Source organism: Embiotoca jacksoni, unplaced genomic scaffold (assembly GCF_022577435.1).
Source record: "Embiotoca jacksoni isolate LCO1_2020_lvr unplaced genomic scaffold, fEmbJac1.0.p SCAF_10, whole genome shotgun sequence".
Taxonomy (NCBI): domain Eukaryota; kingdom Metazoa; phylum Chordata; class Actinopteri; family Embiotocidae; genus Embiotoca; species Embiotoca jacksoni.
In genome coordinates this window covers 19,071,533-19,215,711 of record NW_027185230.1, presented here as the reverse complement: position 1 = coordinate 19,215,711, position 144,179 = coordinate 19,071,533, and the positions used below count along the sequence as shown (strand labels likewise).

The 144,179-nt window shown below is 36.3% G+C and overlaps 1 protein-coding gene across 2 annotated transcripts; it reads right to left on the bottom strand.

Annotated features, from left to right (window-relative positions):
- Positions 1-67,480: 67,480 nt before the first annotated feature.
- Positions 67,481-139,105, bottom strand: LOC138211937 (mediator of RNA polymerase II transcription subunit 13-like). 2 transcript variants are annotated; one of them, XM_069172141.1, is made up of 31 exons: positions 138,550-139,105; positions 122,860-123,097; positions 95,226-95,310; positions 92,401-92,484; positions 83,963-84,108; positions 82,833-83,039; positions 81,796-81,960; positions 81,227-81,383; positions 81,019-81,123; positions 80,102-80,758; positions 79,590-79,803; positions 78,639-78,717; positions 78,433-78,554; positions 78,106-78,202; positions 77,714-77,931; positions 76,239-76,417; positions 75,004-75,932; positions 74,518-74,697; positions 74,190-74,419; positions 73,848-74,046; positions 73,493-73,766; positions 73,134-73,386; positions 72,862-73,050; positions 72,515-72,738; positions 72,255-72,397; positions 71,734-71,892; positions 71,322-71,486; positions 70,855-71,018; positions 69,782-69,946; positions 69,508-69,617; positions 67,481-69,285 (listed from the first exon to the last, which is right to left on the bottom strand). In XM_069172141.1, exons 1-31 carry the CDS (start codon positions 138,619-138,621, stop codon positions 69,153-69,155), a joined length of 6,342 nt encoding a protein of 2,113 aa, XP_069028242.1. In that variant the 5' UTR covers positions 138,622-139,105; the 3' UTR covers positions 67,481-69,152. The 2 variants fall into 2 exon arrangements, with proteins under 2 accessions (XP_069028242.1, XP_069028251.1); XM_069172150.1 differs by having other exon boundaries at positions 77,714-77,928.
- Positions 139,106-144,179: the final 5,074 nt, after the last annotated feature.

Here is a 144,179-nt window from a genome sequence, read left to right as displayed (position 1 = left end):
TCATACTATAGCATGTCGTCTAAAATATTACAAAAAAAAAAGTCATACTATAACATGTCGTCTAAAATATTACCCAAAAAAAGTCATACTATAACATGTCGTCCAAAATATGATAAAAACGTCATACTATAGCATGTCGTCTAAAATATGATAAAAAAGTCATACTATAGCATGTCGTCCAAAATATGATAAAATAAAGTCACACTATAGCATGTCGTCCAAAATATGATAAAAAAAAGTCATACTATAGCATGTCGTCTAAAATATTACCAAAAAAAAAGTCATACTATAACATGTCGTCTAAAATATTACAAAAAAAGTCACACTATAGCATGTCGTCTAAAATACGATAAAAAAAATGTCACACTATAGCATTTTTTTTATTTCACTTTATTAATCCCCGAGGGGAAATTTCTTCGCTACAGCAGAGGGACTCTCAGGGGGGAGCTGCTGCAACAGGCCGCCACTAGCGTGGCGCCAGGTAACCTGACCTGAGGTGCATGTTTTTGGATGATGGGAGGAAGCTGGAGAACCCGGAGAGAACCCACGCAAGCACAGGGAGAACATGCAAACTCCACACAGAAAGGCCCAGGACGGGATTCTAACCCGGAACCTTTTTGCCGTGAGGCGACAATGCTAACCACTGCACCACCGTGCTGCCCTTTTTTTTTTTTAAATGTTGACTATAAGCTCAAAGTGTAGTCTCACATGTCTTTTTTTTTTTTTTATTTTTTTTATTTTATTTCACTTTATTAATCCCCGAGGGGATATGTCGTCTATAATGATAAAAAAAAAAGTCACACTATAGCATGTCGTCTATAATATGATAAAAAAAAAGTCACACTATAGCATTTCGTCTAAAATATTACCAAAAAAATGTCATACTATAGCATGTCGTCCAAAATATTACCCAAAAAAAGTCATACTGTAACATGTCTAAAATATCATTAAAAAAAAAGTCATACTATAGCATGTCGTCTAAAATATTACCAAAAAAAGTCATACTATAACATGTCGTCCAAAATATGATAAAAACGTCATACTATAGCATGTCGTCTAAAATATGATAAAAAAGTCATACTATAGCATGTCGTCTAAAATATTACCAAAAAAAGTCATACTATAGCATGTCGTCTAAAATATGATAAAAACGTCATACTATAGCATGTCGTCCAAAATATGATAAAATAAAGTCACACTATAGCATGTCGTCCAAAATATGATAAAAAAAAGTCACACTATAGCATGTCGTCTACTTGATAAAAAAGTCACACTATAGCATGTCGTCTAAAATATTACCAAAAAAAAGTCATACTATAGCATGTCGTCCAAAATATGATAAAAAAAAGTCATACTGTGACATGTCTAAAATATGTTAAAAAAAAAAAGTCAGACTATAGCATGTCGTCTAAAATATTACCAAAAAAAAGTCACACTATAGCATGTCGTCTAAAATATTACAAAAAAAAAGTCACTATAGCATGTCGTCCAAAATATGATAAAAACGTCATACTATAGCATGTCGTCCAAAATATGATAAAAAAAAGTCATACTATAGCATGTCGTCTAAAATATTACCCAAAAAAAGTCATACTATAACATGTCGTCTAAAATATGATAAAAACGTCATACTATAGCATGTCGTCTAAAATATGATAAAAAAGTCATACTATAGCATGTCGTCCAAAATATGATAAAATAAAGTCACACTATAGCATGTCGTCCAAAATATGATAAAAAAAAGTCATACTATAGCATGTCGTCCAAAATATGATAAAAAAAAAAGTCACACTATAGCATGTCGTCTAAAATATTAACAAAAAAAAGTCATACTATAGCATGTCGTCCAAAATATGATAAAAAAAAAAGTCATACTGTAACATGTCGTCTAAAATATTGCCCAAAAAAAGTCATACTATAACATGTCGTCCAAAATATGATAAAATAAAGTCACACTATAGCATGTCGTCCAAAATATGATAAAAAAAAGTCATACTATAGCATGTCGTCTAAAATATGATAAAAAAGTCATACGATAACATGTCGTCCAAAATATGATAAAATAAAGTCACACTATAGCATGTCGTCCAAAATATGATAAAAAAAAGTCATACTATAGCATGTCGTCCAAAATATGATAAAAAAAAAAAGTCATGCTGTAGCATGTCGTCTAAAATATGATAAAACAAAGTCACACTATAGCATGTCGTCTACATGATAAAAAAGTCACACTATAGCATGTCGTCTAAAATATTAACAAAAAAAAGTCATACTATAGCATGTCGTCCAAAATATGATAAAAAAAAAAGTCATACTGTAACATGTCTAAAATATGTTAAAAAAAAAAGTCATACTATAGCATGTCGTCTAAAATATTACCAAAAAAAAGTCATACTATAACATGTCGTCTAAAATATTACCAAAAAAAAGTCATACTATAACATGTCGTCTAAAATATTACCAAAAAAAAGTCACTATAGCATGTCGTCCAAAATATGATAAAAACGTCATACTATAGCATGTCGTCCAAAATATGATAAAAAAAAAAAGTCATACTATAGCATGTCGTCTAAAATATTACCCAAAAAAAGTCATACTATAACATGTCGTCTAAAATATGATAAAAAAAAAGTCATACTATAGCATGTCGTCTAAAATATGATAAAAAAGTCATACTATAGCATGTCGTCTAAAATATTACCAAAAAAAGTCATACTATAACATGTCGTCTAAAATATTTCCCAAAAAAAGTCATACTATAACATGTCGTCTAAAATATTTCCCAAAAAAAGTCATACTATAACATGTCGTCCAAAATATGATAAAAACGTCATACTATAGCATGTCATCTAAAATATGATAAAAAAAGTCATACTATAGCATGTCGTCCAAAATATGATAAAAAAAAGTCATACTATAGCATGTCGTCCAAAATATGATAAAAAAAAAAAGTCATACTATAGCATGTCGTCTAAAATATGATAAAAAAAAGTCACACTATAGCATGTCGTCTACATGATAAAAAAGTCACACTATAGCATGTCGTCTAAAATATTGCCCAAAAAAAGTCATACTATAACATGTCGTCCAAAATATGATAAAATAAAGTCACACTATAGCATGTCGTCCAAAATATGATAAAAAAAAGTCATACTATAGCATGTCGTCTAAAATATGATAAAAAAGTCATACGATAACATGTCGTCCAAAATATGATAAAATAAAGTCACACTATAGCATGTCGTCCAAAATATGATAAAAAAAGTCATACTATAGCATGTCGTCCAAAATATGATAAAAAAAAAAAGTCATGCTGTAGCATGTCGTCTAAAATATGATAAAACAAAGTCACACTATAGCATGTCGTCTACATGATAAAAAAGTCACACTATAGCATGTCGTCTAAAATATTAACAAAAAAAAGTCATACTATAGCATGTCGTCCAAAATATGATAAAAAAAAAAGTCATACTGTAACATGTCTAAAATATGTTAAAAAAAAAAGTCATACTATAGCATGTCGTCTAAAATATTACCAAAAAAAAGTCATACTATAACATGTCGTCTAAAATATTACCAAAAAAAAGTCATACTATAACATGTCGTCTAAAATATTACCAAAAAAAAGTCACTATAGCATGTCGTCCAAAATATGATAAAAACGTCATACTATAGCATGTCGTCCAAAATATGATAAAAAAAAAAAGTCATACTATAGCATGTCGTCTAAAATATTACCCAAAAAAAGTCATACTATAACATGTCGTCTAAAATATGATAAAAAAAAAGTCATACTATAGCATGTCGTCTAAAATATGATAAAAAAGTCATACTATAGCATGTCGTCTAAAATATTACCAAAAAAAGTCATACTATAACATGTCGTCTAAAATATTTCCCAAAAAAAGTCATACTATAACATGTCGTCTAAAATATTTCCCAAAAAAAGTCATACTATAACATGTCGTCCAAAATATGATAAAAACGTCATACTATAGCATGTCATCTAAAATATGATAAAAAAAGTCATACTATAGCATGTCGTCCAAAATATGATAAAAAAAAGTCATACTATAGCATGTCGTCCAAAATATGATAAAAAAAAAAAGTCATACTATAGCATGTCGTCTAAAATATGATAAAAAAAAGTCACACTATAGCATGTCGTCTACATGATAAAAAAGTCACACTATAGCATGTCGTCTAAAATATTAACAAAAAAAAGTCATACTATAGCATGTCGTCCAAAATATGATAAAAAAAAGTCATACTGTAACATGTCTAAAATATGTTAAAAAAAAAAGTCATACTATAGCATGTCGTCTAAAATATAATAAAAAAAAAAGTCATACTATAGCATGTCGTCCAAAATATGATAAAAAAAAAGTCATACTATAGCATGTCGTCTAAAATATGATAAAAAAAAGTCACACTATAGCATGTCGTCTACATGATGAAAAAGTCACACTATAGCATGTCGTCTAAAATATTAACAAAAAAAAGTCATACTATAGCATGTCGTCCAAAATATGATAAAAAAAAGTCACTATAGCATGTCGTCCAAAATATGATAAAAACGTCATACTATAGCATGTCGTCCAAAATATGATTAAAAAAAAAGTCATACTATAGCATGTCGACTAAAATATGATAAAAAAAAGTCATACTATAGCATGTCGTCTAAAATATCATTAAAAAAAAAGTCATACTATAGCATGTCGTCTAAAATATGATAAAAAAAAAAGTCATACCATAGCATGTCGTCTACATGATAAAAAAGTCATACTATAGCATGTCGTCCAAAATATGATAAAAAAAGTCATACTATAGCATGTCGTCCAAAATATGATAAAAAAGTCATACTATAGCATGTCGTCCAAAATATGATAAAAAAGTCATACTATAGCATGTCGTCCAAAATATGATAAAAAAAAGTCACACTATAGCATGTCGTCCAAAATATGATAAAAAAAAGTCATACTATAGCATGTCGTCCAAAATATGATAAAAAAAAAAGTCACACTATAGCATGTCGTCTAAAATATTAACAAAAAAAAGTCATACTATAGCATGTCGTCCAAAATATGATAAAAAAAAAAGTCATACTGTAACATGTCGTCTAAAATATTGCCCAAAAAAAGTCATACTATAACATGTCGTCCAAAATATGATAAAATAAAGTCACACTATAGCATGTCGTCCAAAATATGATAAAAAAAAGTCATACTATAGCATGTCGTCTAAAATATGATAAAAAAGTCATACGATAACATGTCGTCCAAAATATGATAAAATAAAGTCACACTATAGCATGTCGTCCAAAATATGATAAAAAAAGTCATACTATAGCATGTCGTCCAAAATATGATAAAAAAAAAAAGTCATGCTGTAGCATGTCGTCTAAAATATGATAAAACAAAGTCACACTATAGCATGTCGTCTACATGATAAAAAAGTCACACTATAGCATGTCGTCTAAAATATTAACAAAAAAAAGTCATACTATAGCATGTCGTCCAAAATATGATAAAAAAAAAAGTCATACTGTAACATGTCTAAAATATGTTAAAAAAAAAAGTCATACTATAGCATGTCGTCTAAAATATTACCAAAAAAAAGTCATACTATAACATGTCGTCTAAAATATTACCAAAAAAAAGTCATACTATAACATGTCGTCTAAAATATTACCAAAAAAAAGTCACTATAGCATGTCGTCCAAAATATGATAAAAACGTCATACTATAGCATGTCGTCCAAAATATGATAAAAAAAAAAAGTCATACTATAGCATGTCGTCTAAAATATTACCCAAAAAAAGTCATACTATAACATGTCGTCTAAAATATGATAAAAAAAAAGTCATACTATAGCATGTCGTCTAAAATATGATAAAAAAGTCATACTATAGCATGTCGTCTAAAATATTACCAAAAAAAGTCATACTATAACATGTCGTCTAAAATATTTCCCAAAAAAAGTCATACTATAACATGTCGTCTAAAATATTTCCCAAAAAAAGTCATACTATAACATGTCGTCCAAAATATGATAAAAACGTCATACTATAGCATGTCATCTAAAATATGATAAAAAAAGTCATACTATAGCATGTCGTCCAAAATATGATAAAAAAAAGTCATACTATAGCATGTCGTCCAAAATATGATAAAAAAAAAAAGTCATACTATAGCATGTCGTCTAAAATATGATAAAAAAAAGTCACACTATAGCATGTCGTCTACATGATAAAAAAGTCACACTATAGCATGTCGTCTAAAATATTAACAAAAAAAAGTCATACTATAGCATGTCGTCCAAAATATGATAAAAAAAAGTCATACTGTAACATGTCTAAAATATGTTAAAAAAAAAAGTCATACTATAGCATGTCGTCTAAAATATAATAAAAAAAAAAGTCATACTATAGCATGTCGTCCAAAATATGATAAAAAAAAAGTCATACTATAGCATGTCGTCTAAAATATGATAAAAAAAAGTCACACTATAGCATGTCGTCTACATGATGAAAAAGTCACACTATAGCATGTCGTCTAAAATATTAACAAAAAAAAGTCATACTATAGCATGTCGTCCAAAATATGATAAAAAAAAGTCACTATAGCATGTCGTCCAAAATATGATAAAAACGTCATACTATAGCATGTCGTCCAAAATATGATTAAAAAAAAAGTCATACTATAGCATGTCGACTAAAATATGATAAAAAAAAGTCATACTATAGCATGTCGTCTAAAATATCATTAAAAAAAAAGTCATACTATAGCATGTCGTCTAAAATATGATAAAAAAAAAAGTCATACCATAGCATGTCGTCTACATGATAAAAAAGTCATACTATAGCATGTCGTCCAAAATATGATAAAAAAAGTCATACTATAGCATGTCGTCCAAAATATGATAAAAAAGTCATACTATAGCATGTCGTCCAAAATATGATAAAAAAGTCATACTATAGCATGTCGTCTAAAATATGATAAAAAAAAAAAAAAAGTCATACTATAGCATGTCTAAAATATGATAAAAAAAAGTCATACTATAGCATGTCGTCTAAAATATCATAAAAAAAAAAAGTCATACTATAGCATGTCGTCTAAAATATGATAAAAAAAAAGTCATACCATAGCATGTCGTCTACATGATAAAAAAGTCATACTATAGCATGTCGTCCAAAATATGATAAAAAAGTCATACTATAGCATGTCGTCCAAAATATGATAAAAAAGTCATACTATAGCATGTCGTCTAAAATATGATAAAAAAAAAAGTCACACTATAGTATGTTGTCTAAAATATTACCAAGAAAAAGTCATACTATAGCATGTCGTCTAAAATATGATAAAAAAAAAGTCATGCTATAGCATGTCGTCTAAAATATGATAAAAAAGTCATACTATAGCATGTCGTCTAAAATATTACAAAAAAAAAAGTCATACTATAACATGTCGTCTAAAATATTACCCAAAAAAAGTCATACTATAACATGTCGTCTAAAATATTACCAAAAAAAAGTCACACAATAGCATGTCGTCTAAAATATTACCAAAAAAAAGTCATACTATAGCATGTCGTCCAAAATATGATAAAAAAAAGTCATACTATAGCATGTCGTCCAAAATATGATAAAAAAAAGTCATACTATAGCATGTCGTCCAAAATATGATAAAAAAAAAGTCATACTATAGCATGTCGTCTAAAATATTACCCCAAAAAAGTCATACTATAACATGTCGTCTAAAATATGATAAAAAAGTCATACTATAGCATGTCGTCTAAAATATGATAAAAAAAGTCATACTATAGCATGTCGTCTAAAATATGATAAAAAAAAAGTCATACTATAGCATGTCGTCTAAAATATTACCCAAAAAAAGTCATACTGTAACATGTCGTTCAAAATATGATAAAAACGTCATACTATAGCATGTCGTCTAAAATATGATAAAAAAGTCATACTATAGCATGTCGTCTAAAATATTACCCCAAAAAAGTCACACTATGACATGTCGTCTAAAATATTACAAAAAAAGTCACACTATAGCATGTCGTCTAAAATACGATAAAAAAAAGTCATACTATAGCATGTCGTCCAAAATATGATAAAAAAAAAGTCATACTATAGCATGTCGTCTAAAATATTACCCCAAAAAAGTCACACTATAGCATGTCGTCTAAAATATGATAAAAAAGTCATACTATAGCATGTCGTCTAAAATATTACCAAAAAAAAGTCATACTATAGCATGTCGTCTAAAATATGATAAAAAAAAGTCATACTATAGCATGTCGTTCAAAAATATGATAAAAAAAAGTCATACTATAGCATGTCGTCTAAAATATTACCCAAAAAAAGTCATACTATAACATGTCGTCTAAAATATTTCCAAGAAAAAGTCATACTATAGCATGTCGTCTAAAATATGATAAAAAAAAAGTCATACTATAGCATGTCGTCTAAAATATTACCAAAAAAAAAGTCATACTATAGCATGTCGTCTAAAATATTACCCAAAAAAAGTCATACTATAACATGTCGTCTAAAATATTACCAAAAAAAAGTCATACTATAGCATGTCGTCCAAAATATGATAAAAAAGTCATACTATAGCATGTCGTCTAAAATATGATTAAAAAAAAGTCATACTATAGCATGTCGTCTAAAATATTACCCCAAAAAAGTCACACTATAGCATGTCGTCTAAAATATTACCAAAAAAAAGTCATACTATAACATGTCGTCTAAAATACGTTAAAAAAAAGTCACACTATAGCATTTTTTTTATTTCACTTTATTAATCCCCGAGGGGAAATTTCTTCGCTACAGCAGGGGGACTCTCAGGGGGGAGCTGCTGCAACAGGCTGCCACTAGCGTGGCGCCAGGTAACCTGACCTGAGGTGCATGTTTTTGGATGATGGGAGGAAGCTGGAGAACCCGGAGAGAACCCACGCAAGCACAGGGAGAACATGCAAACTCCACACAGAAAGGCCCAGGACCGGATTCGAACCCGGAACCTTTTTGCCGTGACGCGGCAATGCTAACCACTGCACCACCGTGCTGCCCTTTTTTTTTTTTTAAATGTTGACTATAAGCTCAAAGTGTAGTCTCACATGTCTTTTTTTTTTTTTTTTTTTTTTTTTTTTATTTCACTTTATTAATCATTTTATAATGATAAAAAAAAAAGTCACACTATAGCATGTCGTCTATAATATGATAAAAAAAAAAGTCACACTATAGCATGTCGTCTAAAATATTACCAAGAAAAAGTCATACTATAGCATGTCGTCCAAAATATGATAATAAGAAAGTCATACTGTAACATGTCTAAAATATGATAAAAAAAATGTCACACTATAGCATTTTGTCCAAAATATGATAAAAAAAAAAGTCATACTGTAACATGTCATCCAAAATATGATAAAAAAGTCATACTATAGCATGTCGTCTAAAATATGATAAAAAAGTCATACTATAGCATGTCGTCCAAAATATGATAAAAAAGTCATACTATAGCATGTCGTCTAAAATATAATAAAAAAAAGTCATACTATAGCATGTCGTCCAAAATATGATAAGAAAAATCATACTATAGCATGTCGTCCAAAATATGATAAAAAAGTCATACTATAGCATGTCATCCAAAATATGATAAAAAAGTCATACTATAGCATGTCGTCCAAAATATGATAAAAAAGTCATACTATAGCATGTCTTCCAAAATATGATAAAAAAAGTTATACTATAGCATGTCGTCTAAAATATGATAAAAAAGTCATACTATAGCATGTCGTCCAAAATATGATAAAAAAGTCATACTATAGCATGTCTTCCAAAATATGATAAAAAAAGTCATACTATAGCATGTCGTCTACATGATAAAAAAAGTCATACTATAGCATGTCGTCTAAAATATGATTAAAAAAAAGTCATACTATAGCATGTCGTCCAAAATATGATAAAAAAAGTCATACTATAGCATGTCGTCTAAAATATGATAAAAAAGTCATACTATAGCATGTCGTCCAAAATATGATAAAAAAGTCATACTATAGCATGTCGTCCAAAATATGATTAAAAAAAAGTCATACTATAAAATGTCGTCTAAAATATTACAAAAAAAGTCACACTATAGCATGTCGTCTATAATATGATAAAAAAAAAAGTCACACTATAGCATGTCGTCTAAAATATTACCAAGAAAAAGTCATACTATAGCATGTCGTCCAAAATATGATAATAAGAAAGTCATACTGTAACATGTCTAAAATATGATAAAAAAAAATGTCACACTATAGCATTTTGTCCAAAATATGATAAAAAAAAAAAGTCATACTGTAACATGTCGTCCAAAATATGATTAAAAAAAAGTCAAACTATAACATGTCGTCCAAAATATGATAAAAAAGTCATACTATAGCATGTCGTCTAAAATATGATAAAAAAGTCATACTATAGCATGTCGTCTAAAATATGATGAAAAAGTCATACTATAGCATGTCTAAAATATGATAAAAAAAAAAAAGTCATACTATAGCATGTCGTCTAAAATATGATAAAAAAAAAAAAAGTCATACTATAGCATGTCGTCTAAAATATTACCAAGAAAAAGTCACACTATAGCATGTCGTCCAAAATATGATAATAAGAAAGTCATACTGTAACATGTCTAAAATATGATAAAAAAAAAAAAAAAGTCATACTATAGCATGTCGTCTAAAATATGATAAAAAAAAAAGTCATACTATAGCATGTCTAAAATATGATAAAAAAAAAAAAAAGTCATACTATAGCATGTCTAAAATATGATAAAAAAAAAAGTCACACTACAGCATGGTCGTCCAAAATATGTTAAAAAAAAAAGTCATACTATAGCATGTCGTCTAAAATATTACAAAAAATGTCACACTATAGCATGTCGTCTAAAATATGATTAAAAAAAAAAGTCATACTATAACATGTCGTCTAAAATATGATAAAAAAAAGTCATACTATAGCATGTCGTCTAAAATATGATAAAAAAATGTCATACTATAACATTTCGTCTAAAATATGATAAAAAAAAAGTCATACTATAGCATGTCGTCTAAAATATGATAAAAAATAGTCACACTATAGCATGTCGTCTATAATATTACCAAGAAAAAGTCATACTATAGCATGTCGTCTAAAATATGGTTAAAAAAAGTCATAATATAGCATGTCTAAAATATTATAAATAAAAAAAAAAAAGTCATACTATAGCATGTCTAAAATATGATAAAAAAAAAAAAAAATGTCATACTATAGCATGTCTAAAATATGATAAAAAAAAGTCACACGACAGCATGGTCGTCCAAAATATGTTAAAAAAAAAAGTCATACTATAGCATGTCGTCTAAAATATGATAAAAAAAAAGTCATACTATAGCATGTTGTCTAAAATATGATAAAAAAGTCATACTATAGCATGTCGTCCAAAATATGATAAAAAAGTCATACTATAGCATGTCGTCTAAAATATGGTGAAAAAGTCATACGATAGCATGTCTAAAATATGATAAAAAAAAAAAAAAAAAGTCATACTATAGCATGTCGTCTAAAATATGATGAAAAAGTCATACTATAGCATGTCTAAAATATTATAAAAAAAAAAAAAAAAAGTCATACTATAGCATGTCTAAAATATGATAAAAAAAAGTCACACTACGGCATGGTCGTCCAAAATATGTTAAAAAAAAAAGGCATGCTATAGCATGTCGTCTAAAATATGATTTAAAAAAAAGTCATACTATAGCATGTCGTCTAAAATATTACAAAAAATGTCACACTATAGCATGTCGTCTATAATATGATTAAAAAAAAAAGTCATACTATAACATGTCGTCTAAAATATGATAAAAAAAAGTCATACTATAACATGTCGTCTATAATATGATAAAAAAAATAGTCACACTATAGTATGTCGTCTAAAATATGATAAAAAAAATAGTCACACTATAGCATGTCGTCTATAATATGATTAAAAAAAAAGTCATACTATAGCATGTCGTCTAAAATATGATAAAAAAAATGTCACACTATAGCATGTCGTCTATAATATGATAAAAAAAATAGTCACACTATAGTATGTCGTCTAAAATATTACCAAGAAAAAGTCATACTATAGCATGTCGTCTAAAATATGATTAAAAAAAAAAAAAAAAAAAAGTCATACTATAGCATGTCGTCTAAAATATGATAAAAAAAAAAGTCATACTATAGCATGTCGTCTAAAATATGATTAAAAAAAAGTCATACTATAGCATGTCTAAAATATGATAAAAAAAAATAGTCATACTATAGCATGTTGTCTAAAATATGATAAGAAAAGAAGTCATACTATAACATGTCGTCTATAATATTACAAAAAATGTCACACTATAGCATGTCGTCTATAATATGATAAAAAAAAAAGTCACACTATAGTATGTCGTCTAAAATATTACCAAGAAAAAGTCATACTATAGCATGTCGTCCAAAATATGATTAAAAAAAGTCATACTGTAACATGTCTAAAATACGATAAAAAAAAGTCATACGATAGCATGTCGTCCAAAATATGATAAAAAAGTCATACTATAGCATGTCGTCTAAAATATAATAAAAAAAAGTCATACTATAGCATGTCGTCCAAAATATGATAAAAAAAATCATACTATAGCATGTCGTCCAAAATATGATAAAAAAGTCATACTATAGCATGTCATCCAAAATATGATAAAAAAGTCATACTATAGCATGTCGTCCAAAATATGATAAAAAAGTCATACTATAGCATGTCTTCCAAAATATGATAAAAAAAAGTTATACTATAGCATGTCGTCTAAAATATGATTTAAAAAAAAGTCATACTATAGCATGTCGTCTACATGATAAAAAAAGTCATACTATAGCATGTCGTCTAAAATATGATTAAAAAAAAGTCATACTATAGCATGTCGTCCAAAATATGATAAAAAAGTCATACTATAGCATGTCATCTAAAATATGATAAAAAAGTCATACTATAGCATGTCGTCCAAAATATGATAAAAAAGTCAAACTATAGCATGTCGTCTAAAATATGATTTAAAAAAAAGTCATACTATAGCATGTCGTCTACATGATAAAAAAAAGTCATACTATAGCATGTCGTCCAAAATATGATAAAAAAGTCATACTATAGCATGTCGTCTAAAATATGATAAAAAAGTCATACTATAGCATGTCGTCCAAAATATGATAAAAAAGTCAAACTATAGCATGTCGTCTAAAATATGATTTAAAAAAAAGTCATACTATAGCATGTCGTCTACATGATAAAAAAAGTCATACTATAGCATGTCGTCTAAAATATTACCAAGAAAAAGTCATACTATAGCATGTCGTCCAAAATATGATAATAAGAAAGTCATACTGTAACATGTCTATAATATGATAAAAAAAAAAAAGTCATACTATAGCATGTCGTCCAAAATATGATAAAAAAGTCATACTATAGCATGTCGTCTAAAATATGGTGAAAAAGTCATACGATAGCATGTCTAAAATATGATAAAAAAAAAAAAAAAAGTCATACTATAGCATGTCGTCTAAAATATGATGAAAAAGTCATACTATAGCATGTCTAAAATATTATAAAAAAAAAAAAAAAAAGTCATACTATAGCATGTCTAAAATATGATAAAAAAAAGTCACACTACAGCATGGTCGTCCAAAATATGTTAAAAAAAAAAGGCATGCTATAGCATGTCGTCTAAAATATGATTTAAAAAAAAGTCATACTATAGCATGTCGTCTAAAATATTACAAAAAATGTCACACTATAGCATGTCGTCTATAATATGATTAAAAAAAAAAGTCATACTATAACATGTCGTCTAAAATATGATAAAAAAAAGTCATACTATAACATGTCGTCTATAATATGATAAAAAAAATAGTCACACTATAGTATGTCGTCTAAAATATGATAAAAAAAATAGTCACACTATAGCATGTCGTCTATAATATGATTAAAAAAAAAGTCATACTATAGCATGTCGTCTAAAATATGATAAAAAAAATGTCACACTATAGCATGTCGTCTATAATATGATAAAAAAAATAGTCACACTATAGTATGTCGTCTAAAATATTACCAAGAAAAAGTCATACTATAGCATGTCGTCTAAAATATGATTAAAAAAAAGTCATACTATAGCATGTCTAAAATATGATAAAAAAAAAAAGTCATACTATAGCATGTTGTCTAAAATATGATAAAAAAAGAAGTCATACTATAACATGTCGTCTATAATATTACAAAAAATGTCACACTATAGCATGTCGTCTATAATATGATAAAAAAAAAGTCACACTATAGTATGTCGTCTAAAATATTACCAAGAAAAAGTCATACTATACCATGTCGTCCAAAATATGATTAAAAAAAGTCATACTGTAACATGTCTAAAATACGATAAAAAAAAGTCATACGATAGCATGTCGTCCAAAATATGATAAAAAAGTCATACTATAGCATGTCGTCTAAAATATAATAAAAAAAAGTCATACTATAGCATGTCGTCCAAAATATGATAAAAAAAATCATACTATAGCATGTCGTCCAAAATATGATAAAAAAGTCATACTATAGCATGTCATCCAAAATATGATAAAAAAGTCATACTATAGCATGTCGTCCAAAATATGATAAAAAAGTCATACTATAGCATGTCTTCCAAAATATGATAAAAAAAAGTTATACTATAGCATGTCGTCTAAAATATGATTTAAAAAAAAGTCATACTATAGCATGTCGTCTACATGATAAAAAAAGTCATACTATAGCATGTCGTCTAAAATATGATTAAAAAAAAGTCATACTATAGCATGTCGTCCAAAATATGATAAAAAAGTCATACTATAGCATGTCATCTAAAATATGATAAAAAAGTCATACTATAGCATGTCGTCCAAAATATGATAAAAAAGTCAAACTATAGCATGTCGTCTAAAATATGATTTAAAAAAAAGTCATACTATAGCATGTCGTCTACATGATAAAAAAAGTCATACTATAGCATGTCGTCCAAAATATGATAAAAAAGTCATACTATAGCATGTCGTCTAAAATATGATAAAAAAGTCATACTATAGCATGTCGTCCAAAATATGATAAAAAAGTCAAACTATAGCATGTCGTCTAAAATATGATTTAAAAAAAAGTCATACTATAGCATGTCGTCTACATGATAAAAAAAGTCATACTATAGCATGTCGTCTAAAATATTACCAAGAAAAAGTCATACTGTAACATGTCTAAAATATGATAAAAAAAATGTCACACTATAGCATTTTGTCCAAAATATGATAAAAAAAAAGTCATACTGTAACATGTCTAAAATATGATAAAAAAAAAAAAAGTCATACTATAGCATGTCGTCCAAAATATGATAAAAAAGTCATACTATAGCATGTCGTCCAAAATATGATAAAAAAGTCATACTATAGCATGTCGTCTAAAATATGATGAAAAAGTCATACTATAGCATGTCTAAAATATGATAAAAAAAAAAAAAGTCATACTATAGCATGTCGTCTAAAATATTACAAAAAATGTCACACTATAGCATGTCGTCTAAAATATGATAAAAAAAAGTCATACTATAGCATGTCGTCTAAAATATGATAAAAAAATGTCATACTATAACATTTCGTCTAAAATATGATAAAAAAAAAGTCATACTATAGCATGTTGTCTAAAATATGATAAAAATAGTCACACTATAGCATGTCGTCTATAATATTACCAAGAAAAAGTCATACTATAGCATGTCGTCCAAAATATGGTTAAAAAAAGTCAAACTGTAACATGTCTAAAATATGATTAAAAAAAAAGTCATACTATAGCATGTCGTCTAAAATATGGTTAAAAAAAGTCATAATATAGCATGTCTAAAATATTATAAAAAAAAAAAAAAAAGTCATACTATAGCATGTCTAAAATATGATAAAAAAAAAAAAAAAAAGTCATACTATAGCATGTCTAAAATATGATAAAAAAAAGTCACACGACAGCATGGTCGTCCAAAATATGTTAAAAAAAAAAGTCATACTATAGCATGTCGTCTAAAATATGATAAAAAAAAAGTCATACTATAGCATGTTGTCTAAAATATGATAAAAAAGTCATACTATAACATGTCGTCTATAATATGATAAAAAAAAAAAGTCATACTATAGCATGTCGTCCAAAATATGATAAAAAAGTCATACTATAGCATGTCGTCTAAAATATGGTGAAAAAGTCATACGATAGCATGTCTAAAATATGATAAAAAAAAAAAAAAAAGTCATACTATAGCATGTCGTCTAAAATATGATGAAAAAGTCATACTATAGCATGTCTAAAATATTATAAAAAAAAAAAAAATAAGTCATACTATAGCATGTCTAAAATATGATAAAAAAAAGTCACACTACAGCATGGTCGTCCAAAATATGTTAAAAAAAAAAGGCATGCTATAGCATGTCGTCTAAAATATGATTTAAAAAAAAGTCATACTATAGCATGTCGTCTAAAATATTACAAAAAATGTCACACTATAGCATGTCGTCTATAATATGATTAAAAAAAAAGTCATACTATAACATGTCGTCTAAAATATGATAAAAAAAAGTCATACTATAACATGTCGTCTATAATATGATAAAAAAAATAGTCACACTATAGTATGTCGTCTAAAATATGATAAAAAAAATAGTCACACTATAGCATGTCGTCTATAATATGATAAAAAAAATGTCACACTATAGCATGTCGTCTATAATATGATAAAAAAAATAGTCACACTATAGTATGTCGTCTAAAATATTACCAAGAAAAAGTCATACTATAGCATGTCGTCTAAAATATGATTAAAAAAAAAAAAAAAAAAAAGTCATACTATAGCATGTCGTCTAAAATATGATAAAAAAAAAAGTCATACTATAGCATGTCGTCTAAAATATGATTAAAAAAAAGTCATACTATAGCATGTCTAAAATATGATAAAAAAAAAAAGTCATACTATAACATGTCGTCTAAAATATTACAAAAAATGTCACACTATAGCATGTCGTCTATAATATGATAAAAAAAAAAGTCACACTATAGTATGTCGTCTAAAATATTACCAAGAAAAAGTCATACTATAGCATGTCGTCCAAAATATGATTAAAAAAAGTCATACTGTAACATGTCTAAAATACGATAAAAAAAAGTCATACGATAGCATGTCGTCCAAAATATGATAAAAAAGTCATACTATAGCATGTCGTCTAAAATATAATAAAAAAAAGTCATACTATAGCATGTCGTCCAAAATATGATAAAAAAAATCATACTATAGCATGTCGTCCAAAATATGATAAAAAAGTCATACTATAGCATGTCATCCAAAATATGATAAAAAAGTCATACTATAGCATGTCGTCCAAAATATGATAAAAAAGTCATACTATAGCATGTCTTCCAAAATATGATAAAAAAAAGTTATACTATAGCATGTCGTCTAAAATATGATTTAAAAAAAAGTCATACTATAGCATGTCGTCTACATGATAAAAAAAGTCATACTATAGCATGTCGTCTAAAATATGATTAAAAAAAAGTCATACTATAGCATGTCGTCCAAAATATGATAAAAAAGTCATACTATAGCATGTCGTCTAAAATATGATAAAAAAGTCATACTATAGCATGTCGTCCAAAATATGATAAAAAAGTCAAACTATAGCATGTCGTCTAAAATATGATTTAAAAAAAAGTCATACTATAGCATGTCGTCTACATGATAAAAAAAGTCATACTATAGCATGTCGTCTAAAATATTACCAAGAAAAAGTCATACTATAGCATGTCGTCCAAAATATGATAATAAGAAAGTCATACTGTAACATGTCTAAAATATGATAAAAAAAATGTCACACTATAGCATTTTGTCCAAAATATGATAAAAAAAAAGTCATACTGTAACATGTCTAAAATATGATAAAAAAAAAAAAAAGTCATACTATAGCATGTCGTCCAAAATATGATAAAAAAGTCATACTATAGCATGTCGTCCAAAATATGATAAAAAAGTCATACTATAGCATGTCGTCTAAAATATGATGAAAAAGTCATACTATAGCATGTCTAAAATATGATAAAAAAAAAAAAGTCATACTATAGCATGTCGTCTAAAATATGATAAAAAAAAAAAAAGTCATACTATAGCATGTCGTCTAAAATATTACCAAGAAAAAGTCATACTATAGCATGTCGTCCAAAATATGATAATAAGAAAGTCATACTGTAACATGTCTAAAATATGATAAAAAAAAAAAAAAGTCATACTATAGCATGTCGTCTAAAATATGATTAAAAAAAAAGTCATACTATAACATGTCGTCCAAAATATGATAAAAAAAAATCATACTATAGCGTGTGGTCTAAAATATGATTAAAAAAAAGTCATACTATAGCATGTCGTCCAAAATATGAAAAAAAAAAGTCATACTATAGCATGTCGTCTAAAATATTACCAAGAAAAAGTCATACTATAGCATGTCGTCCAAAATATGATAATAAGAAAGTCATACTGTAACATGTCTAAAATATGATAAAAAAAAAAAAAAAAGTCATACTATAGCATGTCGTCTAAAATATGATTAAAAAAAAGTCATACTATAGCATGTCTAAAATATGATAAAAAAAAAAGTCACACTACAGCATGGTCGTCCAAAATATGTTAAAAAAAAAAGTCATACTATAGCATGTCGTCTAAAATATGATTTAAAAAAAAGTCATACTATAGCATGTCGTCTAAAATATTACAAAAAATGTCACACTATAGCATGTCGTCTATAATATGATTAAAAAAAAAAGTCATACTATAACATGTCGTCTAAAATATGATAAAAAAAAAAGTCATACTATAGCATGTCGTCTAAAATATTACAAAAAATGTCACACTATAGCATGTCGTCTAAAATATGATTAAAAAAAAAAGTCATACTATAGCATGTCGTCTAAAATATTACAAAAAATGTCACACTATAGCATGTCGTCTAAAATATGATTAAAAAAAAAAGTCATACTATAACATGTCGTCTAAAATATTATAAAAAAAAGTCATACTATAACATTTCGTCTAAAATATGATAAAAAAAAAGTCATACTATAGCATGTCGTCCAAAATATGGTTAAAAAAAGTCATACTATAGCATGTCGTCCAAAATATGGTTAAAAAAAGTCAAACTGTGACATGTCTAAAATATGATTAAAAAAAAAGTCATACTATAGCATGTCGTCTAAAATATGATAAAAAAATGTCATACTATAACATTTCGTCTAAAATATGATAAAAAAAAAGTCATACTATAGCATGTCGTCTAAAATATGATAAAAAAAAAGTCATACTATAGCATGTCGTCCAAAATATGGTTAAAAAAAGTCAAACTGTGACATGTCTAAAATATGATTAAAAAAAAAGTCATACTATAGCATGTCGTCTAAAATATGGTTAAAAAAAGTCATACTATAGCATGTCTAAAATATGATAAAAAAAAAAAAAAAAGTCATACTATAGCATGTCTAAAATATGATAAAAAAAGTCACACGACAGCATGGTCGTCCAAAATATGTTAAAAAAAAAAAGTCATACTATAGCATGTCTAAAATATGATAAAAAAAAAGTCATACTATAGCATGTTGTCTAAAATATGATTAAAAAAAAAGTCATACTATAACATGTCGTCTATAATATGATAAAAAAAAAAAGTCATACTATAGCATGTCGTCCAAAATATGATAAAAAAGTCATACTATAGCATGTCGTCTAAAATATGGTGAAAAAGTCATACGATAGCATGTCTAAAATATGATAAAAAAAAAAAAAGTCATACTATAGTATGTCGTCTAAAATATTACCAAGAAAAAGTCATACTATAGCATGTCGTCTAAAATATGATAAAAAAAAAAAAGTCATACTATAGCATGTCGTCTAAAATATGATAAAAAAGTCATACTATAGCATGTCGTCTAAAATATGATAAAAAAAAAGTCATACTATAACATGTCGTCTACATGATAAAAAAGTCATACTATAGCATGTCGTCTACATGATAAAAAAGTCATACTATAGCATGTCGTCTAAAATATGATAAAAAAGTCATACTATAGCATGTCGTCTAAAATATGATAAAAAAAAGTCATACTATAACATGTCGTCCAAAATATGATAAAAAAAAATCATACTATAGCGTGTGGTCTAAAATATGATAAAAAAAAAAGTCATACTATAGCATGTCGTCTAAAATATGATAAAAAAAGTCATACTATAGCATGTCGTCTAAAATATGATTAAAAAAAGTCATACTATAGCATGTTGTCTAAAATATGATAAAAAAAAAAAGTCATACTATAGCATGTCGTCTAAAATATGATAAAAAACTCATACTATAACATGTCGTCCAAAATAAGATAAAAAAAAAAAGTCATACTATAGCATGTCGTCCAAAATATGAAAAAAAAAAGTCATACTATAACATGTCGTCTAAAATATGATAAAAAAAAGTCATACTATAGCATGTCGTCTAAAATATGATTAAAAAAAAGTCATACTATAGCATGTCTAAAATATGATAAAAAAAAAAAAAGTCATACTATAGCATGTCTAAAATATGATAAAAAATAAAAAGTCATACTATAGCATGTCGTCTAAAATATGATAAAAAAGTCATACTATAACATGTCGTCCAAAATATGATAAAAAAAAAAAGTCATACTATAGCGTGTGGTCTAAAATATGATAAAAAAAAAAAGTCATACTATAACATGTCGTCTAAAATATTACAAAAAATGTCACACTATAGCATGTCGTCTATAATATGATAAAAAAAAAAGTCACACTATAGTATGTCGTCTAAAATATTACCAAGAAAAAGTCATACTATAGCATGTCGTCCAAAATATGATTAAAAAAAGTCAGACTGTAACATGTCTAAAATACGATAAAAAAAAGTCATACGATAGCATGTCTTCCAAAATATGATAAAAAAAAAAGTCATACTATAGCATGTCGTCTAAAATATGATAAAAAAAAAAGTCATACTATAACATGTCGTCTACATGATAAAAAAGTCATACTATAGCATGTCGTCTACATGATAAAAAAGTCATACTATAGCATGTCGTCTAAAATATGATAAAAAAAAGTCATACTATAGCATGTCGTCTAAAATATGATAAAAAAGTCATACTATAACATGTCGTCCAAAATATGATAAAAAAAAAGTCATACTATAGCGTGTGGTCTAAAATATGATAAAAAAAAGTCATACTATAGCATGTCGTCCAAAATATGAAAAAAAAAAAGTCATACTATAACATGTCGTCTAAAATATTACAAAAAATGTCACACTATAGCATGTCGTCTATAATATGATAAAAAAAAAAAAGTCACACTATAGTATGTCGTCTAAAATATTACCAAGAAAAAGTCATACAATAGCATGTCGTCTAAAATATGATAAAAAAAAAAAAGTCATACTATAGCATGTCTAAAATATGATAAAAAAGTCACACGACAGCATGGTCGTCCAAAATATGTTAAAAAAAAAGTCATACTATAGCATGTCGTCTAAAATATGATAAAAAAAAAAGTCATACTATAGCATGTCGTCTAAAATATGATTAAAAAAAAGTCATACTATAGCATGTCTAAAATATGATTAAAAAAAAAGTCATACTATAGCATGTTGTCTAAAATATGATTAAAAAAAAAGTCATACTATAACATGTCGTCTATAATATGATAAAAAAAAAAAGTCATACTATAGCATGTCGTCCAAAATATGATAAAAAAGTCATACTATAGCATGTCGTCTAAAATATGGTGAAAAAGTCATACGATAGCATGTCTAAAATATGATAAAAAAAAAAAAAAAGTCATACTATAGTATGTCGTCTAAAATATTACCAAGAAAAAGTCATACTATAGCATGTCGTCTAAAATATGATAAAAAAAAAAAAGTCATACTATAGCATGTCGTCTAAAATATGATAAAAAAAAGTCATACTATAACATGTCGTCTAAAATATGATAAAAAAAAAGTCATACTATAACATGTCGTCTACATGATAAAAAAGTCATACTATAGCATGTCGTCTACATGATAAAAAAGTCATACTATAGCATGTCGTCTAAAATATGATTAAAAAAAAAAAGTCATATTATAGCATGTCTAAAATATGATAAAAAAGTCATACTATAGCATGTCGTCTAAAATATGATAAAAAAAAGTCATACTATAACATGTCGTCCAAAATATGATAAAAAAAAATCATACTATAGCGTGTGGTCTAAAATATGATAAAAAAAAAAGTCATACTATAGCATGTCGTCTAAAATATGATAAAAAAAGTCATACTATAGCATGTCGTCTAAAATATGATTAAAAAAAGTCATACTATAGCATGTTGTCTAAAATATGATAAAAAAAAAAGTCATACTATAACATGTCGTCTATAATATGATACAAAAAAAAAAGTCATACTATAGCATGTCGTCTAAAATATGATAAAAAACTCATACTATAACATGTCGTCCAAAATAAGATAAAAAAAAAAAAGTCATACTATAGCATGTCGTCCAAAATATGAAAAAAAAAAAGTCATACTATAACATGTCGTCTAAAATATGATAAAAAAAAGTCATACTATAGCATGTCGTCTAAAATATGATTAAAAAAAAGTCATACTATAGCATGTCTAAAATATGATAAAAAAAAAAAAGTCATACTATAGCATGTCGTCTAAAATATGATAAAAAAGTCATACTATAACATGTCGTCCAAAATATGATAAAAAAAAAAAGTCATACTATAGCGTGTGGTCTAAAATATGATAAAAAAAAAAAAAGTCATACTATAACATGTCGTCTAAAATATTACAAAAAATGTCACACTATAGCATGTCGTCTATAATATGATAAAAAAAAAAGTCACACTATAGTATGTCGTCTAAAATATTACCAAGAAAAAGTCATACTATAGCATGTCGTCCAAAATATGATTAAAAAAAGTCAGACTGTAACATGTCTAAAATACGATAAAAAAAAGTCATACGATAGCATGTCTTCCAAAATATGATAAAAAAAAAAGTCATACTATAACATGTCGTCTACATGATAAAAAAGTCATACTATAGCATGTCGTCTACATGATAAAAAAGTCATACTATAGCATGTCGTCTAAAATATGATAAAAAAAAGTCATACTATAGCATGTCGTCTAAAATATGATAAAAAAGTCATACTATAACATGTCGTCCAAAATATGATAAAAAAAAAGTCATACTATAGCGTGTGGTCTAAAATATGATAAAAAAAAAAGTCATACTATAGCATGTCGTCCAAAATATGAAAAAAAAAAGTCATACTATAGCATGTCGTCTAAAATATGATAAAAAAGTCATACTATAACATGTCGTCCAAAATATGATAAAAAAAAAAAGTCATACTATAGCGTGTGGTCTAAAATATGATAAAAAAAAAAAAAGTCATACTATAACATGTCGTCTAAAATATTACAAAAAATGTCACACTATAGCATGTCGTCTATAATATGATAAAAAAAAAAGTCACACTATAGTATGTCGTCTAAAATATTACCAAGAAAAAGTCATACTATAGCATGTCGTCCAAAATATGATTAAAAAAAGTCAGACTGTAACATGTCTAAAATACGATAAAAAAAAGTCATACGATAGCATGTCTTCCAAAATATGATAAAAAAAAAAGTCATACTATAACATGTCGTCTACATGATAAAAAAGTCATACTATAGCATGTCGTCTACATGATAAAAAAGTCATACTATAGCATGTCGTCTAAAATATGATAAAAAAAAGTCATACTATAGCATGTCGTCTAAAATATGATAAAAAAGTCATACTATAACATGTCGTCCAAAATATGATAAAAAAAAAGTCATACTATAGCGTGTGGTCTAAAATATGATAAAAAAAAAAGTCATACTATAGCATGTCGTCCAAAATATGAAAAAAAAAAGTCATACTATAACATGTCGTCTAAAATATTACAAAAAATGTCACACTATAGCATGTCGTCTATAATATGATAAAAAAAAAAAAAAGTCACACTATAGTATGTCGTCTAAAATATTACCAAGAAAAAGTCATACAATAGCATGTCGTCTAAAATATGATAAAAAAAAAAAGTCATACTATAGCATGTCTAAAATATGATAAAAAAGTCACACGACAGCATGGTCGTCCAAAATATGTTAAAAAAAAAGTCATACTATAGCATGTCGTCTAAAATATGATAAAAAAAAAAGTCATACTATAGCATGTCGTCTAAAATATGATTAAAAAAAAGTCATACTATAGCATGTCTAAAATATGATTAAAAAAAAAGTCATACTATAGCATGTTGTCTAAAATATGATTAAAAAAAAGTCACACTATAGCATGTCGTCTATAATATGATAAAAAAAAAAGTCATACTATAACATGTCTAAAATATGATAAAAAAAAAAAGTCACACTATAGCATGTCGTCTAAAATATGATAATAAAAAAAAAGTCACACTATAGCATGTCGTCTAAATTATGATAAAAAAGTCATACTATAACATGTCGTCCAAAATATGATAAAAAAAAAAGTCATACTATAGCGTGTGGTCTAAAATATGATAAAAAAGTCATAATATAGCATGTCGTCTAAAATATGATAAAAAAAGTCATACTATAACATGTCGTCCAAAATATGATAAAAAAAAAAAGTCATACTATAGCGTGTGGTCTAAAATATGATAAAAAAAAAAAAGTCATACTATAACATGTCGTCTAAAATATTACAAAAAATGTCACACTATAGCATGTCGTCTATAATATGATAAAAAAAAAAGTCACACTATAGTATGTCGTCTAAAATATTACCAAGAAAAAGTCATACTATAGCATGTCGTCCAAAATATGATTAAAAAAAGTCAGACTGTAACATGTCTAAAATACGATAAAAAAAAGTCATACGATAGCATGTCTTCCAAAATATGATAAAAAAAAAAGTCATACTATAGCATGTCGTCTAAAATATGATAAAAAAAAAAAGTCATACTATAACATGTCGTCTAAAATATGATAAAAAAAAGTCATACTATAGCATGTCGTCTAAAATATGATTAAAAAAAAGTCATACTATAGCGTGTCTAAAATATGATAAAAAAAAAAAAAAGTCATACTATAGCATGTCTAAAATATGATAAAAAAAAAAAAAGTCATACTATAGCATGTCGTCTAAAATATGATAAAAAAGTCATACTATAACATGTCGTCCAAAATATGATAAAAAAAAAAAAAGTCATACTATAGCGTGTGGTCTAAAATATGATAAAAAAAAAAAAGTCATACTATAACATGTCGTCTAAAATATTACAAAAAATGTCACACTATAGCATGTCGTCTATAATATGATAAAAAAAAAAGTCACACTATAGTATGTCGTCTAAAATATTACCAAGAAAAAGTCATACTATAGCATGTCGTCCAAAATATGATTAAAAAAAGTCAGACTGTAACATGTCTAAAATACGATAAAAAAAAGTCATACGATAGCATGTCTTCCAAAATATGATAAAAAAAAAAGTCATACTATAACATGTCGTCTACATGATAAAAAAGTCATACTATAGCATGTCGTCTACATGATAAAAAAGTCATACTATAGCATGTCGTCTAAAATATGATAAAAAAAAGTCATACTATAGCATGTCGTCTAAAATATGATAAAAAAGTCATACTATAACATGTCGTCCAAAATATGATAAAAAAAAAGTCATACTATAGCGTGTGGTCTAAAATATGATAAAAAAAAGTCATACTATAGCATGTCGTCCAAAATATGAAAAAAAAAAGTCATACTATAACATGTCGTCTAAAATATTACAAAAAATGTCACACTATAGCATGTCGTCTATAATATGATAAAAAAAAAAAAAGTCACACTATAGTATGTCGTCTAAAATATTACCAAGAAAAAGTCATACAATAGCATGTCGTCTAAAATATGATAAAAAAAAAAAGTCATACTATAGCATGTCGTCTAAAATATGATTAAAAAAAAGTCATACTATAGCATGTCTAAAATATGATTAAAAAAAAAGTCATACTATAGCATGTTGTCTAAAATATGATTAAAAAAAAAAGTCACACTATAGCATGTTGTCTATAATATGATAAAAAAAAAAGTCATACTATAACATGTCTAAAATATGATAAAAAAAAAAAGTCACACTATAGCATGTCGTCTAAAATATGATAATAAAAAAAAAGTCACTATAGCATGTCGTCTAAAATATGATAAAAAAGTCATACTATAACATGTCGTCCAAAATATGATAAAAAAAAAAGTCATACTATAGCGTGTGGTCTAAAATATGATAAAAAAAAGTCATAATATAGCATGTCGTCTAAAATATGATAAAAAAGTCATACTATAACATGTCGTCCAAAATATGATAAAAAAAAAAAGTCATACTATAGCGTGTGGTCTAAAATATGATAAAAAAAAAAAAGTCATACTATAACATGTCGTCTAAAATATTACAAAAAATGTCACACTATAGCATGTCGTCTATAATATGATAAAAAAAAAAGTCACACTATAGTATGTCGTCTAAAATATTACCAAGAAAAAGTCATACTATAGCATGTCGTCCAAAATATGATTACAAAAAGTCAGACTGTAACATGTCTAAAATACGATAAAAAAAAGTCATACGATAGCATGTCTTCCAAAATATGATAAAAAAAAAAGTCATACTATAGCATGTCGTCTAAAATATGATAAAAAAAAAAGTCATACTATAACATGTCGTCTACATGATAAAAAAGTCATACTATAGCATGTCGTCTACATGATAAAAAAGTCATACTATAGCATGTCGTCTAAAATATGATAAAAAAAAGTCATACTATAGCATGTCGTCTAAAATATGATAAAAAAGTCATACTATAACATGTCGTCCAAAATATGATAAAAAAAAAAGTCATACTATAGCGTGTGGTCTTAAATATGATTAGAAAAAAGTCATACTATAGCATGTCGTCCAAAATATGAAAAAAAAAAGTCATACTATAACATGTCGTCTAAAATATTACAAAAAATGTCACACTATAGCATGTCGTCTATAATATGATAAAAAAAAAAAAGTCACACTATAGTATGTCGTCTAAAATATTACCAAGAAAAAGTCATACAATAGCATGTCGTCTAAAATATGATTAAAAAAAAAAGTCATACTATAGCATGTCGTCTGAAATATGATTAAAAAAAAAAAAAAAGTCATACTATAGCATGTCTAAAATATGATAAAAAAAAAAAAAAAGTCATACTATAGCATGTCTAAAATATGATAAAAAAGTCACACGACAGCATGGTCGTCCAAAATATGTTAAAAAAAAAGTCATACTATAGCATGTCGTCTAAAATATGATAAAAAAAAAAAGTCATACTATAACATGTCGTCTAAAATATGATTAAAAAAAAGTCATACTATAGCATGTCTAAAATATGATAAAAAAAAAAGTCATACTATAGCATGTTGTCTAAAATATGATTAAAAAAAAAGTCACACTATAGCATGTCGTCTATAATATGATAAAAAAAAAGTCATACTATAACATGTCTAAAATATGATAAAAAAAAAAAGTCACACTATAGCATGTCGTCTAAAATATGATAATAAAAAAAAAGTCACTATAGCATGTCGTCTAAAATATGATAAAAAAGTCATACTATAACATGTCGTCCAAAATATGATAAAAAAAAAAGTCATACTATAGCGTGTGGTCTAAAATATGATAAAAAAAAAAAGTCATACTATAACATGTCGTCTAAAATATTACAAAAAATGTCACACTATAGCATGTCGTCTATAATATGATAAAAAAAAAAGTCATACTATAGCATGTCGTCTACATGATAAAAAAAAGTCATACTATAGCATGTCGTCTAAAATATGATAAAAAAAAGTCATACTATAGCATGTCGTCTAAAATATGATAAAAAAAAAGTCATACTATAACATGTCGTCTAAAATATTACAAAAAATGTCACACTATAGCATGTCGTCTAAAATATGATAAAAAAAATGTCACACTATAGCATGTCGTCTATAATATGATAAAAAAAATAGTCACACTATAGTATGTCGTCTAAAATATTTCCAAGAAAAAGTCATACTATAGCATGTCGTCCAAAATATGGTTAAAAAAAGTCATACTATAGCATGTCTAAAATATGATGATAAAAAAAAAAAGTCATACTATAGCATGTCGTCTAAAATATGATAAAAAAGTCATACTATAACATGTCGTCCAAAATATGATAAAAAAAAAAAGTCATACTATAGCGTGTGGTCTAAAATATGATAAAAAAAAAAAAGTCATACTATAACATGTCGTCTAAAATATTACAAAAAATGTCACACTATAGCATGTCGTCTATAATATGATAAAAAAAAAAGTCACACTATAGTATGTCGTCTAAAATATTACCAAGAAAAAGTCATACTATAGCATGTCGTCCAAAATATGATTAAAAAAAGTCAGACTGTAACATGTCTAAAATACGATAAAAAAAAGTCATACGATAGCATGTCTTCCAAAATATGATAAAAAAAAAAGTCATACTATAGCATGTCGTCTAAAATATGATAAAAAAAAAAGTCATACTATAACATGTCGTCTACATGATAAAAAAGTCATACTATAGCATGTCGTCTACATGATAAAAAAGTCATACTATAGCATGTCGTCTAAAATATGATAAAAAAAAGTCATACTATAGCATGTCGTCTAAAATATGATAAAAAAAGTCATACTATAACATGTCGTCCAAAATATGATAAAAAAAAAGTCATACTATAGCGTGTGGTCTAAAATATGATAAAAAAAAGTCATACTATAGCATGTCGTCCAAAATATGAAAAAAAAAAGTCATACTATAACATGTCGTCTAAAATATTACAAAAAATGTCACACTATAGCATGTCGTCTATAATATGATAAAAAAAAAAAAAGTCACACTATAGTATGTCGTCTAAAATATTACCAAGAAAAAGTCATACAATAGCATGTCGTCTAAAATATGATAAAAAAAAAAAAAGTCATACTATAGCATGTCTAAAATATGATAAAAAAGTCACACGACAGCATGGTCGTCCAAAATATGTTAAAAAAAAAGTCATACTATAGCATGTCGTCTAAAATATGATAAAAAAAAAAAGTCATACTATAGCATGTCGTCTAAAATATGATTAAAAAAAAGTCATACTATAGCATGTCTAAAATATGATTAAAAAAAAAGTCATACTATAGCATGTTGTCTAAAATATGATTAAAAAAAAAGTCACACTATAGCATGTCGTCTATAATATGATAAAAAAAAAAAGTCATACTATAACATGTCTAAAATATGATAAAAAAAAAAAGTCACACTATAGCATGTCGTCTAAAATATGATAATAAAAAAAAAGTCACACTATAGCATGTCGTCTAAAATATGATAAAAAAGTCATACTATAACATGTCGTCCAAAATATGATAAAAAAAAAAGTCATACTATAGCGTGTGGTCTAAAATATGATAAAAAAGTCATAATATAGCATGTCGTCTAAAATATGATAAAAAAGTCATACTATAACATGTCGTCCAAAATATGATAAAAAAAAAAAAAGTCATACTATAGCGTGTGGTCTAAAATATGATAAAAAAAAAAAAGTCATACTATAACATGTCGTCTAAAATATTACAAAAAATGTCACACTATAGCATGTCGTCTATAATATGATAAAAAAAAAAGTCACACTATAGTATGTCGTCTAAAATATTACCAAGAAAAAGTCATACTATAGCATGTCGTCCAAAATATGATTAAAAAAAGTCAGACTGTAACATGTCTAAAATACGATAAAAAAAAAGTCATACGATAGCATGTCTTCCAAAATATGATAAAAAAAAAAGTCATACTATAGCATGTCGTCTAAAATATGATTAAAAAAAAAGTCATACTATAACATGTCGTCTACATGATAAAAAAGTCATACTATAGCATGTCGTCTACATGATAAAAAAGTCATACTATAGCATGTCGTCTAAAATATGATAAAAAAAAGTCATACTATAGCATGTCGTCTAAAATATGATAAAAAAGTCATACTATAACATGTCGTCCAAAATATGATAAAAAAAAAGTCATACTATAGCGTGTGGTCTTAAATATGATAAAAAAAAAGTCATACTATAGCATGTCGTCCAAAATATGAAAAAAAAAAGTCATACTATAACATGTCGTCTAAAATATTACAAAAAATGTCACACTATAGCATGTCGTCTATAATATGATAAAAAAAAAAAAAGTCACACTATAGTATGTCGTCTAAAATATTACCAAGAAAAAGTCATACAATAGCATGTCGTCTAAAATATGATAAAAAAAAAAAAGTCATACTATAGCATGTCTAAAATATGATAAAAAAAAAAAAAGTCATACTATAGCATGTCTAAAATATGATAAAAAAGTCACACGACAGCATGGTCGTCCAAAATATGTTAAAAAAAAAGTCATACTATAGCATGTCGTCTAAAATATGATAAAAAAAAAAAGTCATACTATAACATGTCGTCTAAAATATGATTAAAAAAAAAAAAAAAGTCATACTATAGCATGTCGTCCAAAATATGAATAAAAAAAGTCATACTATAACATGTCGTCTAAAATATTACAAAAAATGTCACACTATAGCATGTCGTCTATAATATGATAAAAAAAAAAAAAGTCACACTATAGTATGTCGTCTAAAATATTACCAAGAAAAAGTCATACTATAGCATGTCGTCTAAAATATGATAAAAAAAAAACAAAGTCATACTATAGCATGTCGTCTGAAATATGATTAAAAAAAAAAAAAAAGTCATACTATAGCATGTCTAAAATATGATAAAAAAAAAAAAAGTCATACTATAGCATGTCGTCTAAAATATGATAAAAAAAAGTCATACTATAGCATGTCGTCTAAAATATGATTAAAAAAAAGTCATACTATAGCATGTCTAAAATATGATAAAAAAAAAAAAAGTCATACTATAGCATGTTGTCTAAAATATGATAAAAAAAGAAGTCATACTATAACATGTCGTCTATAATATGATAAAAAAAAAGTCATACTATAGCATGTCGTCTAAAATATGATAAAAAAAAGTCATACTATAGCATGTCGTCTAAAATATGATAAAAAAAAAGTCATACTATAACATGTCGTCTAAAATATTACAAAAAATGTCACACTATAGCATGTCGTCTAAAATATGATAAAAAAAATGTCACACTATAGCATGTCGTCTATAATATGATAAAAAAAATAGTCACACTATAGTATGTCGTCTAAAATATTACCAAGAAAAAGTCATACTATAGCATGTCGTCCAAAATATGGTTAAAAAAAGTCATACTATAGCATGTCTAAAATATGATAAAAAAAAAAAAGTCATACTATAGCATGTCGTCTAAAATATGATAAAAAAGTCATACTATAACATGTCGTCCAAAATATGATAAAAAAAAAAAGTCATACTATAGCGTGTGGTCTAAAATATGATAAAAAAAAAAAAGTCATACTATAACATGTCGTCTAAAATATTACAAAAAATGTCACACTATAGCATGTCGTCTATAATATGATAAAAAAAAAAGTCACACTATAGTATGTCGTCTAAAATATTACCAAGAAAAAGTCATACTATAGCATGTCGTCCAAAATATGATTAAAAAAAGTCAGACTGTAACATGTCTAAAATACGATAAAAAAAAGTCATACGATAGCATGTCTTCCAAAATATGATAAAAAAAAAAGTCATACTATAGCATGTCGTCTAAAATATGATTAAAAAAAAAGTCATACTATAACATGTCGTCTACATGATAAAAAAGTCATACTATAGCATGTCGTCTACATGATAAAAAAGTCATACTATAGCATGTCGTCTAAAATATGATAAAAAAAAGTCATACTATAGCATGTCGTCTAAAATATGATAAAAAAGTCATACTATAACATGTCGTCCAAAATATGATAAAAAAAAAAGTCATACTATAGCGTGTGGTCTAAAATATGATAAAAAAAAGTCATACTATAACATGTCGTCTAAAATATTACAAAAAATGTCACACTATAGCATGTCGTCTATGATATGATAAAAAAAAAAAAAGTCACACTATAGTATGTCGTCTAAAATATTACCAAGAAAAAGTCATACAATAGCATGTCGTCTAAAATATGATAAAAAAAAAAAAGTCATACTATAGCATGTCTAAAATATGATAAAAAAGTCACACGACAGCATGGTCGTCCAAAATATGTTAAAAAAAAAGTCATACTATAGCATGTCGTCTAAAATATGATTAAAAAAAAGTCATACTATAGCATGTCTAAAATATGATTAAAAAAAAAGTCATACTATAGCATGTTGTCTAAAATATGATTAAAAAAAAAGTCACACTATAGCATGTCGTCTATAATATGATAAAAAAAAAAAAGTCATACTATAACATGTCTAAAATATGATAAAAAAAAAAAGTCACACTATAGCATGTCGTCTAAAATATGATAATAAAAAAAAAGTCACACTATAGCATGTCGTCTAAAATATGATAAAAAAGTCATACTATAACATGTCGTCCAAAATATGATAAAAAAAAAAGTCATACTATAGCGTGTGGTCTAAAATATGATAAAAAAGTCATAATATAGCATGTCGTCTAAAATATGATAAAAAAGTCATACTATAACATGTCGTCCAAAATATGATAAAAAAAAAAAGTCATACTATAGCGTGTGGTCTAAAATATGATAAAAAAAAAAAAGTCATACTATAACATGTCGTCTAAAATATTACAAAAAATGTCACACTATAGCATGTCGTCTATAATATGATAAAAAAAAAAGTCACACTATAGTATGTCGTCTAAAATATTACCAAGAAAAAGTCATACTATAGCATGTCGTCCAAAATATGATTAAAAAAAGTCAGACTGTAACATGTCTAAAATACGATAAAAAAAAGTCATACGATAGCATGTCTTCCAAAATATGATAAAAAAAAAAGTCATACTATAGCATGTCGTCTAAAATATGATAAAAAAAAAAGTCATACTATAACATGTCGTCTACATGATAAAAAAGTCATACTATAGCATGTCGTCTACATGATAAAAAAGTCATACTATAGCATGTCGTCTAAAATATGATAAAAAAAAGTCATACTATAGCATGTCGTCTAAAATATGATAAAAAAGTCATACTATAACATGTCGTCCAAAATATGATAAAAAAAAAGTCATACTATAGCGTGTGGTCTAAAATATGATAAAAAAAAGTCATACTATAACATGTCGTCTAAAATATTACAAAAAATGTCACACTATAGCATGTCGTCTATAATATGATAAAAAAAAAAAAAGTCACACTATAGTATGTCGTCTAAAATATTACCAAGAAAAAGTCATACAATAGCATGTCGTCTAAAATATGATAAAAAAAAAAAAGTCATACTATAGCATGTCTAAAATATGATAAAAAAGTCACACGACAGCATGGTCGTCCAAAATATGTTAAAAAAAAAGTCATACTATAGCATGTCGTCTAAAATATGATTAAAAAAAAGTCATACTATAGCATGTCTAAAATATGATTAAAAAAAAAGTCATACTATAGCATGTTGTCTAAAATATGATTAAAAAAAAAGTCACACTATAGCATGTCGTCTATAATATGATAAAAAAAAAAAAGTCATACTATAACATGTCTAAAATATGATAAAAAAAAAAAGTCACACTATAGCATGTCGTCTAAAATATGATAATAAAAAAAAAGTCACACTATAGCATGTCGTCTAAAATATGATAAAAAAGTCATACTATAACATGTCGTCCAAAATATGATAAAAAAAAAAGTCATACTATAGCGTGTGGTCTAAAATATGATAAAAAAGTCATAATATAGCATGTCGTCTAAAATATGATAAAAAAGTCATACTATAACATGTCGTCCAAAATATGATAAAAAAAAAAAGTCATACTATAGCGTGTGGTCTAAAATATGATAAAAAAAAAAAAGTCATACTATAACATGTCGTCTAAAATATTACAAAAAATGTCACACTATAGCATGTCGTCTATAATATGATAAAAAAAAAAGTCACACTATAGTATGTCGTCTAAAATATTACCAAGAAAAAGTCATACTATAGCATGTCGTCCAAAATATGATTAAAAAAAGTCAGACTGTAACATGTCTAAAATACGATAAAAAAAAGTCATACGATAGCATGTCTTCCAAAATATGATAAAAAAAAAAGTCATACTATAGCATGTCGTCTAAAATATGATAAAAAAAAAAGTCATACTATAACATGTCGTCTACATGATAAAAAAGTCATACTATAGCATGTCGTCTACATGATAAAAAAGTCATACTATAGCATGTCGTCTAAAATATGATAAAAAAAAGTCATACTATAGCATGTCGTCTAAAATATTACAAAAAATGTCACACTATAGCATGTCGTCTATAATATGATAAAAAAAAAAAAAGTCACACTATAGTATGTCGTCTAAAATATTACCAAGAAAAAGTCATACAATAGCATGTCGTCTAAAATATGATAAAAAAAAAAAAGTCATACTATAGCATGTCTAAAATATGATAAAAAAGTCACACGACAGCATGGTCGTCCAAAATATGTTAAAAAAAAAGTCATACTATAGCATGTCGTCTAAAATATGATAAAAAAAAAAAGTCATACTATAGCATGTCGTCTAAAATATGATTAAAAAAAAGTCATACTATAGCATGTCTAAAATATGATTAAAAAAAAAGTCATACTATAGCATGTTGTCTAAAATATGATTAAAAAAAAGTCACACTATAGCATGTCGTCTATAATATGATAAAAAAAAAAAAGTCATACTATAACATGTCTAAAATATGATAAAAAAAAAAAGTCACACTATAGCATGTCGTCTAAAATATGATAATAAAAAAAAAGTCACACTATAGCATGTCGTCTAAAATATGATAAAAAAGTCATACTATAACATGTCGTCCAAAATATGATAAAAAAAAAAGTCATACTATAGCGTGTGGTCTAAAATATGATAAAAAAGTCATAATATAGCATGTCGTCTAAAATATGATAAAAAAGTCATACTATAACATGTCGTCCAAAATATGATAAAAAAAAAAAGTCATACTATAGCGTGTGGTCTAAAATATGATAAAAAAAAAAAAGTCATACTATAACATGTCGTCTAAAATATTACAAAAAATGTCACACTATAGCATGTCGTCTATAATATGATAAAAAAAAAAGTCACACTATAGTATGTCGTCTAAAATATTACCAAGAAAAAGTCATACTATAGCATGTCGTCCAAAATATGATTAAAAAAAGTCAGACTGTAACATGTCTAAAATACGATAAAAAAAAGTCATACGATAGCATGTCTTCCAAAATATGATAAAAAAAAAAGTCATACTATAGCATGTCGTCTAAAATATGATAAAAAAAAAAGTCATACTATAACATGTCGTCTACATGATAAAAAAGTCATACTATAGCATGTCGTCTACATGATAAAAAAGTCATACTATAGCATGTCGTCTAAAATATGATAAAAAAAAGTCATACTATAGCATGTCGTCTAAAATATGATAAAAAAGTCATACTATAACATGTCGTCCAAAATATGATAAAAAAAAAGTCATACTATAGCGTGTGGTCTTAAATATGATAAAAAAAAAAGTCATACTATAGCATGTCGTCCAAAATATGAAAAAAAAAAGTCATACTATAACATGTCGTCTAAAATATTACAAAAAATGTCACACTATAGCATGTCGTCTATAATATGATAAAAAAAAAAAAAGTCACACTATAGTATGTCGTCTAAAATATTACCAAGAAAAAGTCATACAATAGCATGTCGTCTAAAATATGATAAAAAAAAAAAAGTCATACTATAGCATGTCGTCTGAAATATGATTAAAAAAAAAAAAAAAGTCATACTATAGCATGTCTAAAATATGATAAAAAAAAAAAAGTCATACTATAGCATGTCTAAAATATGATAAAAAAGTCACACGACAGCATGGTCGTCCAAAATATGTTAAAAAAAAAGTCATACTATAGCATGTCGTCTAAAATATGATAAAAAAAAAAGTCATACTATAACATGTCGTCTAAAATATGATTAAAAAAAAAAAAAAAGTCATACTATAGCATGTCGTCCAAAATATGAAAAAAAAAAGTCATACTATAACATGTCGTCTAAAATATTACAAAAAATGTCACACTATAGCATGTCGTCTATAATATGATAAAAAAAAAAAAAGTCACACTATAGTATGTCGTCTAAAATATTACCAAGAAAAAGTCATACAATAGCATGTCGTCTAAAATATGATAAAAAAAAAAAAGTCATACTATAGCATGTCTAAAATATGATAAAAAAGTCACACGACAGCATGGTCGTCCAAAATATGTTAAAAAAAAAGTCATACTATAGCATGTCGTCTAAAATATGATAAAAAAAAAAGTCATACTATAGCATGTCGTCTAAAATATGATTAAAAAAAAGTCATACTATAGCATGTCTAAAATATGATTAAAAAAAAAGTCATACTATAGCATGTTGTCTAAAATATGATTAAAAAAAAAGTCACACTATAGCATGTCGTCTAAAATATGATAAAAAAAAAAAAGTCACACTATAGCATGTCGTCTAAAATATGATAATAAAAAAAAAGTCACACTATAGCATGTCGTCTAAAATATGATAAAAAAGTCATACTATAACATGTCGTCCAAAATATGATAAAAAAAAAAGTCATACTATAGCGTGTGGTCTAAAATATGATAAAAAAGTCATAATATAGCATGTCGTCTAAAATATGATAAAAAAGTCATACTATAACATGTCTTCCAAAATATGATAAAAAAAAAAAGTCATACTATAGCGTGTGGTCTAAAATATGATAAAAAAAAAAAAGTCATACTATAACATGTCGTCTAAAATATTACAAAAAATGTCACACTATAGCATGTCGTCTATAATATGATAAAAAAAAAAGTCACACTATAGTATGTCGTCTAAAATATTACCAAGAAAAAGTCATACTATAGCATGTCGTCCAAAATATGATTAAAAAAAGTCAGACTGTAACATGTCTAAAATACGATAAAAAAAAGTCATACGATAGCATGTCTTCCAAAATATGATAAAAAAAAAAGTCATACTATAGCATGTCGTCTAAAATATGATACAAAAAAAAGTCATACTATAACATGTCGTCCAAAATATGATAAAAAACAAAAGTCATACTATAGCGTGTGGTCTAAAATATGATAAAAAAGTCATAATATAGCATGTCGTCTAAAATATGATAAAAAAGTCATACTATAACATGTCGTCCAAAATATGATAAAAAAAAAAAGTCATACTATAGCGTGTGGTCTAAAATATGATAAAAAAAAAAAAGTCATACTATAACATGTCGTCTAAAATATTACAAAAAATGTCACACTATAGCATGTCGTCTATAATATGATAAAAAAAAAAGTCACACTATAGTATGTCGTCTAAAATATTACCAAGAAAAAGTCATACTATAGCATGTCGTCCAAAATATGATTAAAAAAAGTCAGACTGTAACATGTCTAAAATACGATAAAAAAAAGTCATACGATAGCATGTCTTCCAAAATATGATAAAAAAAAAAGTCATACTATAGCATGTCGTCTAAAATATGATAAAAAAAAAAGTCATACTATAACATGTCTACATGATAAAAAAGTCATACTATAGCATGTCGTCTACATGATAAAAAAGTCATACTATAGCATGTCGTCTAAAATATGATAAAAAAAAGTCATACTATAGCATGTCGTCTAAAATATGATAAAAAAGTCATACTATAACATGTCGTCCAAAATATGATAAAAAAAAAGTCATACTATAGCGTGTGGTCTTAAATATGATTAAAAAAAAGTCATACTATAGCATGTCGTCCAAAATATGAAAAAAAAAAGTCATACTATAACATGTCGTCTAAAATATTACAAAAAATGTCACACTATAGCATGTCGTCTATAATATGATAAAAAAAAAAAAAGTCACACTATAGTATGTCGTCTAAAATATTACCAAGAAAAAGTCATACAATAGCATGTCGTCTAAAATATGATAAAAAAAAAAAGTCATACTATAGCATGTCGTCTGAAATATGATTAAAAAAAAAAAAAAAGTCATACTATAGCATGTCTAAAATATGATAAAAAAAAAAAAAGTCATACTATAGCATGTCTAAAATATGATAAAAAAGTCACACGACAGCATGGTCGTCCAAAATATGTTAAAAAAAAAGTCATACTATAGCATGTCGTCTAAAATATGATTAAAAAAAAAGTCATACTATAACATGTCGTCTAAAATATGATTAAAAAAAAAAAAAAAGTCATACTATAGCATGTCGTCCAAAATATGAATAAAAAAAGTCATACTATAACATGTCGTCTAAAATATTACAAAAAATGTCACACTATAGCATGTCGTCTATAATATGATAAAAAAAAAAAAAAGTCACACTATAGTATGTCGTCTAAAATATTACCAAGAAAAAGTCATACTATAGCATGTCGTCTAAAATATGATAAAAAAAAAAAAAAGTCATACTATAGCATGTCGTCTGAAATATGATTAAAAAAAAAAAAAAAGTCATACTATAGCATGTCTAAAATATGATAAAAAAAAAAAAAGTCATACTATAGCATGTCGTCTAAAATATGATAAAAAAAGGTCATACTATAGCATGTCGTCTAAAATATGATTAAAAAAAAGTCATACTATAGCATGTCTAAAATATGATAAAAAAAAAAAAAGTCATACTATAGCATGTTGTCTAAAATATGATAAAAAAAGAAGTCATACTATAACATGTCGTCTATAATATGATAAAAAAAAAGTCATACTATAGCATGTCGTCTAAAATATGATAAAAAAGTCATACTATAACATGTCGTCCAAAATATGATAAAAAAAAAAAGTCATACTATAGCGTGTGGTCTAAAATATGATAAAAAAAAAATTCATACTATAACATGTCGTCTAAAATATTACAAAAAATGTCACACTATAGCATGTCGTCTATAATATGATAAAAAAAAAAGTCACACTATAGTATGTCGTCTAAAATATTACCAAGAAAAAGTCATACTATAGCATGTCGTCCAAAATATGATTAAAAAAAGTCATACTGTAACATGTCTAAAATACGATAAAAAAAAGTCATACGATAGCATGTCGTCCAAAATATGATAAAAAAAAAGTCATACTATAGCATGTCGTCTAAAATATGATAAAAAAAAAAGTCATACTATAACATGTCGTCTACATGATAAAAAAGTCATACCATAGCATGTCGTCTAAAATATGATAAAAAAAAGTCATACTATAACATGTCGTCCAAAATATGATAAAAAAAAATCATACTATAGCGTGTGGTCTAAAATATGATAAAAAAAAAAGTCATACTATACCATGTCGTCCAAAATATGAAAAAAAAAAGTCATACTATAACATGTCGTCTAAAATATGATAAAAAAAAAGTCATACTATAGCATGTCTAAAATATGATAAAAAAAAAAAAAAAGTCATACTATAGCATGTTGTCTAAAATATGATAAAAAAAAAAAGTCATACTATAGCGTGTGGTCTAAAATATGACAAAAAAAAAAAAGTCATACTATAGCATGTCGTCTAAAATATGATAAAAAAAAAAGTCATACTATAACATGTCGTCCAAAATATGATAAAAAAAAAATCATACTATAGCGTGTGGTCTAAAATATGATAAAAAAAAAGTCATACTATAGCATGTCGTCTAAAATATTACAAAAAATGTCACACTATAGCATGTCGTCTATAATATGATTAAAAAAAAAGTCACACTATAGTATGTCGTCTAAAATATTACCAAGAAAAAGTCATACTATAGCATGTCGTCTAAAATATGATAAAAAAAAAAAAGTCATACTATAGCATGTCGTCTAAAATATGATAAAAAAGTCATACTATAGCATGTCGTCTAAAATATGATAAAAAAAAAAGTCATACTATAACATGTCTAAAATATGATAAAAAAAAAAGTCATACTATAACATGTCGTCTACATGATAAAAAAGTCATACTATAGCATGTCGTCTACATGATAAAAAAGTCATACTATAGCATGTCGTCTAAAATATGATTAAAAAAAAAAAGTCATACTATAGCATGTCGTCTAAAATATGATAAAAAAGTCATACTATAGCATGTCGTCTAAAATATGATAAAAAAAAAGTCATACTATAACATGTCGTCCAAAATATGATAAAAAAAAATCATACTATAGCGTGTGGTCTAAAATATGATAAAAAAAAAAGTCATACTATAGCATGTCGTCTAAAATATGACAAAAAAAAGTCATACTATAGCATTTCGTCTAAAATATGATTAAAAAAAAGTCATACTATAGCATGTCTAAAATATGATAAAAAAAAAAGTCACACTATAGCATGTCTAAAATATGATAAAAAAAAAAAATCATACTATAACATGTCGTCTATAATATGATAAAAAAAAAAGTCATACTATAGCATGTCGTCTAAAATATGATAAAAAAAAGTCATACTATAGCATGTCGTCCAAAATATGAAAAAAAAAAGTCATACTATAACATGTCGTCTAAAATATGATAAAAAAAAGTCATACTATAGCATGTCGTCTAAAATATGATTAAAAAAAAGTCATACTATAGCATGTCTAAAATATGATAAAAAAAAAAAAAAGTCATACTATAGCATGTTGTCTAAAATATGATAAAAAAAAAAAAATGTCATACTATAACATGTCGTCTATAATATGATAAAAAAAAAAGTCATACTATAGCATGTCGTCTAAAATATGATAAAAAAAAAAGTCATACTATAACGTCGTCTACATGATAAAAAAGTCATACCATAGCATGTCGTCTAAAATATGATAAAAAAAAGTCATACTATAACATGTCGTCCAAAATATGATAAAAAAAAATCATACTATAGCGTGTGGTCTAAAATATGATAAAAAAAAAAAGTCATACTATACCATGTCGTCCAAAATATGATAAAAAAAAAAGTCATACTATAGCATGTCGTCTAAAATATGATAAAAAAAAAAAGTCATACTATAACATGTCGTCTACATGATAAAAAAGTCATACCATAGCATGTCGTCTAAAATATGATAAAAAAAAGTCATACTATAACATGTCGTCCAAAATATGATAAAAAAAAATCATACTATAGCGTGTGGTCTAAAATATGATAAAAAAAAAAGTCATACTATACCATGTCGTCCAAAATATGAAAAAAAAAAGTCATACTATAACATGTCGTCTAAAATATGATAAAAAAAAAGTCATACTATAGCATGTCTAAAATATGATAAAAAAAAAAAAAAAGTCATACTATAGCATGTTGTCTAAAATATGATAAAAAAAAAAGTCATACTATAACATGTCGTCTATAATATGATAAAAAAAAAAGTCATACTATAGCATGTCGTCTAAAATATGATAAAAAAGTCATACTATAACATGTCGTCCAAAATATGATAAAAAAAAAAAAGTCATACTATAGCGTGTGGTCTAAAATATGACAAAAAAAAAAAAGTCATACTATAACATGTCGTCTAAAATATTACAAAAAATGTCACACTATAGCATGTTGTCTATAATATGATAAAAAAAAAAGTCACACTATAGTATGTCGTCTAAAATATTACCAAGAAAAAGTCATACTATAGCATGTCGTCCAAAATATGATTAAAAAAAGTCATACTGTAACATGTCTAAAATACGATAAAAAAAAGTCATACTATAGCATGTCGTCTAAAATATGATAAAAAAAAAAGTCATACTATAACATGTCGTCCAAAATATGATAAAAAAAAAATCATACTATAGCGTGTGGTCTAAAATATGATAAAAAAAAAGTCATACTATAGCATGTCGTCTAAAATATTACAAAAAATGTCACACTATAGCATGTCGTCTATAATATGATTAAAAAAAAAGTCACACTATAGTATGTCGTCTAAAATATTACCAAGAAAAAGTCATACTATAGCATGTCGTCTAAAATATGATAAAAAAAAAAAAAGTCATACTATAGCATGTCGTCTAAAATATGATAAAAAAGTCATACTATAGCATGTCGTCTAAAATATGATAAAAAAAAAAGTCATACTATAACATGTCGTCTAAAATATGATAAAAAAAAAAGTCATACTATAACATGTCGTCTACATGATAAAAAAGTCATACTATAGCATGTCGTCTACATGATAAAAAAGTCATACTATAGCATGTCGTCTAAAATATGATTAAAAAAAAAAAGTCATACTATAGCATGTCGTCTAAAATATGATAAAAAAGTCATACTATAGCATGTCGTCTAAAATATGATAAAAAAAAAGTCATACTATAACATGTCGTCCAAAATATGATAAAAAAAAATCATACTATAGCGTGTGGTCTAAAATATGATAAAAAAAAAAGTCATACTATAGCATGTCGTCTAAAATATGACAAAAAAAAGTCATACTATAGCATTTCGTCTAAAATATGATTAAAAAAAAGTCATACTATAGCATGTCTAAAATATGATAAAAAAAAAAAAGTCACACTATAGCATGTCTAAAATATGATAAAAAAAAAAAATCATACTATAACATGTCGTCTATAATATGATAAAAAAAAAAGTCATACTATAGCATGTCGTCTAAAATATGATAAAAAAAAGTCATACTATAGCATGTCGTCCAAAATATGAAAAAAAAAAGTCATACTATAACATGTCGTCTAAAATATGATAAAAAAAAGTCATACTATAGCATGTCGTCTAAAATATGATTAAAAAAAAGTCATACTATAGCATGTCTAAAATATGATAAAAAAAAAAAAAAGTCATACTATAGCATGTTGTCTAAAATATGATAAAAAAAGAAGTCATACTATAACATGTCGTCTATAATATGATAAAAAAAAAGTCATACTATAGCATGTCGTCTAAAATATGATAAAAAAGTCATACTATAACATGTCGTCCAAAATATGATAAAAAAAAAAAGTCATACTATAGCGTGTGGTCTAAAATATGATAAAAAAAAAATTCATACTATAACATGTCGTCTAAAATATTACAAAAAATGTCACACTATAGCATGTCGTCTATAATATGATAAAAAAAAAAGTCACACTATAGTATGTCGTCTAAAATATTACCAAGAAAAAGTCATACTATAGCATGTCGTCCAAAATATGATTAAAAAAAGTCATACTGTAACATGTCTAAAATACGATAAAAAAAAGTCATACGATAGCATGTCGTCCAAAATATGATAAAAAAAAAGTCATACTATAGCATGTCGTCTAAAATATGATAAAAAAAAAAGTCATACTATAACATGTCGTCTACATGATAAAAAAGTCATACCATAGCATGTCGTCTAAAATATGATAAAAAAAAGTCATACTATAACATGTCGTCCAAAATATGATAAAAAAAAATCATACTATAGCGTGTGGTCTAAAATATGATAAAAAAAAAAGTCATACTATACCATGTCGTCCAAAATATGAAAAAAAAAAGTCATACTATAACATGTCGTCTAAAATATGATAAAAAAAAAGTCATACTATAGCATGTCTAAAATATGATAAAAAAAAAAAAAAAGTCATACTATAGCATGTTGTCTAAAATATGATAAAAAAAAAAGTCATACTATAACATGTCGTCTATAATATGATAAAAAAAAAAGTCATACTATAGCATGTCGTCTAAAATATGATAAAAAAAAAAGTCATACTATAACATGTCGTCTACATGATAAAAAAGTCATACCATAGCATGTCGTCTAAAATATGATAAAAAAAAGTCATACTATAACATGTCGTCCAAAATATGATAAAAAAAAAATCATACTATAGCGTGTGGTCTAAAATATGATAAAAAAAAAAGTCATACTATAGCATGTCGTCTAAAATATGACAAAAAAAAGTCATACTATAGCATTTCGTCTAAAATATGATTAAAAAAAAGTCATACTATAGCATGTCTAAAATATGATAAAAAAAAAAAAGTCACACTATAGCATGTCTAAAATATGATAAAAAAAAAAAATCATACTATAACATGTCGTCTATAATATGATAAAAAAAAAAGTCATACTATAGCATGTCGTCTAAAATATGATAAAAAAAAGTCATACTATAGCATGTCGTCCAAAATATGAAAAAAAAAAGTCATACTATAACATGTCGTCTAAAATATGATAAAAAAAAGTCATACTATAGCATGTCTAAAATATGATAAAAAAAAAAAAAGTCATACTATAGCATGTTGTCTAAAATATGATTAAAAAAAAGTCATACTATAGCATGTCTAAAATATGATAAAAAAAAAAAAAGTCATACTATAGCATGTTGTCTAAAATATGATAAAAAAAGAAGTCATACTATAACATGTCGTCTATAATATGATAAAAAAAAAGTCATACTATAGCATGTCGTCTAAAATATGATAAAAAAGTCATACTATAACATGTCGTCCAAAATATGATAAAAAAAAAAAGTCATACTATAGCGTGTGGTCTAAAATATGATAAAAAAAAAATTCATACTATAACATGTCGTCTAAAATATTACAAAAAATGTCACACTATAGCATGTCGTCTATAATATGATAAAAAAAAAAGTCACACTATAGTATGTCGTCTAAAATATTACCAAGAAAAAGTCATACTATAGCATGTCGTCCAAAATATGATTAAAAAAAGTCATACTGTAACATGTCTAAAATACGATAAAAAAAAGTCATACGATAGCATGTCGTCCAAAATATGATAAAAAAAAAGTCATACTATAGCATGTCGTCTAAAATATGATAAAAAAAAAAGTCATACTATAACATGTCGTCTACATGATAAAAAAGTCATACCATAGCATGTCGTCTAAAATATGATAAAAAAAAGTCATACTATAACATGTCGTCCAAAATATGATAAAAAAAAATCATACTATAGCGTGTGGTCTAAAATATGATAAAAAAAAAAGTCATACTATACCATGTCGTCCAAAATATGAAAAAAAAAAGTCATACTATAACATGTCGTCTAAAATATGATAAAAAAAAAGTCATACTATAGCATGTCTAAAATATGATAAAAAAAAAAAAAAAGTCATACTATAGCATGTTGTCTAAAATATGATAAAAAAAAAAGTCATACTATAACATGTCGTCTATAATATGATAAAAAAAAAAGTCATACTATAGCATGTCGTCTAAAATATGATAAAAAAAAAAGTCATACTATAACATGTCGTCTACATGATAAAAAAGTCATACCATAGCATGTCGTCTAAAATATGATAAAAAAAAGTCATACTATAACATGTCGTCCAAAATATGATAAAAAAAAATCATACTATAGCGTGTGGTCTAAAATATGATAAAAAAAAAAGTCATACTATACCATGTCGTCCAAAATATGAAAAAAAAAAGTCATACTATAACATGTCGTCTAAAATATGATAAAAAAAAAGTCATACTATAGCATGTCTAAAATATGATAAAAAAAAAAAAAAAGTCATACTATAGCATGTTGTCTAAAATATGATAAAAAAAAAAGTCATACTATAACATGTCGTCTAAAATATTTAAAAAAATGTCACACTATAGCATGTCGTCTATAATATGATAAAAAAAAAAGTCACACTATAGTATGTCGTCTAAAATATTACCAAGAAAAAGTCATACTATAGCATGTCGTCCAAAATATGATTAAAAAAAGTCAGACTGTAACATGTCTAAAATACGATAAAAAAAAGTCATACGATAGCATGTCTTCCAAAATATGATAAAAAAAAAAGTCATACTATAGCATGTCGTCTAAAATATGATTAAAAAAAAAGTCATACTATAACATGTCGTCTACATGATAAAAAAGTCATACTATAGCATGTCGTCTACATGATAAAAAAGTCATACTATAGCATGTCGTCTAAAATATGATAAAAAAAAAAAGTCATACTATAACATGTCGTCCAAAATATGATAAAAAAAAGTCATACTATAGCGTGTGGTCTAAAATATGATAAAAATAAAGTCATACTATAGCATGTCGTCTAAAATATGATAAAAAAAAAAGTCATACTATAACATGTCGTCTACATGATAAAAAAGTCATACTATAGCATGTCGTCTAAAATATGATAAAAAAGTCATACTATAGCATGTCGTCTAAAATATGATAAAAAAAAAAGTCATACTATAACATGTCGTCCAAAATATGATAAAAAAAAGTCATACTATAGCGTGTGGTCTAAAATATGATAAAAAAAAAGTCATACTATAGCATGTCGTCCAAAATATGAATAAAAAAAGTCATACTATAACATGTCGTCTAAAATATTACAAAAAATGTCACACTATAGCATGTCGTCTATAATATGATAAAAAAAAAAAAAAGTCACACTATAGTATGTCGTCTAAAATATTACCAAGAAAAAGTCATACTATAGCATGTCGTCTAAAATATGATAAAAAAAAAAAAAAAGTCATACTATAGCATGTCGTCTGAAATATGATTAAAAAAAAAAAAAAAGTCATACTATAGCATGTCTAAAATATGATAAAAAAAAAAAAAAAGTCATACTATAGCATGTCTAAAATATGATAAAAAAAAGTCACACGACAGCATGGTCGTCCAAAATATGTTAAAAAAAAAGTCATACTATAGCATGTCGTCTAAAATATGATAAAAAAAAAAGTCATACTATAGCATGTCGTCTAAAATATGATTAAAAAAAAGTCATACTATAGCATGTCTAAAATATGATAAAAAAAAAAGTCATACTATAGCATGTTGTCTAAAATATGATTAAAAAAAAAAGTCACACTATAGCATGTCGTCTATAATATGATTAAAAAAAAATAGTCATACTATAACATGTCTAAAATATGATAAAAAAAAAAAAGTCACACTATAGCATGTCGTCTAAAATATGATAAAAAAAAAAAAGTCACACTATAGCATGTCGTCTAAAATATGATTAAAAAAAAAGTCATACTATAACATGTCGTCTACATGATAAAAAAGTCATACTATAGCATGTCGTCTACATGATAAAAAAGTCATACTATAGCATGTCGTCTAAAATATGATAAAAAAAAAAGTCATACTATAACATGTCGTCCAAAATATGATAAAAAAAAGTCATACTATAGCGTGTGGTCTAAAATATGATAAAAAAAAAGTCATACTATAGCATGTCGTCTAAAATATGATAAAAAAAAAAGTCATACTATAACATGTCGTCTACATGATAAAAAAGTCATACTATAGCATGTCGTCTAAAATATGATAAAAAAGTCATACTATAGCATGTCGTCTAAAATATGATAAAAAAAAAAGTCATACTATAACATGTCGTCCAAAATATGATAAAAAAAAGTCATACTATAGCGTGTGGTCTAAAATATGATAAAAAAAAAGTCATACTATAGCATGTCGTCCAAAATATGAATAAAAAAAGTCATACTATAACATGTCGTCTAAAATATTACAAAAAATGTCACACTATAGCATGTCGTCTATAATATGATAAAAAAAAAAAAAAGTCACACTTTAGTATGTCGTCTAAAATATTACCAAGAAAAAGTCATACTATAGCATGTCGTCTAAAATATGATAAAAAAAAAAAAAAAGTCATACTATAGCATGTCGTCTGAAATATGATTAAAAAAAAAAAAAAAGTCATACTATAGCATGTCTAAAATATGATAAAAAAAAAAAAAAGTCATACTATAGCATGTCTAAAATATGATAAAAAAAGTCACACGACAGCATGGTCGTCCAAAATATGTTAAAAAAAAAAGTCATACTATAGCATGTCGTCTAAAATATGATAAAAAAAAATGTCATACTATAGCATGTCGTCTAAAATATGATTAAAAAAAAGTCATACTATAGCATGTCTAAAATATGATTAAAAAAAAAGTCATACTATAGCATGTTGTCTAAAATATGATTAAAAAAAAAAGTCACACTATAGCATGTCGTCTATAATATGATTAAAAAAAAAAGTCATACTATAACATGTCTAAAATATGATAAAAAAAAAAAAAGTCACACTATAGCATGTCGTCTAAAATATGATAAAAAAAAAAAAGTCACACTATAGCATGTCGTCTAAAATATGATAAAAAAGTCATACTATAACATGTCGTCCAAAATATGATAAAAAAAAAAAGTCATACTATAAAATGTCGTCCAAAATATGATAAAAAAAAGTCATACTATAGCGTGTGGTCTAAAATATGATAAAAAAAAAGTCATACTATAGCATGTCGTCCAAAATATGAATAAAAAAAGTCATACTATAACATGTCGTCTAAAATATTACAAAAAATGTCACACTATAGCATGTCGTCTATAATATGATAAAAAAAAAAAAAAAGTCACACTATAGTATGTCGTCTAAAATATTACCAAGAAAAAGTCATACTATAGCATGTCGTCTAAAATATGATAAAAAAAAAAAAAGTCATACTATAGCATGTCGTCTGAAATATGATTAAAAAAAAAAAAAAAGTCATACTATAGCATGTCTAAAATATGATAAAAAAAAAAAAAAGTCATACTATAGCATGTCTAAAATATGATAAAAAAAAGTCACACGACAGCATGGTCGTCCAAAATATGTTAAAAAAAAAGTCATACTATAGCATGTCGTCTAAAATATGATAAAAAAAAAAGTCATACTATAGCATGTCGTCTAAAATATGATTAAAAAAAAGTCATACTATAGCATGTCTAAAATATGATAAAAAAAAAAGTCACTATAGCATGTTGTCTAAAATATGATTAAAAAAAAAGTCACACTATAGCATGTCGTCTATAATATGATAAAAAAAAAAAAAGTCATACTATAACATGTTGTCTAAAATATGATTAAAAAAAAAAGTCACACTATAGCATGTCGTCTAAAATATGATAAAAAAGTCATACTATAACATGTCGTCCAAAATATGATAAAAAAAAAAAAGTCATACTATAGCGTGTGGTCTAAAATATGATAAAAAAAAAAAGTCATACTATAACATGTCGTCTAAAATATTACAAAAAATGTCACACTATAGCATGTCGTCTATAATATGATAAAAAAAAAAAGTCACACTATAGCATGTCGTCTACATGATAAAAAAGTCATACTATAGCATGTCGTCTAAAATATGATAAAAAAAGTCATACTATAGCATGTCGTCTAAAATATGATAAAAAAGTCATACTATAGCATGTCGTCTAAAATATGATAAAAAAAAAGTCATACTATAACATGTCGTCCAAAATATGATAAAAAAAAGTCATACTATAGCGTGTGGTCTAAAATATGATAAAAAAAAAAAAAGTCACACTATAGCATGTCGTCCAAAATATGAAAAAAAAAGTCATACTATAACATGTCGTCTAAAATATTACAAAAAATGTCACACTATAGCATGTCGTCTATAATATGATAAAAAAAAAAGTCACACTATAGCATGTCGTCTAAAATATGATAAAAAAAAAAAGTCATACTATAGCATGTCGTCTACATGATAAAAAAGTCATACTATAGCATGTCGTCTAAAATATGATAAAAAAAAGTCATACTATAGCATGTCGTCTAAAATATGATAAAAAAAAGTCATACTATAGCATGTCGTCTAAAATATGATAAAAAAAAAAGTCATACTATAACATGTCGTCCAAAATATGATAAAAAAAAGTCATACTACAGCGTGTGGTCTAAAATATGATAAAAAAAAAAAGTCATACTATAGCATGTCGTCCAAAATATGAAAAAAAAAGTCATACTATAACATGTCGTCTAAAATATTACAAAAAATGTCACACTATAGCATGTCGTCTATAATATGATTAAAAAAAAAGTCACACTATAGCATGTCGTCTAAAATATGATAAAAAAAAAAAGTCATACTATAGCATGTCGTCTACATGATAAAAAAGTCATACTATAGCATGTCGTCTAAAATATGATAAAAAAAAAGTCATACTATAGCATGTCGTCTAAAATATGATAAAAAAAGTCATACTATAGCATGTCGTCTAAAATATGATAAAAAAAAAAGTCATACTATAACATGTCGTCCAAAATATGATAAAAAAAAGTCATACTACAGCGTGTGGTCTAAAATATGATAAAAAAAAAAAGTCATACTATAGCATGTCTAAAATATGATAAAAAAAAAAAAAGTCATACTATAGCATGTCTAAAATATGATAAAAAAAGTCACACGACAGCATGGTCGTCCAAAATATGTTAAAAAAAAAGTCATACTATAGCATGTCGTCTAAAATATGATAAAAAAAAAAGTCATACTATAGCATGTCGTCTAAAATATGATTAAAAAAAAGTCATACTATAGCATGTCTAAAATATGATAAAAAAAAAAGTCATACTATAGCATGTTGTCTAAAATATGATTAAAAAAAAAAGTCACACTATAGCATGTCGTCTAAAATATGATAAAAAAGTCATACTATAACATGTCGTCCAAAATATGATAAAAAAAAAAAAAGTCATACTATAGCGTGTGGTCTAAAATATGATAAAAAAAAAAAGTCATACTATAACATGTCGTCTAAAATATTACAAAAAATTTCACACTATAGCATGTCGTCCTAAATATGAAAAAAAAAGTCATACTATAACATGTCGTCTAAAATATTACAAAAAATGTCACACTATAGCATGTCGTCTATAATATGATTAAAAAAAAAGTCACACTATAGCATGTCGTCTAAAATATGATAAAAAAAAAAAGTCATACTATAGCATGTCGTCTACATGATAAAAAAGTCATACTATAGCATGTCGTCTAAAATATGATAAAAAAAAAGTCATACTATAGCATGTCGTCTAAAATATGATAAAAAAAAGTCATACTATAGCATGTCGTCTAAAATATGATAAAAAAAAAAGTCATACTATAACATGTCGTCCAAAATATGATAAAAAAAAGTCATACTACAGCGTGTGGTCTAAAATATGATAAAAAAAAAAGTCATACTATAGCATGTCGTCTGAAATATGATTAAAAAAAAAAAAAGTCATACTATAACATGTCGTCTAAAATATTACAAAAAATGTCACACTATAGCATGTCGTCTATAATATGATAAAAAAAAAAAGTCACACTATAGTATGTCGTCTAAAATATGATAAAAAAAAAAAAGTCATACTATAGCATGTCGTCTGAAATATGATTAAAAAAAAAAAAAGTCATACTATAGCATGTCTAAAATATGATTAAAAAAAAAAGTCATACTATAGCATGTCGTCTGAAATATGATTAAAAAAAAAAAAAAGTCATACTATAGCATGTCTAAAATATGATAAAAAAAAAAAAAAGTCATACTATAGCATGTCTAAAATATGATAAAAAAGTCACACGACAGCATGGTCGTCCAAAATATGTTAAAAAAAAAAGTCATACTATAGCATGTCGTCTAAAATATGATAAAAAAAAAGTCATACTATAGCATGTCGTCTGAAATATGATTAAAAAAAAAAAAGTCATACTATAGCATGTCTAAAATATGATAAAAAAAAAAAAAAAAGTCATACTATAGCATGTCTAAAATATGATAAAAAAGTCACACGACAGCATGGTCGTCCAAAATATGTTAAAAAAAAAAGTCATACTATAGCATGTCGTCTAAAATATGATAAAAAAAAAGTCATTCTATAGCATGTTGTCTAAAATATGATAAAAAAAAAGTCATACTATAACATGTCGTCTATAATATGATTAAAAAAAAAAGTCATACTATAGCATGTCGTCTAAAATATGATAAAAAAGTCATACTATAGCATGTCGTCTAAAATATGATAAAAAAGTCATACTATAACATGTCGTCCAAAATATGATAAAAAAAAAGTCATACTATAGCATGTCGTCTATAATATGATTAAAAAAAAAAGTCATACTATAGCATGTCGTCTAAAATATGATAAAAAAGTCATACTATAGCATGTCGTCCAAAATATGATAAAAAAGTCATACTATAACATGTCGTCCAAAATATGATAAAAAAAAAAGTCATTCTATAGCATGTTGTCTAAAATATGATAAAAAAAAAGTCATACTATAACATGTCGTCTATAATATGATTAAAAAAAAAAGTCATACTATAGCATGTCGTCTAAAATATGATAAAAAAGTCATACTATAACATGTCGTCCAAAATATGATAAAAAAAAAAGTCATTCTATAGCATGTTGTCTAAAATATGATAAAAAAAAAGTCATACTATAGCATGTCGTCTACATGATAAAAAAAGTCATACTATAGCATGTCCTCTAAAATATGATTAAAAAAAGTCATACTATAGCATGTCGTCTAAAATATGATAAAAAAAAAGTCATTCTATAACATGTCGTCTATAATATGATTAAAAAAAAAAGTCATACTATAGCATGTCGTCCAAAATATGATAAAAAAAGTCATACTATAGCATGTCGTCTAAAATATGATAAAAAAAAAGTCATTCTATAACATGTCGTCTATAATATGATTAAAAAAAAAAGTCATACTATAGCATGTCGTCCAAAATATGATAAAAAAAAAGTCATACTATAACATGTCGTCTATAATATGATTAAAAAAAAAAGTCATACTATAGCATGTCGTCCAAAATATGATAAAAAAAAGTCATACTATAGCATGTCGTCCAAAATATGATAAAAAAAAAGTCATACTATAGCATGTCGTCTAAAATATGATAAAAAAAAAGTCATACTATAGCATGTCGTCTAAAATATGATTAAAAAAAGTCATACTATAGCATGTCGTCTAAAATATGATAAAAAAAAGTCATACTATAGCATGTCGTCCAAAATATGATAAAAAAAAAGTCATACTATAGCATGTCGTCTAAAATATGATAAAAAAAAAGTCATACTATAGCATGTCGTCTAAAATATGATTAAAAAAAGTCATACTATAGCATGTCGTCTACATGATAAAAAAGTCATACTATAGCATGTTGTCTAAAATATGATTAAAAAAAGTCATACTATAGCATGTCGTCTAAAATATGATAAAAAAAAAGTCAGACTATAGCATGTCGTCCAAAATCTCATAAAAATTCCTATTATTTTATGTTGTCCACAGTTCAGATTGTGAACTAACTCAGATTGTATTTAACAGTCCTTTTTGGTTTTTTTTATATATCAAGGCTTCCGTTGCAATGACTTCATGCAGCAGGGTCACAGTCGGGACAAACGTAAGTTGGAACACCCTCCCCCCCCCCAACCAAATGTTGATATTGTAGTATCATCGTTTCTCTTGAGAGGACAGTCTGAACAGATTGTTTTTTATATCGTTTTACTTTTAATGTTTTCGAACACTCAACCAAGACTTTAATCAACAAATTCTAATTTGTATTTTGTTAAACATAACTAGAAAGGCATAGGAGAACAAATTAAAGGCAGCGACAGTGAACCATTATGTATACTTCTTTTTGAGTCTATTGTGGATATTTTCAACATACCTCAAAACGGTATTCAAGTTGTCAGTATTCTCTACAAAGCATATTTTGCAAACGTAACTTTTTGTGTTAATTTTTGTGAGACAGATTTGCGGTCCTTTTTCTTTCTCGGGTGTTACACCCAGAAATAGATTTGACACTGTCAATCAGGGACAAAGAAGGGGGGGACTACTTTGAAAGAAATTGTTTTTAAAAACCGAAGCATTGAAGTTCATGGATGGAGGTGGAAGGAATAACTTTGTTTTACTTCTGTTTTTTTCATCCTTTTCTTCTCTATGGTCTGTCTCTTCAAGTGTGTCCAAAGTTTTCCATTTGGCTGTCGCTTTAGATCTACTTATCTTCCAAGATCTCATCTACTCCTCTTGGCAGCTAATGGAAGTGGTGTGGAGGTATGGCACTCAGATGGCATATAGGTAGGGCGGCTAGTGTCATCATGGAGGAGTATCTTCAATTGATGTCTTTCAGGACCACAGGAAAAGGAGGGAAGGTTGAAGTGTTGACAGAGAAAAACAATATCTGGCTTTTTAGGTCACATCATAGCTAAAAGATATTTAAGTCTTTATGCCCGTTACGCCAGATACAGATTTGGTCTGTGTGAGGTTGTCCCTTTTTTGTTAGTCTTTTATAGTGAGAAAGCAGAATTATTAAAGGTATTGTTTGCACATGTAAAATAAACAAACTCCCCCAAAAAAATTCTGAGAGCACCAAAGAGTTCTGACATTTTTCGGCAATGCTTAAACAAAGTGCCAAGATGGAAACATTTTAATAATGAAACAAATGCTACTCATGCAATTGCAGCCAGCTGTAGAGCTCCATTTACAGGTGAGAGAGAGAGAGAGGGAGAGGGGGGGGGGGGGTAAATCAGAAGCCAAATGCCAATACGCCATCGGCCAAATCTCTCAACCTGATGAAACACAAGAATAATCAGATTTGGAGAAGCTTTTTTGGGGGGAGTGTGAGTTCTCTGGAATAGGAGCATTGGGTGATGATATGAGTGGAGCAGACAGAACAAGGAGCACTTTTTCCTGACTGACAGACAGTTCCCAACGAGGCTGTTCTCTGAGGGGAGGTGGGGGGGTGAAGGAAGGGTGAGAGGGGGTGCAGGTTCTCTTCCCCAGATATAATCAGCTCCGAGAAAACATGCAGGAGGACAAATGAAGCTCTTTGTGGAGGATGGATGGTTGGTTGGTTGGTTGGTTGGTTGGTTGGATGGATGGATGGTTGGTTGGTTGGATGGATGGATGGTTGGTTGGTTGGTTGGTTGGTTGGATGGTTGGATGGTTGGTTGGATGGTTGGATGGTTGGTTGGTTGGTTGGTTGGTTGGATGGATGGTTGGTTGGTTGGTTGGTTGGTTGGTTGGTTGGATGGATGGTTGGTTGGTTGGTTGGTTGGATGGATGGATGGTTGGTTGGATGGTTGGATGGTTGGTTGGTTGGTTGGTTGGATGGTTGGTTGGATGGTTGGATGGTTGGTTGGTTGGTTGGTTGGTTGGTTGGATGGATGGATGGTTGGTTGGTTGGATGGATGGATGGTTGGTTGGTTGGTTGGTTGGTTGGATGGTTGGATGGTTGGTTGGATGGTTGGATGGTTGGTTGGTTGGTTGGTTGGTTGGATGGATGGTTGGTTGGTTGGTTGGTTGGTTGGTTGGTTGGATGGATGGTTGGTTGGTTGGTTGGTTGGATGGATGGATGGTTGGTTGGATGGTTGGATGGTTGGTTGGTTGGTTGGTTGGATGGTTGGTTGGATGGTTGGATGGTTGGTTGGTTGGTTGGTTGGTTGGATGGTTGGATGGTTGGTTGGATGGTTGGATGGTTGGTTGGTTGGATGGTTGGTTGGTTGGTTGGATGGTTGGTTGGTGGGTCAGATAAGGGCAGAAAAACGGAAATTTGACAGATGAATTGATCTCAGCAATTGTTCTCATATTTCCATGTGCTTGTGTGTTTGTTTGTTGTGCACAATATAAACTGAATGTGGGTTTCTGTACATGTATGTGCACATTATGTCTTCTTCTGTCCTACTTTTATCTACATGCACGTCACAGGTCCGTTTGCTGGTATTTTTGTATGAGCTGTATTTCTGTGTTTATGGCATCCAGGTGGTGATAGATGGCTCGACAGCAGGTAACGTCTCACCTGGTTTCTCAGTTAATGCAGAGAAGCCTGAAAATAACAGAAACAAAGCTGCGATCTGTCAAACTGAACATGAGACACCTCGGCTGTTGTTACATTTGCACAGCGCTCGGTCCATTTTTATCACACACTTGCCGTCACTTGGTCTGCCACTGACTATTTGCACACATTTTACAATGACACGCATTCATCTGTAAGGACTTAATGAAATGTGAGATTCCTCCTGAATGGGGTATGGTAACAGTTTAGGACATGATTCATCCATCAGAGGCAGAGCATGTTTAGACAGGAGAGTTTTTTACAACAGTCATAATAGTCTCCAAATTCAAAGCAGTCAAGAGTTTTGCGAATGAATTAAAGTCAGCTGTAAATTTCTGTAAATGATCTTGCATTAATTAACCTGCAGATATTTTGTCGTCTGAACATGAAGCAGTTATAAAAGTAAACTCACATAGAAACCTTTTATCTATGGCTGAATGTTATTTTGTTTTATGCAATATCACTATAAATTTAAGTATCTGTAAAATGTAGAACATATGGAGGTATTTAATAGACTAAACTGGTTTACATTTAATCATTTTCTTGAACAAGAATCCCACCAACTAGGTCTTAAATAAATATGTTTAACACACTTCATGATTTCTTTTTAAATAACGCAGAAGCTCAAAAACTATGTGAACTAATATAAGCTGCCAGAAAGTTTCAGTTTTCATTGAAATAACTTTAAACAACAACTGGGGACACTGCAGGTACGAAAGTCTGGAGGAATCTGCTTGTTCAGATCTATTATACATTTTCTTGGGTGAATATGAATTATATTATTCTTGACCAGTTTTGGTTGAATTAACTGTTCTATTATGGCTCCAACTATTGTTCCAAAATATGGAAAAACCCAGAGAAGCCTCTGCTTTATGTATTTACAATGCTTCAATAAAATATTATTTTCTTCTTGTATGTTTTTCTGGAGGTTTTCCTGGTGTAATCCTCTGGTAGCTCGTTATTGCAGTGATGGGGGCTGGAAATGAGTCTGTCATTTAAAACCCTCATAATGCAAACACACTGTCCACACAGTGACAATGTCAAAGCGAGGACAGGCTTTAAGATGATGTCAACGGGCCAGCTGTTTGTGTGACTTTCACTGATCCATGCTATTCAACAGCTCTGTGAATGAGGGAGCAGCAGTGGCAGCAGACCGGGGGGGGGGGGGGGGGGAGACAGCAGGCTGCTGTAATGTGGAAAACACCGGTGTGTTTGCAGTAAGGGACGTCAATTCGCTGAGATGCTTTTCCTGTCTTTCAGCCTCGAATTGCACGTACTTTGATGTTGTATGTTTTGTTCTGGTGCTTGGAGCTGTAAAGTGTAGGTTGACCGTGTGTGTGCGGTGTACAGTATCGTGCTGCAGCAGCACCAGGTAGGTACACATCGTGCACTCCGTGGAGCAGACAGAGGCAGCAGGCCTGAGTCCGCTAGAGAAAACTCATTGGAACAAATCCTCTAACACCTAAAGATTATTGAAAACAAGACAGCAGGCATGTATTTTGTTTTTTTTTACCTCATTTTTACCTCACCTCCAAAAAGTTATTTAATATTGAAATAATAAGGAGTAAATTGCTGCTGCATGTGACTGTAATCGGGCCCTGCTTGTGTTGTCATTCCCTTAAACCGGATTAAACGCATTATTTAATGCAGTAAAGTCATGTTAATACATATTCAACTAAGAAATCCAAGACAAGTTCATTCTTACCTACCTTTCTTAAATATTTTCATTTGATTTGCAAAAATGTTGCATGTTAGATAAAGAATATCCTGAATATTAAATTGAATAAGGACTATCAGAAGACAAGCGTATTTTTTTTTTCTAATTTAATATATAAAAATTTACAATTTAAAAATGGTCCATTATAAATATCCAGAAAAACACATTTTCGGAATTATTGTTATTATTATTATTATTATTATTATTATTATTATTATATTGCAGTTTTACACAGTTTCATGTCCAAATGTGAGTGAAATTGTCCTGTGTCCTGCAGTTCCCTAGCGCCATGCAGTGGCGGGGAAATATCTTCAATGCGGTTTGATTTGGGTCCCGAAACTGCCCAGCAGTGATTTATTATCACCGTGTGTCGCTTTGAGATTCTTCAGATTCTTGTGATTCTTTTATTCTCCACTCATACCCTGCTGATAACTCTAAAAAAATAGTAATCCAGCGAATTCTTCTTCATACAGAATGTTTTTGGAGTTTCTTGATTATTATATATTATTGTTGTTATTATTATATTATTATTTCAGATTGTGGACACTTATAAAATAAAGCCTAAAATAAGCGATTACTCTGCGACGATAAAAGTCTGGATCTATTTTGTCAACGACCAAAATCAACTTTTTTTTGGTACTTTGATGTCAAGAATCAAACGCGTTTTAGCACAAAATCCGTTTCAGGAGGAAGACTCTAACAGCCTAATTGGGTCTATCAAGTAAAATTGGTACAATAACATCCCCTCGCTCGGTTCAAAGAATACCCAAAGAAAACTGTGACACTTTTTTCTCTCCCTTTTTTTCTCGGTCTAATGACCCCTGCAATTTTCTTCCACCCAGACTGATTTGCCGGCGAGAGGAGGAAATATTACATGGGACCATTTGAGGAGATGGTTTTTCTTTTGAAACGGTCTCCAGGTCGCTCCTACGGGGAGTTTGGAAACATGTCGACTCGAATTAGCGCGTCGGTCGTCACATATCGGCCCACGAGACCAGGAGATTTTCCTGTTTGGAATTTCAGGATAGTTTTACCAAAAATCAAATGTTTAATTGCAAACTAGATCCGTTTTAAAGACAGAATAAATCATGTCTGTTTTCATGTCTGTCAAGTTATTGCACAAGATCTATTTTGATTTATCCTTATTTTTACATTTTGTAGGCTAAAAACAGGATTTCTCGTTTAATTAAAACATTTATTTTTTTTGTCTGTTTGTGTGAAATATCATATTTTGAGAGGTGTATTAAAATACTAGCGTCAGTCTCCTTTTCTTCTAAAACAAAGTGCACACGTGACATTTTTGACGCAGTTTTAATGACCGCAACATGAACAAAAAATAAAAAATAATCTACACGCGGTAATAAAAAATGAAGAGGTGTCCCCGTCAAATGTTTCCCCGTTGATCTATTAAAAGGAGAAAAAAAAAAAAATCCACTTTCTTTCTTTCTTTTTCTTTCTTTCTTTTTTTCTTTCTTTCTATATAATCTTTTAAAAACAAAATTGAACTGTTCTTATTGAATATATATTCATAGATAAACATATTTGAAAAACAGGTGTGATATTTTTTTCATTTTTAAATAGTGTTTTGATTAGTAAGCAGCTTTAACATCAGTTTAGTCAACAAAATCTGTTAAAAAATAGTCCTCATTTCTGCACTGTTTTGCTGATATAATCCCCCTGATGCAAAGTGATATAAGAAGAGGGAATGTGATTATGCATCATGGCTCTTTCAATCACATTGAATCGGTGATGATACCAGTATCACAGCAATCATTTACCCCAGTTGCTTATTAATCACCTTCCATTAGTGTCTTTTCGCAGGCTTTCAGAGGGTTCCAGGATCGCAGTCACTGTTTCAGGATAAATTAGTCATCAAGCCAAACGCAAAAATACAATAATTAACTGCCTTTTGCTCTTTTGTGCCACTCAGCATACTTTTCCATTGCAGCTCAGAACACAAACGCACGCATCGATAAAAATATGTGTTCCCACTATCAGGATTGGACATGGGACGGTGTCCCGCGGGATCACAAAGGTTTGTGTGAGCAGAGGGAAAGAAAAGAGAGATGGGGGGACGCATGTGCGACATTTTAAAGGAGGAGGGTTCTCCATCTTGCTTTGTCAGGAGGCCTGCTGACATGGGGAAACATCTGCTGTGTAGAAATAGAGACTGATGACTCAAATTATATGCAGTCAGGGGGGGCTGCCAGCTTACTGTAGATGGGGAATGAAATGACAGAGAGTGGATAGACAGCGTCCGTGCAACCCAAAGTCCCAAAAAGGTAGGACTCAATCTGATCCAACGTGGGTATTTGTGTGTAACGATGAAACTTCAAACGATAAACTGTTCTCCCCCCAGTGGATCCACATATGTGGAAGTGTACCTCACCTTGCGTGCTTACTGGAGCGACCACAACAAAACACATATCAGCAGAGCTGTTTGTTGTCTGTCTCCAGTAATGAACCTCTCTGCCATTTGATCTGGCAGCTGAGAAGTCCGCCTCTGTCTACTGCATGTTCCTTGTTGTGTTGGTCCACTTGAGTGAAAATGGAATTTTTAGGGGCACGTTTCACCTCTTGGTTTACTCTGAAACAGCAGCTCGCTGATGCTTTTATGATTAGGACAAGTAAATTAGAACCAGAGAAAGCAAAAAGACAAGAGAGCGAAAGAGAAACAGCACGAGCAGCCAAGTGAGGATCACGTCTGCCTGCTAGCTTCTCTAGTATTGATACGCAGAGCCAATAAACCTTTGTTTCAAGAAGATGAATGTTGTCATTGTTATTATAATGATAATTGCCATATAGAGGGCTCATGGCAAGAGGAAGCATGCTGTTCCTTGATAGCATGTCAGTTGTTATGATCATCAAGGCCGGCAGACAGGCACAACGCCGGCTCTAAGAATGTTTCATCAAGTTTCTCCTCCATAATAGTGTTGATTTACATGCAATTGTAAATCCACCAGGTGAACAACAAAAGCAAGTTGAAAAGCAGGGAAAAGGGAACGTGTGCTTATGTTCTCGGTTTCAGTCCTGCCAGTAAGCTGATTTATCTTTCCAATAGAAGCAGGTCTTGAGAATATGCCGGGAGAGAACGCTAATGGATCATTATTATGTGTTCTCTGCCTATCTTTCTAATGACTGCAGGGTTTTGCAATTCTGGCTTTGATTTGGAATCCATTCTCCAATGTGACTTGAGTGGACTAGCTGAGCTAAGACACGATTTCCAGAAGATTGCAGAGTAAGTGCCTCTGGCAAGATCTTTTTATTTATTTGGCACTTGACTTCATCCATTCTCTCCTGTTCGGCAGACAGAGAGCAAAAGAGGGAGATTTTATTTTGCTGTTATTAATTTGGTTTTAAGGGATAATAATCACTATCAGATGAACATCACAACAAATATTAATAGTCAGAGTAGTTTTCTTTAATGATGCTCTAAAAGAGGAAGGGTTATATTTAGTCTGGTGTTTATACTCTGGGGAATATCTTCCAGTACTGATGAGTCCAAACGTGTACATTTTGATCTCGTGCAGCACGAGGTTTGTTTTGCATGTGTATGAACGTTGGGGGGAAATAAATTCCTTCTGAGCATGCAGAGTTAAGTTTACTCAGTTGTTCATGCACATACAACGAAACCGCCTTCCAGACTTCCCTCTCAGCAGCTTACAGCCGATTTTGTTTCAGTATATGTGAGGACCATTTGCTTGTGTGTTTGTCCCCAAGACTCAACATTCAACAGTGTTCAGTTTGAATTACTGTCTTCATCAGGATTTGTTTGTGTTAGCTTCAATAACTTCTGTCTGTCTTCATGTCTTTGTGCATGCTTGTTGATACGGTTGTACGTCACCTGTGTTCAGTCTGCTGTTGCTCATTTGATCAATGAAATAATTGGGAGGGTTCAAAAATTAACATCTTATTGAATGTGTTCAAACTGTTGTTACATGCAAGCACATAGTTCATCTCTTGACTAACAACTCTCCCTTGTGGGCATGGAGGACATTGCACGAGTAGTGAAAAGAAAAGTTGGAACATCACCTTCACTTTAAAGCATGTTGGTTCTGTCTTCTGGAAAAGTTCGGTCACAGCTTTTGAATCTTTAAAATGGTTTTAGGGTTTTTCCTGCTTCACAGTTTAATAACATGCAAACTTTACAACTTCTGTTTCATTTCCAGATCTAATTTATTTGTTTAAAAGGTATTTGGGCATAACTGGTTTGGAAGTATCTTTTTAGAAATTCACGTCAAATTTAATCAAATGTAGGCGATTAAAACACAATAAAATATATTGATCTCATGTCATTTGTAAATACAAAAAAATAGTAACATTTATTTTTTTAACTTCTGATTGTAGGCATTTACTAACAGCATCGCAGAAGAGTTAAAATCATATAATTATATTTATCTTTTTAAATAATAATTGTAAAAAACTACAACTACAAAAAATACAGTTGAAAAAATGGCTGTAGCTTCAGAAAACCCTGCAGTTGCTAGGTGACCCAAACAGGAGTGTGTAATTATCGGTGTGAGTGGCAGTTTTTCATCAGCGTAAAACATTGAAATTCAATGATTCAGTCACAGGTGTGCCGTTGTAGCGTTGTTTTACAGCAGCTTCAAACATGTCTCAGCCAATCATAGCTGCCGAGTGGAACCTCCTCTTAATAATCAGGTCAAATAATTAATGAAGTAATGAAACAATGAGCCTGGAGAGGCCATGTTTTACATCTCAGAGGCGTTGATAGGCCTCATCGTGATGCCAAGTGGGGGTTGAAGTGTTCGATGGCTTATTGGTTTTAAGAATCAGCAAAACACTCGATGCCCTTTTCTATTGAAACAGATATAACAAAAATATTCAATAACTAAATTTACTATGAATACAAAAATTTTAATTTTATTTTGAAAGTAACAGGAAATTTCATAATAAGAAACAGCAGAGCTTTGATACGTCTGTGATGTGATGATTCGTGACAAACATCTGTTCCAAGCTCACAGTTTCAGCATCTATAAATGTCAGCTTTCGAACAGACTCGTGGAAAATGTGACGACACCAAATGTTGTGGCCAAATATGCTAAAGCTACACCACCACACAGTCTGACAGCTGTTGTCTACATCTATCAATTTGCCTACTGCTGTGTAAGTTTTAATAGAGTAACTAAAATTTAAAATATGTTCTTGCATCATTTTCTCTGAAAAAGGGGAATTACAGAAGTAATCGCCTCAAAATGTCACTGAGTAAAGAGTCTAACCAATGTCTCTGCAGCTGCACATCTGCAGGTATGCTACACCTGTGTGCAGTAGAACTAATGATTAAATATCTAATAAGATCTTTGATTTATGGAGGGAACAGTAATACAACAAGAATCTATGAGATCGTCCCTGTTTCAAGCTTTAGCAAATTATCTTCAAAAAAAAAAAGAAAAAAAAAAAGTAAAGTACAAAATCCAATTAAATTAGAAATCAATTTTGAATCCAACTATTATGTTACCGGAATGATCCATTTTGTGTAATTTAGATCAATTCTGATTGTCTATCTGTGTCATTGGTTTCAGTTCATTAATCCTGTTTACTTAAATTATATGTTTAGCCACAATGAAAAACTGTGTTTAACAAAATTAGTGCAAAATTCCAGTCCTCGGTCATGGTTTTCTCGCAGCGCTACGTTCCCCTCTCAGCCGGCCCGCACTGCTTGTGGCGTACAGTCATCAAGAGGATTAATGTCCTTCAAACTTTTATATCCGACATAAATGACAGATTGTTTTCCTCTGGTGTTTTGATGTGTGCAGAAGAGAGGCACACAGGGACGGCTTTGAAGTCCGCAGAGCTTTTATCTTCCTCTATTTACATTGGCTAAAGTGTTAAGTGGAGTTCTCGTTTGGCTTGAAGGATGTAATACCCTGCAATGAGAGATTTGCAGGAAGGGAAATTGCAAACTCTGTGTGCTCCCTTCAGGGGGCCCCTTCTAATGAAAACTATTTATGCAAATGCAAAGGCTGGAGATGGAAAGCACTCCCAGACAAAATCAGATGTTTCCAAACAGGCTGCCGTGCTGAGTTGGCAGATGTTCTGTCGCTTCAACAGGGACCCTTTAAACAAAAGCTGTCGATGGCTCTCTGCGTTGAGTGTAAGCTGCGCCAAGAGCTGCATTTCCTTGGAGCCATCTGGAAGATGGCTGAGGATTTTCTTGGTGGATCAGGCAGAGCATAGGAGCACGAGAAAGTGAGGGCACTAATTGAAATGAATACTGATGACCTAATAAAAGCAACTGAGCTCCTCTATTGATGTGAGGGGAAGAGATGTTGATAATTGCACATTTCCTCCCATTATAGATGGATGGCAGCACTACTAATTTAAAACGGAGAGCGTAGTAAAGAATATGAGGGCCAGATCACCCAATAATTGTAATTATGTGGAGTAACTGGGTATTTTTCTGGAAGCACATCGACAACATTGGTCTGATGGCAAAAGTCTCTCAGCAAAGGGCTCAAAAGCTCACCAAATAAAATATATCAAAATTTGTATAGATTTAATGGTGTAAACACTAAGGTATGTTTTTTTTTTTATATGCTGAGTTGACACTTAAAGGACCGATGTGTAGGATGTTTTTAGCATCTATTATGTTCTATATAGAATATTATATATTTTCATTGGTGTAAAATCACCTTCAACAAACAATCCCTGTTTTTGTTACTTTAGAATGAACCCTTCATATCTACATCAGGAACACGTCATGGTGCACCACCTTGTTTCTACGGTAGCTCAGGAGGGACAATCCAAGCACCGGCTCTTAAAAGGAGCTTTTGCAGGTTTCACAGCCACCGTGGATTCTCCTACACGCTTGAAAGTGGAGGGTGAAAGAAGGGATCTTCGGTTTGTTGAAACCTGCAACCTCACCGCTAGATGCCACTAAATCCAACACACTGCTCCTTTAAAGAACAAAAACAACAACAACAACAACATTAGAAGAAGAAAAAGGAAAGAGTACAATCCAGTAATGATCCAATGCATTTGGATAAAATCCGTAGGAGTTAACAGATTTATAAATGTAACTGCATGGAACCTTTTCACGAACTCTCTGTTTCCACCAGAAGAACAAAGGTCCAAATAGTTCCCCCAATAGGCCCACCAAAAGTCCCTGCTCAAGGAATAGTAAAGATTTTAGTACTTTTGGGAGCATTTTATTCAGCATTGTTATGTACTTTGCAAAAGCAAACACTTCACTAAGCTTGTACTTTATGTCCTAAACTAACCAGCATGTAGCAGCCTGATAAGATTTTATAACTAAAATAAAGTTCCTGGAACATTTGGTGGAAAAGCATCTTTAGAGGTCGTGTCAGTCCTAATGTGCTCTCCTATCGGTTGGTGATGACCCTGACCTGCACCACACACAGCTCTTGAACCTTTCCTGACCTGGCTGGAATATCAGGGGTCAGACAGTCACAGGACCCACCACGTTGCCCACCCCCCACCATGACCACTGGCTGAAGGCTGCCATGACAGACACCAGACAGACAGCAAGGTATTCAAGGAGTGTGTGTGTCTGTCTGTGTGTGTGTGTGTCTTTGCTTTTTCTCCTCGAAGATCAGAAGTGTTACTACCATCTACAAAGCGGTGTGAAGCTACAATCCCCAGCTGCCTCCACTTTAGAGGGAGGGCATGTCAAAACAGCTCATGGCGCCGCGCTGCCAAAGTCACGCACGCAACCGGAGGCTCTCACGGGTCATCTGGAGTGACAGAGCGGCGGCGGCGTTGCCCCTTCATGCACCTCCCGCTCTGTACGGGATGTTTTCTGGAGGGACGGGAGACAGCATCATCAGTTCTGGCAAGATAAACATTCACAGGAACATTTGAATGACACCAAGCACACCAACTGAAGTGTAACAATGAGTCATTTAGAGAAACTTGGAAGTGCACCCATTGTTTCTGTCTTCACAGGTTGTTCTTTAACTGTATTTTCATCTGTACTTCAACTGTGAGTCAGACAATGTCATGACCTTTGTTCAAATAAGCTCCTCCATAGTGTTGTTTTGAATTCAGGTTGGGTGGGCACTTTAGTGGATCTGCCATTGTTTGGGACATATACACAACTGAATCTGTGGGTTTGGAATATTCTAAATATTAACCCAAGATAACATTTTTATGACAAGCCAGAATTTAAGGGCTTATTTTTTTTTTTTTTACAACCTTGTCATCTTGTGTGTTGCACTGTTGGCAGAAAAGCGACATAAAATGTAATTGGCTTCTAATTGGGTTTGCACTAATGCTATGTCAAACCAGACCCTGGCCTCCTTTGTCCAGTCTGTAGGCCATTTGGCTGCAAAAAAGCACTTGGCAAGCCAGATAACAGGTGAACGGCCATGGTCTAATAGGCCATCTGTGGAAAACACATTGCAGTCAATTAAGAGTCCACTTCCTGCAGTTGTGATGGCCATTAGACAGCCGCACCATGACAAGTGACTCTTCAGTGGCTTTTACTCTTCAGCTACCCACTCCGTTTCATTCATGGTGTCCTCGAGCTGCCCAGTCCCTCAAAGACAGACTTTTTGTTGTCCACTAGGCTTTTCTAGGTTCTTTTAAAATACAGTTTTCCACTCAGTGATTTTATGTGACCCTGATGGTCAAACACTCTATAATCCTCCCCCCCCCCCCTACTACATCACACAAAAGGAGAATAGCTCTTACATCCCTTCAAGAGGACATCCTTTAGAATCCTGACATACACACAATAAACCAATTTATAAGTCCTTAATGTTTGTTTGACAAATGCATTTACTATTTTTCATAAATAGTTGTGCACAATCTTGATGTCGTAATAGCCCCTCCACACAGATACCCACACACACACACACACATCTTAACAGGCTCTCCTGTAGTTAATGGTTTATCTTATTTTGAAATGGAGAAACAGCTGAGACAGACAGCATGTCTGAGTTTATAAAGTAAAACCTGGAGCTTCCAGCCGTCTGCACGGTGAGTGTGCACTCCTTTAACGGTCCAGTGACACAGGTAAGTGCAGTAACGGCACTCCTTTAATGTGGCAACAGTGTATTTACTTTAGTCCCCTTTTCTTTGTGCTTCCTGAAGATTTTAATCAGCTATGTTTTCATGGATGAGCTGCACAGACGGCTATAAAACTAGATTTTCTTGTTGAACAGAAATCACAAAATCTGGGTGAAAAGTCCCACAACAGTATCATTCAGTGTTTTCATTTGCTCTAATGAACCAGTCAGTAAACTTTGTTCTCCTTCAATGGATAGTAATCTCCTTGGATGTTAAAATATGGAAGACATGCTGAAAGACAATGAATCACACCTTTTGACAGCAGTGTAATGAAAGGCGTATCTTCCTGCTCACAACTTGTTCTACTGTGTAGAGGTACTGTTAAACGGCACACTTTAATCACATCATTTTACTATTAAGTTCTGTGCTTTAAAAAAAAAAAAAAAAAAAAAAAAAATCGAAATTGTTACATATCTTATTGCAAACACAATAAACTACAACATATTTAGTTGTCTGACCCCCGTTTGATGGCTTTTATAGTTTAATTGGCACAAAAACTGTAAGTTACAACAAACACTAATGTGCATTCTGTTATTTTGGCTAAAAGTTTTATTATAAATGTTAGTAGTAGAATAATAACATAGGAAAATATGCCAAAACTAAGTGCAGTATGTGAGTAAATATATTTGCATTACACCAGATGTTGGACCAACCAAGTAACGAGTGACTAAAATGGAATAAAAAATTTTAAAAAATGAGTCTATGTCTTCTGTTTTGAAGGAGGACACTGAACACAGCATCATTTTCAAGAATTTTAATAATTTACTAAAAAAGAGTGTAAAAGTAACAGACCTCCTCCCACTGAAGTGGATCTGTTTGATATCCAAAGGGATGACAGATGTAACAAATTTTTGATAAACTTGCTCTTGTCTGTACATTTGTGTATACTTACTTGGCAATGTAACCTCTTGGCTGTACTTAAATGAGTTTTGTACTGTATACTGTATATCAAAAAAAGCTCAAAGCAAAAAAACAAAAAACAAAAATACTTTGATATGAATTACTTGAAAGTAAACCAACCAGCATGAAATGTACAGCTTTAAGAAATTCCAAAAAACACAGCTGAAAACGTGTATATACAAACATGCTAGGACTCTAACAAAGAGCAGACTGAGGGAAGCTGAAGAGACAGGCCTTTCTAATGGTTCGCTTGACATCATTTAGGAGAGCCAATGAAATAAAGTATCATTCTTAAATATTTAATAACCTTGCAATACCATGGTCATTTATTGCCTATTTCAAGTTTTTTTTTAGCAGAATAGGAACACTTTATAAATATGCAGTATACTGTATCTCCTGCATCAATTTAATTTAACTCATTAAATAAAGGTAAAATGTTCAGTATCTGTGGAAAATAAAGAGGAACTAAAAAGCATCTTTGATAAATGTTCATACTGTGTCCACTTCTAAAGAGCTGGCTTTGCCCATCCCCCTTATCATTAAGTGCCTGCTTGGAAGAGGTAATATATATTTGTATATACATATATATATTTATATATCAAATTCTATGACATGATATAATTTGTATAAATATGGCATCTTTACAATTGCATTAAAATGACAAATTTTTATTTAGATCCCAAGACAATTAATAGTCGATTGGGAAAAAGGCCTTGTTTAAGTTTCTCATTTTCTTGTTTTAAATATTAAAAATAAGTCTCAATTCTTTGTAAATGTATGCCTTGCATTATAAACAACACTTCCGTCTTAACCGGTCAAATAATTTCCATTGTGTTCGTTATCTACAACACTTTGGAAGGTGAGGAAAAAAAGTGCCATTATCAAATGCTCCCTCTTTGGAGTAGAAGAGGGAGGGCGGATGTCCCGTCTCAGAGCAAAAGGTAAAAGTTTCAGCAACCAGCTGCACGTTCCGAGAAGCTCAACAGTGCAGTTCTATACAAAATATGTAAAAACATCATCGATGTAACAAAGACGTGTGTTTTGTGTTCTCATGCCGTTTTGCTGGTTGTACAATATGGAGTCATGTGAACCCGCAAAGATGTCCCCTTTTCACAGGTGAGGGAATCATACAGACCTTCTCTGCAAATGTCATCCACAGAAGCTTCAAATGCCACAAACAGACGCTGCCCATGTGGGACTATTTCGATGGGATTAGATCCGTCTGCTTCCCGCTCAAAAACACCGAAGCAGGCACAGAACCGGTCAGGAAGGTACTCACTGCACTGGGTTTTCACGGTGTAGCGGTTATTGTTCAGAGACTCTTCTTATCCTTTACATTCCAGGCACCGGATAGTCTAACTTGCCCTGTCCTTTATTTGGCCATGAAATCCATGTCTACCCAAAACAACAGAGGAGCTCTGGCGCTCTCTGGTGGTCGGAAAGGGGAGTAGGCACAGGAGAAATGAAGGTAACCATTAAGTCCCAAGAGTTGTCCTTGAAGTCTCACACAGCTATAGCATGTTCAGGATGGCATTGTACATCTGGATCAGTACCGCGAGGTGGACGGGCAGGCAGGACTGGCGATCTTGGGTGGCGGGGGTACACGTCAGCCAAGACAGGGCGTTGTACTGCTCCAATACAAACCTTTGATACAGGTGCAAATTAGATTATATTTAAGGACAATATGTAAGAAATTCTGACCTTTTAAAAAATGTACAAATTCTTTATATTCTAAAGGTTTATCCGTTCAATCAAACTTGATTTCTATAACCATAAAAGCACCAATGTGAGCTTTTCTTTCTTATGGATCACAGATTTAACAGATTTATTAATTCCACTAAGTACTGGTTACCATAATTTATTTACCTGAGCACATCAGAGGTGGTCTTGGAGTCTAAGGGGTGAGGGGTCCTCTTAGTCTTCTCCGACACCATCTCATCTGACTGTGTTATGGAGATGTGGTGGTGGAGAGACGCCTGAAGTGAAGAAACAAACACACGGCAGTTTCAAATTATGAAGCTCCTCTCTTTGAAGTTTAACCAAACAATCAAACAAATTCTTTCTTTCTCTCTCCGTCTCAAAATCACACAAGTTTTACAAGCATTCTCACCCCCGCAGTATTTGCACTGTTTTTAAGTACCTTGAGGAAGAGTGGACACTGGCTCTCGGCCTGCGGGCAGGACGCCCAGAACCAGTGAGGAAGTCCGTTTGCTTGTGCAGTGGAGACGTAGTAGCCCAGAGCCAGCGGCTGCTGCTTCAGCTCCTCTGGGGGATTGTCCCTGGACAGCAAGCGCTCTCCCTGGCTCTGCAGACACAGGACAGGGCCAGCAAATAATTAGTAGAGTTGACATTGTGAATTAATCAATACACTTTAAATGTCAATATGACAACTTTGCCCGCTCCATTTGTTTTTATTGGCTCTCTTACATGGCACACGCTTTAGAGATGATTGGATCTTCGAGCACTTAAAAGATATAAATGAATTACAACTGGATCAGGAGAACTGTGAACATTGTATTTTCTGGAGGAGTGTCGTCCTGCTTCACTCTGGCAGCACCACACCAATGCTGCTTATCATTTGGTAGTTTATATCTACACGTGGACGCTGAATTTCTTTGTGTCTTGTCAGACATTTCTCTGTTATAGTATGTGATCTTTCAAAAGAGCCAAGATGCTGCACAGTATGTAAATATATAGTATAGAATGAGGAAGTATGGTTTTGAAGTTATACACGCAAAAATACAGACAATGACCAACAAATTTCTCAAACACAAGAAGGACACGTGTATTTACATTTTCTCTGCAGATGGGGTCCTACAGAAACTTTCTCCTGTGCACAGAATCATGGGACCATATGACACACGTGATTGTGCACATATTTTGCCCAAACATGTGGTTTGGAAGCATTTTCGTGGTGTAATTAATGTGTGAGACCTACGTAGTCCCTGTTATAATAGGTTACAACATGAAAACATGGGACACTCCTGGTTTTTTTCCTGTACGGGCAGCTCTACTCTGCCCACGTTGGTAACCAACACTTTGTCAGTATTAAGAGTTCTCATTTCATAACAATAGTTTTGAAAATACTGATTCAACGGTATTGTGTAAATACAGCAAATAGTAGGATGTTTTTTCATATTTAATCGCTTTACCTTTTTTTTACAGGATGTGTTTTGTTTCGAGCTGCTGTAGGATTATTTCTTTCTCACTCACCCTGGTGTTCTGGAAATGTGATCCCATTCCCATCCCGGACGGAGAGCCCGGCGAGGGCACAGGAGAGGTGTTGGGGGAAGGATGGAGGTTCCCTGTGATCAGCATCATGTCATGGCCAATGTCGTTCTCCAGTTCATCAGGAAAGGGAAGATCAAACATGTCGTCTGAGGAAGAAAACAGAGTTCGGAAAGTGAGGACATTAGTTTAAACTTTATTTATCAACAACAAGATCCTTAATATTCCTGAGCCCTTAATTGAATGCCCTTAATTGAAAAAGCACAATGCCGTTCAAATATAGAAGTGATTTTTTTCATGGGATTTAGGAAGCAACATTTTAGTTCAAAGATGCCACCTGTTGGTCCAAAAATACATTACATTTAAACAAGGTTTTAGTTTCATCAATGTCTCAAGCAATATTAAATAATCTTGTAATAATCTTGTATGACTGTGACACTGTTGGTCGTTACCATTGTTGTCCTCGGTGGGGTAGGAGCTGGGGGCCAGCTGGGTAGTGGCAGACGTTGGGAAGACGAGGATGTGTGTGCAGGAAGCGTCCTGGGGCGTGTTCAGCTGCGAGGTCTGCAAGTTCAAAGCAGTGCTGCGGCCAAACACTGAGCCCATGGTCACAGCATCTGGACACACAGAAACACAGAAAAGCTCAGGTGTGTATTCACACTGCGACTGGCAATGATATTGGTTTAAATTAAGTATAAAACAAAAGTGGTCACAACATATGTAATGCTTACTGAATCTACTCATATACTTAAAGAACTTTATCTTGTGGCTAATTTATCGCCGTTTCTGTCACTGAATTGTTAATGTGAAAAAAAAAAAAAAAGACACCCATGCACTCTAATATCCAGAGGAGGTGCTACTTACCAGGCATGATCACCAAGGAGCCCTGTGGCTCCATGGCTACCAGGCAGGCGCTGAGGATGGTGGGAGAGTCAGCAGCTGAGATCCCACACATTCGACAAGCCTCCCTGAGCTGCCGTCCTATTGAATGGAGGGAGTGCTCCCCGAGGAGTGAGCTCCAGTCTGGTTGAGAGAGAGGGTGGGAGGTGAGTGTGTGAGAGAGAGGGAACAAAACATTAGAAGGGATATATAAAAAGTCTTCTAGTGAATGATTTCACAGTTCATTTGATCTCTTAAAGTTTTTGAAGGAAAGTAGAGACCAAAAGAAACAATTGAAAACATAGACATGACAAATAAATTACATAAGAATTTAATACAACTCTGGTTATGAGTACGTGTATGCACATGTCTCTGCACAGAAATGAAGGTAATACAAGTGGATAATAGGGAATTGGCACAGTTTATTTCCTCTGAGCATGACTCATCAAAAGGTATATTGTATTCAACATGACAGGCACATTTTTTTGAGGTTTTATGTCCGTCACCTTTTAGCTCCCCGTGGCCCAGTCTGCCTAATCGACCAATAACAATCCTCCAAGGTAGTGATGTCATCTGAATGATCCCAATACACCAGTCCCAAAGTTTCTGTAGTCCCATCTTCCTCGCTGATACCTTGGGACGCCGTGCTCTGAAGCAAGAAAAAAACAAGAGTAAAAGATGGAGAGATCAGCTCACACTAAACATAAACTTTTCACGTGTATTAAAAATGGCAACTCTTTATAGACCACGAACAACCGTGCCTCACCTGTTGGGTACGTCAATGTTGATAATGCAGGTCTCCAGGAGCTCCCCCTGCTGGTCAGTGCAGGACACCAGGATCCAGCGCTGGTCATGTGATAGGCAGTATCCTACATAGAGCACATTGTACTTGGGAGGGATCTCGGCCCATATCTCTCCTGCTTCTGGCTGCTTGGGACGGGTCGGACCGAGGATGAATGGTGGAGTGTACAGCTGGAGTGGGCTGGGATGCTGAATGAGAAAATTCAGATTTAAAAACAAACGAAAGAGAAATAATAAAAGGCATGAGTAAGTATATTACAGCCATTTTATGTATAAGAATATGATTCCATATTCCATGATTTCCATGCTTACCTCCGGACTCTTGAGGACCAAATTGACAGTGGACACTGGGCCAAAACCAGTCAGGGACTTGATGTGTGTTTGCTGCGGTAGCAGACGTCTGCATTGGGAGTAACAAGAAAAGGCCAGAGAGCGCAAGTGTTGCAGGTACAAATGGCTTTCTCCGCTCGCTGGCTGCAGAAGATACTGGCACGGCACCACCTAAAACACAGACATAGGATGGTCAGACATGACGGTCACAGTCTAATCCTGCCCAGTTGAGAACTGAAGAAGTGTTCTCGTACCTGCGGCACCAGCGCAGGTCTCATCGTCTCAGGCAACGTCTGCAGCATCTCTGTGTAGCAGCGCAGGAGCCCAAGTAGCCAAATGCTACCCGACTCCACCCCGTCACCCTCTTCTTCCTCTCCACCTTCATTTCTCGCACCACTCGAGCTGAGAAAAGCATCCACTATGTAAATAACAATAGCTGGTGGGTTGGCGTGGCTGTCCGTGGAGTCGGCCACGGTGGGGATGCCGATTCGAGACTGCTCAGCGGAGCTGAAAAACAGCAAAGAGGAAGGACGTTGGACGATAATTGTACGCATTCAAATGTGTGGAACAACGTTTGAGATGTGAGCGTTTCTCAGTGGGTTCTCCATCTTACAGTTCAGGGTTTTCTGCTGGTGTGGAGCTAGCAGGACCTTTGGAATCGCTGGCTCCTCCTTGGGTTGTCTCCCCTGTCTGGCCTGAGGTCGCTCCAGTTGGAGTGGCAGCATTTGCTGAACCGACAGCACCTGGAGCTTGTTCTCCGTCAGCGGTCCAAGCTTGAGGCTGCCCAGAAGAGGCAGGCTGGGCTGAAGGTGTGTTGTTTACTGGAGGCTGGACTTTGGGAGGCAACAGAAGACTGCTGTCCAAAGGCAGGGCTGAGAGCTGCGGAGCTGAGAGAAGGAAACGGAATTTGTGTTTAACTTCATACACTGACAGTGAAAATCAGAGATAATCTGTTTATTTATTCTCACCTAGCTGCTGCTTGCAAGCATAAGCGTAAAGTTTAAGTTTGCTGAGGTTGTCGGTGTGCTGCTGTCCAGCCCAGGGTCCAGTCAACCACTGATCCACGTCCAGCTCCTCCAGTTTTTCTGGATCCACTTCTTCCCCCACGCGCAGGAGGCCATCCCTGGACACTTTGGCCAGAGGACGGTGCTTCCCGAGGCGGCACGTCTGGAAATGAAATAATTATTTCATTAGGAAAAATTTTTACGTGAAAAGCCACAATCTGTTCACAGTATTATTCTTGTTTGATCCAAATAGGAGTTGCAATGCGACCACGGCACTGAGGAATTCCTCTGAATCCAATATTCTACCTCGTAAACAGCACTGAGCTCCTGGAAGAAGGCCCGGGCTGCAGCCAGCAGAGAGGGGCTATTGGGACACACCACCACATATGCCACATCCCGTTGGCCCCCATAAGGTTCCAGCAGCAACTTCTCCCAAAAAGGCAATGCCAAAGGGGACAACGCCAAGAAGTCCCGCTCCCGGTCATAGCCAAGCAACACCGTAGGAATGGGCAGAGGCTCCGGTGACTCCTCCGACCCTGAGACAAACACAGATTAGGACACGTTTAGCCAATCCACAATATCATCTTTAGACATTTACAGTATTACAGGTAACACGTAGAATGTATGGACTCACCGTATGAGCCTCTTCCAGCCATCTTGTGAAATTGCTGCCAGGTGAGTGGACCCTGAACATGCTGGATGTTGTCCCACGTCCGTCCTGTTCTCTTCTTCTGGATGGCGTCCTGCAGGAAAGGCTGCAAAGACAGCAGCATACGAACCATATCCTGTGACGACAACATGCTCATATCCACCACTTTGGAGATGGCCAGAGACGCACACACACACGCGCACACACGCACACACACACACACATACATACAAAAAAGGGTACATGAACATATGCACACGTCTTAACAAGGTTCTATACACCAAAGAAACAAATAAACACACAGAACAGATTGTAGTTTTTAAAACACAAAGGCAGCTCGGCAAACTATTTTAAACAATGTTTTAACTCAAATCTAAAAAGTAATGCTTGATTTGAGGGAGTTTATCATTATCTGTCATTGACTGTAAATTGTACAAATCCCCTCTTTAGTAGCCCAATCCCGCTTCTTACCATTCGTGTGAGGCCACGAGTGAAGAGCGGTGCTTCTGACAACAGCTGGATCTACTTTCCCTCCTGTGGAGTTATCCACATACTGCAGCCCCTGCTCCAGAGCATTGTAACACTCCACACAGGCATCGCTCCCATCCGCCCACTGCTTTTCAGACATCCAGCTTTGGAGGAGCGCCCCCTTGCGGCCGTGGCAGGAACAGCTGAGGGGGACGTGAAGCGATGCCAGGGAGGAAATTGGCTGAGAACACTGTTCCTGCAAAACGACCATGACCGATGCAGAGGCGGGGGCCGCATCTTGCGGCCGCTTGGCCCTGGAGTCTCTCATAGTCGGATCCCGCCGGCAAAGAGCCAGCCTCCTCTCAGCCGCTCGACCAACTTCAGAAGTCCGACCGTAAATATCCAGCTCGTCCTCCAGGAAGAGGCCCGTGCCGTGCGCCAACCGCCTGTTCACAATGGCACTGAAGCCACACATACAGCGGTACTGATCTTCACAAGTGGAATCTGGGATGTATACCCCTACATCTGCTCCTTTGACATTCATATTACAGGCACAGATACAGCAGCTGTCGAAGTTGCGATCCTTGAAGACACTAAGGACGGAGTCCGAGAGCAGAAGCATAGCGTACAGGCTGTGGGCCTCAGGCAGAGACGGTCCTGGCCGGGCTGAGGGCTCCACAGAGCTAAGAGGCAGGCCGGTTGAGGGAGTAGAGGCTGGTGAGCTCAGCTCAGTACCATCCTGCTTCACTGAACCCTGCCCAGAGCTCGCAGCGTTGACACCCCGGGGTGTCCGCGGGGTTCGCGGGGTGGGCACAGAGAAGCGAGGCGTGGCAGGTGACGGGAGGATGCCAATGGTGGTGCTCACGGAGGCAGTGGTGGCGCTCATCTGGCCGTACTCCTGGTCTGTGAGGGTGTTGACACTGGGAATGTTTCTGGATACGCACACATCGAAGAAGACGAGAACAAACAAGATTAGTCCAACTGAAGCAGCTCTTCAAGGTCATACTGTTCCTGACACTCAAACAGAGGAAAAGCCTTTGAACCAACAGACGTTGCCATCCTTAGAGCACTGCACTCTCTCTACTGAGGCTCAAAAGTAAACGTAACATTTCAATCTTTTAGAAACCACATTCTCCTGGAAACCTTTCCTAAAACTTTAATAGAACCTTTAAAAGTAACAGCGTGATAAATGTTTACGACCCCCGAGTAACGAAAGCTTGTCAAAGCCGACTACTCACGTGTATCCATCCTTGGTGAAAGCGGCACTCTGGGAATGCATGACCGATGGGAAATGCTCCATTTTGGGTAAGAGGGCCCAGGAGGGACGGTAGTAACACTGCTCGGGAATCTTGAGCGGCGGTAGACTCTGGCTGGGCAGGCAGGAGAGTGGAGCGAACATGGAGGAGCCCATCTGGGGCTGGACAGAAAGGAAAACGTTTGATTGCAATGAATGAGATGAAAGCCAGGATTTAGTCAAAATTCTCTTTGATGCTTCATCGAGTGAGGAAATTTAGGAGGCAGGTTTACAAAAGGGTCAACCAAGAGAGAGGGTTTGTGACCACATTATTGGATTCATCTCTTCAGCACTATTTAAGAGTCCTTTCTGCTTCTAAAATTTTTGCTAATCCACCAGCTGAACGTTTTAAGGAATAAACTGAAATCACTGGCATGGTCTGAAAGGATGATGCCGGCGATCCATTTAACGACCAAAACCCCCAAAGTATGTCAGTCCATCTCTGCACTTTCCAACTTCCCCTGAAAACATTCTATTTATAAATAGACATTTTAGGGTTTTTGTTTTCTTTTAAAGATAAATAATTTCATAAAAGCGTGCTGCGCTGTGGTTTTTAGAGAACATCTCTCACATTGTGTGCTCTGGTGAGTGTTTACAGCAGCACGGTGGTTTAGTGACATCAACTGAAAATGAACTACAGTGCCCCGGTTCATTGTAATGAAGGAAGATGGCAGCCGGTGTAATGCTGTGGTTTTGGACAACAAGGGAGCTCTGTCACACATGGAAAGCTACGCAGATAAAACTTAGAATAAAGTCCTTGTTTGTTTTGTTTTTCCCACCACAGATATTGTATCATGTACATTTCAAATGAATGATTATTAAAGAAATGTTCCAAGCAGATATTCTACATGATTATTCATGACATGTTGACAACCAACAACATATCACAAACAACAAAAACATCTATGACAACTTAAGACAATTCTCTCGTCATCGACTGTCGATGCAGTCGAGTCTGATATTAAAATGAATTTTTCAGTCCTGTTTGTGCAATATGTTTCACATATCGAGTTATGCTGACAATGCATGTTGTTTGGAGGAACTCGTTTGTGTTAACAAGCAGATGCAGCTAACAGAAGCTAACTGCTACTATAATTAGCATTTCCCAGCCTGCAGTCGGTACAGATGTTTGACTCAGAACACACAGATAGCTAATTAGTGAATAAGTGAAACGATTCCAACACGATGCCTGACCAGCTGCTCAGTCACTAGTTTCCTGCCAGCCAACAAGTCCTTGTATTCACTTCACCTTGAGGCCAAAATTTAAAGTGGATTTAAATAATTTATAAAAAATCATTTATAAGTCAACTCGTTCAGACTCTTCTGTGTCATTTTCTCAGTTCATGCTTGAATGTAAAGTTGCACATAACTAAACATACTGACGTATATGTGAGATAAATATTTACTACCACTGCTCACCTTGATATCCTCCTGCCGGGGACTAGCCAGGCCCTCCTCCAGCTCCATCCTATATTCAGCGAACTGGGTGGAGGCTAATGATGGGAGGTGGTCCGCTGCTCCGCTGGGTGCGGGGGGCTCTTGACTCGGGGTGTCACGGTACGTCATGATGGGAGAGAAGGCCGGGTGCTGCTCCAGAGAAGGTGGGGTGGGAAACATCCGCTGGAGATCTGCTACTGCTGAAAGCAGACAGGAAGAGGAGCAGAGAGTAATTTACAGATGTTTGATAGAGTTCAGAAATACTAAAAGGAAAATATATTTGTCACATATAAATGATGGCTGTGGTGACTACACATAAAAAGTGTATTTAGACTCCACTGAATTGTATTTCATTCTAAACACTCGTCACTCACTTGATGGATAAGGTACAGCAACTCTTCCTTCTTTCCCAAGAGGGCGCTCTTCTGTCGACACCGGCAGCTTGGTTGATTGCTGATTTGGATAAACAGTCTAAAAAAAAAATGTACACAATATATCAGAGGGTCAGTTTTATTTAATATAATATGTTGTGTTCCAGAATAGTGAAGCATCAAACATAATGAATGATGAGAAAGTTACACTAAGACTTGATTGTTGGTGTCACTAAACTAGTTCCACAAATGTTACTTTTCTCGTGCTGATTAGAGTGTGTTTGCTAGAAATTCATGCAATGATATAATATGTAAACAATGATGTCTCACCCCCAACTCTTCCTCATCTTCATCAAATATGTTGTCGAGATCAGAGATGTTGACCACGAGATCTTTTTCTCTGGTCAGAGAAGGATTGGCTTTAGCAGCTCCGTCATCCTGACTGGATTCATCTACGACAACAACACACAAACAACGTTAAACCAAAGAGAGTGACTGCGTACAATACGTATATGAGGATGTGATTATGGCCCCACCTGATTTTGGAGCCGAGTTAAAAATGGACATTGCGTCTTTTCCATCAGGCAGTGCACCATTGCTGGTGATTTCTTCTCCCTGGTGGACGAATTAGAGGAAAATGAGAATATTTTCAGTTCAGGCTCAATTTCAAAAAAATATAAAGCCAAGAGTCCCTTTTGTGAATAACATGTGTCACACGTGTGCTTTGCAGCGCAAAATCCCAAACCATCCCTTTCTGTGCCGTGGAATAGACTTCACTACAAATTCAAGATTCATTTTCATGTCATAAAATGAACCCTCTGGACTTTTGGCCACAATTCTGTCCGAAATTATATTTTGTGCAAATATTGTGTGCAGTTTTTATATACAGGAGTTAAACCTGTAATATCAGAGATAAACTGTCAGTATTATACTGACATATTAAGATGAGATTTCAACTTAATGTTAGAAAACATTTCTGATTTACAAATCCAGTAGATTCAGAGCATCATCAGCATTCACTTGGCGTCTCTGGCCACCGAGTACGATTCACTCTATTTAGCTGTTTTTGGTTTGCCGCCACCTCCTGAGGGAAATATCTGGCTCTTTAGCTGCTCACGGCTCCACTATGTTCACCAGCTGGTCACTAACTATGTCTGTTTGCTGCTTGGTGCCGAGCAGGTAGGTTACAGAGGATTCAAGAGGTTTTCTACTGAAAACAGCTGCCTGCTGCAACAAGGTTGATGAAAGCTGTGAGGATTAAAAAAAAAAAAAAAACAGCTAAGCTGCTGGCTGAAAAAAATGACATTGAGCTAAGACAGTATAACAAAGCTGCGGAGAACTGCAGGTGGTACTTCTCCGTGGGCTCCTCATTTACAAGCAGTCATGCGATCCATAGTTCATATAAAAGTATTAATTTAAGCCTCATTAGGTTTTTTTCCTGAATCTGGACTAATTACTGCTCTGCGTTTTTAAACTGTGTTACCTACCTTGGCCTTCTTGCTGGGTTCTCGCCCCTGACCCTTTAATCTCTTAGTAGTGGAGAAAGTGTACTCGATGTCTCCTTCCTTGAAGTCGTAGGGATCGTCGCCGCTCTCCCGCAGAGCCTCCACGCCCGGCTGCTGGAACAGGCCCAGAGTGTGTATGTGGTCCCTCACCCTCTCTTCGGAGATTTTAAATCTCTTGAGAGTTTGTGTGTATAGTCTGAAGGAGGCAAAGAGACAAATGCAGCAGGAGTTTATTCTTCTTTTCTTGTTTACCTTCTTTTATGTCCTCATACGTCCAATTTCTAAAATAACTCACATTGGACGTGTCACGCACACTACCTGACAATAAATCCCCACTTTATATTGTTTGTTTTATATCTAGTATAAGTCTGGCTCAGGTAGGATTGTCCAATATAACAGAATCTCTTCACCTGTGCTCTTAGCTGCTCTACTCTTAGCTGCCCTCCAGTAAGCACCTCGCATTTTGCTAAACACTGTTATTGTGCATCTCCTACCTCTTAAGCGGCGCTCCCTCAGTGGTTGTCTCTGTCTTCACTTCCTCCAGTTTATCAGTGGGGAGTTCGGGGGGTCTGAAGTCCGTCTTATCAGTCCGGGGAGTCCTGAAGCCTCTCCACCAGCCAGCCCCGTTCTCCCTCTGCCTCAGCAGAGCGGTAAACACAACCGTCTCACTGGTTATCATCCCCAACCCTGAAGCCCCATCTGGACAGACATGCATATCCACAGGTCCATCCAGAACCTCTGGGTCCTGTACCCGGGGGTGTGGGCTGAGAGTGGGAGGAAGCGGAGACATCGGTGAATGGAGAATGGACTCGGGGGCTTTCCTGCCGTTGGAGAGGGGTTTGGGATACTTGCAGCTCGGCAGAGCGCCCAGGGCCTCGATGGGTGGCTCCAGGGCCACGAGGCCTCCGAGCTGGGGCCCTCCGGGCGAGTCCTGCTCCAGAGGGGTCTCCTGCGAGACAGACAGACGATGGTGGAAAGGAAACACAGCTGGTCTCTTGGACTGTTTGTCAGCCTTTTCTGCCTTGTCACTGGTCTTGTGTTTGGGCGGGGCGGGAGGGTATAACGACGGGCCGGAGGACTGAGCGGGGTTGGCACTGGTCTGGGGGTTGGCAGTGGATGTGGTGGTCAGATTCAGCTTCTGCTGCTTTAACCTGCAATAAAGAAAAATTATAATCAACTTAAAACCCTCTAAACAACCCGTTTTAGTGTAAGAAACCCTCTGATGTTGTTCAATAATGTTTTTAGGACATCTGGACAAATGTAACGACTCTTCCCAGGCAAGTTTTTGAAGACTGTTGATTTAAATTTTCAAATATGCTCAAAGCCTCCATCAACATGAACACGAGGCTCAGACACTGAACACATGAATACAACCCTTTCATGGAACAGCTTGGGTGCGGCTCTGCAGTACCTGGAGCAGCTGCAGGGCGCTCTCGCTCCCAGATCGTTGAAGTCCCACGTGGTCGCTCCGTTTGGCACTTCCTTCCCCGGTGTCACGTCGGTTGGCTGATTCGGTCTGCGGGGAACAAACGGATCAACGAGGGCACCAGCTCAGCTGCATCACTGCACCTCAATAATAATCACGCCAAACACGGGGAATAAACTCAGGTTTGGCTTACATGTGCTGAGGCTGGTTGAGATAGCACTCCCTCCAGGCCTGATGGACCACCTGACAAGTCAGCTTCTTCCCAGAATGCTTTGGGCTGATGCTGGTGATCCCCATGCTGCTGTCCGGTGTCGGCACACTGGAGACCGAGGTCACGAAGCCACTGTCCGCTGAAGAGACGACGGGTGAGACAGGTGTCATGATACCGGACTGAGAAGAGGCTTCTAAAGAACATCTAGATATCATCCTTATGTTTGTAAATTATGGGTCCATAAGGGAAATTTTAGAAAATCTAATTTTAGAAAGCAAAAGAGAAAGATTGAAATTTAGTAGTAGACTGTCAAGTGTAAATTAACTAAACTTCCTCAAGCAACATCATCTTTTAGTGATTAATGTATTATAGATATCCATATGCTTATTTTATGATAAGTAAAATTAAAAAAAAAAAAAAATCAGTTTCTATATATTAGATGTCATTTATGTGGTTAAAATCCAGATTCCTTTCAGACGACATATTTCCTGTGATGTTTCAACGTTCAGCATAAGGTCCGGCAGGGCGGTGCGTGTTGGTGTCTCTGTTACCGGAGCAGGGCTGCTCCGGTGACGTCGGCGGTGTCAGCGGGACGCTGCAGTGGTTGTGCTCCTTGTTGAGGCCCAGAGCTGCAGGAACAGGTGGAGGCTGCTCCACTGGAAGGTCCCCTTGGGCAATCAGCACGAAAGCAGCTGGGTAGGTCATCCTCACTCCACCTGAGAACACAAAATAAAAAGCAGATTCACTGTTATGAAACTAGAGGACGGCTGCTGTTTACATTTCACTGCAAAGTATTTTGAAATTTTCTAAATTGGGCCCATTTGTAGGAATTAGTTGGAGGAATCAGTGTTTCTGATACATGGCCACAGTGAACAGTATGTGTGTGTGTAATCTCTCACCTTACTCACTGCTCATATAAAACACAATCAAATCTAAAATCCCTTCACACTCATTCCTTTAATATCATTTCAGGCTTTCCTCCTTAGATGTAGAAGCCGATGGTATCCAAAGGAGATTTAATTGTAATCAGGTCAAACCAACGCTGTGGGATCAGACTGATTAGACGAAGCTGTTCGAGTGACTCCCCGGGGGTTTACCTCAACTTCCCTCTCGCTCCGTTCTGTCTGTCCTTCTCTCTCCTCTCCTGCCTTCCAGTCATTTCCCCTTTTACGCTCTCAGATGTGCTGACAGACTGTGAGGATCATTACAGTCGAAGCACCCTATCCACTAATACCTCTGCTCAAACTACCGGGGAGTCTGCATGGAGACCGAGGGTAATCAATGTGATGTTGATCCCTCCCTGTTTGCTTTAGTAGAGCAACGCTGCTGTGGTCTAATGTGTTTATTCATTGCTGTTCTCTCCTGCAGAGAGATCTGCAGTGTTCTTTAGTATGGACTGCTTTGTGCTGATGTAATAAGATGGACATTGATTTCATTGTGGACTGACTTCACAGAAAATGTCTCATGTATTTTAATTTTTTTTTTCATAAAGTCGCAAAATTCTTCTTCTGGAGATGCAATTTTCATCACATACACTGCTTTAAATCCCATAGATGTATTTTGTCACTCCTTGTTGCTTCATTCGTACCTACGATGACCTCCACGGCTACATGACAGTTGCGATCATAGGCCTGGGCTGCTTCTTCTTTTTCCTTCTCTCCACTTCCCTCTTTCTGCTGAAGCACCATGGGGTAGAAGTAGCTCCACTCCTCCATCAGTTTTCGTGCCGCCGGGTCGCTCATCTTGTAGGCCTGACCCGTTAGAGTGCCGCTCAGACCGTACGGACACAGAACCACTGCACACACGAATGAAACCGATCAAATAGATCGGAAGGAGGGAAGATGTAAAGGAAGAAGAGAAATATGATTAATATTCATTTTTCTGTATTTCACTTGTTGCGCAACAGAAACACAGTAAATTAATATTAAATGTGAATTCACAGAAGGTTCCTTTCACTTTGTCCAACGTCACTTTGCTTAATTTACCCTTAAGAGAAGAAGTACTTCGCAAACTACTCGTATGAGATAAGCTGAACGTTCATAAAACCACGGAACATAATGAAGTACATTTACTCAAGTAAAATGTTGAAGTGCTAACTCAGTCATGTGTTTTTATACTTTTACTGCACTCCAGTTTGAAGGATAAAAATGCACTTTAAGTTTACATAATCAGATTTGTTTTAAAATAAAGTATAATTATAGATTTACAAGCCCAAAGTATATAAATATAAAAGTATACTTTTAATCAGCACCACCGACGACAACAGTAAAGTTATTTTTACATATTGATACTTCAGTAATAACAAACTAATAATATTATACTTAATACACTCACAAGACCGAAACCTAACAATAAATTGATCCTATTAACGAACATCTGGGCATCATGATTACATCCATGCAATAAAGCTATTTAGAAACTACTCTGCAGACAGACAGACGTTGATCACTTTCATTTTTCGGGAAAGCAGTCTGTAAAAAGGGAAAGTATAAAAGCTTTTGATAAAAATCAGAGTGCTTCCTCCCCCACTGAGGATCCGCTAACTTAATGTCTGTGATCATGTCCATAATCTAAGGAGAGGGTCAACTTGGTCATTCAAGAGAATTATTTCTATTGTCCATAATCGCCTTTCAAGTTGCACTTCGTTGTCCTCGTGGGATGCATACTGTACATGGTTTTAGTCTTTGTAGTTTTTAGTTCTTGGGTTTGTGGTGTTACCTTGCACCGGTGTGATGGAGGTCTGTGCGAGGCGGATGTGGTGTTCTGTGATGTGGTACGCAGGCTGGTGCTGGGCGATCTCCACGCTAGTGCACACATTGCTCTCCCCGTGGAGGAAGAAGGAGAAGGAACACGACAGGTGTTCACTGGGGGACCGAAGACAGCAGAATTAGATCATGAAAACACAGACAGACGTAAACAGTACAGAAATGTAGTGGTGAATATCTTCTGTGAGCGTTCAGTGAGCCGATCATCGAAACATCTCAGCTTCAGCTTTTACACTACAGGATGAGTTTTCCCTGGAAAACAAATGCTGCGGTCTCTGTCCATTTGAACTACATGTAAATTCACCTACACAACATAAATGATACTCAGATTTAAACTGAATTAAAATGACATTAAATGATGTCAAATTTGAGATTAAATAAACAAAGGGATCAGATCTGTTGAAAAACAAATATAAAACATGTCTTTCAGGTCACTGGATGACGCATCATGAGAGCTTTTCTCCAAACAGCAATTTAGAGATCACACTCAGATGTGCCTTGCTAAGCTCCTCCTTCGTTGATCATCTTCATCAGTTCCCACATATGCTCCTTATTGCAGGTATAAATCCTCATTTGCTTATGACTGATTGTGATGACTACATGTTTACATATCCGGCGCTCTCTTTATTACACAGCCTGGGCATAGTTCATCATGCATTGCTGTTTTTCTTAATCACAGAGGAGTAATTGTTGGGGTCTTATTGCAATCTATATACCAGTGGGCGGGCTGGACATCATTAACTACTTAGACAGCCTCACTGATGTATATTTTTAATCTATAAACCTTCTTGCTACCTTGGTTTAAATATATCAGACTGACAATAAAGTCCGCAGCTACTGTAATCTCTTTGTGATTACCCTGCTGCCTATGCAATATCTCCTTTGCCCTGAGGGAGCCGGACCTTCATTTGAGCTGTAATGGATCATCAAATTCAATAAGATGGCCAGTTCCACAGTCACTCACGGGCAGAACTAAACACAGCCTACAGGGAGACACATATTGTGGCTTCGACACAACGTCCTCCAGATGGCGCTGAATGCACCCAAAGAGAATGTTTCTGCTTCATAAACATTCCTGATGCTCCCAAGGAGAAAAAAAAAGAAAAGAAAGCATACCCTCATAACAGCAGGTGGTTTGAACACAGGTCTGCACAATCACAGGAGGAAGAGCAGCACTAAAGCGCATACATATGCATGCAGAAGCCTGCGACAAACTGGCACACGAGCACATGTCGCCTTCACACCGACAGGCGCTGCCCCCCCCCCCCCACCATCCCACCCCCTACCCCCCCACCCCCCACACACACAGCACTAGTCCATCATCTCTGCAATTCACATCTCCACAACACATGAGTCAAAATGCTTTCAATGTCACTGCCCTCCAACCTTGTCCTCAGTGCATCATTCCACCATATGAAGAGCTATATATAGCTGCATGGGGAAGCTCAAAGAAACAGCTGCAAGTCCGGAGCAGCAGTGAAGCTAACGGCCACACAAACATATACATAAACAACCACAATGAATATTTAAGGATCTTTAGCATTTCTTTTGTCACGTGCTTTAATTATCTTCTGAATGTGCTTTATTCTTAATCAAGTCATAAACCTGCATGAAGACATCAATCTTTAAGGTTAGTTTGTTCGTTTTTGAGGGTTTTTTCAGCAGCTGATTGATTGATTGACGAGTTAGTTGACTGCCTGTTTGCTTTTCTGTATTTCTCAATGTTAAAAAGCCCCACACAAATATTTCTCATGTTGATAATCCTGTTTATGTTGTTGCATATTTATATGAGATGTGTGAGTACTGATCAGCGCTGATGTGTGGATAAAAACACAACTCCCTTAAGGCCGCTCGGAAACAGCTCCAGCCAAATAGCGGAGAATCACTGCTGGAAATCATCTCTATGTTCATCCCTCTTTCTGTGTTAAACTCAGACAGCAATCCAACAGAATTAAGGGCTGGAAACTAAATATTTCAGGTGCAATTACTGTATGCTGATAATGAACTGTTCACATTGATACCTGAAATATAAACACTGTTACAAAGCAAAGTAAACAAAAATGGCTACTAATGAAAATTATTTAAGTAATTTAATTTTTTTTTTTGGGGGGGGGGGGGAGAGGGAGGAGGCAATTTTTAGTTGAGCAAACAATTAGAATTAATAAACGATTATCAAGCAGTCAGTCCAAACCGATACCTAATGTGCAACAATTAGGACGTAAGATCTACTTAAAGTGCAATAAAGTGCAACGACATGCAAGTCAGGGAAAAGCAGAAGTACAAAAAGAGCATCAAACTGTGGGCTGACGCAGCCGGGAGATTGATGCTCGCTGTCCTTTTACAAAGGGCATTTTCCTGCACAGTAAGCGGGTGTGAGTGTGTGGACACACTGGGCTCCTTGCATCCTCTGGGGCATGCGTGTAGTCGGCAGGCGTGTGTGTGTGTGTGTGTGTGTGTGTGTGTGTGTGTGTGGTGGACAGAGATGTGAGGCAGCTGTGTGTGCTGGGCTGTATGAGTACAGGTATTAATAAATGAAGAGGAGTGATGGCTGAGACTTGCCTAAGGGCTGACAGTACAGGAGAGAGATAGAGAGAGGAGACAGAGGGGAGGTGGGAGGGAGGGATGGAGGGAGGGGGGAGGAGGGGAGGCTGAGAAAAAGAAGCAAGAGTGTGAGGAGGAAGAAAGAAAAGACAGCAAGCGAAGAACATGGACACAGAGTGAATTAAGGACTTGCACGAATATGATTGAGACAAAAAAGGGAAATGGGAGGATAGAGAGGAGATTAGGAAGACAAGGATAGAGAGACGGTAAAAAAAAAAAAAAAAGAGGAGTGAGAGAAAGAGGAGGAAGTGAATAATTCAGTGCCATGCACTGCAATTGCTGCACACATATCGATGAGATCAGAGTTTTAATGGTCGGCTACTGAGCATAATTTTATGGTGAAATCAATCAGCAAATGTAGCGCCAGAGAACACACACACACACACACACACACACACACACACACACACACACACCACATACTGTCAGTGTGTGTGTCGACTTCATCTGGTTTCATATCTACAGTATGTGCCGAAGCTTATATGAACGAATTAACAGCATTAATTTAATTGGATTTATTGTATCACACGTGCCGCTGCGAATACGTGCACATAAAGCCGCAGCTCCAACAACAGGTGAACACACGCATGTACACGGCATCCATGTTTGAACGCCGCTGACAAACAGGGAAAAAGGCCCGTGTCGGGTTCGTACGACGACACGTGTCTTTTCACCCCGTCACAACGCTACCAGCCACCCAGCAGGGGGGCTGCTTAACGCCCGACATGCATCGTGGACTTGACACGGAAGCATCTGTGTGAACCATCACATGCACACAAAATAACAACGGTTATCTCGGTTGCGCTCATGTCAAACCCGGCGAGAAAAAAGATAAAGCAAGATTAGATTAAAGGAGATAGAGAGCAATGAACAGTAAAACAACCATGTGCAAGACACACAAAGCTTCTATTTCCTCTCTTAGAGGGATCTAAAGCCCATTATGTGATAACTGGGTTGAGCTCATTAACTATAGTCATGTGCACTAAGCAGGCAGGATGGCATTTTCTTAAAATTCTCTCAAATCTGGGGGATTAATCTGCACCTAAAATGTTCTTTCTGCCACCACAGCAGCACTATTGTGAGTTATCTTCTTCCCTCTAGCTGTCTTACCCTTCCTACACAATCACATCTCCTGGAAACAACAGCACTCCTCTGGTGTGGACCAACGTAGAGGATGTTTACACTCTTGTATGCTCTCGTGAGCATCGTGTCTCCACACGCTCCAAAAGTCCTGCACGGCCACAGTTTGGTGAATTGTTGAATTTATTCCATACAAACAAATCCTGCCAATCCCACCTGACTTTCACGAGACGCTCAGGCTTGTGCGAGGTGTGTGCGAATGCTGCGTGTACACATAACACACACCGCTATTAAAAGTAGCATAAAGGGAGGGGGGGGGGGTGCAGTAAGTTTGATGTATTATTCAGTGGCCCCCAGTGAGTGCTTTTAGCCAGTGTTGCTATCACAATGTTTGTGTGCAAACAATGCTCCAACTGTTTGCATGAATTCACGACAAAAAAGTGTCAAAAAAGGACGCAAACTGTGCAAACTCACGCCTATTGTATTACAACAAGGACGGAGAAAAATACCCGTCTGCTGGAAATGAAAATTTGATTTATTGTAGTCCAGAAAAATAGCAGAGAATGACAGTGAATGCTTGTCCCACAGAAGAAATGCTGCCAAGTGGAAACCTCAGTAAGAACATCAATGCAAGCTACCACAGGCTTTTACTTCATATCTGTGGTCCTAATTAAAAAGAGGAAAAGGATCTGGCAGTAGGTTGTTGCTGTGATGTATCACCATCCTCCCTATTGATCTGTATGTTTTTGTTCCTCCTTCTTCTCTGTCTCTCTCACAAACTCTCAGTGGCTTCTCACCTGGTCATATTAGAAATCTGGGAGATAGAGCGTCACATGTTCTCAGATTTTTATTTCTTTATTTATTTTTGCCTCTAGGGAGACCATGCGCATGCGAAGAACATGCTTCAAAGGAGAAAATGCAAATAGCTCAGTAATAGAAATAATTAACAAGCGTTCCTTTGATTGAAAAGACAGAAATGTTGGACTTTAATATTAACAATTTACTTTAATCACGTAGTTAATTTTTAAAAAGATGAAATGACATTATGACAGCTACTAGCAGTCTCATTCCTCTGTAGCACATTCATATTTGTATGACTCACTGTACATGTAGTCAATCAATGAGCCACTGTGAAGACCTTTAGCTTTTGTATAAAAATACAGTGGAAGATATTTCTGTAAAAGCCTTTTCACTGCTGATGGAAGGAAGGTTACAGTAATAGTCAAATTTATCAGTGACTTCTAAAGTGGTGTTGTGATTTTCATTGTTATTTTTGTATTAAACCCTGCCAGTCCACCAGGCTGCCGTTCATTCAACCAGCAACTCCTTACCCATCTAGTCTGCCTGTCATTGCACAAGAGTCCATCCAACAATCAGCTAATCGAAGGGGTATTTTTCTCATCAGTCACCTTTATAACCTGTCAAATGAAAAATCAGCTGGTCCTTTATTATGCCGTATCTAGGATCTGACACCTTTCACCCATTGGTAATTTAAATTTCTTTTTTGACATTTTTATACAAGTCTGTATTTATGCAAGCCTCAAGGTCTTGAATTTTATCCTTTTGAAATCCACCAAAATTACACATTCGCATAATTTTGCACACAACAGTGATTGAAGACAAACATTGTGTGACTTTTGCTCTCATTGCAACTGCGACTTCTAGTGTTTTTGAGCCCCTGAAAGCACCGAGGGAAAGAAACATACCGATATGAGCAAAATTAGGTCAGTTGGCAATTTTTTTACCGGCTCGATATTTATATCTTTTCTTGTTTTGGTTTTGTACATGCCCTCTTGTGGTTCCCTCTTCTCCTGCACATATCTATTTACTATGACATTTAAATTGTGCAAACACATAAAAAATAAACCATCTTAACATAAGTGAATTGAACATACAGGTCTAAATGGAGCCAGTACTTGTTGTTTAAATGTGGAGTATGTAGAGCAATAGTAGGAAGAAAAGAGTGAATGTTTTTCAGGGTTTTTTTTCTCAGGAGATTGTTTGACCTTGTGATGTGGCCTAACACCAAATGTCTGTTGCCTAGGTGATGGCTAATATCTCAATGTCATTCCTCTCTGAGGAGAGGGGAGGGGAGGGGAGGGGAGGAGAGGAGGAGGAAGAGGAGGACTTGTAGTGAACTGTTAGTGCAGGTAAGGATTTCTGAGATTTAAAAAAACAAGTAGTTTAAACAGGCTGTACAGCTCGTTTCTGCTTTTGTATGAGAGAAAAGCTCAGCTACACTAAAACATGAACATTATTTATGGACGAGTATTTGGCCATTGGCGAAATAGAAGCGCCGATATGAGCAAACATGTGTGTACTGTACTTGGCATGCATAGAATTGACTGAACTAATGAGAGAGACAGACTAATACATCCATTCAGCCATCTATGGTAATGATTAATTTACGACCCCCCTCCCTCCCCCCACCCGCCTCCCCCTCTCGTGCTCTCTCTGTTTCCCTGTAACTCTCTCACATGCTCCCCTCAGCGTCTGATGCAATGCGTTACCAACCCAGAGTGCTTCCCTCCCATTCAGACACAAAGAGAGCAGGAGTGTTGGGTTTTGAGGAGGGGGGGGCGGTGGTAGTGGGGGGGACAGATGGGGGTGGGGGGGGAGGTTGGGGAATCTTCTCCTGGATGTACCAATCCCCGCTGCACCCCGGGGACTCATACGAGATAAACACCAGATAAGCCTGACAAAGGCAGCGGTGCCAAGGCACAGGAGTTGGCACGAGTGAGGGAGCATGGCATGGATATTGGCACCAAAGCGCCCCCTGTTGGGGATAAGAGGCACAACGTGGGAGTGAAGAAGAGACAAAGGAGGTGGTTAAAGCTGAGGCAGGAGGTCATTGTATGCCTAACTGAGCAATGTTCCCTTGTGGCATGAAAACACTGATGGCCAGCGATCTGCCGAATTCTTTAGACTCAGACTGTCCGCTGTGGGAACGAGGCAGGATCGGTCCAGCAGGGGGCGCACGAGCTGACAGCTTATTTAGTCAGAGCTGTTCATACCAGGAGGAATTGTGTGACATCCAAATGTTTCTCTCACACACACACACACACACACACACACACACACACACACACACACACACACACACACACACACACACACACACACACACACACACACACACACACACACACACACACACACACACACACCATTTCTGAAAGAGAACACTCAGCATGTGTCTCTATGAATCCTCACTGAGGGCACGGTGTCCTCACACTTACCACACAAAAGTTATTCATCCCCAATCCTCCTTTACTTTTAATATCTATCCTAATTTTCCTCCTGATTTTAATCACCTCTGATCATCGCTGCTCAACTCCCAGTATTTTGTGCTGTCGGTTATATTTGGTCACATTTTGAATTCTTTCCTTATTCTCTTTAAACTGAAGTTAAACAGGATAGCGCACACAATAAATGCAAAACAAAAACAGAACGATATTATCAATGATAATTAAAACTGGGGGTCACCTTGAGTGTCTGGTACAATGAGGGAAGTTTGGTGTCGCCTACATGTGCAGAATATTAAAGTGTGAAGTGTTAAAAAGACATTAACATCAAAACCATGTCCACACTTACATTTACATAAACTGATGCAGAAACCATTAGAGGTTAGTGTTTGTCCAGGCAGTTGACAAATTAAATGGAAAAACAACATGAAGTGTTTTTGATGTGCTCTTTATGACGCGCTGCGTCCAACTCTCTAAAACTCTACCGGCAGTTTAATGATGGTGGTGGACGGAGTTATCGGACACTAAATCACGTCCTCTTTCAACGACCTAATCGAAGTATCCGCATCAAATATTTGATTTTACTCGTTTCATCACATGTAGATGCAGTATATGTTGCCATGACGGCGCTTTTACAATCACATCAGGCTTCCTCGCAGTATTTCCCAGATGTAATGCAGTAAACGTGACACACACACACACACACACACACACACACACACACTCTCTCGCCTCACTGAGGGACCTCCACAGCTTTCTGGAGCAGGAGTTTCTCAGGGCGTCTCTTAATTTGCACCACATTTGAATGACAACGAAATGTACAGCTTTTACGGTTAAAACAGCTACAAAGCAAATATTAAACAAATGGGTGATTTTTGCATCTGCTAAGCGATTAAGAAAAACCGATTTCATTCAAATGAGGCGTTTGACAGCTGAGTGGTTTGTCAGGAGTCGGTTACTTCAACGCTGAGCGTTTTGAGCGGCGCTACGGCAGAGATGTAAGAAATGCTGCATCCAAAGCTGAAGTGGACACACGGAGCTGAGAGAGGGAACTACAACGGCTGAAGCAACAAGTTGAACCGTCATCACACCCTCTTTCTGCTGCGTTTCAGTCTCTCTGTCTGTCTCCCACACTGCCTACACAGTTAACACAGTGTGACACCAACACACACTCACTCAACAACCCTCCCCTCACCCAGAGAGAGCCGAGAGCTCTCACCTCTCACCACCGTTCACTGCTCTGGGTCTTTGTCTCGCACCGTGGACCAGCTGCTGGAACATCAAGGACAGACGACTGAACAAAATCCTCAATCACATGAAAGTCCTTCACGCTGCCGAGCTGTGTCACACTCTGACATCCACACATGTCTCAGAGCTCAACACGGCTGAATGAGACACCAAACATGACGTCCTGCCGCAACAAGCGAGTCGGTGTGTGCGGGTCGGTGTTGAACGCTCTCCTTACCTGCTGCCCAAAGACTTTTCTTCCAGTTCGTGGGGCTTGAAGAACCACTTGCCGATCCTCACGAACCCCTTATCCATCAAACATCTGCAGCGTTGAAGAGAAGAGGACAGAAAGGGGAGAGAAAGAAAGCCATTCATTCCACGGCAGGAAACGTGTCTCTCATCATGTACAGGAGGAAGATCGATTCAAAGCAACACCTGAACAATGTCGAGCACTTCGCTGCAAGAGTCAAGCAACAATTAGTATTCGGGAGGTTTTCATCCATCTCGCTGGCTGGTGTCGTGTACGACTGCGTTACATTGCGGACTGATTCTCAGTGACGGCTTCCATATTTCTGGCCTTTACAGAAAACAGAATATTTACTTTAACTTGAATTTTTTACAATCTGACTTCATTCTTGCGTCGGCCTCGCTGAAGAGGAGCGAAGTCTAAGATACGCAGTTCATGACAAGTGCACAGGAAGAGGAAAGGTAATCTTCTGCTAATCTGCTCTCCCTAAAGTGGTTTGCACTTTTAAACATTGGTTTCTTTCATCAGATGTAAATGTGATCACGTCGAGGTTCACTTCAGCCGTCAGGCTCCCTGTTTGGCTATCCGACCATCTCCACCTCATCTCAGACTCCTTTCATAGATAAAACGCAGCTCTCTGGGAAGTTTGACTGGTTTCTGTGTGCAGGTGCCAGTGAATTCCCCTCTGAATCCTCTGACCCGGGTCAAGGAATTACAAAATGATCTTATGGAGTCGTCCTCACTCAGCCGGGCTCAGCGATCCGAAGCTGTCGGCCTCCAGCTCGACCATTTTTGGTGCATTCTTATCAACGTATTTTCTTATCTTACCACGACTTCTCTCGGCACATAAGCTCTCTCTCAATTTTACGAGAGCGTTAACAAAGTAACTTTATTGGATCGGTCACATCGTGGCCTGTATCCAACCCATCTAATAAAGGTCAGCGCTGGTCCCCGATACCAATTTGTCGCGTCTTATCAGCGCATCTGTAGCCGGCCCACTTCACCGGAGACTTTACGAGGACGTACGGTCAGGCAGCCAACAGGGCACCGCATCTAAAGCTGGAAAACCTCCAGATCCACGTCCCTCCAGAAGATGCTGCTTCTTGTTGATATTGAAATCAAACCGAATACAACTGAATTCATGCTTGATTGTTAATCCAATATTTTTTTCACAAGTTATGTTCTGGAAGTCTTGCAGCAAATAATGAACTTAATAGTCGTAAATCTGCATTATTTATAATGTAGACTTGCATTCATTGACTTTTTGGGGCCCAGTAGGACATCACAACATGCTGTAAATACAACGGTCATATCATAAACATATAACATCACAACAATGAATGTAAATTCAATGAAAATCTGACATATTTATGGGAGTTTGCAATTCTGGAAAATTCCGACGGTTTCTCTGCTATAAAGTTTCAACCAATAACATTTCAGAGTTTCTATTGACAAATAATTCTTCTCTTGTAAAGTTCTCTTCTTCTTTATAAGTTGTCTGAGTATTAATAAATGACAATCAGAATGACACATTAATAATAACAAAAAACAACATTCAAAGCCTTAATCGCAATTAAAAATTTGAAGTATGGCGCTGTAGAGAGTATTGATAATGTTTATTGTTTCTAGTAATGTGACTTATGTTGAGAAGATTTTCCTAAATGTCATTATTATTGTATATGTTCTGTTTCTCATCAGTCCCCATCAGAACCAATCATCACCTTCCATTTTCACATGCTAATCTCTGAGCAGACCACGGCTATGAGGGTAATTTATGTCCACTAATAAATAATAATCAAATAAAATCCATCCAGTTGAAAGCCTGCCGCAGTGTAATAAATAAAAGATATAAATCCAAATCTATAAATGTGGTGGCAGATGTTTCATTTTCTGAACTCAACAAAACATGTGTGCTGTTTGATCAGCTGATTTCCTGGAGGCGGAGTCTCTTCTCGCTGTTATTCTTACTAAAATGTTTTCAAACTGATAAATGAACAGCATGACAGAGCTCTCCTGACTTTTACATACTTTACAGGAGTTATGCTGACAGGAACTCTCGACTCCTGGCGAAGCCAACAACGTTCCTAAAACAACCCACAGTTCATCTTAATGCTCGTCTGCAGTAAAAAAAAAAAAAAAAAGTTCTTTTTTTCAGTTTGTTAATACATTACTGAAATATTCATACATGCTTGATTGGTGATTCATTCTGATGTTACTTCTGAACAAAAATAAATAACAGTAATATTAAGAGCCTGTGACAGAGGTCGGTTTTACCTGAGCGATATGAAAGAGAAAGTGGAAGTGATCCCTCTAGTGTTGAAATAGTGAGCTATAAAAGGAGTTAGCTTCAAGGTAATAGGAAGGTTAATTCAGCCTGCCCCCTATGATGATCACTGATGCTTAACTTAATAGAGAGCAAATATGTGCTGCTTCACTTAACAGATGGCTCTGACTCAGAAAGGAGAGCTTTGGGTACTTGAGCAAGTGATTCAGCGCTCAGATTATAATTTCATTAAGGTGAAGCTCGTGAAGGAAAACCAGACTGTCCATCAGTTTAACTTAAAAGTTCTTTTGTTTAGTAACTTTTAAAAAGAAAATTATAATTTCATTAAAGAGAGACAGGAAGCAATTATGGGCTGTAGTCCGATGGTATGTTATGTACGTATAACAGATTTAACTAAATTTCGTACTAAAAACTTAGTAAAAGGTTTATAACACACGACTGAAGGTGTTCGCCGTTTTTAAGAGCTAATATGTTATTATTGTGCGTTTGTGTTGTTTGTGTTGTTTGTGTTGTTAGTGTGTGATGCGTTTACCTTTCCAGCAGGTTGTGGATGGCCTTGAACAGGAGGGTCCGGCACTCGTAGGACAGCCCGCACTCCCAAACACCCTCCTCGGCCCCTGAAAAGAAACGGGCAAGAGTTGGAACGTTTTTAATCATTAAAACACATTAAACGAGCCGTTATCTCGACAAGCAGCGATATGAAAACATCTGCTCGGCGATAACAAACAACGCGTGGTTCCACGTTGACGACGCGTGTTCGTGGAAAACGCTGTCAAAACGTGCTGATGAAAATAATGTACACATCATAACAGAAATAGAGATGATGATGATGGTGTGTGTGTGTGTGTGTGTGTGCGTGTGTGTGTGTGCGTGTGTGTGTGTGTGTACAGAGGTTGCTGGGCTGTGCAGCTGTCACATTGGCTGCAGCGACAGTCCAGTCAAACCCCATGCAGTTGTCAGCCCCCGTTAGCCGGGGAGTGCGTATCTATACAGGCTGACACACATGCTTGCGTGTTCAGGTTTTTACATGCAAACAGAGTTTTAGCTCAACGCTCTCGGTTTTTTTTTTTTTTTTTTTTTTTTTTCCTCCTTTAAAATTTAAGTGTCTGAAGACAAATGTGTTAAAATCAACTTTGCCCGAGCGTCTGACGTATCAGCAGCAGGTTCGCAAATGTGTCAAATATGTTGTGATCAATTCTGCTGCCGTCTGATTTCTTTAAATGCCCCCCTTCCCCTCACCCCCCATCATCACTCCCCCCCTCCCATTGCCTTCTTCCCAAAAAGAAGACACACTGACAAACGCACACACTGCGGCCAGTTAACAGTGTTTCTCTTTGTTCTTTGCCATATACCTGCAGGGCTGCTGGGAGAACTGGAGGATTGTGGGTGGGTGTTGTGTTTGCTTATAGGGTGGTGGCAAACAAACCGAGCATCACAGAAATACACAAAAAAAACAAAAAAAACAAAAAAAAAGGAATGAGAGGCAGAGGCAGATCGCCTGGGGGATGGGTGGCGTAGACCCAGTACAGGTTTCCTCTTTCCTCCTCTGTCTGCTATTTTATCTCCTCCCTGATTTTCTTTTGTGTGTGTGTGTGTGTGTGTGTGTGTGTGTGTGTGTGTGTGTGTGTGTATATTCCTTTCTCCTCTTCTGTTGCTTTGTTGATATTTCCCTCGTTTTTTTTTTTCCTCCTTCTTCTTCATACCAGAGTGAATGAAATTTCCTTACTCGCCAGAATTACCCTGTAACCATGGAAACGCTGGCGGTGAGAACATGGCGCCCTGGCATTCAATTTCAACACTGGTCCCTCCCGCCCCTCACCCTCCCTCCTTCTCGTCCTTCCTCTGTTCTATTGCTTCCAACACCCCTCCACCCACCCACCCACCACCGCCACCCCCCCACGCCCTCCCTGCCTTCACCCCCTCCCACCCACCCCTCATTTACTCCTGCTTCAGGGCTCAGACAGGAAGCTCGCTCTAGCCAGCTCCTCTACAGAGGGGAGAGATAGAGCACCATGAGCAGAATGCCAAGTCTCCAGCAAATCCAGCTCATTAGCTCTCACTGTCTCTGTATCTGCTTCTTCTTCCTGCTCTTTAAATACAAAAAAATATATAATTATCACCCAACTTTTTTTCTTTTTTTTTTACACTCCAACTCTGCCAATCCTCTCCAAGCCACGTCCCCTCATGACCAGCTCCACCGCATGCTCCTGACCCCTATTACTCCAAAACTATGTCACTGACTCCACAACCTCGCATCCTTCCTGCGCTTCCACCCAGAAGTCGAGAAAACTGAACCACGCGCACCTCCGAGGAGACTCGACGCGAACGTCTCCACGTTGGCTCTCCTAATTCCTGCATTTGATTTTCGAAGCTTCGCCCTGAAAGAGACGGCACGACGTGTCGAACAAATCCCGACAGCGGTAGCAGCATCTACTTAGCTGCCTGAAAACACGCAATCCACATTAGACGCTCATGTTTATAGTGTAGTTGTCAAAGAGCCAGCTCACTGCACCATATCAACACAAGGTGTGACAAATCACTGCTGCAAGAAAACAAGGTCAGGCAGCCGCACCAGCGTGTGCACACAACTCCACACGATCATTATAAATACAGAAAGTGGAGTGTGAAATAAAACAATGATCTGATATATTAAAGCGGCGGTATCCGAAAGGGATGCGAGAGGCATATACTCAGAGAAAACGCCATGAAACTGTCATTTCACCGACGAGCAGGACTGTAACACGTCTGGAGCTTTTACTGCCTGTTAATCAGAGGAGGAACACAGATGGCCCAAGGGAGAAGCAACGCTGCAGACACTAAATGCACAGCTAAGTGCAATAGGGCTTTACGGCATCGCGATATATCATTCATCACAGGCTGAGCTACAGGGAACTGCATCATGCCTGAAAGATTTTAAAGGAACTGGATCTAATCAACCTCAGTCTCCATTCGATTAAACCGGAAGCTCATCATTTTTGGATTTATTGAGTTTAACTGATAAATAGTCTGTTTTTTTTATTATTTTTTTTTAAAGAAGCAGATCTGTTAAACTGATATTTTAAAGACAGATTTTAAGTCCCACACTGACCCAGAAGTTATGCAACCTTATAAAGAAGAAAAGACAATTGGAACAGTTGATTATGTGATTATGTGAAAAAGCACAGTCATTTGTTTCAGGGCAATGAATAATGATTATTTTCACTATTGATTAAACTGCTGATTGTTTTCTCAATTGATCAATTCATCTTTAAGCCTATAAAATGTTTAGTAGTGAAAATAATGAGAAAATTGCAATTTCTCCAAACCCACGGTGATGTTATTGGACATTTATTATGAGAGCAACAAGAAGAATACATCTTGTTAGAACCATGTAGGGATGGAGTTTATAATTATTTTCTTTACCAATAATTGATGATAACAATTTGAAAGAAACGACTTCAAGTGTTTAGTTTTGTGTGACCAACCGTACAAAACTCAATCATGCTGAATTAAATACAACGTAAGACATAAAAAAGAAAGACGTGACCTTAAATAAAAATGACCCGACACATCGATAGTTATTTAATGTGGATCAACTAATCAATAAATCCACTGCTACAGATGTGTGCTCACTTTTCATGCAAGCGTGTGTGTAACTAAATACTGACTCCCAAAGTGCCCTCACACACATGCAGCGCTGTGTGTGTGTGTGTGTGTGTGTGTGTGTGTGTGTGTGTGTGTGTGTGTGTAGTGAGGTAACGTCCCCACAAATACATGTTTATTTAAAATGCCCCCCCCCCCCGTGCCACAATGCTCTTAACCGCCGCGCCACCCCGAACACAAACAAGCAGTGATGGAACTGGGTCGCCACTTCCTCGCTCTCTTTATTTCCACCTCTGTTTTTTCCTCTTGCGTATCTAACCCCGGCTCCCCACCTCCGTTTGTCCCTCTCTCTTTTCCCTGTGTGCCCCCCCTCCCCCCCTCCCTCCACCTGTGTTGGTCTCACGCCACCAGAGGGACTGACCGCTCACCACCACAACATTGTGCTAACAAACACAAGGACGATATTGATCTGAAACGGGTGTGTGTGTGTGTGTGTGTGTGTGTTGGGGGGGGGGGGGGGGGGGGGGCGAGAGTTGAGCTGTGACAACACTCTGTCTCGTACATGATGACCCCTCTCCACACATTTCCTTCCTCCTCTCTGCCTCTCTCTCATTTGTTCATTTGTCTCGGATCAATAGCGCCAGCAGTTCTGGCGTCCAGTGGCGTCTCTGCAGCGTGCACGCTACCGAGCTACCGATGGGCGATGTGTGTAGACGTGCTCCATTTCACACAAACCCACACTGCCACTTTTCTAATTAGCTGCCCTGCTGAATGTCTGAGAAGAGGTTGGTCTCTGTTTGCTGTCTGTGTGTGTGTGTGTGTATCAGTACGTAGTGCTTGCCTATGCAAGGCAACACAGCTTAGTGTGCTTATGTGCTTTTATTAATCAGAGAGACAGAAACATTACAAGGCCGCACAGATGGGTAGAAAGTGCAACAGAAGAAAAGAGTGGCACCGAGGGAAAGAGGGATAATGATGATAATGATACGTCTCCAAATGGATGAATTCATACACGGGTCGACACGTTTATTTTTATCCCAGATTACAAAGGACAAATGGAGCCCATCTACGAATGTGTGTCGGAAATAATCATCTGAACATCAACTCTAAATCAAAATTTTACAATATTTACCAACTTTTGAAATCGCGTGGTAAAAAGTTAAACTAGAATTCCTCCCTCCTCACTATTTTTTAGCATTTCAGAAAACTAAATCATTTTAAACCTACTGATTGGACTGCAGATACTTTAGCCTGTTTGCAAGAAGTATTTCAAAGTTATTATTTGTATTTAGACAACCTATAATCCACAGCAGCAACGTAAAGACTGACGCCAATCTCCACAAACCTCAAACACCGCAGCCTACACACAACCAGTGGTGGAATATCATGCGAGCACCGCGGGAGAGACAATCACACAATCACACGCCTGGAAGTATGCTGGTGTCATGTAGAGCTCACGCTGCATGAACCCCCGAGGAGATGGACGAGGTCGAAAGATGTCATAAAAATTAAAAAGGCCATAAAAGGCGAGAGTCTGAATTACAAAGAACATCAGCACATACAGCAGTCGAGTCACCTGATCAAATATATTATCCAACCTTTCAGATTTTGCTGCATTGCCACAGTTCAGACAAACCTGAATTTAAATTAGAACTTTTTTTTTTAATAAAAACATTTTCATTTTGTTGTTCATTTATTGATTTACATATTCAGACAGTTTGTGACATTTAAAAGCAGGTTTTCTATCTCTGTTTTTGTTTTGTTTTTGTTTTTTTATCTCTTGTCATCTGCATTCTTCACATAAAGTGAATATTACAACTAATAACAGGTGTTTGTGTGAAATGAGGCAGTTTGTAAACAGCAAACGTCTAACAGGGCTAATTCTATATTTAACACACACATGGGCATCACAACCAGGAAAACAATAGTGTGCAGGGAGAAGCGAGAGGCCTCGAGGGATCACTACTTACAGCCTTCACCTGCACAGTAATAGTAGTTCACCGTCTTGGTGCTGGCTGTTAATATTGCATTAATGTGGTGCCGAGCCTGAGTTGATGTAACTTTAGGCCCTCAATACAAAGTAGGCACTGCACTGCACGTCCTAAAGACACAAAACAAAACCACCTGACAGGACGGCTCGTTCTCCACGGCAGGAAGTTTTGCTTAAAGTCAGGATGTGAGCATCTTTGTAAGGAACCTCGAAGTGAGTTTCAATCAGGTAATAAAAAAAAAAAAAAAAGAAAACACGGTCTGGTTCTCACTGAAATCCAGCTGGAAGTAATATGTGGCTGTTCTGCAATTACAAAGTTTATACAAAAATCTTTTAACAGTTTATTTATTTCATATATTCTTTCGCAGGCAGTTAGAACCGGTTGGGATTTGATTTTGACCCGATTCATTCGGACTGCTCTGCTGTAATCTGTGTTGTACTCATCTTTGTTCTCTTCACGTTTTATAGCCTTTTTTTTCTTTTTTTTTTTTTTTAAAGCACTTTGACAATTTGAGTTTGAAAAGGTGCAATAAAATTAACTTCCTGCTTCAAACAGCTAAATCATTCTGTAGATTGTGTGCTGTTTTTACTGTGAAGTGTGACTGAACTTATTATTCAGGAACTTCACCTCCATTTCATCAACAAATCTGCTTTTAATTTCGCTTTTGTTTTTGGCTGTGGTTGTAGTTTGAGGTGTGGCAGGCAAAACTTTAGCATGGGAAATCACACACACACACACACACACACACACACACACACACACACACACACACACACTCTGTCCAGATCCACTCCTGTAGATGTGTCCTGTTGTCCCCTCACAGTCTAGTTGCTGAAGCATCTGTTGCTATGTCAACACTCAAAACTGATCTTTAATTATAAAACTGAGATATGTTGCTGTAATGAGACCAAAATGATGAAAGACACCTTGAGCCTCACCTTGCAATTATATCCAGTCCTCTTTTGTGGGCAATAACAACGGGAAGAGGAACTCAGCCCTGTGAGCTACATCATCCCACATAGCGAATAACAAAACAGGGATTTTTCTCACGCTAGACATGCTAATCGTAGTATAATTAAAAAACTGACAGTGTTTTTTTATGTCGTTTCTTCTCAGCGTGAATTTGACAGTATGGCTGCCTTACGTAACACCTGTGAGCTTTGTGCTCTGTAGCAGCAGCTACTCCTTTTCTTGAACCCACTCTCTCTGTAGCTGTTCACATCGGTGGGAAAAATAAAGACGTGTGAAGTTTAGGTAGAAAGAAAACCTGCGTATGTTCGTGTCTCTGTAGTAAATATCTATTACACCTGTTGATTTTATTGTTTTCAATCACAAGCTGGGTCATGAGAAACTTAATAAATTAAGGGATCAGATGAGGTGAGACAAACAATAACATGTGACATCAACAGCATGAAGCCTTTTATTCAGTGGTCTAAAAATATCCGGTACCACCGGCCGTACTGTTTAAATCGCATTAAGATGTCTGTATTCACGGCCTTTACTGAAAGCTTTACACATGCAGGAGTAGAAGTGTTTTTGATGAAGCTGTTATGTAATACGCTTGTTGGAACAGAAGCTTGAAACGGAGCAGTGGTTGCTGAGGTGAGTATTCAAAAGTGTTTTTGAAATGAAATGAAATGAAATCTAGCCAGAGCTGATCCATCAAAGACCAGTCTGCTCGTTTCCTTAGATACTGCATGTCAGTCAGGCTGCTTTAAATATCCACTCGGGTAAGTGCATTTACTCACACAGCCATATTCACAGTGTAACATTTAATTTTGCATAAGAACAAAGAAAGGGACATATTTCTTTTCTTCCACCTCGTCGCAGCCTCTCCCCTGAACTCTCCACCACGCTCATTCTCACGCTCATTCTCACGCTCTATTGACACCATTTTCCAAAACTTTGCAGCGACACCTGCCAAACTCGAGCGCACAGATCGTCTGCCACGTCTCCAAACACAACACCGGCATCGCAGAACTCAGAGGGAAGTAAACAGGAAACCTGGTGGGCTTTTAAATTTAACAGCTAACAAATCTTTAAACCCTCTAAACTGCAGGCACAATGACTTCTCTTCCCTTTTACTTCAGGCCGGAACAGGTTAGATTCACAACTTCCGGTTAAAGCCTTGAATGTTGGCAGTGCGCTTATCAAATCAAGGCAATCACATTTCTATAAAGATAAAATGACCCGTCAGTTATTAAAAATAATTACAAGCAACTACGTCATCGAACACGTTTACGCATAAAAAGTTGGCAAACAAGATGAATGGACATACGGCAGGCACTGAGACCCAGAAGGCCCAGAAAGATGGAGAAAAGGAAGGGCAGCAGTGACAGCGAAGGAGGAGGAGGAGGAGAGGGAGGGGGAGGAGGGGGAGAGAGAGGAGGGGGAGGGAGACGAGGGGGAGGGGGGAGGAGGAGGAGGAGGAGGAGAGCAGGGATGAAGGGGAAATCTGGAATCAATTAGGTGACTGAGCTGGAGTTGCCTGCATAGTTGTGGGGGTGAGTCAGGCGGAGAGGCAGCAGGAGGGACCGGGGTGAGTGTTGTGCCATGACTGGATGTATTTATATAAACACAAGCTCAGAAGAATAACTACAGTATATGCCTGCTCCTTAAGCATTTTATGACAACTGTCCCCGTGAATCTTGGATCCATCTGAAGGCTTTGGGTCATCTCTCTCTCCCCTGACGGCACCGCTCGGACCAGCGGAGTCAGGTTGCAGCCCGTGAAGCTCCGCCTCTCCTGAGCTGAGGTCAAAGTGGAGCATAAGAACTGTTGGCTGGCACCGACCCAGCCCATGTCAACACGGCAGCTCTCAGTATTCCCTTGCACAACTTCCCCTCGTTACGTTTAACACACAAATTCACAGCCCTTTTTGTTTCCTATCAGCGGCCTAGACGAGGGGGGAGTTCGACTTTGAACGAGCAGGAACTTTGCGAGAACGCGTTGTAGGAAAGTGGCTTTTATGAGGTTTGACGAACACATGTACATCTGCAGACGTGTGCACAGAGTACATCATGTCATAACTGTAAGTAACACAGATTGTGGTATATTCACTGTGGTTCTGTTATTATTGCTACAAAGCATGTCGTTGTGCTGCCAGCGGTGACCTGCTGTGAATACTATGAGCATGGAGCACCTCTGCTGGCATGCAAAAGGCATACTGATGAGAGGAGGGAGAGGACGGAGAGGAGGGAGAGGAGGGAGGAAGAAGTGAAAATATAAAAACGCTAATGTTACTGTATGCGTGTCTGCTTGTGTAAAAGGGCAAGATTAACAGGAGATAGAGGAGATAATCTGCACAAAGGGTGACGGGGCAAAATTCTCAGTCGGCCTGTCAAAACACATTTTATAGGCTCAAGAGGGGGGCAAGCAAGAAATAAGGAAGGAAATAAAAGATGGAAAATAGGAAAGAAGGCTGCACCACTGCGCTAACACCAGAAGACAGCGGCTGCTTAAAGCTCAGATTTTCTCATAAAGTCAACAAGACAGACACCACAAATCTGCACGTTTAAATTTAACTGGTTTCTTCTGTATATTTTCTACACTTGTCATCTTTTGGACTATTTTCTTCATTTATTTTGAATTCAGCAAACAAAATGACACACTAGCTTCTTGATTTATTTATCATCATGTCACCAGTCAGTCCAGCGCTAATTTGGAGCGATGCTGCGTGCGATTTCCAGAGCTCGTCATTACAAAGAGAACGCAGACAATGTAATTTATAATTTACAGGATATTTGCTGTATTAATGTGGAGTCGACGGTGTAATCAGAGTGACTGAGGAGGATCTAGCGAGGGCTATTATGTCAACATCAAGAACAAAATGAGCTTGCTCTCGTCTCTAATATAACCTGCTGTAAAAATGTTGTGTGTGAATGTGTGTTTAGAGGTTCGCTGCACGTGTTGGAGGAAAAGCAGCGAGATAAAAAGGAGGACAGAAACGTAGACGAGAACAAAACTAGGAGGATGGCAGGAAAGCCGAGACAGATAAGGTAAGGGAAAGAAAATGGGCTCTGAAAAAATGCATGTTGGTGTGTTGGTGTGTTGGCTTCTCGCCAACCCTGACAATCAAAAAAGAGCCAACTGTACAGAGAAAAGCCAACAGAATTATCCCACACCCTTACGTAATTTGACAGTCACTTAGTTCATTCAACCCAGCGCACGAACACACACACACACAGCATCACCACCACACACACACACACACACACACACACACACACAGCATCACCACCACACACACACACACACACACACACACACACACAGCATCACCACCACACACACACACACACACACACACACACACACACACACACACACACACACACACACAGCATCACCACCACACACACACACACACACACACACACACACACACACACACAGATCTTTTGATGTCTGGGATGCTGCGGATGGATGCTAAGTGCTAAGTGCTAAGTGCCAAGTGTTTTCCCATAAGTCACTGGGAAATAAATAAATGAATGAATGGGACGCGACGTCTGAACTCTTCTGCGCACATTGTCGTGAAAACACATTTTGTCTCTGCGGACTCACATCATCACAATTAGCCTCTTGGATTACAGCACAGAATTAAAAGTAAGAATTTAATTGAGAACAAATTATAGTAAAATCTGCAAACATCCGTTTCTCGGCTGGACTAAATCCGATGTACAAAAAAAAAGGGTTTTTTCTCCTAAATATGTTTCCTTTGTATTCTAGTATTGACTTAAACCTTCTAATATTACATCTGTGATTTACTGAACATTTTTTCTTTCATTCTTTACATTCCTTTGAACATCCTTTGGATAAAGAGCCACATTTCCTCAGAGAGAACTGTGTATTCAGGGTGTCTGCATTGCAGTTTTTAATGTGTTTCTTATCTGACTATGAATCCTTTACCCACAGAGATAATTATTAATCAAATGTACTATTGCACTAAAATGTATTCCCTTCATTATTTGATGTTTATTGACCTCAAACTGCAGCATGAACAAACTGTCAAACTCTCACTTCTTCCAGGATTTGGCTCAACAGTCGCTGTCCTCTTATAATTAATCCTGTTTGTCTGAAGTAACAGAAGCTGTTTATTTCAGCTGACATAGCTGAATGTGGTGAGGATGACTTATTTATCTGAGCAGATGTTCATGTGCAGCTCCAGTGGTGGTCTGTCTGAGGGTGTCTTTGGCCCACTTGCACCCGGATTCGTGCTTTTGAGCTTCATCTAAACAAAGGTGTATAACCACGGACAGGTGATGAGAGTGGGGTTTCCAAGTACAGGCAAATGTCCAAATGAGACATTTTCACAAAAGGTTCTCATCAGCGATACGGATGAATATACAATCACTCAGCAGAAAACTAGCAGCTCTATTTAATACAAAAAAAATATGCTACCCGGAAATATAAAATAGCATGAAAAGGTAATGGAGCAGAAACTTTCCCGACTCCAACAAATGCACAACTCCTCCTCTTTCCTTCTCACTTTCATGAGTCGTTTCCAATCTTAGACCTCAGCTTGACACCGAATCCTTCCCGTGCCACTTGTTCAACCGATACAATTAAAGAAAGGTAGACTCCCATTATTTCTTTTTACCACACGTGCTGTACTTCAGTCACGCGTTGGGGAAATACACCGAGGAAAAACAATGCGTTTGACTTATATGGTGACAGTTTGTGAAGTGGGAGACTGGAGAGTCACTGCAATTTAAGTGGCTTTTGTTTGTTGGCAGGAGTGCCATCTTAGGTGCATGAGGTCTGTTCAGGACCTTGACATTTTGAGTGTTGTTCAGCTTGAGTGAAGTGATGCTTCCTTTGATGCCCATTCATTCAGTGTGTATCTGTGGATGTCAAAATAATGTGTCAAGTGTCAAGCAGCTAGTTGTGTTGGGACATGCACGAGTCAAGTATCCCGCAAATTACAGCACGACAGTCAAAGAAAACAGTTCATCTTTTTCTAGTGATGGCTGAGATCTAATATATGCAGATATTAAATAATATAAGCATAATATCTAAGAAAACTACAAAAGAGGCAGTAAATATATATAATGGCTGGTTCTGGAGCACAGAAAATAAAGTTAATAAAGCATTTTAACTGATGCATATTAAAATGAAACACTTGCAGATTAAAATATAAGAGCACGATATCATGAATCTCTGTCGTTTGTCAGAGCTAGCAGTGTAAAAGGGACCGTTTCTGTGTGTTGACCCTCATGTTAAGCCACAGACACTTGAGCACCTCATTAGAAGTGAATGGGCCTCGAGGTGGGAGGCAGGGCAGCTATTGAGAGGCTTAGCAGGACTCCACAGGGCTTCCTAACTGCCACTAGAGGGGAGACGAGCAGGAGCGTGAGAGAGAGACAAGAGAGACTGACAGCAAAGCTCTCTCTCTCTCTCTCGGGGATGAGGGCGAGATGGATGGAGCTCCTCTCCTCCGTGGCACACCGAGTGGCAGCTCATTCATGGCAGTGCCTCGGGTGTCCGTGTTGGTCCTTGTCTGGTCCTTAGAGCACTTAAGAGTATGAGGACACATTTTTCAGCGAAGTCTTGCAAAGTACTGCAGAGATCAATAGTGAGACGGTCAAAAACAGCCAATCAGCAAATATGTCTGGGCCCTGACATCATCACGTCACGATTCATCATAATGAATTTAATATCTCGCGGTGGCCGCGCACGGTTCAAGTGATGTAGGAACGAAGATGTTCAAATGCCAGCCATCCATCTGCTGTAATGAGCACATCAGATAAAGTGATTCGAGATGTTGATTCAATTTCATCCTTTTTTTTTTTTGTCCTTCTAACTTAACCTCCAGTGGGGGCTGGTCGATGCCGAGCGCAGAGACGCAGCCACCTTTCAATTATCCCGGGAAGAAAGGCTTCTTACACATGTTAACCATAGATTGATTATATTCTGCAAAACCATTTTGAAGGGAAAACTGTTGACTATGCACCTCGTAGACTTTTAATAAAAATAGTTTTTAAATTGCACTTCTTGATTTGGTCATTTTTCCTTGATTTTGGTATAGACGTTGTTAAGTTTATTTTGTTTGTTTTGGGTTTATTGTTATTTCCCACTTCCTGCACATTCAGCCTGTTAACACATTTCTTTCAAGACCGCAGTGATAGACGTTGACGCAGACGAGTGACTTTGACTTGAACGGCATCAATCAGCTGTGTTGGACGTGTCGAAGCAGACGGAACCGGAGGGAGAGAGCTGCTGCTCTGGATCCGATAGCATCAGAGTTTCCTCAACTCTTGTTGATAGGGTATCAGTATGGTTTGGGCGTTTTTAACCTCATGTAATTGGACACTTTTCAAAACCGTCCGTCTTGTCCAAACTCAACTCGCCCAACTCTCGCTGCACTCAGCAGCTCGTTAACCGAGCGAAGCTGCAGGTCAGTTCAAGTGGAATCGAGTTTCCAGTTGGAGCAGCTGCTGAAGTTACAGAAACTTCAGCAGAATTTTTCAAAGCGAATATTACTGATTGTGAACTTACATAGAAATCAATCCTCAAATGCTTGGTATAAATAATTTTTCATAAATTATAATTTTGTTTGTGTTAATTTAAATGTTAAATGTCTTGCAGCTGTGTGAGAATTCTTTCTAAAAAAAAATCTCATATCAGTGCGAGTGTGATGACAGAAGATTAAGGAGGAACAGATACTGATGATGAAAGAACGGCCCGTCGTGACAACGGTGGGGATTCATTTCAGGTTCATCACCGAGCGGTGACGTTAATCCTGACTGGTTACAGCAGTGGACAAGCAGTCAAAAAAAAAAAAGGAGAACCTTCACGGAGTGAAGATTATTGAAGTTATTATTTGTGTAGTCTATCAGAGCTTTACATGTGTGACTGGACTCATTGCTGACTGATGGGAGAGGCCACAAGACAACATATGGATGTTTTCAGGATGTTGCTTTCATGATTGCTAATTGTTTTAACACATCAATGGCGTCCCTGTAGGAGAATAGCAGGCTTTTGTGGTGACATTGATTGTCTGGTTACTGCAACAAAATCAGCATTTCTCTGCTTGTGATAAAAACGCCAGGGGAAAAAAAATCTATTTGTCCGTTGCAGTCGCTGAGAGGCCTCACAAACGGCAGATGAAGGCAGCCGCCTCGTCTTCAAAAGGAGGACGGTGGGAGACAACAACAGCATTCATCCCATTTAATCCTCCACCGTTTATTTCAAAATATCAGCATGTATAGCTTCATTTTCAACTCGTTTTTGTCGTTAAAGAAACTTGGCTTCAGTCCGCGCTGCATAATACTTCCTGTGTGTCCTCAAGCAACGTAAACGTAATGCTGAAGTCAGACTCAAAGAAGATTTGGAGGAGAGCTGTTCTTATTTATGTACACAAAACATGGTGTCTATGTGTGATGTTGTTTTTCCACATGATGACAAAAATTAAAACAGAAGCGCGTAAAACTCAAACTGTTAAACAGAAAACCAAGTTAAATTTAGAAGTTCTGCAATTTCTCTTTCATTATGTCTCCGGTCATCACAGAGTGTGTGACCCACTCCGAGCTCTCTACTATCAGATGCTTTCAAGTTTGTATCGTGCATAGGTTATTGCGGGCAAGCCTGTCAGATAAATAAATAAAATGCACTTGCGCTTGCAGTGGAAATGTGAAATGGAAGTGTATTGTGGGTGCCAAACTGTCGAGCCTGAGGCAGCATTAACATCAGCCCACGATCTATATGCCCATCTCCAGCATTAATCTTGCAGACATATCAAAGGTGGAGTTGAGCAACTCTTGTGAGCGCCACAGTCTGTTTATTGTGCTTCGAAACCATCACATAAAAGGCTGCTAAAGTTCACAATCTTTGGTTTTTGGTTGTTTTTTTTCAAACCTAATCATGAAAAACAGCTTCTCGACACAGCTGCCTTTGTGAGGAGCAGCGCAGGCGAAAAATACTGATGAGAAATACATAAACAAGAGTCCTGTTGTTTGGAGGGATTTCTATTAAACCTGTAGTCCACAGCAGCACTAAACTGTTGATCCTCCTGAACACAAACAGAAGAGTCATACTTTCTCGTATTTCCCCTCTTCTCCTCATACTTCCCCTCACAGTTCACCCCACCCCTCAAATCTGATTCACACTCCAACATTTACACCCATTCCCTTCACTCCCCAATTCCCTTGACCTCTCTTCTTTCTCTGCATTACTACTTATAAAACTCCTTCTCCCTCATTTTGTCTCTCCAACTCTTTTTCTCTCTGAAACACACACACACACACACGCACACACACACACACACACAAAGCTCTCATTCTTTCAGTTTGTGGCTTTTCTTTCAAAACTGAAAGCTTGTGAGGGAGAAGCGTACACTCCCACCCCTTCTCTGTGCAGCTGGGAAACTTCACCCCTACCATCACATCTCTCTCTCTCTCTCTCTCACACACACACACACACACACACACACACACACACACACACACACACACACACACACACACACACACACACACACCAGGGTCAGGAGGTCACGAGCCACGCCCTGAGAGCCCACAAGGGGAGGAGAGAAGAGGAGGAGGAGGGAAATCAGAGCGTCTCCGTCCTTCCCCACAAATTTACAGACAAGTAAACATGACTGAGGCAATTTTTTCCTCCGTCCTCGTTTCCTAGCTCGTTTCCCCTCCTCGCTGCATGTGGATCTACCCCCGTATGTCAGGGAAAAGTCACAGGACAAACTTTCTTCCCCACAAAAGCACGTTTTCTTCTGCAAGAATGTGCAAGTAAATTTAGTCCATCATGTCAGAAACAGTCAGAGCTGCAGAACAGACGGATCGCTTCTCAGATCTGAGATGAGAAAGATGTGAACGGGATGTGTGAAGTGACAATTTAAAAAATAAAATAAAAAAAAAAGTATATGTTGCTTTTGCTGGCAACACAGCAAATAAGAAACCAAAAAAAAAAAAGAAAAAGAAAAGAAACGTGCAGAACACCAACTGCATATCTAACTGCCTAAAGAGAAATCGCAGATGTTCTTCTCTCCCTCCAAACAAACCATTTCTTTTCTTCTTTTTGAAGCATGAATTCCCGTCTCTCACACACACACACACACACACACACACAACACACACAACACACAACACACACACACACACACACACCCTCCCTTTCTCCCTCTCACTACATGTATCTCTGCCTTGTCCTTTCCCTCCCTCTTCTTCTTCCTGCCCTTCCTCCTTCTCTTTTTCTTGCTCGTTTTTTTTTTTTTTTTTTTTTTCTGCTATCATGGAATTGCTGCTTTCCACATGTGACTCACTTTTTCACCAGCCAAAGCCAGACAGGGAAAAAAAAAAAAAAAAAAAAAAGTCAAGTGTGTCTTGTCGTTGCCTCTCCGAGTCCCTCTCACTTCCTTCAGGGAGCTCTTTTAACCTCCATAGGTCGCTCTCTTTCAGCGAGGATGTTCCCTATTGAGACGTGTGTCAGCCGGCGACCTAGTTCCCGATTCAAGGAATATTTGGGAGTCTAATTATTCATTCTCTCTGTTTGAGTTTTGCTTCTGAGAGCTGTTCCTAAGACAAACCCTGAAGGAACAAAGAGAAGGAGTAGGCCTTGATTGGCAACCGTACACCCACACCTTTTATTTACCGAGGAACTCGGCGTACTCGCAGACATTCGCCACCCTGACATCACAGAGAGCAACCCCCCCCCCCCACCCCACCCAAAAAAACAAGACAGGAAAAAAATAAAATAAAGCACAACAAAGCCCGAAAAGAGGAGGAGTAGCAGGAGAAGGAGGAGGAGGAGGAGGGAGAGGATGGAGAGGCGAGCGTCAGAGGAAAGAATGAATGCCAAGTAAAACATGTCGACACAGAAAAGGGGCTCGAGAGTGATTTCAAATCACGGTTAGGTTTACTTTTTTTGTTTGTTTTGTAAATCATTTCGTTAGAAGAACTCGTTGCAGTTCAATAAAAGGTTGAAACCCGAGTTGCGCTTTTCTGTCTTTTTGCTTTTTGTTTTCCTTTCATCTGTTCAAATAATTAATTTCAGTGTAAAACAGTAGTTCCATTGTTAAATCCGTTGAACAGGCCAGCGGTGATGAATGTTTGCATTCAAATCCATTAAAAATGTTAGTAGCAGGTTATCGTTTCCATAAATATTTCTCTTTGAAATCAGCCCATGAAAACAAACGTCTCTCACTTTCCACGAGTCTCTTTCATTCACTTCCTGCGTGGTTTATTTTACTCTAATTGACCCGTGCGGCTTTTGTCTTGTTAATCTTTAACACCTTTCATCCAATTCCTATTCACCGATTTATGACTACGAGTCATAACCTTGAAGGCTTCCTAACAAAGCCTGCGTGGGAGAGAAATTACCACTTTCACTCACATTATCAGGTCAGAGTCTTTCTGTGCTCTCTGCCACAGCATCCTGGGAGCTTCAGCGTTTTTGCACACAACTCGTATGCAGTATTTTGCCGTGCATGCAGGGACGACACCGGCGCAGTGCTGAGCGATACCGAAAGCTCTCCTAACATCACCTGTCACAACTTCTACTCTTCACTTGTGAATTTACTGCAGCATTATGATGATATCAGTAACTCAAGAAAAACATAAGAGGGAAGAAAGAGAGGGAGAGCGCTGAGGAGAAAAGGATTATTATACCTGTCAGCGCTTAAACTTTACACACTGTGACAGACCTGAGAATGTGTCCGCTCCATTGTAACTTGAAGGTTTTGGTATATTCAGCTTGTTAAAATGATCAGCTGGTTACAGCTCACCCTGAAGGATGAAGAGCCGGCACTTTAGGATCACGGGTTTAAATCCGGGCTGCGATAACCAGGGAGGTAAAATGGACACTGGTCACATAACGACTGCTGCTGCGGTGCAATCCAGGAAAACACGTCATCGGTCACTGATTCAAGGAGGATATAAAAACTGCACAGGAGATAATAGTGCAATTAGGTGGATAGGTGTAAATACAGTCTCCGTCATTGTATTGGGAAGTTGCCATAGATTTCTTATCTATTCTGAAATTCTGCCCAAACAAAAAAAAAAAAAACACAGCACATCAGGGAACAGTTCAATATGTTGATGCAGCTCAACATAAAGACTTAAAACAGAAAGAAACAGCTATCCAAGCTCCAACCCACAGTCACAAAATCTATCAACTATTACCCTGAACGCTCTCCATTTAACACAATATATCCTGTTTGCGTAATCCATACAGTAAAAACTGACATTTGTGATTTAACACAGATCAAGTATGGGACTCTTTCATCCCACAAAACACCCATCTAATAACATAAAACCACAAATTGTTGTTTTTCAGCAGGCACATTTTCCAAAAATGCCAAACTATTTCTTTAATGAGAAAGACGTGAAGTTCTAACTGAAGAGGACACGACTGTGTAAATACCTGTCCTGAATGAATTAATTCATCTTATCTGATGTCGTTCCAACAGACGGTAAACTGGTTCGCACTCACTGTGAGAAAATAGTCCTTTGAAGTTTGAGTTTGCTGCATCTTTATTCTTTTGTGATGCAGAGGAACAACAGGCACGAATGTTGGGACTGATGCAGAATCAGCGACTGTCTCTTTGAAACATGTAAGCAGCGTCAGGTGCATAAAATTAGAACAAATCAAGCACAAGTACTTATCTGGTGTGTGCATAACAATTTCTCAATATGCTCCTCATGTCAGGAATTCATTCTGCTCCTACACACATTGGAAATTGCCCTCAATGAAGCTGTGAGCCGGCTCTATGTGTAAAAAGCTAATCCTGAAGAGTCGGGCAAAAAAAAACACACAAAAAACAACAACAGGGAATTATGTATGGCACTTTAATAAGTGAGCACTCTTGCCAGCAGATCCATAACAGTAATAACCTCAATCTAACCTGTGTTTCTGAAGCAGGTGGCAAGTGGTGAAGAGGGTTTGTCTCCACAGGCCAGATTATGAGTTCACAGCCAGACGTGGACAGATGGAGGCAGAGGTTAGCCCTCCCTCCTGCACGCTGCTACACACACATACATTTGGCAACCATTTTTTCACAGGACAATTACCTCGCGACCTCTGCCAACCCACACACACACTTGGCCAATTACGGACACACTGAAGGAATGATAACAGTCGCATCACACACACACACACACGCACACACACACACACACACACGCACACACACACACACACACACACACACAACCTGTCATGATGTGCGTACACACTCCACAACCCCTCGAGCTCCACAAAAACATGGCAACCAGCTCTGTTTCTGAAGGGCACAGCACCCAGCTGCAGCTTCCCGACACAGAAGACAGTCAGACTGAGACTCTTCCTACATATTTCAGATTGTTTTGTTTCACCACCGCCTGCGATGTCCAATTCACCCTCTCCCGTTCCGTTCTGTTAATTCCATTATCTCTGATTATTTTCTCATAAGCATCGCTGCTCTAATCCACTTGTTGGTCACATATCTTTGTTGCACCAGCCAACCATTGAACTGATAGAAGATATGCACACCAGTGTTTTTTTGTTTTTTTTTTTTAATTCCCTCCCACTGCATCTCACATCCACTCATGACAGTAGAAATACGCTGAATGATGCTGAAAGACATTTCAAAGTAAGATAATGAGGAAAAAAGCTTTACAGGTGACTGATCTGTTAGTCAATCCTGCAAATATCGTGCCATGCATTCAGTACATGGTGTATACTTATCTCCCTGCTGCCTTGCATCACTGCGCTATTTGGTTTGCAGTCTTTAAGATCGTTTTGAATTAAATATGCACATAATTTCATTGAGACAGTGTGGTTAAGACTCTCGTCTCTGGAACAACATTCACCCCCAGCTAGGATTGATTCCAGTCAGAATCTTTTTCTGCTGGATTTCCCCTACTTTGTATTCCTCTCAGCTTCACTACAGTTTCAAGAAAGAAAAAGGAAAACTGGTGGAATTCTTACTCTTGGGGGAAAAAAACATATGTATATACATATTTTGTGTATTAATTTCCAACGGGAGCCTTTATGAGGTAAATACAAATATCCTAAATAGATCTGATTGGGAGGCACATGAATATTTCAGTAAACCACAGATGAAATGAGCGTGATCATACAGCATAGATGAACTAACACCTGCTACACACGGGTAAGTGAACAGCCCTCTTACTCTTCCTCCTGCATTCACCTTGACCACATGCTGTTTTGGTGGCACACAGGAGCACCACCTATAGTGTTATCAAAGTCATCAGCATGTAGTTTCCTGCTGTAGGAACTCCTAACTAGATAACGCTACACCCACAGCCTCTCCAGCAAATCCGTAATCAATCCTATTATATTCTTGTCCCATTGTTAATTGAGCACGTTTGTGGGCTGACAAAACAAACTGACATTTCCATTTTAGTGATCAAGCTGATGCTTTTATATGCCGTGCAACAGCAGAATAATTTGAAATTCACCAATCACTAACCAACTGTGAGGGCTGCAAGGTTGAGTGGCTGCACACCACATGTAACACTTATTACTGAGTCCTTATTTATTCATTTATTTATTTATTTATTTATGAGAAAGGGCATCTGCATATTTAACAACATCTGTGTGAGATTTTTTTTTTTTTTTAAAGATTGTTTTCGGACAATCAGACAGGAAAACTGTAAAAAAAAAAAAAAAAAAACACTTTCTAAATTAATTGTGAAATAAAAACTGTACCTCCAAGACAAAATATGACTTGGAAAAACTACAAAACCTTTTTGACCACTGTTTTGCATCTAATCAGGACATCAGCACAGTTCACTTTCTCTGTGACTGCACCTTTGATAATATCCGTTAGTAACTTATGAGACTGTTGTGTTGCTCCAGACAGAGATGTGACTCAGATGTAAGTTTTTTTAAAGGTGTGATGGAGGGGAGTTAATGACTCATCCCGTCCAACTCGGGTAGGAAAGTCATTCCACCACAGGAATGGAAGGAGACTGCAAGGCCACTGCAGGGAAAGGGATAAATAATTATACGATTGTACCAGAACAGAGACCGAGGTGTCGAGGTCACGACCTGGAAGTACGACTTTTGCTTTTCAAGTCAGTACGTTTTGCTATAGTTGTAAATTTAGAGACACTGAGGACAAATCTGACTGCACCTTAATGGATGAGATGAAGAAGAAGGTTGGCAGAACATGAGGGCGGACATGGTCTGATTTGGGAGATGTGTCAGGTTGAGATCGTGTTGTGGGTCTTACGAGCAGGATGAGATGAAACTTTACCAGATTTCATGTGTCGTACACGCTGCTGTCAGAGGAGGGAGTGTAAAGGCAAAATGTGATGTGAAGATACAGCCAAGTTTAAAAGGCCCAGTAGTGAACCCTGGGGAACGCCTCCGTCTAAAAAATTAACCATGTAGTTAAATGAAACGGTAGGCCAGTCACACAATACAACAGATTACACTGTCAAATAGAGATAAAAGTTGGATACCACAAAGTCGGGCGTGAGAAAACCCAGGCAGTAATAAGAAATGAGATCCTATAATATTTCTAAATGTGCGAATCATTCTGGTCTCTGAAGAGATAGCTCATTGATTTTCTTCTTTTATAGGTGATAAAGATTTACACCTAATTTTTAACACTTAAAAATAGTTATTCTTAAATTGATTTTCACCAGGACCTCGTGTGTCCCTGGATCATTAAGTTCCATCCACTTCATGGTGTAACATCGACTTGACTCCTTTCAAATAAAACCCAACAAACAGCAAAACTGAATGTTTTCGCTGCTTTTACTTTCATGCATTATTGTAATATTTATGTCTTCATTCGTTTTTTTCATGCTAAATTTCACGTCCTTGACTCTATTCCTCATTTCAGTCTCTATGGTGATCTGGTGGTAAAAATGTCCCTGCTGTGTCATCAAATTTCTATTCGCTGGAACAGATTAACTACAAATTATAAACAAACCTAAATTTGTCCGTGTGTGTGTGTGTGTGTGTGTGTGTGTGTGTGTGTGTGTGTGTGTGTGTTTTGAAACGCTACTTTGTTACTTTGTTTCAAAAGCAATGAATTAAATCTTGACTTTGAAAGCTAAGTGGGTTTTTCTTTGGTCGGTGTGATGTGGCTGCTGACTGTGCAGCTGTGACTAAAGTCATGTTTACACCGAACACGAGTCAGACACATGTTTTAGCCATGAGAAGGAACTTGATTTTAACCAACGCTGCTGTCTATAGCAGCTCTTTTTAGCTCCATCGCCATCACACACACACACACACACACACACACAGTGACCTGAAGCATCTGTTTAACACCTTTGATTACATCTTTAAATGGGTCATTTAAAACCTGCCCACTGATTCGCCCTGTTAACCATTTTAATTGGACTTTTCTCAAAGTGCAGTAGATAATTTGACGTGTCATAGCAGGAAAAGCAGCATTGTAACTAGTCGCATTAATGAGGGCTGCGTTGCATTTAGGTGTATCAGCGAATCAGAGCGCTGCTTTACGACATGTTGATTCGTTGGGAAATCTCAGTAATGTTATTGGTTGAGCCCGTGGTTTTTCCTCAATATCTAAATATAAGATAATAAATAATTTGCCTCAAACAATAAATGATACTTTGATTCAAATGTAATGGTTTCATCATAACTGATACTGATAACTCATCATTATTTTATTTTAAGTGTATAATTTATTTTAGTATTTTAATTCCTACCGCTCGTGTTTCCTCTTTAGTTCCTCTGCCCCCTTTAACTGATTCTGTTATAAAGTTGTTTCCTGCTTTGAGTGTGGATGGCGAGGTGATGGTGTGTGTGTGTGTGTGTGTGTGTGTGTGTGTGTGTGTGTGTGTGTGTGTGTGTGTGTGTGTGTGTGTCATTGTTTTAGTGGTACTTTTTTTTTTACTATAAAACACTTTATATGAAAAGTGATATAAAAAATAAAGTCTGGACTCACTGATTGAATAATTACATCAAGGCATAATTATTAAATGCAGCTGTCGTGTTCAATGAAACTGAATAATCATGTTTAAGAGTCACATGTGCAGGTCTGTTCTACACCTACAAAATGCTATGACTGTAATATTGTTATCAAATGGTTAATAATAAAACTTGAACTCACGTTTAGAGCACTGTTGTAATGTTTTGTCATGATGAGTTCTCGGTGCTATTTCAAATACCAAAAACAACTGTAATCGATCAACTAATGCAACAATTCTACTTTTAAAAGATGTGACGAAATGTTCGTCCTTGTAATGAATCACTCCCACAAACACAAACAAACCCAAAGTGTGTGTTTGTGTAGATGTTGTAATGACACAATCCTCTGAGTCTGTGTATGTCCATGTCCAGATTGTGTGTTCAGTCCCCACATGAACTAATGTGTATGTTTATATGTGCATGTGTGTGTCTCTACACTTGTGTGTGTGCATTCATATTTATGACTTTGTGTCCAAAATATGTCACTTTCTTTCCGCCTGTGCTGGAAACACGCTGATGATTCAGCCCTTTCAACGCATTAATCCCGTTCCCTCGCAAACTGTACTCAGCCCACGCTGTGCTTTAACACGCTGCACACATTACGTCCCGGTGCCGTCTGATTTAAAGAAAGCGAGTCATCACGAGTTGAACATGATGCTTTAATGCTCGTCATTGAAGCAAAGACAATATGAGAGAGTGCTGCAGTGTAGCGAGGGAGGAGAGGAGCGGTAACGCAGGATCGTCGCTGCTCCACGTGCTGCTGGCAGCAGCTCAAAGCCACCATGAATTTAGACCTCACCACCGGCGACAAGATTCATCATCTCTAAACAATATCAACATTTTCACATTCAACAGTTAACCAGCGTGACGTGCACGAGCTTATCTACCTTTCCTGTGTAACTGTGCAAATATTACTGTTTGCTGAAATCGCAACCAATCAAATATGTCATTGCATCACTGTATTTTTTTTTTTTTTTACAACTGTATTTTCTCGTAGCACTGATGGCATTTATGTGTAAACTAGTTGCAGCTAATTTCAGTTTCTGTAAATATGAATGACATCACTGATTGCTACACTTTCGTAAACTGATTTTATGTATTTGACTGAACACCGGACAGCATTGTTTTGGCTTTATGGAGTAAAATATTGTGCTGTTTCACTTTAAAAAATTAAGATATCCAAACAAAAGGCAAATACAATCGATGTGGCATGAACTAAGTTTGTTTTTATTGATAATAATCTTGGCTTAATCTTGTTAGGCTTTTTAAAGTAACACACAAGCATATTAAGTTTTATGTCACAAAACTATTGTTACTTGTGTTTAGATTTTTTTTTTTTTTAAATGACAAAACACAATTTATGTGAATCCCTTTAGACCCTCGTCATGCAGCTGTGCTGAATCCCACCTGTTCACAGGCTCTGAGTAAATATGGAAATGTTGTGAACGGGTCACACATTTATATTGTTTACATCTTTCTAAAAGCTGCTAACAGGCACATCAAAAAATAATGAATGTAGTGTAAATATAATTAGGCTCCATTGTTCTACATGATATTAGTTAAAAGTATAAACACCAGTTTCCTGATGTGACTCCTTATTCTTCACTATTAAGTGGGAGTTGTGAACCGTGGTTGTTAAAGCAGTTCCTTTTTTTCAAGGTGGACTTGAAATAGTTGTCAGTGTTTTTAAGTTGGTGTTCGTTATTCTCTTCTTGATCTTTGCAAAGCAAACGTATCTTCTGAAAATTCAGAGGCAGACAACCGTCTTGAGTCGACTCGCCAGTTGATTTAAAACATGTCAAATTCACACCGTTTGCTGTATGACTCAATGCATAAATAACCCGCTGATTACTCATGAGGCGACAGCTGTAGCTGTTCCATCAAATGTGTATAAATCAGTAAATCATTCTGAATGGGTGATTGTCTCCAGTGAAAAAATAAAAAGGCACTAACTGCTCTATGGATCTGTCATGAATATGTCTCAACTGGCTTCTCAATGCATCGACCCTGAAAAACCCTCCAGTCCTCATCATCTATGAAAAGCAACTGATGTGATTGTGTGAACTAATCAGCTGTTCACTTTGGGCCAGATTGAAATAACTATCAGATTTGTTAACGTTGTGGTTGTTAGCATTTTAACATGTTAATGTTGCATTTAGCTCGAAGCGAATCAAGTGTGCGAGTGAAGCGTCACGGAGTCATATGTAAACTCTTAAAGTCTTAAAGTGTTCTTTAAAGAGAATGCAGTCAAAATTCAAGTTGACACGTTATTCACCATCATTTATTATTGTGGTGGGTTTACTGCTGCGGCTATTTATGGGACTTTTAGATGTAAATGCTTAAAATTTTGGACCGCTTTAAGCCGAAAGCGCAGTTAATATATCCAGTAGGAGCCAAATTTAATCTGAATACTCCAGTCTCACATGACGAAACCATCTGTTCCAATTACAGAAAAGAAAAAAAAAGTTGTATATTTGCTTTTATATACAGTACCTAGAGTCAGGGTAGCTTTTTGTGCTCAGAAAAACAATTCAGCACATCATGCATCACCTCAATAGATATTTAAAGTAATGGCCAGGTCAGCAGGGAACAAAGAGAGCAAGAAACAGACCGAGAACCGAAGGAGGAATCGGATGAAGAACAGACCGACGCAGGCGAGAGAGAAGAAGAGGAGAAAGGGAGGCTGAGGGAGAACTGCAGGAGACACAAACCCAACGTCAAACATCCCGCAGCGAATAGATATTCAGGTGTGTAGCTTTTCTTTTAAGACTCGGCAAAACACTGATATTCCCCGAGTTACAACTGATTCTAATTTGGAGGAAATCCAGCTTCACTAATTAACAATTATCAACTCCTTTTTGTACTCGAGTGCTATTTTCAGCGCTTAATAGGAATTATACAGGGAGACCTGAGATTTTACAAGAGAAGTAAAGAAGTATTATCAACATAATTGTATGCAGAATGTGTGTGTGTGTGTGTGTGTGTGTGTGTGTGTGTGTGTGTGTGTGTGTGTGTGTGTGTGTGTGTGTGTGTGTGTGTGCGCACGCGCACTTGAAGATCTTTGTGAGGACCAGTTTCAGTTCTACATGATCGGTTTGAGGAAATTATGGTCTGTCCTAACAGCCCTTTCCTGTTTGCTGCCTTTAATTGAAGCAGATTCAAGGATGTTGAAACATTTTCTGTATTTCTGCATTTTACTACTGTATTTTAATTCTTAAACTGCTCCACAACTTATATTCCATTTTTTTTTTAGCTATTTTAATGTTTTAATAACTGTTTTTAATGTTTCAATCAATGCTCTTAATTATTTTTAAATTTCCTTTTCTTTTGCCTTATGTTTTGATGCTTTTAATGGTTTTATGTGAAGCACTTTGATTTGCCTTGTTGTTGAAATGTGCTCTACAAATAAACTTGCCTTTAAAAGGCTGCTTTTAGGGTTAAGTCTTGGTTTTAGGGTTGAGGTTAGAAGTATATTTAGGTCAGGGGCTGATGAAATGTGTCCATGAATGCCCTCACAAAGATATCCATAGAAATGTGTGTGTGTGTGTGTGTGTGTGTGTGTGTGTGTGTGTGTGTGTGTGTGTGTGTGTGGTGTTTTATAGTTATCCTCCTCAAGAGTCCCTCCACACCAACACAAGCAAGTAAGAGGTAAATTAATGGTAATAGCGGTGCCAGAAGACGTACAACCACCGAAGCTGTTCACTACTTTAAACCCAGTCGTTTTCCTTTTAGTAAAAATGTCACGTAAACTATTCAATTCAGGTGAAAACGACAAGCAGGTGATCATAAAAAAAAGGGAATAGTCACTATAACATTAAGGCACTCTGAGGTTGTGTTAATTGAGTAATGATTTACTGTATATTACCACAGTTACTATAATAAGAAGTTAATTGATTAATCCAGTAATCATTCATCATATCAACATTTTAGCAAATGTAATATTTTGGGGGTTTTGGACTGTCAGACAAAACAAGACTCTTGTCTCAAGGACATTGTGATGGGCATTTTTCACAGACCATAATATTAACAGATTAACAGTGAACATACTGTAATGAGCAGATTGCTTGATTATTTAATTAATAATAAATTACAAGCCTGAAGGGGAGCCATAAGAAATCTCAACAACAGAAGTGGCAGCAAAATAATAAAGTGTGAGACATCACATTTGGTTGTCTTTTTTTTTTTTTTTCTTTGAAACCTTTTTCCCCAAACAAATGCTATCTTGACTTTAAGTGACAATTTTGTCAGACAAAGACAAATATTACATAAAAATCAATTTGCATGTCTATGGTCAGCATGGATGAACAGGCAAGTAATCAATAGCCATAAAATGTAATTAAATAGACTAAGATTATGATCAAGTTTATTGGACCTCAGTGTGCTACTCAAGCAGCGTTATAATCAATGTTTAAGGCAGCCAGTAGCAGCTTGTAAACTGATGAGGTAATGCTAAAACATACTTGTTTTATGGTTTCAGGTAATAACGTTTTTGCTCTTTAAGCCTAATTGACTCGGTGTGGTTGTGTGATACTTATCAGCAAAATACCGTTTTCAGAAGAGCCGTCTCATATCAGACATGGATGATATATTGTGTTTATAAATACATTTTGGATGTTGGCAGTTTTGGTGAAGCAATGAAAAATAATTATCTTTCCCCGCGTTGGTGATGCGAGCATAACTCAATTAAAATGTACAGCATATCTTTCTCTGTTACACATGTTAGTGCAGAGTAAAGGGCTCTCCCCAGCAGCAGCAAGAACATCTGTCAAATACCTACTGCAGCGCCTGAAAGGCCTTTTCACATCAAGTCAGCTTTAATAGGTGACTGAAGAGCAAAATTCTCAAAATTGCTTCAATATTCCTGTTTTTTTTCTCTCTCCCTGCTGACTTGTTCTGCTAAACCAAACCCAATACAACCTCTCTCCCGTTTCCTCCTCTCCCTGCCTTCCCGAGGCTTAGTGGATACGTTAGACTTCTACACACGTGTGCAGCGAGATAATGCAAATGTTTCTATAAATAGGGACAATAGTGCTGACAGTAGCGCTCTCTCAAGTGAGATATCTCAGTGTAATTTTCACAACCACACACACACACACAGTAAATACTGGCAAGAAAAATCGACTCCGGGGCTGCGTGCTTCATCATAGTGATAGTCCTGAAGCAGCATATAAACACTTGAGTTGCAAAGCAAACACATTTCAGATATGTGCTATATGAGGCTCAAAAATAGGACCCAAAACCAAATCAATGCGCCCGACGCATCTTAAACAAACGGCGCACAGCTCCGATGTGCAGCCGACTTAACAGCTTCAATCCACATAATACAGAACCGTGCTGTACGTTAGCCCCTGAAGCGCATACTTACAGGCATTATGCCGCACAATAAAACTCTAATTTATTTGGCACCGTTACGGCTCAGATTCTTGTTGCATCGACTTGGAACACACAACACATATTTCACTACTTCTCAGTCAACCTTTCGTAAAACCGCTAAAACCACAAGACGACCGAGTTCCACGTAGCCGTTCCTCAATGGAACGTGATAAAAAGCAGCCGTAAACCTACACGGCCAACCCAAACTTTCAGAGCACGACGGGCTGACCGAGGTGAAGACCGATGGGGTGAAAAAATAATTGAGACGGATGGAAGGGAGAAGCGAGCCCCATCCTTCATCCTCTTTCTCACCTTCCAGCTCGTGATGAATGACATTGGAGAGGTTGGGCTCTTCACCCCACCAGAAGATCCACAGCTCCTTGGCATCGGGCTTGATCTTGCGCCGCCACACGCACAGCAGGTTGGCCTGCACGCAGCGCATGAAGCTGCGCAGAACCGGGTCGTCCTGAGCCGGGGCCGAGATCACGGGCCCGTATTCCCCGCCGCTGCGGAATCTGTAGCAACGCCATTTAATGCCTGTCAACTCCGCCTGAAAGAGGAGAAAAGAGTCGAAATTAAAGCACTGCATCAATAAACAGCCCATTAAACCACCATAAAATTAGCATTTGTTAAGCAGTTATTATGTGCAGTCACTAATAAAGCAATTTCCCCGTGTTCAGTCCAAACACAATGTAAACGCTGAAATAATTTGTTGACTCACTAATCAGTCAATAAGCTGAAATTTAACCTTCAATCATTTCAACAATTCTGTAATCGTTTTAATAATTCTTCCAAAACAAAAGCACCAAATACTCTTCCAGTTCTGATTTCACCAAAGCTGCAGGATTTTTTGTTTGTTTTGCTCGGTTTTATATCGCTGTACATAAAATCTTTAAGGTCTACACTGCTGGTCAGAAAACAGGAAACGTGTCCGTTTCCGCGGGACAGTGTCATGTTCTGTCTCCTCACGCTAGCCGTCCTATAATGTCTCCTTCTTTAAGAGTATGTATGAAAAATCAACTCTGATCTGTGGTCCGGTTCAGTTTGGAAGCTGCCATGTTTTTGGAAGCGAAATAACGCAGCCAGGAATTTATCAGTTTCATAGTTTACATGGTTCAATTCCTCTTTATATCAGTTTATGAAAAGGTTTCAACTTTGTGAATGAGGTGTTCATTTGAAACATGTTTACTCTGCGTGGCCTTATAAACTTAAGTTTAATCAGAATATTAAGCTTCATGTGAACTGGTGATGTCATGTTTCTAAATTTTGTGACATTTTATAGACCAAACAATTAATTACCTAAAACTATGAAATAAAGGTTTGCAGATCTTTTCACTATATTTTGAATACAGAAAAAAAGTCATTAGCTGCAACAATAAATATAAATAAATGCATATTAACTAATAATGGATGATGAAAAAGCATGTTGAACTCTTGAAACTGCATTTCAGCAGATCTTGTTTGTAACGTGTATTTTTTTTAAAAATGTTTTTTACAATCCACATTGATATTGTGTTTCAAATGAAAGAGCACATCAGACAATGCTGATTAAATCAATAACTGCACAGATGCTCTCCAATTGCGTTATATTTTCCCCGGCTTCCTGTTTACACAGTTCAGATACTCGTGTAGATGTTTAAGTCTAATTAATGTCTCCCTTTTGTGTTGTTATATCCTTATTTATGACTGTTTCACTTGCTGCTGCTTCTGCTGTAAAGACTGTAAAGATTAACTATTGAAACTGTTGCAGAGAGAAGAGCTGCAAGAAATAAAGAGCGGTCTTGAGTGAAATACATGAATGAACTACTACCGGTGAGACGGCACTGAAGTATAGAGCGAGCCGGGAGAGGAGGAGATAGTGCCGGGTCAGTGGTTGGAGCTCGGCCCAGCAAGGCAGATCTCCTCCTTTTAATCTAATGAGATGATGCTGCCGGTGTTTACGTTGCCCACCGGGTGTGAAGAGGACTTGAACATTCAGAGACGAGGCAGTACAAGAGTCAAACTTTTCCTCCACCAGCACCAGAAAAAGATGTTTTCTCAAATTTGGTAAGTGAGCGTGCATCGGTAAACATCGGGAAACACAGGAGCATCAGTGACCCTGTGATCCTCGCGGACGCTTTGGAAACTTTTTTTTATGTTTGTTTGTGTCTTTGCGTTTGCCTTTGTGCATGAATGAGCTAAGTGCACAAAGGCATTGTTGAACAGGACGTAGATTTGGCAGGCAGGGGAGTTGGGGGGGGGGGGGGGGGGAATCTCTCCTCTCCTCCCCGGTGTTCACCCAGCTGTGAGGATCATGTTTGGCACACTGGCCCCGGCGCCGAGCCATCCAAGACCAACGGAGGGAAGAAAAATACTGACCCATTTTAACACGGGGACAGGTAGAAAGGAGAAAGGAGAAAGGAGAAAGGAGAAAGGAGCAGCTCAAAGGAAAGCACAGCCTGCCGTGTCTTTGAGTGGATGAAGAGGAGGAGGCTCCACAGCTCTGAACGCTGCAGGCCGACCGGCCGACCGAGGATGCCGGCGTGAGCCTCCAAATCAGAACCTACAATCTTCCCAGCGGCATTCAAAGCCTCCGTCCCGATCAACACATCCACATTGTGAGTGAACACAGGCATGCACGCGACACCTACCAACATCTTAACTGCACAATGCACCCGTGATTACAAGCATGTCCCTCCTGTAATGACAGTGTGTGTAATGGGAGACATAAACATCGGCGCTGTGATAAGCCAAGCTCTAAAATTAGCCATGACAAGGTCAAGGATGCTGTTTGTCCCAAAGCAAAGGAGGAAGACATCTGCTTGCACTGCCTCGTCACTCCCAGTCAATGTCAAGAGTTCCTCCACTGTTTGGCACAGCTGTCTGCTGCTCCTGCATCAGGAGCGAAGACGAGGAGAAGCTAAATGTCAGAGAATATATTCACCATAAAGGCATAACAGCTGTTTTAGAAAGGACAACATGCTCTCCCGTGAATTGATTGTTAAATGTTCCCCTCCAGACATGTTCGAAGACACAGAAAAATACTCCGCTTGGAATTAAAATTTTAGCACGGCAGCATTTTGAACTAAATGCTAACACAAGCATGCTATGCTCGTAGCAACAACGTTAGCATTCTGCTAAATGACAGGCATATTTCTTTTTTTTTTAGCGTGTTCAACAACTCGACATCGCTGTGTTAACATCCTAATATTTACTAATTAACACTAAACATGCAGTGCAGCTGAGATGGGTCGTAACAGCAATAATGTTGTAAGGATTTAGTCACAAAAACAAACAAAGTAGTACTGAACAAACAAGAGGTGCGACGTTCAGGCGTTGCCAGAGTTATTGCAATTCTTCCCGAGGGGAACATAAATGATAAATGTGCACGCTAAATGTCATGGTAGTCAATCCAAAAATTGTTGGGACATTTAGCTGAAAGCCACAACCTTCAATCTCGTGTTGGCACGTGAGGTTATTAGAAATATCCTCTGGGGACCATAAAAGTGAGCAGATTTATGTCCAATCCACCCAATATTTGCTGAGATACTTCAGTTGACTAAATATTTCTCCCTGCAGCCTGTTCAAGAAGAATCCGTAGGAATCTATAAGACGTTGTAGAAGTGCTGCAGGTCTCAAGGTTCCACTCGTGTACTTTCAATCCTGGACTGTGATTCTCTTTCAAACGTGTCGTGACCCGACAAGATGGACGAAAAACACACGAGTGCGGAGAAACCGGCCTTTTCAGCAGATGAATGCGAAGCCATACTTCAACTGTCAAAGCCTGCACATGCATTAATCTGCACAGCGAAGGCCAAACATTCAGGAGCAGAAAGAAGAAGCAGAGAACATTTTAAGTGCAGAAACAAGACTCGCGGTAGAATTTTTCAGAAAGTTTTTTTTTTTCTGGTCAAATAAGTGGCCAGAGGCTCCCAAACACAGGTGCAGCGTATTTTGCTGGCCGTGTGGGAAGCACTAACCCAACACCCTGCTGAACTCCCGTGGAGGATTAACTGTGGCACAGTTGCAGGAAGAGGAACAGAGCTGCAGTTACATGCTCGCAGGCAGATCCAAACACATGCCTGCACACAAACACTGGCACGCACACACGACGCACACGGCAGCTGTGACGATGTGCAGCCCAGAAGTGCTCCGAAACACCGACGTGCATCAGGACGAAGACATATTTTCTGGCTGATGTCCAGTTATGTTTCAGCGATGACAGCCAGGATCTGCCAGTGTGTCCGTGTGCATTTGAGAGGCCGCCTCGATTCTCTATGTGCGCATGTGATTGTGCGTTTCTGGTGAATCTGTGTGTGTCACCCTCACTAAGATGCTTTCTGGGGATGATTTCCCAGCACACTTCCCCTTCGCTTCTAAACATCGGAAGTCCGTCAGACCTGTGCAACAACCAATTCTCAGATTTGTATGAATAAATTGACGCTTATAACACACGAGAGAAAAATCTGTCAAGCATGTGAATTCAGCTGATAATACAACCGAGTCTGCAGACAAAGCAGAGCTATTATGTCTGCAACTTCAGTGACAAATTAGTGTTGTAAATCCTGTGACACGAATGTGATCATAATTCACAAACCATAATTCTACGAGTTAGTCTTTAACAGAAAGATGGAGAACCATAAACTGTCTATAAAAAAAAAAAGAGCCTCCCATTCAACTTCTGTCATCAAATCCAAAGTGAATAAAATGTGTCCATCAGTTATCTCGGTGTTGTTAGCTAAAGTCACTCCTTCTTCTTAGTTTTCTGGAGGTCCATCTGAAAATAATCCTTCATTCATTAGAAAAGAAGATTCAAGAAGACCTGTTTTTGGGGGCGTGTCTGTTTGATTGACAGGCCTGTGGTGGAGTCAGGTTTCCGGTACAGGTTGGCGGGGTTTAGTGTCCTCGGGTTTCCAATCAGATCGAGTCAGATCCACCGCTGGCTCCTCCCCCAGCTCGTCCAAATATGGTCACTTCCTGCTCCAAACCAAACCGCTCCAAACTAGCAAGATGGCAACACCCAAAATCCAAACTCACAGCCTCATTTCACAAACCAACTAGTTCACAGGTTGACTAGTGAATAAGGTTGACCAATCAGAGAAGGACTGGGCTGTATGAGTAGTGTTGAGGAGCTAAATGAAGCCAAATGGCAAAAATGGTTCAATGGAAAGTGAAAGCTATTTGGGATTTTATGGTCATGAATCTGAGAAAAATAAACTTCACAGAAGTTTCCTTGTGTGTTGATGATGATGTGTTTGGCTGGACTGTCAGTCTGTACGTACGATTGCCAAGATGGCAAAAGAGCACGGCAAATGTGGTTCAAAAGCAGCGAAATCCTCGTCATCCGTCAGAGTGCGAAAGAGCAAATCAAAGATTGTTCCAGGCAGCTGTCTCTTTTAAACACTACCGCAGGGGTGAAAAGGCAAAGGGGTCAAGAAAAAAAAGAGGGTGGATTTTGTTTCACTGTCAATACAACCTTCACTCCTCCGAGCCCGCTTGTTCTGTAGGTTGGCTGGTTCAGTTTCTGATTGAGTGCATGACCAAAAACAAGAGCTTTTCCTTCAATTGCTAAGACGGACCAAAGCTTTGACCTTACCCTCACCTCTATTATCTTTCTCGTCTTCACTCTTCCTCTCATCTCTCAGCTCTCTCTCTGTCACAGATGCCTACTGAATACACCCAGGAGGATCGCACGTTTCCTCTTTGCCTTTTTCTTTTTTTTTTTTTTTATTCTTCTCTTTACGTCTCCTTGTCTAGTAAACAGAGAAAAGATAACAGCTAACCATATGTTTCCAGAACATTTGTGTGTTAGCACAGAGGATGTGGGAGACCGCGCTCTATTGTATCAAACTCTAACAGCATGAAAATCTTTCTATCTTTCTTACAATGGCATTGATTCTGTATAATTCAATGTGCTTCTGTGTGTTTGAAAAGGGGCTTCAAAAAATAAATAAAAAGAATCTAAACTTTCAAAGGAGAGAGTTTAAAAAAGCATTTCCTGAAAATAAGGTGAACAGAGCCCAGGCTTGGACGACATAATCTGTATCCCGACGAGAGGTCAACCTCAGTGCACCAGCCATGTGCTTGTAATCAAAAGAAAATATGGAAGTCAGTGCTTTAATCTTTGGCAGACACTGCTCAAACAGAATGTACTGAATGAAGTCTTAGACAGAGAAGAGGATCCCATTTCCAGAGGCTGAAAAGGTCTGTCATCCAACTGGAACATGCAGATAGTGTATACTGCACATTGTTTAAAGGCCACGAGCTTCACAATGAAGAGGAAACCTTCTTTTCTCAGATAGCAAAGCTGAGAGGAAAACACACAATGTGCACTTTTCAGGAAAAGCTTCTGCAGCCTGAAAATATTTTGCTCCTCTTGCTTTTTTCTCAAAAACTGGTGTGACCTTCTGAATGGACCTCTTGCACTTCACAACATGCAGCTAAATGTATGTTTGTGGAGAACTTCCATGTAGGAAAACACACACAGACACACATTTTGCGGAGAGAAAAGCGTGCACCGACTAGTCAGACATGACCGAGCACTCTCTGGAGAGCTTTCACGACAAACGACTGTTAATGTAAGAACGTAGAGAAAAGAGCAACCTTTAAAATGCATAAAGTATCTAGTGTGGTTATATGCAAATGTGCGGGCTTTATTAAGGACACTTTTCTATCAGGAATGCAGCTGATGTGATCGTTTGACTTTGCATCAGAGTGGATAGGTGCCTAATGTGCTTTCAAAGCTGACAGAACGCATGCAGACAACGTTGTCTACGAGAGATGCCACTTCTTCAGGAATCTCAGCGCAGGGTAAGAGCCTCGCAGTCTGATAGTCTGACAAAGGAGGCACTTTAAGCAATTGAGAGACAGCTTGTATCAGCAGTTTTACAAACTCTGGCACATGCAAAAGCCTTTCTCTCGTCAGAGCTTTCTCATCAACGTCAAATCTGTTTAGATACTTGACAAGCTGCCAATATTTAGGGTGTGTTCAGATCGCTCGTGATGCCTCCGAGTCCTTAGATAAGACTTGTTGTCTTCATCAGATACACACAACGGTATCCATGTCTCTTTGATCCAATGTCAAAGGACAGGGGGAAATGTAATTATTTCTAACAGACACTTCATCCTTTCATGAAATCAAACAACGTATTTGCTACCACTTATGTTTGACATTTTTAGATTCTAGAATTGCCCATCTGTTTAGTTCCCATTGGCACTATTCATAATGCCCCCTTTTAATGTTATGTCACTGTTATCAGCCTTACTGTTCATTATCTCGTATCACATATTTCACAATAAAAGCACTCTACACACTGGGGTGAATTATATTGTGAAGGGGCCACAGGAAACAAAATGTATTTGCACTAATGGCAAAACGACAAAACAATAAAACAATCATTTTTGACAGCAGATCAGTAGTAGAGGTATACATTTTTTTTTTTTTTTTTTAAACTCCCCACATCATTTGCAGCATCAAATCACGACTGCATCATGAAAAAGACCGTTTATTAAAACTTGATTCTGTTTGGTTGGACTGCAGACAGATACAGCTCTTCTTCTTCTGCTGTCTTTCTGCAGTATTATACCACGTTTGCGGTTACCACAGGAACCATAGTGTCACACATCTTGCATCTTTAATGACACAATTTTCCTCGAACGTATCAGTCTGAGCGGCAAAATGAAAACTGAAGTGTGGACAATAAATATGAAGAAAGACAATGAGAGCCGGGTGGCTGTGATACTAAGTCAACACGGAGAAGTCACCAGTTAGGGGAGCCGGTGGCAGAAAGCAGAACAGGCAACGACTCCCCCTTCATCAATTAACCCGCTGAAATCAAATTAACCCACAAGGAGTCGTACTCCCCTCTGGCATTTTACAACACAAATGAAGAGCGATGCACATTACTATACTTGTGAGGCAGCGCGAGCGTCACAAAAAAGACCAAACAGGTGTAGAAAGAAGGCCTCTGGGACTGCAGACACTAAACAGATGCCTTTCCTCCGCCTTCTGCCACCACCTTTACAAGTCTGCACAAAACAAGGAAGCGTCATTTGATCGGTGTTCTGCTGTAGCATCCAGCCCTGGGAGGTGAGCAAGCCAAGCGACCTAATTAGAGCAGCGAGAGTCCCCTGGGCTGAGTGACGGATAGACCTGCCAATCACGCCACAGAAAGCCTCCATCAAGCCATGACTTCTCACCTGACACAAAGAGAGGCAGGAGGCAGGAGGAACAGCAGAGGGAGACCAATAAGGACAGCAAGACATTGTGTACTGTGGCGCTGCCGCATCTGACACACCAGCTCCCCAGCCATTTGCCAAATGAAACAACACAAAGCTGCAGCGTCAGGCTGCTTTTAAAGCGTTGAGGGACGGACTAAAGCAGTGGTCCTCCTTAGTCTAAATTATTAACATGCAAATAAATAAACCAGTCTCTGCTTTAGTGTCTCTGGTGTTACTTAATTAACTGTGACAAGCCATGGGGAGGGAGAAATGAGCAAAAGACGGAAAAACGGAGAATCACAAAAGACGGAAAACACAAGACAGAGAGGGAAGTAAAAACAGTTGCTAGGCAACATACAACATCTGTAGGAATTCAGCAAGGTATTCAAGTTTTGAGATTTCTGTCTCCAGGGTTACAGTGGAAATGTAACATTTCAGACACTTCTGTGGCTTTTTACTGTACTCTAAAAATCACAAAAGAGTGCGTTGTGTGTCTCAGTGTGACGCCTCTCCTGAGCACACCTCCGATTGTTCCCTCGAAGTGGGAATTCGTGAGCTCAAATTTGTCTGAAGATTAGGATTACTCACTGAGTTTCTGTAGTGAGAGAAGGATTCAAATTGTATTAAAAAATTACTCAGTGCAGTAATTGTACAATTAGCACTGCATGGAGGCTTCTGAAATGGCGACAAGCAGTTAATAGTCTGATTGTTCCTGAAATTGGGCAAATGAAGCATAAGCAGTATGAAAAATATCTCATTTGGCTTGTAATTTCCTGCATTGATTTTTTTTTTCCACAGGGATGCTATTTCAGATAAAATGACAGCCCTGCATAAATCAGCAGGACTTTTCCTTGTTTCATTACACACCAGAAAAACAAAACAGGGAAAAAAAAAAAAGGAAAAAGTGCCGAGCAAGAAAGTGTTTGTGGTTTTGTGTGTGTGTTTGTGGGTCTGTGTGTGTTTGCGTGCAGGACGTACACGGGACCAGGCGTTCTCTGCAGGTCACACCTGAACAGGTTTCAACCTGCAACTCACCCGGTTGCTGTCTGTGAGCTGTTGTTTGCTCACTAAGCGGGAGCGGCAGCCAATCAGAGCGTTAACACTAAAAGTCCTCCGCACTTGAACACACAATTTTATGTAATCCTACTCTGGTCCTCCTGCTCTGTCCATTCACTGTTTACAACAGACACAACGGGGTTCATATCTTTGCTGAGATCACCCCGTCTAAACTTTTGGCCCCGTGGCTCCATGCTCACTTAGTCATGTCAAGTAAATCCTCCATCAAACCTTTTGTGCTTCGCTACTGTGCTGCCATGTCCATTTATTCCACGAAGCCAGCCAGGACTGAAACTGAGATGTAAAAATGTTCATTAGCATCTGAAAAATCAGGAGAGTCTGCCTAATTCAAGATGAGAGAGAGAGAGCGCTGTGTGGCAGAACGGGGAGAATCGATGCTCCGCAAACGGCTGTGAATCAACAGTCTGCACATATTGTGTTTGTTCACATGAAGTGGCCGTCTGATTGGTCGCAGATAATCTCTCAATGGAACATGAACACATGATAATTAGAATTTGCGACAGCGCAGCAGACAACATGAATGTCTTCTCTCTTCCCCCCCTTGTTTTGCAGCTCTAAGAGACACTCTTTAACCTAAGTGTGCTCTAACTGCAATTGAATCCCAGCCAACCACGATATTGGCAAAGCTGTCTAGCTTGCAGAAAATATTTGCCCAGTTACAAGCAGGGCAATATCTTCCTTTAAAGAAATTCTCTTTGTTGACGTGCCTGCAGTCAGGTGAAGAGATTGCAAACAGATCTCCCCGAGACAAAGCCCAGAGCTCCAGTGTTGATGGCACAGAGACCCACAGCATCATAAAACACGTGTTTTATCTGTTTCTGGAAGGATTCTAACAATCGGGCAGCAAGCCTCCAAATTTGGGTTCAATCCAGAAGCAGTGTAGCAGCACACACCTGAAGTCTAATAGTTTGAAGGAGAGTGGTGTTAATCTGTGGGTGGGAGGAGGTGGGGGGGGGACAGCAGGCGGGTGGAAGATAACTAGAATACTGTGAGATGACAAAGAACAGCCGCCTTTAACAGTGAAAAATAACAGCATATTCAAATTAAGTTTAATTTCAAACGTGTTTCAAGACAGTAAAGACGGGCAGTTGGAGTTTTTTGCAAATCGTTTTGGGGGAAAAAAATACTTTTAAGACTTTGAAGGGGATCAATTTATCCTACTAACAGATGTTTCACAGTACAAAACCGAGAAATGAACATTCAACAATGTACAAAAAGTGTCTACGATCAGCTCCATCATAACCAGCATTACACTAAAACATTAACATGCTGCCTATAGCTTCATGTGTAGTTAATGCTAATGAACAAATATACCACAATGCAGAATGAGTACCTTTAATTTGTAGATTTCCAAACACAACAGCAGCAACACAGCGACAATAATTGGGTTAATCTGCATCTCTCTCAAAGTCTGTATGCCAGCTATCAAGCTAACTTTGCAGCTATCACAGGCACTCGATGGCACCGGCTACTGCCCATTCCTGCCAATCCTCCTTTCCCACTCCGCCTTCTGTCGCCCTGCACACATGCAGGAACACCAGCGGGCGCTAAGAATAGAACACAGCTGGCACTGCGGGGCTTACATATTTCACACTCAAGCCACCGTGCTCCAAAATACTCCTGCCCATCCTGTCCCATTTCCAGCTCTGGGACCAGCGGTGGTTCCCTCCCTCCCTCCCTTCCTCCCTTCCTCCCCGTCCGTCTTTGAACCGTTCTTCACCTCTGTGGCAGGTCCCTGACAAGCCTGCTGCTCAGATAAGATCCACGACGGCACTCGGGAGAATTCACTAGAAAAAGATCTGTGTAGTAAAAACAGAAGTGGGAGCGAGGAGATCCCCGTCTTCCCGCTTCCCCATTTACGCTCCACCCCGTTTCTGGAAGCGGCGAACCGGCGACGGCGCCCGTTCCACGTGTCGTTCCGTTACGGCTGCAGACCTGTTCGTCTGGGTTCCTGACGCACGCGGTGTTTACACGGGCGGGCCGCTGACGGGATGAGTCCTGTCGTGTTGACAAGGGATTCCCACAGCAGTGACAGGAGCAGATTAGTGGGAGGTGCCACACGTGCACTCGAGGTGAAGCCAGCGCTGGCTGTCGAAGCTGCGAGCGAAGAGCCAAAAGGCTCAGGGCGGGCTTCAGGGTGGGCTTCAGGGCGGGCTTCAGGGTGGGCTTCAGGGCGGGCTTCAGGGTGGGCTTCAGGGGGCCGCAACGTCAATGTCACCCTTAAATATCTTAATATTAACACCACAATTTTTGTACACGACTAAAACAGTCAAGGACCAGCATACCTGCTTTCATAGTCTTAAAGTTCCTGATTTTAGGAGGGACAGATTCTAATCTACTTTTTATTAATTGGTAAACAAATCAAAACTAACAATAAACGTACTGATAACTAAAATATGCGTGTACAAAGCGTGAGTGATGTATTCGGCTGCATTATGGAAATCATAATCCCATCAATGAGACGCACCCTTGACCTGAGTGCTCCTCCTTCATCACAGCTGTCATTTCACTCAATCTTACATAAACATACAAAAGCCACTCGTTAAAAAAAAAAAAAAAGAGTCTCAAACAAATTCACTTAAGATATGGTGAGCTTTACGTTGACTGAAAACTAAAGTGTAAAGCTTTTCTATGAAATTATGTAAGAAAATTGGTTTACATCATTTCAAAGAAAAATATGTTAATCAGGGAGGCTCATTGAATCTCACAGCAGCTTGTGTTTATTCTACAGCCTGACAAATACTTTATTTTTGAGGCTGATATTTAAGAGTTTAAAAGATTTGATTTTATGTAAGACTTGCATACATTTAGTTGGTAAATAGCAGCTGTTTTACTGATAAAAAAAAAAAACAACAATGTTATGTTGACACCGTTTCCAAATTAGTTCATTGTTGCCATTTATGTAAATAACAACACATAATATTTCATGCAATACATCAGATTTATTGATCTGCCTATAATTGCTTCATATTGATTGATCATCCAGGCTCTAATTTACTAACATTTGTAATTTGAGTACTTTATTTAAGACTCGGCTTCTTTTTTAAAAAGTAAAAAAAAGGATCTTGTCAACGTACATTTTTCAGAGTGAGGTATTAAAGTAGCATCACTTTAGTTTCAGCGCTCAGGTGTTGCATCAGCACTAACGCAACAACTTTTCATCCGATTTCCAGCTCTGTACAACTCAGCAGACCACGACACACACACACACACACACACACACACACACACACACACACACACACACACACACACACACACACAGCATCCACCTCTTTCTCATCCCTAAGTGTCCACCACCATCAATAATGAGGAAATGCAAACAGTCTATATTAAAAAGGCAGCACTCCTGATTACCTGCTTCTTCTTACAAGCCACGGCCACTCACCTGCCATAAATCAAGACACCGCTGCTAATGGTATTCCCTCAGCCTCATCTCTTAGCACTTTATTTCCACACCAGACAGTAGCGTCATCATTATACATGCAAGATCTCTATTGGAATACAGTTGGGCTAATGAGCACCTCTTAGTTGATCACATTAGACCTGTACTTGAGGACACTTAATTACCAGTGTTGCACTCAACGCGCCTCCGTCGAGGGGACAGGAGACGTCCTTTAATTAAGGTCTCTGCATTCTACCTAATGTTTGTACAAGCCTGCATCCCCGGGATATATAGGAGGCAGTCACGGCCCAAGTACAGCCGATGAGACAGGTGTGTGTGTGTGTGTGTGTGTGTGTGTGTGTGTGTGTGTGTGTGTGTGTGTGTGTGTGTGTGTGTGTGTGAAATGTGGGCGGAAGATGCAGTGCGTGTTGCATTTGTGATACATACTGTATGTTTGTGTGGGCATGTGGGTGTTTATTTTTTGTTCCTCTCTTTGTGCCGGCACTTGGTGTTTGTGAATGCATCTGTGTGTGTGTGTGTGTGTGTGTGTGTGTGTGTGTGTGTGTGTGTGTGTGTGTGTGTGTGTACACTGGGCACATTGTAAACCATGCAGACTCAGGAGACAAACTTCAAACACCCATCATATTATACACACACACACACACACACGCACACGCGCGCGCGCACACACACACACACACACACACACACACACACACACACACACACACACACACACACACAGAGCAAGGCTTCCTGTGCTGCAAGGCTGTTAACCGTCTCCTCCTTGCGTTTCATATTCAGACTGGGACTCTGCGTTATGAGAACCGGCCCAGTCCACAGAAAGATGACTGTTTTCTCTCTGTCATTACGTTCTCCATCTTTAATTTTCTCTCTTGCTCCGTCGCACTCTTTCACTCTCAGTTTCTCTCTCTCAAAGAGGCTGAGGCTAGCAGTCAGGAAATGCACATCAGTCATAATACTTTCCTAAAATGAAAACAGATTCTGCTGCAGTCCTTCCTTCAGCCTCCCGCTCTGCTCGCTCCCTCGGCTGAAAACATTCCTCCGTCTTTCCTCTCGTCCTCCACCCTTTCCCTCCTTCTTTGCCACTTCAACTCAGCTCACCAGCTCGGCTCTTTTCTCCCACTTACAAGAGTCTCGTTTGCTTTCTGTCACAGATGGATGATCACCCGCACACGAGACAGTTGTTTTGTGGGTTGTGTGATTGCAGCGATCTCAAGTATCTGACACCGGCCTCGCCAGTGTGACAGTAATCTGTCCCCATATCAAATCCTACAGAATGAGCACTCAGGCTTTCTAAGCTACTTTTTACTGTTGCAGGTTGGAATAACAGCGAACGGGACGACGAGGTTAACGCATGCTGGAATGCTGTTTAACGGGCTGTCGGGCCGCAGCGCAGGAAAAGGTATCAAAAATATCCTGTTTTAGAGCTTCTCTTCTTGTCATTTATGGAGTTTTAAATTCGCATCAATCTAATCTAATCAAAGCAACATTTTCTTTGCTGACTAATAGTCCATCAATGTCTTGATTACGTGACTACTTCAGTACTAAAGGAACTACTACCTGCAGGAAATCAATGCAAATATTCAGGTGAATCGCATTTTTGTTTGTTTGCTTCTTCAACCTCACTTTGCGAACATCTGTGTCATCGTTAACATCTGCATAGACTCTTCATCGCCGTGTCTGTCTCTTTGTCTCCGTCGTCTCGGTGTGTCATTGGTGTTTTGTCCCGTCCTGGACTTCCCTGTAGGAGCCCTGCCAGTGAGCAACCGCTGAGGCACCAAGCCAGTCATAAATATTCTCAACAAGCCAGCTGATGGATGGTCTCTTTCTCCCCGAGTTTGAAAGGGATGTTCACGATGGCCAATAATGCCACGGAGAGTGAATGAAAGCTTTTTTCCACGAGGGAACAGCCTCGAATGAGATGGTGACAGAGACCAAATCACTGTTTTCTATTTGTGGCAGGCGGAGAAAATTTAAGGCGTCCGATACTGGAATGCTGTTGTGTGTGTTTTCTGTGTCGGTGCACAGAAATTCAAACGAGAAGCTTTTTTAAATAGCTTTAAAGGTCCTGCTCTGGATCCCTACCGCTTCTCGTTAGTCACAAATATCACTGAAATACAGGAAAACAAAATCAAAAGTTTAGTTCTCCTCTCTGTCCACTTAAAAACAACAAAAAAACCATCAAGATCGATAGCTTGTGATACATGTTTATATATCTTTAGCGTGACTTGGGCGTTTGTAACGGGGGGGGGGGGGGGGGGGCTGGTGGACAACCTGCATGATCACCTAAAAAGCCCTCAGGACCCCGATGTTGGTGAGGTTCTCAGCAGCTTGTGCTGGAGCCCAGTCTACCGCATGCCTTTCCACTTGGCTGCCTGTCGTAGTAAGACAGTTAACTCGCTGATTGCAGGATGAAAACTGTGAAAACACACGGCTCAGCCTCTTCCACCCTCAAAACCAGCGAGTTCTGCCAAAACAATACCGCCTGTAGAGTCAAAAAACACCTTTCTTTCAGATAAACCGAGTGTGAAAGTGCCGTTTCCGTTGTGTGCTCGATAGTGTTGTCGTCTCGTCAAAATCTTAAGCATCTCCTTTCTGTGAGGGTTCAAAGATTATTTGAACCCATTTCCCTCTGGAAAACTGTTGGCTTTTTGTGTGCTCCTCGGATCACATTCGCTTTCAATTTATGACCCGAGGAGCAATCTTTGGTTTTTTTTAGAGTCTTCATGCATAAAACTGTGATTTGGTGAAGAGCTGTTTCTTTATTCTTGCAGAATAATTATTGTTTCTGCAGAAACATTTGAGGGAGGCAGCCTGCTCTCCAAGTTAGTTGCTTGGCAATACAACAGAGTTCCAACAAGATTTCCAGTGAGATGATGATTTAAAGGGGGAGGAGGATACTGGGCAGAGAAACTGTGCTAAACAAATCAGTGTTCATCTATTGTTTACCTGCTAAAGCCATACCAGAACTGCTAATAAATAACCGGTCAGGTGGATGTATTGGCATTTGAAAATATTTAAAGCATCGTTATTGTGCTAAAATAGGATTATAAAGTGGATTTATTCTCGTTTAACCGTGTTAGTTTTTGTCTTCTGGGCTGGGATGTCTTATTATAAACAGGCTCAGCGGTGAAATAGGCTGTATTTTTTTTTCCCGGACCACTAACCCGGGTTAATGATTTCCTAATAACAGCATCAGCAATTGGTTCACCTTTGTACAGCAGACACACATTTAAGCGTGCCTCCCACGGTCTTATGACTTGCCGATCACAACTGCCTCTGGTGTCGGTGACGTGCATGATTTATTAATACTGTACCAGAGAGAAGATGTTGGAGTGGCAGTCCTCAAGGCTTGCACCGTTAGCCACCCAATTCGCCGTTGTAGTCATACTCGTCCTCCTTTGGGGTCGTCAGCGCAGGGCATGTCGAAATCCTACATCGGCATCAAAACACCGAGCAGGGCTGACAAATCGGTTCCCTTAACCAGCCTGCCAAAAAACAAGCAGGCTTAAAAACCTCACAAGAGGTCCAGATAATCGACTCGGGATGGTCGGCGGGTCGAGGAATGGGCGTATTCAGAAAGAAGTGCAATATGCATCCATAAAGCCCCGCAGATATGTTGTAATGTTGTAAATCCGAGCGTGCGCGAGGATCACAACATTTTTACAATCCAGGTCAGGCGCTTCCAAATGTGCTCCTCGTCACCCGGAGAGGTGCATCATGTCAATCCAGAGGAAGAGCGGCGTGTTTCCAAACCTCCGCAGATACTTTCATCATTAAACGACCATAATCCACATGGGAAAGCCACTTCGTTCTTCGGCGGCGAGGAGGGAGCAGCCTCCAACAAAAAAAAAAAAAAAGAGGAAAAAAAAAAAAAAAAAAAGAAAGAAAGAAAAATGTCAAATTAAGAGTCCAAACTTCTTTAAATATAAAACACGACCGCTGCCCTGCAAAACAATCAAGTTCGAGCCGAGACGTGAACATGCAGGATATGTGATTCCGTCTGCTCCACAAGCTGATGCACCACTTGTGATAGTTTTGGAGAATTGCATGTGCTATTTATAGCCTTTTCTTTCTCGCCACAACGGTTCCTCTCACAATGTAGTCCAGTCGGTCTCCAACAAACAGGCGCTGCGAGCAGGAATGTTTAATCCCTCTGTTGCTCTTGAATTAAAACGGACCTCACCGCAGACGAGGGTCGCTGAACAGCCGAGGAGAAGAAGAAAAAGCCCCCCCCCCGTGCTCCTCCGTGGCAGGGCGGACAAAGTGGAGCGGGTTCCCGGTGAAACCCCCGAATCAGGAGTCCAAGCGTTCACACGAGAGAAACTATTCTTACACTCCGCCACCAGGAAAACGACGAGCGGCCGACGGAGGTTTGAAAAAATCCTTCCTTCCTTTCAGTTTTAAATCGTTACGAAACGTCCTCTCAGCCGCAGCAGCCTCAGCTCGCACAAAAACATCACACAGGATTTCCGAAATGTTCCGTTCAGGTAAAAGTGTCCGTCCGTGTCCGGCGCCGATGAAAGCTTGTGTTGCACGCTGCAGGCTGTTCTCCAGAAACACCTCGGCATTTAACCGCGGATCCTCGACAAATGATCTGATTGTTGAATTAAATCCTCCAACATGTGCATGATTTCCTCCGCGGCGCCTCCTTCCTCATTGTTTCTCGCCGTCGGAGCTCGTTATTGTGCTGCTGAATAAAGTGTGCGTGTAGCTGGATGTGTCATTCTCACCCTCTGTGTCTGTTTGTTTTACGCGAAGCGGTGGAGCTTTTTCTTTTTTTTTTTTTTTTTTTTTTTTTTTTTTTCCGCGCACGACCGTCCAGCCCACCGCGCATTGTAATGTAATGGCGGTCGGAAGCGTACTACCGAGACTCGCCTTTCCATTTGGCCAAGTTTGTTCTCACGTGATCAAAGTCTGGGATTACAGTACTGGTAAGTATCTTTGATATGAGACTGGATGGTGGAAACGACGCGCCGGTCGTGCGCACAGACGATCATCGGCATCCCTGTCTTGTTACACTCTAAATGTACCTTTGATGTTTCTATTAAACAGTTTGTGGAAAGATTATTTTTACATCATGTTTTGTTTTTTTTATCACTGCATGGTGTCATTGTGTGATGCATTGGTTATATAATGTAACTGTTCTCACAACAGAGGATGTGACAGAATAGAGGTCAGAATGACTTACTGAGCTCATACTGTGTTTCATAAGAGAGATCTATGTAGGTTAGTCTTACACTCAGCAAACCTTTCACATATTATGTGGGACATTTGGTGATCGCTATTATTAGAAAAAAGAAAAAAGGCAAAGAGGACAATCAAATCAAGTATTTTTCCAGACTGGTTATATTCAGGGCTGTAGCCAAGATTTTAGAGATACTCAGGTTATGATGAGGAAAGTCCCCCCCCCCCCCCCCCCCCCCTCCACCACCACCAGAAAGAAAAAAGGTCTTTGCTCAGTTGGCTGTTTATTTCCCGAGTTGTATCTAATTCTGCACAAATTAAAAACAAAATTATTTTAATAAATACAAAAATGTTAAATGTGACAAATCTACAAACAAATAATCACCCAACTCTTCAGTTAATTCTCTGTGGAGCATTTTAGTGCGTTTCAGCTCGTTGTTTGAATTTTCCGGTCTGCTGCTTTACTCCTTTAACTCTTACTGATCTCATCAACCTTGTTTCCTGCAGCAACTTGCAGCTGTTTACAACTTTAAAGTGGGTTTGTTCAGTGGGTTTATCAGACAGTCACCGGTTGATAGAACGGTGCATTGAGCAGCTGAAGAGACAGAAATTTCCCTTGAGAGTTAAAAGGAGAATTAATTTTGGATTTCAGATGACCTGCAGATGAATGCAGTTTATCTGCTGGGTGTTAAATTACGCAACTGTTTGCTGACACTTTCGCCATTAAAATATTTCAACATGTTTACAACTGTATACATAGCCAGGGGCCATAAATACACTGCTCCAAAAAAATAAAGGGAACACTTAAACAACACAGTGTAACTCCAATCAATCCCACTTCTGGGAAATCAAGCTGTCCAGTTTGGATCAACACTGATTGTGAATCAATTTCACCTGCTGTTGTGCAAATGCAACAGACAACAGGTGGAAATGAGGCAATTATCAAGACAACCCTATAAAGAGGTGGTGACCACAGACCGTTTCTCTGTCCTCGTCCTTTCTGGATGATTGTTGGTCCCTTTTGCATTTTGCCAGTGTCCTCACCACTAGAGGGAGCATGAGGTGTCTCCAACCCACAGAAGTTGCTCAGGTAGTGCAGCTCATCCAGGATGGCACATCAATGTACACTGTGGCAAGAAGGTTTGCTGTGTCTGTCAGCACAGTGTCAAGAGGACGGAGGACATACTGGGAGACGGGCCGGTCCACCAGGAGACGTGGAGGGGGACGTAGGAGGACAACAACCCGGCAGCGGGACCGCTATCTGCTCCTTTGTGCAAGAGGAGGAGCAGGAGGAGCGCTGCCAGAGCCCTACAAAATGACCTCCAGCAGGCCACTAATGTGCATGTTTCTGCTCAAACTGTCAGAAACAGACTCCATGAGGGCGGTACGAGGGCCCGACGTCCACAAGTGGGGTCTGTGCTCACAGCCCAACACCGTGCGGGGCGACCGGACTTTACCGGAGAACACCGAGATCGGCAGCTTCTCCGTCGGCGTCCTGCGGTCTTCACGGATGAGAGCAGGTTCACACTGAGCACACGTGACAGACGTGACGGAGTCTGGAGACGCCGTGGAGAACGTCCTCCAGCGGGACCGGTTCGGCGGCGGGTCAACGACGGTCTGGGGAGGCGTTTCTTCAGAGGGCCACGCAGCACAGCAGATCTAGGCTGTGTCGTTTAAGTGTTCCCATATTTTTTTGAGCAGTGTATTTCAACATGTTTACAACTTTATACATAGCCAGGGGCCATAAATATATCAAGTAATGTAAGATTTAATGGCATGTTTTCAGGAAATTTCTCTCAAAATCAACTACTGCAGCCAACTAAAGGGTAACAAAGTTCTTTTCCAGAACTTTTTCTATTCCCTCTTTAAAAAGACCCAATTTTAATGTTTTTTTCCAAGAAATTGTTCAAAAACTTATTGGGAAATTACAGGCTACAAAAGAAACCTATTTTCCAACATAGAAATGGGTTTTGTTTGTCATTTATTTTGTTGGGTTAAAAGTAATAAACTTTAAATATTCGGATTCTAAAAATAAAAGCGTCCTGCTAAAAGAAGCTACGTGTAGCATCAAAACTCAGCCGGCGTTTGCTTAGTGTCCCAAATGAAGAGACACACTTTGAGGTAGACTGCAGAAGTCCTTCAGAAGTCAGTGCATCAAATATATTGATTGTACTCAATAATTTATTGGCGGTACGCTCTGGATGTTTTTTATGTTTAAATTACACGGGTGTATGAATTTGCTCCTTAAAGTTTTAGCATCAAAGTTTACTGTGCAAACTTAAATTGGCCGACAGGATAATGTCCACCTGGACTCATCTTGTAAATTGAACTGCAGAGACTCGAGTGTTTCATCTAAAAAATAATAAAAAAAAGTTGAAAATAGAAAAATGAAGACAGAAACGTTTGCACATGGATCCCCAGAGGTCTTAAAAAAAACATTAAAGTTTATTTTTTTCTCGACAAAAATCTTTTTATCTCTAAATCCAATTGTTTCCTCACAGAAATAAAAATTAAAAAAATCACATTGAACTAAATAACTTCATTATTTGCAGACATTAAAATGATTTTTAAATGCCTACACTCGGCTAACCTTTTATCCTGTTTGCAGAAGTGCCAGCGGCGTGTCACAGCTCCTGCAGTCTAAAATAATCATCACTGCAGTTTACAGAAAGGAAAATTAATCATGTAAAATAATTTCTGGAGTACAAGATTTGTAATATTCAAACCATTTTTCTAATTACTGTGCTATTTGAAAGTGTTATTATTCCCCCGACTAAAAAAAAAATCTATTATGAGCCACGATTGTCGGCTGAAAACAATTTCACATCGCAGCTTTGAGAGTTTTGGTTTGACCCTCATGTGAAATGTGTAACGGACTGACGGTGGTTTGATTTGTGTTTTAGCTCATTGCACGATCATTTGTACATAAAAGATGTTACCTCTTATTGCAAATCTAACCGGTGTGTTCGTTTCGCTGCCTTTCATCTCCAGTAAAGATCACTGACATGTCCGGTGCGTTACGTTGTAAGTCAAATTCTCACATTAATCACCTCATACAGCTTTATGTATGAGAGGAAACGGTTTGAGGCTCCTGCATGCTGTCACCGTCGGGGCCTTCGGTCTGGTGATTCCTCTAATATCTGCAAAAAGAGGATGTGTTGGGTGGGAGGGAGGGAGGGAAGGCGGGGGGGGGGGGGAGATATGAATCAGACGGATGAGCGAGGGCTTAGCCTGGCGGTTATTGATCCCTTTGCTCCAAGAATGATCCAGAACTCATTTGGACACTTTTCTCCCCCTTTTTGTTCAATACATTCTTAAAGGCTTTGAAAAGATGAGCACAGTTGGCACACTTGGTGTGGAGCTGATGGGATGAGATGCTATCAGTTTGAATAAATCTATTTCAATACGACACACATTTCCGCTCATCAGGCTCCCGCTGACTTGATCTGTGTATGAGGAGAAAAGATGCATTACTGTTCTGATTACAGATAATGTGTCTGTCCAGACGACCCGTTTGGACTCGTTGGGGTTGGAGAGGATGCCGACCGGGAGGGTGTGCGGATCTTTCATTTAGTCCGTCATATAAACTGACAAGATGCTGTAAACTGTGAAAATATACCAACAATATATCAGACAGTACAAGTGTTTTAGCAGCGTATAAAGTACGTTTACTGTCCTGCGACTTCTTCATGGTTTTGTCCTTTAATCTGAGATATCAGACCGAGATGAGGAGTGACGGATAAGAAGGAAGTGTAAGTAA

Coding starts and splice junctions, on each gene's coding strand:
- LOC138211937 (XM_069172141.1), bottom strand. CDS start 138,621: ATGACTACAACGGCGAATTGGGTGGCTAACGGTGCAAGCCTTGAGGAC. Junction 76,418..77,713: donor CCCGGCAGGAGGATATCAAG/GTGAGCAGTGGT, acceptor CTTTCTGTCCAG/CCCCAGATGGGCTCCTCCAT. Junction 71,893..72,254: donor GGGCCACGGGGAGCTAAAAG/GTGACGGACATA, acceptor TCTCTCAACCAG/ACTGGAGCTCACTCCTCGGG.